Genomic DNA, 122,382 nt, shown 5'->3' on the forward strand with positions numbered 1-122,382 from the left:
GGGCACGACTCCAACACCACCATTAAGTTTGCTGATGACACAACAGTGATCACCAACAACGATGAGACGGAGGAGGAGGTCAGAGACCTGACTGTGTGGTGCAAGGACAACAACCTCTCCCTCAATGTGATCAAGACAAAGGAGATGATTGTGGACTATAGGAAAAGGAGGACCAGGCACGCACCCATTCTTATTGACGGGGCTGTAGTGGAGCAGGTTGAGAGCTTCAAATTCCTTGGCGTCCACATCACCAACAAACTAACATGGTCCAAGCACACCAAGACAGTCGTGAAGAGGGCACGACAAAATCTATACCCCCTCAGGAGACTGAAAAGATTTGGCATGGGTCCTCAGATCCTCAAAAGCTGCACCATTGAGAGCATCCTGACGGGTTGCATCACCACCTGGTATGGCAAATGCTCAGCCATCTGACCGCAAGGCACTACAGAGGATAGTGCGTACGGCCCAGTACATCACTGAGGCCAAGCTTCCTGCCATCCAGGACCTTTATACCATATTTCTAGCACGCAATGATTAAGCTTGTGACTCTACAAACTTGTTGAATGCATTTGCTGTTTGTTTTGGTTGTGTTTCAGATTATTTTGTGTCCAATAGAAATTAATGGTAAATAATGTATTGTGTAATTTTAGAATCCCTTTTATTGTAAATAAGAGTATAATTTGTTTCTAAACATTTCTACATTCATGTGGATGCTACCATGGTTATGGGTAGTCCAGAATGAATCATGAATAATGATGAATGAAAAAGCTACAGACATAAAAATATCATACCCCCAAGACATGCTAACCTCTCACCATCACAATAACATTAGCATTTTTAGCATTTTTGGGGGGTATGATATTTATGCCTCTGTAACTTTCTCACTCATCATTATTCAAGATTCATTCAGGATTATCTGTAATCATGGTAGCATTCACAATAATGTATGAGTGTTGAGCAATATATTATATTCTTATACCCTCAAATTAAAGCTGACAGTCTGTACTTTAAACTCATAGTCATTGTATAATTTCAAGTCCGAAGTGCTGGAGTACAGAGCCAAAACAAATGTGTCACTGTCCCAGTACTTTTGGAGCGCACTGTATGCTGTATACACATTAAAATACATGGCAAGCACAACAAAACATCACAAGAAAAATAGTTACATTCCTTCACAAATAAGTCCCAAATCAATATTTTAAATTGCCCGAATGGCACCAGAACATCAAGATGAAATGTATTTAATCAAAAGCAAAACCTAGGAGCCTCAAGAGTTAACAAATCCTGTAAATGGGTTAGGCAACTCAGGTGTCTATATTTCTATGTCAAAGTTAGATAAGACAGAAGTTTGTGAAGAATGGCCTTATTGTCACGTTCTGACCTTAGTTCCTTTATTATGTCTTTGTGTTAGTTTGGTCAGGGCGTGAGTTGGGGTGGGTAGTCTATGTTCTTTCTTCTATGTTGTATTTCTGTGTTTGGCCTGGTATGGTTCTCAATCAGAGGCAGCTGTCGATCATTGTCTCTGATTGAGAATCATACTTAGGTAGCCTGTTTTCCCCATGTTGGTGGTGGGTGATTATTTTCCCTGTCAGTGTTTGCTCCATACGGGACTGTGTCGGTTTCCAGTTATTCTCTTATTCTTTTGTTTTCTGTGTTCAGTTATATTTAATTAAAATTATATTATGGACACTTACCACGCTGCGCATTGGTCCGATCCTTCCTACTCCTCCTCAAAAGAGGAGGACGAAAACCGTTACAGAATCACCCACCAATGAAGGACCAAGCAGCGTGGTAACCAGGAGCAGAGGGTTCTGGACTCCTGGACTTAGAAGGGGATACTGGACGACAAGGGACCCTGGGCACAGGCTGGGGAATATCGCCGCCCCAAGGAAGAACTGGAAGCAGCGAAAGCTGAGCGGCGGCGATATGAGCACGGCAGCGCGACAGGCACGAGAGGCAGTCCCCAATTTTTTTTTGGGGGGGGGGCACACCGGGAGTGTGGCAGAGTCAGGTTGGAAACCTGAGCCCACTCCTCGTGCTTACCGAAAGCAGTGTTGTACTGGTCAGGTACCGTGTTATGCGGTGGTGCGCGCACGGTGTCGCCAGTACGAGCTCATAGCCCAGAGCGCTATAGGCCAGCCCCCCGCAAGGGCCTTGCAAGAGTGGGCATCCAGCCAGGGCGTGTTGTGCCGGCTCAGCGTGTCTGGTCTGCGGTACGCCGTTTCGGCCCAGTGTATCCTGCGTCGGCTCTGCGTGCTGTGTCTCCGGGGCGCTGGGAGGGTGCAGTGCGTCCTATGCCTGCACTCCGCCTGCGCCGGGGGAATGTGGGCATTGAGCCTAAGGGAGAGGTGCGAGTAGTATGCACCAGATCTCCAGTGCTCACCCACAGCTCGGTTCAACCTGTGCCTGCACTCTGGATGGTCCAGGCTAAAGTGGTCATCCAGCCTGGAGGAGTGGTGCCAAGGCTGCGCACCAGAGCTCCAGTGCTCCCCCACAGCCCAGTCCATTCGGTGCCTTCTCCACGCACCAGGCCTCCTGTAGGTCTCCCCAGCCTGGTGGGTCCTGTGGCAGCCCCACGCACTAGGCTGTCTCTCCGTCTCCTCCCTCCAGGTTCTCTCTTCAGGCCAGAGCTGCCCGTCTGTCCTGAGCTGCCGGAGCCGCCCGTCTGTCCTGAGCTGCCGGAGCCGCCCGTCTGTCCTGAGCTGCCGGAACCGCCCGCCAGTCAGTCAGGAGCTGCCGGAGCCGCCCGCCAGTCAGTCAGGAGCTGCCGGAGCCGCCCGCCAGTCAGTCAGGAGCTGCCGGAGCCGCCCGCCAGTCAGTCAGGAGCTGCCGGAGCCGCCCGCCAGTCAGTCAGGAGCTGCCGGAGCCGCCCGCCAGTCAGTCAGGAGCTGCCGGAGCCGCCCGTCAGTCAGTCAGGAGCTGCCGGAGCCGCCCGTCAGTCAGTCAGGAGCTGCCGGAGCCGCCCGTCAGTCAGTCAGGAGCTGCCGGAGCCGCCCGTCAGTCAGTCAGAAGCTGCCGGAGCCGCCCGTCAGTCAGTCAGGAGCTGCCGGAGTCTCCCGTCTATTCGGGGCCTGCTGTTAGGGTACCCAGTACGAGGTCGGCGGCGAGGGTCGCTGCTCCCAAGGCACCACTTAAGTGGGCCAAGACTATGGTGGAGTGGGGTCCACGTCCCGCGCCAGAGCCGCCACCGCGGACAGACGCCCACCCAGACCCTCCCCTATAGTTTCAGGTATTGCGGCCGGAATCCGCACCTTTGGAGGGGAGGGGTACTGTCACCTTCTGACCTTAGTTCCTTTATTATGACTTTGTGTTAGTTTGGTCAGGGCGTGAGTTGGGGTGGGTAGTCTATGGGTAGTCTATGTTCTTTCTTCTATGTTGTATTTCTTCTATGTTGTATTTCTGTGTTTGGCCTGGTATGGTTCTCAATCAGAGGCAGCCTGTTTTCCACATGTTGGTGGTGGGTGATTATTTTCCCTGTCAGTGTTTGCTCCATACGGGACTGTGTCGGTTTCCATTTATTCTCTTATTCTTTTGTTTTCTGTGTTCAGTTATATTTCATTAAAATTATATTATGGACACTTACCACGCTGCGCATTGGTCCGATCCTTCCTACTCCTCCTCAGAAGAGGAGAACGAAAACCGTTACACTTATAAACAACTGCCAGAAAACTAAACTACAAGAAGAAATGTTATAATATTATCTATAAAGGCCTTGGGAAACTCTGCCGTTAATCCATCATTGCCCGGGGATTTAAAAAACAATTCATTAAATGTATAGTTAGTTATACTTCTTGAATATTCAGTTTCCTCATTTACAGTTACTGGATTAATAATAGACTTAAATAAGATAATTTACATTTGCTGTGAAATATTGCAATAGTGTTATTACATTTCCAATAACTCACAATTGAATGTTTCTGTGAGTCATCACAAAGACTCAGTTTTAGTTTGACTTTAAAATAGCAGGTTAGATCCCAATCTGATCAACTTTAGGTTCGAATTCATTGGGATATCAGCAAAAATCTATTCTGGACTGTAGAGTGAAGTTTTTGTTGCTCCAAGATAAATATTTTACCATAGGTTTTCTATACCTCCATACATCAATAACATTCATACAATTACATAATACAGATGATCTATTACCTGCATCGTGTGCTCTAGGAGGATATATGTCTATGGTATTGTGTAGAACCATATTAAAGTCTCTGCAGAAGGAAAATTATCAATAGTTTTTCATTTGCATTTCTTGAGCTATAACCAGAAACGTGACAAAGTAAGAAGTTTTCTACAAAAATGTTAATTACTAAAAAGGACCCAGTGACTTCTTGTATCGGTCTTGGTTTGGGAACAGTGACCCCTGCACAATAATTTGTACCATTTGAAAACCATAGATCATTGCCCCATTGGTTTAAAAACAATTGCACATCCTCTGAGCATGAATGGCATTATTGTATGGAAAAGAGAAAAAAAGCATTTATTTTTATTACCACTTTAAAGACAATACGTATAAATGTAATGCATCCGGTTGGCATTTCCACTCACTGCCAAATATGGTGGTGAGAGGAAGCTCAGTTATCGGCAGTGGGAGAAGATGGAGCGAGATGGATTTTGGCCGACATTCTGCACATTTTCTCATCGATTAAACATTTCATCTCAAAACAGTTTTCTGTTTCCGAAATAAGAATCTCTTACGAACAGATTGCACTATTTTGCAGACTTTACCATTTGCCAAAGTTTCAATGTAAATAGTCCGGGGGGCCATTTCATGAATTGTTCTTATAGCTTGTTAAGGAGCTTTTTGGGCCTATACTTGTCGCTCCGGTACCGCTTGCTGTGCGGTAGCAGAGAGAATAGTCTATGACTTAGGTGACTGGAGTCTTTCACAATTTAATAATAACAATGTGATGACAAATGTGATGTGTATGTTATGTTGTAAAACATGTATTTTTTCAGTGAAACACTGAGTTGAAAGAGTTGTTTGTTCTTTATTATCTAAAGAAAGGATGTCTTGTATGTACATGTACTTACCTTGAGTGCCTGAGGGTGATGCTGTTACTAATTACTACATGTGTTCTTTATTGTTATTTGAATTTTTACCCCATTTCTCTCCCCAATTTCATGTCATCTGTACTTTAACCCATGACATCTGATGAACGTCATTTTACCCACATCCCTGCCTCCTTTTATATCAAGTTGTTTTTGACAAATTATAATGAAAACGTGTCAGTTTGTCACTTTCACAAGGTTTGAGAAATAACATGTTCAACTACATATATATATTGTCTCTAATCTAGGTTGTGCCTAAGGAAGAATTTTTAACTTCTCTCATTGGGTGCGTTTGAGTTGTAAAGAGAGAAGTCGGTGAAGATGCATCTGTGACAGCGAGGCTCAGATCAACATGGCAGTGTTGCCATTGTTTCTAAAAGCTTCTCTTAATAATGTATTATGTATCTAACCCCATAATCACACACTCACAAACTGAAATCATAACATAATATTGTGTGTACACATTGTTCAATCAATTAGTGAGAGCGCCTCAAATATCATATTTGTATATACGGTGCATTTGGAAAATATTCAGACCCCTAGACTTTTTCAACATTTTGTTACGTTACAGCTTTATTCCAAAATGGATTAAATTGTTTTTTTTTCGTCATCAATCTACACATAATACCCCACAATGACAAAGTAGAAACAGGTTTGACACAATCCATTCTCGGAGCTCTACGGACAATTCCTTCGACCTGATGGCATTGGTTTTTGTTCTGACCTGATGGCATTGGTTTTTATTCTGACATGCAATGTCAACTGTGGGACCTTATATGGACAGGTGTGTGCCTTTCCAAATCATGTGCAATCAATTGAATTTTCCACAGGTGGACTCCAATCAAGTTGTGGAAACATCTCAAGGTTGATCAATGGAAACAGGATGCTCCTGAGCTTAATTTGGAGTCTCATAGCAAAGGGTCTGAATAGTTATGTAAATAAGGTATTTCAGTTTTTTTTTTTAAAGACATTTGCAAACATGCCTCCAGCCACCCAAGCCATAGACTGTGCTCTCTGGTTCCATATGGCAAGCAGTAACAACTTCTATCCACAAGCCATAGACAACTAAATAGCTAACATAATGGCTACATGGACTGAGTTGACCCTTGTGTTTAAAAAAAAAAATCACACTCACAGGACTCTACACACTCACTCACAATGACACTCCAACACACACATAACATGCACACACACTTATACACACATACTCACAATTTGTATTATTTTTTATTTCCCCTTTATTTAACCAGGTAAGCTAGTTGAGAATAAGTTCTCATTTACAACTGCAACCTGGCCAAGATAAAGCAAAGCAGTGCGATACAAACAACAACACAGTTACACATGGAATAAACAAGCGTACAGTCAATAACACAATAGAAACAAAGAAAGTCTATATACAGTGTGCAAATGGCATGAGGAGGTAAGGCAATAAATAGGCCATAGTAGCAAAGTAATTACAATTTAGCAAATGAACACTGGAGTGATAGATGAGCAGATGGTGATGTGCAAGTAGAAATCCTGGTGGGCAAAAGAGCAGAAAAGTAAATAAAACAATAAAAACAACAAACAATCATAATTTGTGCTGCTGCTACTCTGTTTACCATACAGTAAGTATCCTGATGCCTAGTCACCTTACCCCTATACATATCTACCTCTATCACTCCAGTATCCCTCTGCACATTGTAAATATGGTTTACTAACTGACCCTGAATATAGCTTCTTACTTTCTCGTTTTCTTTTTTTATTTCTTGTGTGTTTTTGTTCTACCTTGTTGTTTTCAGTGCTACATTGATATTGATTACTGCATTGTGTTGCAAGAAAGGCATTTCACTGTACTTGGGCACATGACATTAAATCTTGAAACTAGTTTTAGTCATGTCTTTGATCACGTTTGCGTTGGTCAAACAAAAACACCCTAATGATTGGTTGACAATAGAATATCCCACAATGCAGGTGATCCTGCAGGATGAAGTTGGTGAAGAGCAACTGCAGAAACGTTGGCCTTTGATTACATGATATTTGTAAAGTTCATGCAGTCAACAAGTCGGACAATTTTTATCGCCAGAATACAACACTCTTTTAAAGGAGGTGATCAGCAATGGTATTGGACTTGACAAAAGTGATCCACTCTAACATGCCATCATTGTAAATAATTTGTTGTTAACTGAATTGCCTAATTAAATAAGTGTAATTATTATTATTTTTTTTTTATAAAAAATGTGCTCAAAGATGGAAGGCAGGCTGGAGGAGGCGAGATGTGTAACCATTCTAGACAATGAGAAGGCAGATACGCGCTTGTGAACAACAGACCATGGAGATAGAACTCGTTTTTGTATCTCCATTTTAAAGTAGTATATTTTCTTCTTGATGACCAAAGTCACCACTTTCATTAACCAGGTTTCCCATCCAACTTTTTTATGCTTGTAAAGTACATGTCGGATAAAAAAAAGTCATGACAGGCCAGGTTGTTGATGGAAACATCTCATTTGTCGGTAAACTTTCCCAATGTTGACAAAACAATATACGCTAGACAATGTGGGATCTTTTTGTGTCAGTAAAATAAATTACGCGAGAAATGTATGTGGAAACGCCATTATGCCCAAATATGTATATAATAACCAACATTTCGAACTAATTTTGGAGTGGCGCGATGATAGGTTGTGTTGTCCTCCCACTATGACCCTTGAAACCATGCAGTTTATTAGGCTATAGATTAAATAAATTATGAGGAATTGCGCAGGGTGGTGAAAGTGCACGGTGATGAGCTTGATGCTGCTTTCCAATAAATATCGAGGGTCTTATTCTGGTGACATGATGACCGATGCTTGGCTGCCGTTTGACAAATAAAAATGATCTCGCTCTTATTCACAATAACCTCATCATGTAAGTAGCCTATCCGCACTGCGAGCTGTTGGTTAGAGCACACATGCCAAGACCAGAGTGGGCACATTCGCTATAACTCATGTTGTTTTGGCAAAACCACCCGTAGAGTTGAAAATGCGATCGAAATCAATTTTTAAAAAATTGTAATGTGCACTACGTCATCACGCACAGCCTTTTATTCTGCAACAACTTTATTTGATGGAAACATCTCGAAATGCGCATATTATTTTAATGCAGATTTTAGAATATTTGAATGAAAAGCTGTTGCCAATTTGATAGAAACCTATCACTTCATGGTCTTATTTTCGTGGACAGATTTTGGGCGGAGTAAAACCGATCGCTTCGCCTCTTCCTCTCTAGGGTCCCTAGCGAAAACGCACTCCCAACCTACTACGAAAATCACTTCCGGTCGTAGCTGTATCGAAACCGTATTGAAGTGGCATGAAACGAGTGTAGCCCGTTTTGACATAACCCTAGCCTACTCTTTTGCCCTTGGTGTGTGGAACGTTTAGAGAAAAAAAAGGAAGGATGACAGTAAAAAACAATCAATTGAGATTTACCCTCTACAACAGTATGTGCCGAGTTAACTGGGTTGTGAATTTGTTGCAAAGATGAGTTTCAAAATGTTATTGCAAACCGGGATCCCTGCAACGTCAATACCCAAGCCTTACCCCATTGAAGTTGAAATGTAAAATGGTTAACGTCAGAGTTGGGACGTCCCAAAGATTAATGATAGAATGGGCCATCAAAAGATCCACCACCTGTATGATTTCACTCCACCAGACACTCTTTCCATGCCACTTCGATACAGCAACAACCAGAAGTGGCTTTCATAGCAGGTTAGGAGAGCATTTTCACTAACCCTAACCCTTTTCCTAACCTGCTACGAAAAGTCACTTCTGGTCATAGCTGTATCAAAGTGGTGTGAATAGAGTGTTTCTCATGTCAAGGCCAGGGAGAAATTGATTGAGGATAAACAAGCTGCTTCTTGGGCATACTTTTAGTCTGTACGTCATGCTTTCCTCACAACAATATCACTGGCAAAAATGTTTTACCCCACCATTCTTACAAACATAATGCCATCACAGTCTACTCTAGATTTCACCACGGTGGCAATCATCTCTAGAGTGTGCAGAATCCATTCCTAGATAAATAGGCAAAATTGCCTTTTTTTCACCACCAAAGGAAAACTTTATCACAAATACTATACACTTAGGCTATACAACAACAAAAATCTTCCCATGAAATGAGTTGGCTCAGTATTCAGCACTATGACATATCAAATGAAAAGGTGACAAGGGACACAATTTCAATAAAAAACTGTTACTTTGGTTAAATAACTGCCAACTACAATGATTCTGAGTAGACAAATAGTTAAATGATTTAAATAAAACAATGAACAGAGATTTACAAGCTCTGGGTGTAAATCCCTGAACAAGATACAGACCTAATACAATTATGTGATGGATAAGAATACAAGCCCACAAACACAACTGGTGTACAGTAGATCCTGCACAGTGCACACTCTCAGACCAATATCAACACACATTATCCAGTGGACTCACACTGACAGAAATCTGAAGAGATAGTCCAGGACTCCCAGTCTATAAACAGTAGGATTCCTTGCTGGTCTCCCCAGTGTAAAATACATTGCATTGAAATATTGGCACAGAAAATAGATAGGCCTATTCCTTGAAAGCATCACTTGGATAGAGTCAAGAGGGTTGTTGAGTTAAATGTTTGCAGCTGCACACAGTATTGTTTGCATAGAATCTGTGTACGTACATAAGGGGCCTTGTGCAGTATTCTATTTATTTTACAAAAAGTGAAACTCAATGCACAGTAACTTCACAGATATTGAAAAATAGAAAAGCATATCTGCTTTGAAATTTCTAAGAGGATTTCTCTTAATGAGTGGTTATTCAAACTATTAACTGACCAGCGCTTTGTATAAAGTATTCTCACAGTAAAATGCAACCGTTTCTTGGAAGCAGAATAAATTCAATTGTTTATAGCGGCATACTCTTTTATACTGCATCAGCACTTTCTGAACATAAAGGAAAGTCCAAACCAGTCCAACTAAGGGTTAAGCTCTAAAGAACTGAGTGGGCAGTGGAGAAGGTGACAAAGTAACTACATTATCCATCTCCCCATTTGGCGTTATATGTGACTCCGATTTCCCAAACAGAGGGAGTCAAATATTATATGTTGTAAATTAATCTTTTTCACATACATTTTATAGAAACATTCCAATATACATTAAATCTAAATTGTAACATGTCAGCATTCGTATGTTTGTCAAACACCAAATGCTTGTGTGGAGGTGTTCATGATTGTGTGTCACAAGGCCGTGTGTGTGAAAATTAGTCCACAAGGGTCTGATGACACGACCATGTGCTTCACAAGTACTAAAATAATGACTGACCCACAGCCTATTTCCAGTCAAAGCTACAATGACATCATTATATGCATCTGTTCTCTGTTACTCAGACAGCAAATTAAAGAAATCTCACCGAGGCCTTTGCTTTAGCAGTTGAAAAAAGGCCTCAGCTGATAAAAAAAAAAACTAAATGACAGGTCAACATCTCCCTGATCTAGTAACATGACACATTTCAAATGGTTTTCAAGAGACACTCAACCAGTGAGCAGCAACCTCAAAACACTTCCATATACGTATCCCATTTGTTCTTACAGTGTTCAGTAAGCATTTACTCGGACTACAAAAGCAAAGCAAAACTATTTGGGTTTAAAATCACACTATTCTGAGCATCACAGAGAGCGCACAGGCAGAGACCTGATCTGATTGTCCATTACACTTCAAGGGCCAAAAAGAGAATGCTGGAATCTCACACACATACTACCTGAAACACACACACACACTTTCACCATACACACCGTCAGTGTACAGACATCCCTCTAAAACAATTCAAACACACACAATCTGATTTGCACACACTACCAGAGCTACACAGACACTTTCTGATACAAGCTTGTGAGCCACACACACTCCCTAACTGAATAGCTTCACAAAGCAGCCCTGGCAGTAGGGCTTGTCGTTCTGATCCTTGAAGGTGCCCTTGTTGAGCTGCTTGAGGCAGAAGGCACAAACAAAGTGCTCCGGGTGGAACTTCCTGCCCATGGCTGTGATGCAGCGGCCGGTGATGGGCTTCTGACAACCCGAGCAGAGGGAGCCTCGCTGCTCGTGGTAGTGCACCTCACAGTAGGGCTGCCCATCATGCTCAAAGAAACTCCCATTCACAAATGGGGTGAAGCACTCCTGCATAACCAGAGAGAGAGAGGAGAGTAATGAGTAAGTACAAGTCAGGACACTTCAACATGAATGCCTTTATATAAAGGGAAATAGGCTGATTACAGACCCTGCAGACAAAGCACTCTGGATGCCAAAGGGAGTTTAGCGCAGAGATGTAGTTCTCCAGAATGGCTCGGGCACAGCCGCCACATTTCGGTGCAAACATGTCAAAGTAGTCCTTCCTACAGTACGCCTTCCCATCCTTCTCATGGAAGCCTTCAGGAGACACATACAGATCATGAGTTCTGCACCTGACTCTAGAAATGGTCATTTCAAGTGAGCTCCAAGAACGAGTAAAACTCACCTTCTGGGCCAAAGAATGATCCACACTGAGCACAGAAGAAGTGTTCAGGATGCCATGTCTTGTCCAACGCGGTCACAACTTTCTGTAAACATAGGAACAGTTACTCTATGCTAGCTGCTATTGCTACACTGGATCTTTGGACTGAACAAATCAAATCAAGCATGGAATGGAATGTGCTTTACAGGAAAATTAAATAAACAACAAAAATCAAATATGAAATATTTACTACACAACAAAACGAGATAAAAAAAGGATGACTAAAATATGTTTCAAGATCTTTAATTAAATATGTCCACAGCTTCGGCCTATTAAGCCGGGGGCATAATAACTAAAGGCTGCCTCTCCATGTCTCTTGGTTCTAGGCTTTGGGATAGTTAAAAGGCCAGTGAAAGAGGACCTGAGAGACCTACTGGGTACATTACTTAAAAGCATGTCTGACATGTATTGGGCTGCACAATCGTGGATTGATTTAAAAACCAATAGAATCATCTTAAAATTACTTCTAAAACTCACAGGCAGCCAGTGCAGAGACCTTAAAACCAGTGTAATGTGTGCTCTACATCTGGCCTTGGTCAGTACCCATGATGCAGCATTCTGTATGTTTTGCAGTTGACCAATGACTTTCTTGGGTAGACCAGACAGGAGAGCATTACAGTAGTCAAGCCTGCACGTAATGAAAGCATGGATGAGTCTCTCTGTATCAGTCAGAGAGAAAGAGCCACACCTTGGCAACGTTCCTCAGGTGGTAAAAACTATTTTGGTCACATTCATATTGTGCGATTCAAAATTTAGTTCAGAATCTAAAATAACACCTTGGTATTTTCCCTTTATTGCCCGTGATTTAAAATGTGGGGCCAGATTCTCTCTGTGCTTTGGCTCTAACAATAAGCACCTCGGTCTTGTCTTGATTTAGCTGGAGGAAGTGAGCCATCCAAGTATTTAAATCACTAATACAGTCTAATCATTTATCCGTGGAGCTGAAACCCTCTGGTGACACAGAAAGGAAAAGTTGTGTATCGTCTGCGTAGCAGTGAAAATCAATGCTGTGCTTTCTGATAACTCTGCCAGGGGGTAACATATATAAACTGAGCAGTACCGGATCCAAAAATCAAACCTTGTGGAACACCACAGGTGATATGTATAATCAGAGTTATGTTCACCAAGGGTGACAAACTAAAATAAATGTAAAAACTCTTGACCCGTTAAATAGGTCCTAAACCAATTTAGAACTGGACCGGAGAGGCCAACCCACCTCTCCAGTCTGTCCAGAAGGACATTATGGTCAACAGTGTCGAATGCAGCACTTCAATCTAAGAGTACAAGGACAGAGAGCTGTTTGGCATCTGTGTTGGCTCGAAGATAATTTACCACTTTAACTAAGGCTGTCTCTGTGCTGTGGTGGGCTCAAAAAACAGATTGGAATTTTTCAAAAATAGAGTTGGTACTTAAAAAAAAAAAATAGCGGTTTGAAAACCGATTTCTCCAGAATTTTGCTTAAGAATGGAAGGTCGGAGATTGGCTGATAGCTTTTTGGGCGTATGGAAAATGTCTGGGATCTTTGATTTCAGCTCATGAAACATGGGACCAACACTTTACATGTTGCGTTCATATTTTTGTATAGTGTCGTTATTGTTGTAGTATAGGTGTTTACTTACATCCAGTATAGGGCCGTTACAGTAGTGGCAGCGTGGGGAGAACAGGTTGTGGTAGTCCATCTCACAGTAGGGCGCTCCGTCACGCTCAAAGAAGTTTCTGGAACCTATCTCCTCCTGACAGTGGGTACACACAAAGTGCTCTGGGTGCCATGTGCGCCCCATGGCAGTAACCACCTGGACAAACCGAGACAGTATATTTACATTTACCATGTCAACAAAGCTCTGCAATTCAATTGAAATTAACTTGAAGTTAGAGCGAGACCATGATCTTAGAAAGGCCACCAGAGCCTGATCTATGGCCCACCCAAGCCCCTCACCTGTCCCACGATGGGTTTACAACATGCCCCACACACTCCCTTGGCCACAGTCTGCACACCCAGTTTATGGAGGTCAGACTGCAGACTGCCAAGCATGTTGTCCAGCTTGTTGACCTGTGTTGGGGGGCCTCCAGGGCCACCTTTCCCCTGGGCCATGATCTGTCAAAAGATGGAGAGTGAGAGGACGGACACCAGAGCACAGTGCATTCTCTCATAAAAATACATCTGAACAAATAACTAAACTGTGGGTGAACTAAAGGAAACTGAAGCCAGTGAGAAATAGAAGGATTTCCACCATATCAGAAATACAGTGCCGTGCGAAAGTATTCGGCCCCCTTGAATTTTATTTTTTTGTGAAGAATCAACAACAAGTGGGACACAATCATGAAGTGGAACGACATTTATTGGATATTTCAAACTTTTTTAACAAATCAAAAACTGAAAAATTGGGCGTGCAAAATTATTCAGCCCCCTTAAGTTAATACTTTGTAGCGCCACCTTTTGCTGCGATTACAGCTGTAAGTCGCTTGGGGTATGTCTCTATCAGTTTTGCACATCGAGAGACTGACATTTTTTCCCATTCCTCCTTGCAAAACAGCTCGAGCTCAGTGAGGTTGGATGGAGAGCATTTGTGAACAGCAGTTTTCAGTTCTTTCCACAGATTCTCGATTAGATTCAGGTCTGGACTTTGACTTGGCCATTCTAACACCTGGATATGTTTATTATTGAACCATTCCATTGTAGATTTTGCTTTATGTTTTGGATCATTGTCTTGTTGGAAGACAAATCTCCATCCCAGTCTCAGGTCTTTTGCAGACTCCATCAGGTTCTTCCAGAATGGTCCTGTATTTGGCTCCATCCATCTTCCCATCAATTTTAACCATCTTCCCTGTCCCTGCTGAAGAAAAGCAGGCCCAAACCATGATGCTGCCACCACCATGTTTGACAGTGGGGATGGTGTGTTGCTTTTACGCCAAACATAACATTTTGCATTGTTGCCAAAAAGTTCAATTTTGGTTTCATCTGACCAGAGCATCTTCTTCCACATGTTTGGTGTGTCTCCCAGGTGGCTTGTGGCAAACTTTAAACGACACTTTTTATGGATATCTTTAAGAAATGGCTTTCTTCTTGCCACTCTTTCATAAAGGCCAGATTTGTGCAATATACGACTGATTGTTGTCCTATGGACAGAGTCTCCCACCTCAGCTGTAGATTTCTGCAGTTCATCCAGAGTGATCATGGGCCTCTTGGCTGCATCTCTGATCAGTCTTCTCCTTGTATGAGCTGAAAGTTTAGAGGGACGGTCAGGTCTTGGCTTTAAACTTCTTCACAACAGTATCTCGGACCTGCCTGGTGTGTTCCTTGTTCTTCATGATGCTCTCTGCGCTTTTAACGGACCTCTGAGACTATCACAGTGCAGGTGCATTTATACGGAGACTTGATTACACACAGGTGGATTGTATTTATCATCATTAGTCATTTAGGTCAACATTGGATCATTCAGAGATCCTCACTGAACTTCTGGAGAGAGTTTGCTGCACTGAAAGTAAAGGGGCTGAATAATTTTGCACGCCCAATTTTTCAGTTTTTGATTTGTTAAAAAAGTTTGAAATATCCAATAAATGTCGTTCCACTTCATGATTGTGTCCCACTTGTTGTTGATTCTTCACAAAAAAATACAGTTTTATATCTTTATGTTTGAAGCCTGAAATGTGGCAAAAGGTCGCAAAGTTCAAGGGGGCCGAATACTTTCGCAAGGCACTGTAGAAAGGTAGAGAGATCCATGCCTGCATTGGAGGAAAAATTGGGTCGTATTCTGTTTGACAGCCAATGGACACCAGGACCTTGGGGGGAGGTGGTGGTGGTGCAGGCTGCACTGGTGGAGGGGGCACTTGGGCTGGAGCAGCAGGTGGAGGGGGCTCTGGCTTGGGGGCAGGGGGCTGCTGTACTGGGACCGGTGGGGGTTGTGCCAGAGGAGGTGGGGGAGGGATGGGTTCATGGGGTGGAGGAAGTTGAGGAGGGGGGCAGGGGGGAGGGGGAGGAGGTAGGGGAGCAGGGGTCTGCTTAACAGCTGGGGGTCTCCTGGGTTCTTCTATAATAGGAGGGTGACGAGGGGCTGGGGGAGACTGGGGTGGGGAAATGACCCTCCTCTGAGGTATAGGTGACTCCGAGGGAATAATGATCTGAGAAGAGACAGACGATGACAGAGGGAGAGAGAAAATTAAAGGTAAAGAACGGAAAGTGAAACTTGAGAAGGTAAAAAAAATAATATCTGGGATGGTGTGATCTTGTTGTGATCGTATCCAGGCCAACCTTGTCCACCTCATTCGCAGCCCCATCGCCACGGAAACGCTGTGGCTTGGACATGACGATAACGCCCTCAGTGAGCCAATCGTCCGGCTGCTTGCGCCGGCGGTCAGCCAATCGGCCAATCCCCAGCTTCCCCTGCAGCTCCTCTATGAGGCGGTCCTGTGAGCTGCTCTTGTTGACGATGATGGGGCCCATCCGCCCCCTCCGGGGGTGACCCTCTCGGTACATGGGGTGCACATTGGGGGTCTCCTTGGTGCGCCTTATCACAGACTTAAGCTAGAAGGAGAATGAGCATCAGGACTCCACTGTGATCCAGTTACAATACCACAGACCAGGTGAGTGGTTCAGTTCAGAGGAAGCACCATTCCAGTTCACTCAAAGCCAAAGGCAGCCATCTCCTCAAGGGTATCTATCAGCGGTGGGTAAAGGCATGTCCAAAGGAATGTGTCAGTGAGCTCAGAGTCACACTCCATGCTGTATTACATGCTCAGTCCCCATCTCACCGTCCCATTTGTTCTCTGACCGTTAAGCAGAACATAGTTGGGCAAGATGAGGGCATCATGCTGACGCAACAAGTGAGGTAGTCATAGGATGCAGTCACAACTCAAATTGTTTGGTTTTAACAAGACATGCCAACAAAGGTCACAGCCAGGCAGTACTGCTGAGCATTCAGTGCTTTTCAAGTCGGTTCGATCATTGAAAAATAATCACGGTTTTGATTATTAACGGACAAGTAGGCGGGGGTGCAATAGATTGTCATTGTAGTTAATTACCAGGTATTCTGTGCTTGAACTATGTAGAATATTGGCCTGTTGGAAACTACAACTCCCTACTACATCGCAAAGTTCGGGCTTAATCTGATTTCTCTATAGAAACTGGGCCTCAAGCTCACAAAAAAATGAAAATAAAAACAGTATTCAAACTTAACAGACATTGTTCAATTAGTTGTTAAAAACAAACAAAAAAATAACTGAAATTTCGGTTAATTGCTCATCACTACCAGGCAGTCAACAATAAGAGACTGCAGTAGCAGCAAACATCCAGATGTGCACATTGTAAAGACAGTATCTACACACACACAATTTGTCAAACAGATGTTTTGGTATCACACCAAGCCATTTCTGCCATCGCAGAAAGATAGTTTTGTATGAATGACATTTAACTCCGTTGTTTCTATGTGTGTTTGTGCAGAACAGCACAATGTGGTGTTGAGAGCTGTCCCATACATGTCCAGATGCAGAGACTCTGTCCATGGTGGCAGGCTGCAGCAGAGGTAGGTCCATGGCAGCATCAGGAGTTCCAGGGCAGGAGGAGCCATCCAGGGACTCATCCATCCAGCTGGCCTCAGTCATCGGGGTCATGCTCCCATCTGTATAAGGTCTCTCTGTATAAGGAGTCATACTACCATCCAGTCCATCTTGGAGACACATGTTCAGCTCCACATCAGCCCAGTCCATGAGCTCCCTGTGCCCATCTATGTGTCCACTCATTACTGACCCATCCCGGGTAATTGTCCCCTCACGGGTACTTGCCCCATCCGGGGTACACCCGGTAGTGTCTGGCTGAACCTCCCTTCTGTCTAAGGGCATGATGACCTCCTCATGTACCTCCTGCACCACTTCCCTCTTCAGCTGAGGTGCCTCCCCCTTCAGCTGCAGTGTGTCAGTAGGGACTCTATCGTTCTCCATCTTGGTGAAACTCATGGCCAGCAGCTTATCCAGGGCTTCATCCAGAGAGGGCTCAGCTGCAGGGACTGGCTCCAGAACTCTCCTGGAGATCTTGGGGCTGGTGAGAGCTGGGGGAGAGGGAGACTTGGGAGAAGCGACCAGAGATGGTGAGGGGGCTTTAGAAGCAGTGAGAGGAGGACTTTTGGTGACAGAAGCATGGAGAGGTGAATGAGTCTTGGTGACAGAAGCATGGAGAGGTGAAGGAGTCTTGGAGGTAGAGACAGGAACAGGACTCTTGGTAGTGGTTGGAGTAGAGAAACATAGATCCATGTCAGTCAGGGGACTGGTGCTCTTGGTAACAGTAGGGGGAGTTGTACCAAGTTCTAGAAATGAACTATGGGATTTTAAGGGGTTATTGTCCAGGGTGACACTGGCTGAGTTCAGTGATGGTTTAGCAGCATTAGGAGGACTTGGGTATGTGCTAAGTGAAGGGTTGGAGTGGTTGAGGGCTACCAGAGACTTCTGACAAGACGACAGGATGGTCGCAGAGACGTCGATGACAACTTTTGGTTCTGGGTCACTCTCTGCAAATGACAGAGGGCTCTGGGAGGTTACAGTAGCTGGGGGAGGGCTTGACAATAAGGGATGTGGAGAGGACACTGCCCCCCCTGAGTCCCCACTTTCCTCCTCTATGTGCAGCTCCCATGCAGGTAGAGAGAAAAGAGGAGAGTCACAGGCAGGTTGAGAGGGTGAGAGGGAGGAGGGGTCAGCTGCAGCAAGGGAGGAGCAGGTACGTGGAGGAGGATGGACCTCCAGAATGATGCTGGGGGAGGTTCCTGCCAGATCAAGCTGAAGGTCAGAGTTCATAGACCCCAAGGAGCCGAGGACAGGCTAGAGGACAGGACAGGCAGGAGAGAGGAAAGGGACACCACAAGAAGAGGAAAATATTAAAGAGAAATAATCAGATTAGAAAATAGATATAGAATTAAAAAGGTATCTACTAAAGGATTTTTCATGAGGTAATAAGAGGACAAGCGTAAGACACACACACACACACCTTGAAGTCGGAAAGGGAGGCCATGAGCTCATCAAGTTCACGTGTGGCACAGGAAGCTGACATTCTGGCCTGCTGCTGAGAGGAAGAGTCCAACTCATTGTGAAGGACAGAGGGGCTGCAGAATACACAAACAAAACATGATCACACACAATCCAACATTGACCTCCTCATTTTTCATTTCATCCTAATATGTGATAAGATGGAGCACCCAAACACAGGCTACAGTTGATTATTAACATGATCTCATTGCTAGCTAGCTTGTATCCTATAATTCAAGATGATGACAAACTCCTTGTCCATCTGTGATTCTTGAATAGGAGTAACTGCAAATCTGATTACCTGGGAGTGGGTACAGAGCCCTCCAGCTCATCCAGCAGACTCTCCACAGTGGGCCGGCCCTCCTCCACCGCCTGCCTCCCGTTCCGTTTGGTCTTCTCCTGAGACGGAGGGCTCACCATGACGTCAGGGGGACCCCCGTTCTCCTGCACATAGTGGGTTATGCTGCATGACGGCAGGGGTGGGGCTGTTTCCTCTGTGGGTAGAAAGGACAGTGGGACATGATATCATCACAGTATTATGCAGTAAACACATACTGCAAAGACAAGAGAGAAGTTCCGCTTAGGTAGCATAAACACCAAAACCTAGTGAAAAATGATGTAGGATGTGTTTAGCTGTCTGTGTACCTGTGGTGGGGAAGGAGGGAGAGTTCTGCTGGACAGCATTGAGCTCCAGGAGCAGCCTGTCCAGCTCTGACAGGTTACTGCCCAGAGCTGAGCTCATAGCATCTGCAGACTGTTCAACAGACTTCTGTTTGTTGGGGAAACTGACAGAGGCAGAGAGACAATGCTTTGTCAATTGTGTTTGAGTATAAAAACAGTGACAGACGGTATAGTAGCCTCCCAGTGGGGGTGCCTTCCTGAAGATCTGTTCCTATGGCCCTCCTGCCTACCTGTACACGTGGTCCTCTTCAATGTGGGACAGGGGCGGGCTGCTACTGTCCCTGGACCATAAGCTCTTCGGAGCTGAACCCAAGGACTGCAGAGGAGGACATTCACTAAGTTTAGTCATGAAAAGCCATTTAATGAATGAGATGTGAGTCTGAGTCGTGGTTCTGAGGTACAGTATGACTGACCTGTTGGGAGGAGTGGTGGGAGTCCAGGGAGTCTGTCACAGAGCCATTCAGAGCCTCAGCCGAGGGAGGGGGTGGCACCGGGGGAGGGACTGACACATCCTGGTAGGAGCTCCCTCCAGTGGGGAAGGAGTAGGGGGTCTCCTCAGACAGGAACACAGGATGCTTGGAGATGTGGGACGTCGTGGATTCCAGGTCCGCCAACAAAGCGTCTGAGAAGGAGAGAGATACCTCCATTGTTACACAGCATACACTCAGTCAAACATTACAGAAAGAAATACACAAACCAAGGCTGCCTCTGTATCATTACATCAATACAAAATGTGTTTGTTTTTTTTAAGATTGAGGGTGGATATTTGTTTCCCCTCTTTCTGGAGCAAATCATTCATAGAAGACCAAGATGCAACACAACTTCTATGCTTAGCATCAATGAGAATGTGACAGATTTAGTTATTTTGCCTCCATTAGACTGAAAATAATTCAAAGCGCCCAGCATCTGGGCCTCTCCAGCTGGAGTCTACTGAGCGGCGGGTGTCTGTAAACTAACAATGCCTACGCGTACCGGTCAGCCTCTCACTCCAAAAAAAAGCCTGCTCCCAAGGCCCCCCTCCACCAGGAGCCAAGTTTAGGCCCTGTCATCATCACAGCTCGACACAGACACAAAGCCCCAGTGTCATTTCTAAACCCACCAGTCTGGTTAACATCTCCCCTGAAACCCCCACCTTCCTCGCTCCATCAATCTTTCCATCAGGCTCTAATATATTGCTGCTTTCAGTAAGTACCTAGCTATCCGTCTTTGCTTGTCCATCGTTCCTTCCGTCCGATTGTCTTCCTAACAGAAAAACACCTTTCTTAACCTGTTGCCCTTTTCAAAAGGCTTTGTGTGAGTGTGGTCATCAGACAGACAGACATCATATACATCTCCTCCAGGGCTATCCTGTGTACAGCATTAGTGTCCCCTGGAACACCAGAACAAAACAGACCCTTACATCACATACTCCATCCATCCTCAGTCAGTCAAGCATAGCCTGTTCAAATGTTCCTGTTCATACTGGATGGTGTCAAAGGGAATCCTTGTCGTCAACTCCATATAACAGAACCAAGTCAATTCAAAAGCCAATTTACATAAATCAGCTTCAAACCAAGAGAACATTAAAATAGGCTAAACTAAATTATATGATAAATGGACAGTCCATAAGATGCCAACATTACTACAACTTTATGAGGTGAACAACAAATAGACAAATCATTTTTTACAGACCACAGTCCAAAAGTCCCTCTTCAGTCACACACAAAATCCTCTTTGCAAGAAGAAAAACAAAAGCAAAAAAAACAGACAAGAAATTAAGATGAAATAAAGTTCACAGAATATTCAAGTTTTTCTGGGTAAAATGCCCCCTTACTATCCTCCTGATATGCCACCTGACAGATCCAGTACCCAGAAGTGTGTGCAACGGCTTATGCAGCCAGAGAGGGACAGAGATAGACAGAGAGGACTAGCTAGTGTCCTGTCTGTTGAGGGTGTGGTTTGGAGGCAGGGGGACAGAGACACACTGGATATTAACCCCAACAATATTTTATTTATTTAACTTGGCAAGTCGGTTTAAGAACAAATTCTTATTTACAATGACGGCCTACCCGGGCAAACCTGGACGACGCTGGGCCAATTGTGCGACGCCCTCCCTCCCGCCCTCCAACTCACCCCAGGGATACATTTCTCACTCATAATAATCAAGTCTGTGTCTACTCCTGTAAACAGTTTTGATCTATTTTGATCTATTTTCAAAAATAATTCCCAGAAAGATTTTTTTAAATTGCCATCAACTAGACGTCAACGACATCTCTATCGTTCATCCTTAACAACTTTATTTGAATAGGACTATGTTACAATTGTTCTGTGGGAACAGAGCTTTCAGTTTAACCAATTCACTACCACAGAGCTTTCAGTTGAACCTATTCACTACCACAGAGCTTTCAGTTGAACCTATTCACTACCACAGTACTTCCCCCACTGTTCATTCAAACCACAGAGACCCCAACCAGTAGCTAGGTGTTTACGTCATATAGTTAAACCACATGGGTGCTAAATCTATTTAAAGCTGTAAGTTCAGCAAATAAGTCTGCTCAAAATAAGCTGCACCTGGTGCTGACATGCTGAACAAGGACTTACTAAAGTTGACGTCATCACCCTTACAATAAAGCCCATGAAAAAAAAAAATTATAATAGAAATGTCATTTTTTATTTTTAAATTTTTTTTTTTTTAAATCACTGCCCATCTCCCTATCCGGTCATTCACTTGGGAATTGATATCTTACACATTATGGTGTGGTTTCCCAATAACAGTTCATACTAAAACAATACAAATCACACATGGCTAACCAGGTATGATATAGAGTACATAGAAGAACTTCATGACCTTACTCCTGGCAGCGAGGAAAAGTTCCTCAGTATCTGTTGCCAGACTGGGATCTCTATTCTCTGCCTAGTACCACTAGACTACCCCCCCCCCCCCCCCCCCCGTTGCTACTACATCTGTGACACTGGCCAACCCCTGTGGTACTGATCAGTCAGAGATCTTAGTCCACATCTGATTAAGTGTTTCAAGCAACGTATTGTCAAGGGTATAGCTAGCTCGATGACATACAGCGAAAGCTGGTGCCCACTACCCACCTTCATTGTAAAGGAATTGTTTGTTAACAAACTAAAGAACAATGAGTAGAGGATATTTAAAATCATAGCTAGAGGTCAGCCGCAATACACTTGCCTGTAGTGCTTTAGGCCAGGGCTACACTGACATTCGGCTTTACTGGAGTGTGAAAGTGGAAATGCCACTGGAATAAATTTGTGTTGATTGTCCCTCCTGTGGGAGGCAGCAATGAGTCTGACACCGATGAACTGTAAAATGGTCTGTGGCCTGAGTTGGTCTGGGGGGAGTTAGTGGCATTAAGAATGCAAAGAAGTACTGTAAGGGGTGGGGGTAAAGGTTATGAGATGGGTAAAATCCAATCATTTTTCAGAGGAAATCCTGACTACTTTTGAAAAAAAAAATTATTTATACAACTGTTCATTTCTATGGGAAACATGTATTCTGCCATTTGGGGATTCTAAGCAGGGCTAAATGCCAGAGAGATCAGTTCATCGGACTTTGTTTATTGCAGCTTCTATGACCTAAATAGATTTGCAATACATTCCTGTCCTGCCTTTTCATTGAAAGCATCTTAACATACAGTCAATATTCAAACATAGGCCAACAGCCTTATGTTGTGTGCATTCTTTGGGTGGTGGGTACGTGTAGATTCTTGCCTCTGTCCATAGCCCCCCTCCTCCTAACTGTACCAAAGCCCTGCAGTCTATCTGATAGGCGGGAAGGTACATGGTGAATTCCACACATTCCACTGTCCGGCTCCGAGAGAGAAAGCAGCCAGGGAAACAGAGAGGAGGGTGACAGAGGAGAGGCATGAGGTGGAGGCCAAGAATGGAAGAGAGGGATGATTTGGTTTACCCAGGGACTCTAAATATCAGTAATATGTCATCTACATGAAATGAACAAATATTAAGATAAAAACACAGAATACAATGTTTTGTAATACAGGCTATAATTGGCAAGACAGAAACCACCAGTCAATCAGTTGCACTAAGACTAGGTTCCAGATGAGGGAAAAAAAAGAAAAACCTGGCTGCTTAGTTTAAAAACAATCGATGTACTACTCTATAATTTAGATAACAGGGCCAGATCAGAAAAGTACCACATACTTTAAAATTGCAGGAGAAGAGAGATGTCAATTTTTATTACCCATGGCAGGCCCAGATTGCCATGCTTCCCAGGTTAACAGGCAAGCTAATCTTTCCCACATCTTTAACACATTGGACACAGTGATGGGCCACCAGGGTCCACGACTCACCTGTTTATAGCTGGGGGCAGAACTGGCCACAGCCCCACGTAGAAAGTAACACTATCCGGCCTTCCCAACATTATATTTATATCAATCAGGAGAGACAGGGGCCAGAGAGGGGTGGAGAGAAATACCACAGAGGAGAATAGCAGATAGGGAAGGGGGAGAAATACCACAGAGGAGAATAGCAGATAGAGAAGGGGGAAAGGGAGTATACAGCACAGAGAGAGAAGGGTGAACAGGGAGTGTAAAGACATCCTGAAGGGAGTACAGACACAGTGAGAGAGAGGGAGTGGTGTGGTGTCTCAGAGAAAGACAGAAAGATATTGAAGCAAGATGGGGTCAACGGCTTCAAAATAATCCCCACCAAAAATACCCGCCCAAGCAACCCCATATCTGAAAGATGACACTCCCCTGAAGAGAGCGCTGGACCAAAATAAAAGCACTTCCCCACAGGCCAGTAAATCAGATGACAGGGGAAAGTCTAAAAGACCATTTTGACACACAGTCGTGCTTAGACATCGAGAACAAACTCACACCAATAGATTAGTGAGAGAGCCAGCGGCTACCATGAGCTTGTGTGTGTTGGAGGGGGTGTGAAAACCTCAAGGATAGACAGCCTTGTTTCTCTTCCCCAAGTTCAGCTTGTGCAACACTGAATCAAACCAACCAACCTCCAAAAACAGCCAGCCATATTCCATGCTCTGTGGCCCTGTGGAATCCTCCACACTGAGCTCTTTGAACAACATGCCCTGGGGAGTCCCAGCCTGAGTAATGTGGGAAGAATCCAGCAGGAACTCAGAGTCCTGCTCCATTACACTTACACTGGGGGGGGGGGGGGGGGGGGGGGGGGGGGAAAGAGGGCTTGACTAACTTTTATTGGTCAAAATTGTCCATAACAGCAGTGGCAGAGCATTCATTTCCTGGCCCTGAACGCAGATTCTGCTCATTGTTTTCGCTTATGTTTCCTCAGGATGTGAGGCAGGGTTCATTGCCTAAGCAATGAGGTCAGTCATGCAGATCCCCCTCCCCCAGACTCAGAACAGGATGGGTGTGGAAGGAGCACAGAAAGACCTGGACTGGACTGATTTACAGACAGGACCCTCACATTAGTTCAGAAGGCAGGCCCACACAAACATACAGTAGTGGTAGGCATACAGGGAGAAACCCTACAGGTCCCTGGGGGTGATGACTAGTCTGGTAACACTGGCCCACTGCTGACTTACTGAAATACAGAAACTCACCAACTGCCAAAGTTGTAAGGACAGCTATGTTGTCTAAGTTACAGAGTGTGGTTGGAAAATATCGTAAACATTTAGGACCACTAGTGTTGGGCGGTATCCAGATTTCCATTCCATTTCTGTACCATACCGGGGTATATGGTATTACCAAATGTGCACACAAGGGGCGCTATAAATATGTTTTTTGGGGGATGCACAAAACAATTTAGGCACCAGGGATGTTGATCCAGGAGAGGATTGAATGTCTCGGTTGTAACCAAGAAGCTTGATAACTAGCCACTTAGCTAGGAAACCAAATGCATAGCTGGAGCCCTGAGCTAGATATAATTTGACACATCTTAGATTTCTTATGGTTATACTTAAAAGCAGTGGCATAGCCCTGTAGCCCCCTCCCAAAAAATATCTATATATATTTTAAACAGTATTTCGAAATAGACATTTTAAACCGTATACCGAGGTATCGCCCAAGCCTAATAGACATTTTAAACCGTATATCGAGGTATCGCCCAAGCCTAATAGACATTTTAAACCGTATACCGAGGTATCGCCCAAGCCTAATAGACATTTTAAACCGTATACCGAGGTATCGCCCAAGCCTAATAGACATTTTAAACCGTATACCGAGGTATCGCCCAAGCCTAATAGACATTTTAAACCGTATACCGAGGTATCGCCCAAGCCTAATAGACATTTTAAACCGTATACCGAGGTATCGCCCAAACCTAAGGACCACACCATTTAATGTGCACCCAGTCCTCTCTTGAACAAGGGAATATGGCAATGTTTCTACAAGGTAATCAACGAATACAGTCCACATCTCCTCAAAAGAGGATACAGGACCCTGAACAGCTTCTACCCAAAAGCTAAATCGTTAGTCCATGTAGCCATTTGGTTATCTGCCGGGACCCTTTTTGGACTAACTATGACTCATCACATATGCTGATGCTACTTTTTAATCCTCTGTCACTTTAATCCTAGTTATATGTACATATTTACCTCAATCACCTCATTCCCCCGCACAGCGACTCAGTACTGGTATCCCTTGTATATAGCCAGGTTATTGTTACTCATTGTGCATCTATTATTAAGCATTTTACTTTTCTATTATTTATCTTTCTGTAACGGCCGTTGCTGGTGGAAAAAGGTGAGGACCAAGGTGCAGCGTGGTATGTGTCCATATTTATTAAAATGAATACGGAAATAACAAAAATACAAATGAGACACGACCGAAAACCGTTCTGGCTGGTGCAGACAACAGAAAACAATCACCCATGAAACACAATAGAAAACAGGCTCCCTAAATATGGTTCTCAATCAGGGACAACGATTGACAGCCGCCTCTGATTGAGAACCATACCAGGCCAAACACAGAAATAGCAAATCATAGAAAAACTAACATAGACAACCCACCCAACTCACGCCCTGACCATACTAAAACAAAGACATAACAAAAGAAACAAGGTCAGAACATGACACTTTCTTTCTTTCATTCTGCATTGTTAAGGGCCCGTAAGTAAGCATTTCACTGTTAGTCCACACCGGTTGTTCACGAAGCATGTAAAAAATAAAAAGTGATTACTGTTCAGACTGCAACGTTGCCTCTCCTATAATGCTGTCCTCTCAACCAGCTGCCCACCTACACACCACTCTTATCTTAATGACTGGTCATGACATAAACGAAGGCTGCTTTCAGCCCACAGGGACAGCCCGTCTGTGTGTTTCCCAAGCAAGGAGAGTCAATCATACAGGCTCCTGAGGAATTCACACAGAGAGGAGAGTGGGGACACGCCACACTAACACGCCAGTAAGACAGGCCATCTGACACTGACTGTCACATGTGGGTAAAGACGCACATCTGGGAGAAAGCTCAGCTGCACTGCGGCCACATCAGTAATGGTTCTGGGCCTTGTTCTGGACCTGGCTACCACCTGATCGGAGCTGCGTGAGACACGTCTGAGTCTCTGGAACGTTCACATGCCTTGTCTAACCTAGGGTTGCTCACACGGTACAACAGAATCCCCCCTGCTTTTTGGGAGGGTAGGAAATGGGGACATCTCTGGTACACTGGGCCAAGTAGAAAGAGGAGAGGATGATTGGGTTACGCAGCTCTACGTCATCAGAGGAATCCCTGCAGAGACCAGGGAATAGGGTTTTACTAGGACACAGTAGGACTGACTGAGGGTACCGGTTTGTGAAGAGCCCTTTCTTTACAGGGCCAGTGTGGAACAGTGGTGGGAGTTGGTGAGCTGTAACCCAGTAAGTATTTGGCCTTGATGTTAAGACATTCCACAGCAGCCTCTCCCCCTCCCTCAGGCCTGGCTTCCCCCGACTTAAGTGAGACAGCAGGCTCCCTCTCATTTAACAATCAGTCCTTTCACTGGCTCAGAGCAGCTTTACCATCTAATGAGCCATGGAGGTATTCTCAGATCAGGCTAAGCACAAAAGATGTCTCCTTGTCCCTCCACTTAAACAAGTAAAAAAACATCTCACTGACATGCTATTTTGGGTCATTCATACAGAACAACAATGCCCATCAGCCAGCATGATCAGCCAGATGCTTGGTCCCTAAAATGCACTGAAACATGTAACCATGGAATATGATCTATGTGTACAAGTATGAACGGTGCAGGTTCGCGTACAGTAGGCTCTGCTATTAGAGGTATGCCGGGTTCCAGGCGTTTGTGTAAATATCTCTAGTGCAAATCTGTATCTGAGAAAGTCCTCTAGTCGTTTGAAGACCCATATTGCTGCAGGTCTGTAGGATACTCTAATGTCTGAGTATGTACTCTAAACATGACTACCCAGCTAACAAACATTCCCAGAACTTTAGAGAACGTTCCCTTAGGTCTCAATAGGTCATTAACTAACGTTATCATAGGAATGTTCCTGTGATGTCCTAGGAATGTTTCCAAGAGACCATCACCTTAAATGTTAAATAGAACGTCATTACCTTGTTCTCAGAACTTAAGATGTTAACTGTTCTAGACATGTTTCATGGGAGCGTTGAAAGAATAGTCATGTCTCCAGTTCTGATGGTTAGGAGAATATTCCATCAACGACCCACCCAACATAGTTGCCATGTTATCAGAAAATAACTTGTCTAGAATCTTAATAGTTTAAGTGGAAACGTGGCAAGAACATTTGCGCCAAATGTGTCATTACTCATCTTGTTACTGTTGCCCAGCCAATCAAGGCCCTGATTGGTGAACCACTGATCCACTCACAGAGCTCTGTCTGTTGGCAAGATTAGGGACACACACACACACACACCTTTTAACATAGTGTTCTCAGCTTCCATATTTGCCGCACATGATTTAATTGTGCATGTTCATTTATACATGAAGTATTATTCAGCATATCCTCACTCGGGAGTTGAACTCACAACCTCTTGGTTTACGATACGGTAATCTTCCTGCTACACCACCATGTCTGTGTCAGGTATCAGCTGATATGACTCTTCTCTCATCATTGATTTGATTTAAATGATTTCATCAATTTAAGAGCTTTCGGTTTAGGGGTCTAATGTTGTTGGGGCATTTGACCCCGTTTTAATCTTACTCCTGAATCAGTAAGATAAACTATTTTGACATTTTTCCACATTAAAATGTCAAGAAGATGGAAAGTTGCGCAGCGAAATAGAATGAATAAATACTGATAATTTATGAGGTAGTGGAAAGGTGGTCAATTTGTGCTCAAGGTGTAATCCTACAGATTCCCAGCTTTCAATGAGAAACTGATTTTAATTAGATACTTTTGGTCATGTAGTGTACGTAGACACCTGCTTGTCAAACATCTCATTACAAAATCATGGGCATTAATATGGAGTGGTCCCCCTTTGCTGCTTTAACAGCCTCCACTCTTCTGGGAAGGCTTTCCACTAGACGTTGGAACATTGTTCTGGGGACTTGCTTCGATTCAGCCACAAGAGCGTTAGTGAGGTCGGGCACCAATGTTGGGCGATTAGGCCTGGCTTGCAGTCGGCGTTCTAATTCATCCCAAAGGAGTTTGATGGGGTTGAGGTCAGGGCTCTGTGCAGGCCAGTCAAGTTCTTCTACGCCAATCTAGTCAAATAATTTCTGTATGGACCTCACTTTGTGCACCGGGGCATTGTCATGCTGAAACAGGAAAGGGCCTTCCCCAAACTGTTGCCACAATGTTGGAAGCACAGAATCGTCTAGAAGGTCAATGTGTTAAGGATTTCCCTTCACTGGCGCTAAAGGGCCTAGCCCAAACCATGAAAACAGCCCCAGACCATTATTCCTCTTCCACCAAGCTTGTGTGCCCTACCACTTCGCAGCTGAGCCATTGTTACTCCTAGACACTTCCACTTCACAATACAGCACTTACAATTGACCAGGGCAACTCTAGCAGGGCAGAAATTTGACAAACTGACTTGTTGGAAAGGTGGCCGGCCACCTATGACCGTGCCACGTTGAAGAAGTCACTGAGTCATTAAGGCCATTCTACTGCCAATGTTGGTCTATGGAGATTGCATGGCAGTGTGCTCGATTGTATACACCTGTCAGCAACGGGTGTCGCTGAAATAGCCAAATCCACTAATTTTAAGGGGTGTCAACACACATTTGTATATAAAGTGTAAGATAGGGGTGTTGTCAAATAATGACATGAACATATTTGATAAGAATGTGAAGGTAGTGTGACTCCCCTTGCGGATCTCAAACCCAGGCCACCAGCACTTATGATGAACGCCATAACCACTGGGATATCCTTGGGACATGTGCTTGCTTAAAAGGCCAGTATAGTTAGGACCTGTCCAGAAGCAAACCCTAACTCTTTCTCTGTAGGCACTTGTGAAACAACTAGATAGGTGTAAACAGGAGTAATATTAAAAACAGGGTTATATGGCCCACAAACATTAGACAACTATACAAAAAGCCCTAAAATTAATGAAATAAGGAAATCAAATCAATGAGAGAATAGTCAGATTAACAGATTAACTGCAGTGGCAAACCGTGATTATCTGACCTAGGCTTTAGTTGTGGAAAAAAAAATGACAATACATCAGATCAAATGTAGAAAAAGAACAGAAACAGAGCATCACTTAATGCACCCGACATTATATTGTGTAGTCGAACCATTGCAGACTCTAGTGCAGGAGACGCAATGCTTTTTGATGAAAAGCAGCCGTGCTTCGGGCTGCAGCACACAAGGCCAGCACACGGACACAACAATTATTTTCTGTCCTCAGATACAGAGAGCTGTGATACCCGGTGTGCAGATGAAGAGGTCCCAATAGAATAAGGGTACATCCTCGTATACCATGGACTGTATGTGTAACAAGGTTAGCAAAAAACAGTTGAAGTCGGAAGTTTACATACACTTAGGTTGGAGTCATTTAAAACTTGTTTTTCAACCACTCCACAAATTTCTTGTTAACAAATTATAGTTTTGGCAAGTTGTTTAGGACATCTACTTTGTGCATGACAAGTAATTTTTCCAACAATTGTTTACAGACAGATTGTTTCACTGTATCACAATTCCAGTGGGTCAGAAGTTTACATACACTAAGTTGACCGTGCCTTCAAACAGCTTGGAAAATGCCAGAAAATGACGTCATGGCTTTAGAAGCTTCTGATAGGATAATTGACATAATTTGAGTCAACTGGAGGTGTACCTGTGGATGTATTTCAAGGCCTACCTTCAAACTCAGTGCCTCTTTGCTTGACATCATGGGAAAATCAAAAGAATCAGCCAAGACCTCAGAAAAAAATGTGTAGACCTCCACAAGTCTGGTTCATCCTTGGGAGCAATTTCAAAACGCCTGAAGGTACCATGTTCATCTGTATAAACAATAGTATGCAAGTATAAACACCATGGAACCATGCAGCCATCATACCGCTCAGGAAGGAGACGCTTTCTGTCTCCTAGAGATGAACGTACTTTGGTGCGAAAAGTGCAAATCAATCCCAGAACAGCAGCAAAGGACCTGGAGGAAACAGGTACAAAAGTATCTATATCCACAGTAAAACGAGTCCTATGTCGACATCAGCAAGGAAGAAGCCACTGCTCCAAAACCTCCATAAAAAAGCCAGACTACAGTTTGCAACTACACATGGGGACAAAGATTGTACTTTTTGGAGAAATGTCCTCTGGTCTGATAAAACAACTTCAGGAACTTCAGGAAACAGCAGAGGGAACACCCCCCTATCCACATCGATGGAACAGTAGTGGAGAGGGTAGTAAGTTTTAAGTTCCTCGGCGTACACATCACAGACAAACTGAATTGGTCCACCCACACAGACAGCATCGTGAAGAAGGCGCAGCAGCGCCTCTTCAACCTCAGGAGGCTGAAGAAATTCAGCTTGTCACCAAAAGCACTCACAAACATCTACAGATGCACAATCGAGAGCATCCTGTCGGGCTGTATCACCGCCTGGTACGGCAACTGCTCCGCCCACAACCGTAAGGCTCTCCAGAGGGTAGTGAGGTATTACTAGCCACTTTATCTATGCCACTTTGTTTACATACTCATCTCATATGTATATACTGCACTCAATACCATCTACTGTATCTTGCCTATGCCGTTCTGTACCATCACTCATTCATATCTTTATGTTCATATTCTTTATCCCCTTACACTTGTGTCTATAAGGTAGTAGTTTTGGTATTGTTAGCTAGATTACTTGTTGGTTATTACTGCATTGTCGGAACTAGAAGCACAAGCATTTCGCTACACTCGCATTAACATCTGCTAACCATGTGACAAATAAAATTTGATTTGATTTGGATCTGTTTGGCGATAATGACCATTGTTATGTTTGGGGGAAAAACACCATCCCTACCGTGAAGCACGGCATTCTGCAGCGATACACCAACCCAATCTGATCATACAACTGTGTGATCACGCACTATGGAGTAACTTCTTTGAAGTGAAGTGTTGAAACTTGTTAAATTGTTAACTATTATTCAAGACCTACATGTACAAGTCAGTTCTCCCACACATTTTATTTGACATTTATTTACATAGCACTTTTTGGTGTCCCAGTTAAGTCTTATTTTCAATGACAGCCTAGGAACAGTGGGTTAACTGCCTTGTTCAGGGTCAGAATGACAGATTTGTACCTTGTCAGCTTGGGGATTTGAACTTGCAACCTTTCAGTTACTAGTCCAATGCTCTAACCACTAGGCTACCCTGCCGCTAGACTGCTTCCTGTATATAGCCTCGTTATTGTTATTTTAATGTGTTACTTATTTTTTGCTGTTGTGTATTTGGTAACTATTTCTTGAACTGCATTGTTGGTTAAGGGCTTGTAAGTAGGCATTTCACGGTCTACACCTGTTGTATTCGGGGCATGTGACAAATAAAGTTAGATTGGATTTGTCAATGTTGATACAAATCACATATCCCAAATCCTGCAATAAAGAGGGGAAGGGAATCTGTCTCTAATTTGTCTGTTTCGGTGTTGTATTCTCAAATGAACAGTGCATTTTTGTTCAGTCATAAGCTCTTTTGACACGACGATAAGGTGAAGGTGCTCTTTACTCAAATGGCACAACAGAATCATACAGATGGTCCACAGCATACAGTGCATTCACTAAGTATTCAGACCTTCTCCACATTGTTACGTTACAGCCTTATTCTAAAATCGATTACATTTTTTTTTTATCCTCAATCTGCACACAATACCCCATAATGACAAAACAAAAACAGGTTTTTAAAACTTAAATACATGTACATAAGTATTCAAAACCTTTGCTATGAGACTCGAAATTGAGCTCAGGTACATCCTGTTAACCACTGATACTTGGAGTCCATTTGTGGTAAATTCAATTGATTGGACATGCTTTGGAAAGGCACACACCGGTTTATATTAGGTCCCACAGTTGACAGTGCATGTCAGAGCAAAAACCAAGCCATGAGTTCGAAGGAATTGTCTGTAGCGCTCTGAGACAGGATTGTGTCGAGGCACAGATCTGGGTAAGGGTACCAAAAAAAAACATCTGCCACATTGAAGGTCCCCAAGAACACAGTGGCCTTATTCAATCTTACATGGAAGAAGTTTGGAACCACCAAGACTCTTCCTAGAGCTGGCCACACAACCAAACTGAGCAATCAGGGGAGAAGGGCCTTGGTCAGGGAGGTGATCAAGAAACCGATGGTCACTGACAGAGTTCCTCTGTGGCGATGGGAGAACCTCCCAGAACAAGAACTTTCACAAAGGACAATCTGTGCAGGACTCCATCAAATCAGGCCTTTATGGTAGTGGCCAGATGGAAGCCACTCCTCAGTAAAAGGCACATGACAGCCAGCTACAAGTTTGAGACTCCTTTAGGGGCCTTTTGGCAGACCATGAGAAACAAGACTCTCTGGTCTGATGAAACCAAGATTGAACTCTTTGGCCTGAATGCCAAGCGTCACATCTGGAGGAAACCTGGCACTATCCCTATGGTGAAGCATGGTGGTGGCAGCATTATACTGTGGGGAAGTTTTTCAGCGGCAGGGACTGGAAGACAAGTTAGCATCCAGGGAAAGATGAACGGAGCAAAGTACAGAGAGATCCTTGATGAAAACCTGCTCCAGAGTGCTCAGGACGTCAGACTAGGGTGAAGGTTCACCTTCCAACAGGACAATGACCCTAAGTAAACAGCCAAGACAACGCAGGAGTGGCTTTGGGACAAGTCTCCGAATGTCCTTGAGTGGCCCAGCCAGAGCCCGGACTTGAACCCGATCGAATATCTCTGGAGAGACCTGAAAATAGCTGTGCAGCGGCACTCCCCATCCAACATGACAGAGCTTGAGAGGATCTTCAGAGAAGAATGGGGAAAAACTCCACAAATACAGGTGTGTCAAGCTTGAAGTGTCATACCCAAGAAGATTGGGGCAGCAGGTAGCCTAGTGGTTAGAGCGTTGGACTAATAACCTAAAGGTTGTAAGATCAAATCCCGAGCTGACAAGGTACAAATCTGTCATTCTGCCCCTGAACAGGCAGTTAACCCACTGTTCCTAGGCAGTCATAGAAAATAAGAATTTGTTCTTAACTGACTTGCCTAGTTAAATAAAGTTTAAATCAAAGAACTGAGGCTGTAATTGCTGCTTCAACTGAGTAAAATGTCATTTTTTGCTTTGTCATTATGGGGTATGTGTGTAGATTGATGGGGGGGGGGGGGACAATTTAATACATTTTCGAATAAAGTTTAACATAACAAAATGTGTAAAAAGTAAAGTGGTCGGAATACTCTCCGAATGCACTGCATCTTGTATTACTGAAGGATGCCTCCTTTCATATCTGGAAAAGGACAAGATGGAAAAGGACTGCTGCTGCAGTTTCTCCTTTGTCCTTTTCCAGATCATCTTCACAGTGGGAATCCAGTCGACATGGGTGTCTTGACAGAGATCAGCTGGTGAACCTACTGTAGTACATAAACAAATTAAAAGCATACCTGATGTTAGAATAACACTTATTTCGGTTACCTATACCAACCTTAATTGTTTTGTTGTGTTTAACTCATTTAGGTGTTTAAGTCACATTTAAGTCACATAAAGTCACACAGCGTCCTCTCCCATTGAGACCTTTGTCCTATGCTGTAATGTCCATACATTTGATCTCCTCTTATGAATAAAGTTCAACAAATCATCAAATCAAATTGTTACATGCCCGAAAACAACAGGTGTAGACAATGCAGTTCAATAAATACATTTCAGAAAATATTTACTGAAGACACAAAATTGATCAATTGTTCAGCAGTCTTGGGGGTAGAAGCTGTTAAGGAGCCTTTTTGGTCCTAGACTTGGCGCTCCAGTACTGCTTGCCGTGCAGTAGCAGAGAGAAATTTTTGGGCCTTCCTCTGACACCTCCTATTATATAAGTCTTGGATGTCAGGAAGCTTGGCCCCAGTGATGTACTGGTCCGTATGCACTGGTCCGTATGCACTACCCTCTGTAGTGCCTTACGGTCTGATGTCGAGCAATTGGCAAACCCGGCCGCGATGCAACCAGCTCTCGATGGTGCAGCTGTAGAAATTTGAGGATCTGAGGACCCATGCCAAATCTTTTTAGTCTCCTGAGGGGGAAAAGGTGTTGTCATGCCCTCTTCACATCTGTCTTGGTGTGTTTGGACCATCATAGTTCGTTGGTGATTTGGACACCAAGGAACTAGAAATAAGCATTTTTTGGTTTGTATATGGCTTTATACAGCTCGTTGAGTGCAGTCTTAGTGCCATCGTCGATTTGTGGTGGTGTTTAGACAGCTACGAATAATATAAATGAGAACCATCTTAGTAGATGGTGTAGTCTACAGCATATCATGAGGTATTCTACCTCAGGCGAGCAATACCTCAAGACTTTAATATTAGACATTGCGCACTAGCAGTTATTGACAAATAGACACACACACCCGCCCCTCGTATTATCAGACGTAGCTGCTCTGTCCTGCCGATTCATGGAGAAGCCAGCTCTATATTATCGGTGTCGTCATTCAGCCATGTCTAGGTGAAACATAAGATATTACCATTTTTAATGTCCAGTTGGTAGGATAGTCTTAAATTGTAGATCGTCCAGTTTGTTTTCCAATGATTGCACGTTGGCCAATAATACGGAGGGTAGTGGTCGTTTAACCTACTCGTCGGCAAATTCTTACAAGGCACTCCGCCCTTCCCCCCCCTTGTCAACACCTTGTTAGCATAACAGCTAAACTAAACACGAAATCGGACTTGATTTACCAGTGATGAAATTATCATAGCAGACAGCTGTCTGGGTTCAGGTCTTGATGGGCAAAAAGTTTTTTTTATTTTCTGACAGTTCTTGAGTCATCTCATTGATGCCATCAATGGTGTTTCATGATTGCAGGGAATCTGTAAACATGTTTTTTCCTCCGTTACCTTTCCTGCCTTGTTAGAGCAGCTAAACAATCAACATAAAATCACCAGGGTGATGAATCTATTAGTTTTAGGCACTGTTATCATGCAGTTTGGGGATGCAACTCGGCTGTTGTCGGAATAATTAATGCAATAGTCTTCCAACATGACCAGCAGGAGGTGTCGTATGTCAACTGCAAACCCGATATTGTCTCAAATCTAGGTTGTGCCTTTAGATCTAGAGAAAACTAAGGAAGAATTTCACTTCTCAAACCCCTGGCGTAGTCTGCTTGGTCTGTTTCGCAAACGTTCCCGGAAGTCTGGCTATGTTGTACCTCTGGGTTTAGAAACTCTGGCCTAGACACCTCACTTTTTTTCATGTAATTTTTTTTATGGCCGCCCATTGCAAGTCAAAATGTGATTGGTTCTTTCCACTGTCACTCCAAAATTCTGCACTAATAGCTGAACGGCACAGGCCTTCTGTCCATCTTCTGAAGGCCTAGCCAATGGCTGGCTGAGCTAGCTAGACTTTTCTACCCAGACACCACCAAAAGAAAATCCAGATTGAAGAGAAAAACCTATCCAGTTTGAACCCTTTCCTTTCCAACACAACCCAAAGCGATGAAATCAGGAGATTATTAAAAATTATTGAAAATATGAAAAAGAAATTAAAACAATTAAAAATATATATACAGTACCAGTCAAAAGTTGACACACCTACTCATTCAAGGGTTTTTCTTTATTTGGACTATTTTCTACATTGTAGAATAGAGAAAACATCAAAACTATGAAATAACATATATAGAATAATGTAGTAACCAAAAAAAGTCTTAAACAAATCAAAATATATTTCAGATTTGAGTTTCTTCAAAAAAGCCACCCTTTGCCTTGATGAGAGCTTGGCCAAGCCCATCAAGGATCTGATTGGTGAACCACTGATCCATTCACAGCTCTATTTTTGTTGGTAAAGTTTGGGGGACACATGCACAATGCTTTTAAGTGTTTTCGACTTACATATTTGACATACATGATTACAGTGTACATGTTAATTTATATTGTTCTTCTTGCTACTGCACTTGAAGAAACATTCAAAGTTCTTGACTGACCTTCATGTCTTAAAGTAATGATGGACTGTCATTTCTCTTTCCTTATTTGAGCTGTTATTGCCATAATATTGATCTGGTATTTTACCAAATAGGGCTATCTTCTGTATACCACCCCTACCTTGTAACAACACAACTGATTGGCTCAAACACATTAAGAGCGAAAGAAATTCCACAAATTAACATTTAACAAGGCACACCTGTTAATTTAAATGCATTCCAGGTGAACGGGAACATCTGCCGACTGATACACAGGAATGTTCTTGCAACATTCCTATCAAACGTGTCTAGTACATTATTATCTTGTATTCTGAGAACATGGCCATGTATGTTTGGTGTAATATTCCCCTAACACTCAGGAAACTACATCAATGAGAACATTGTAACCACATTCTAGAGAAGTTCTGTTTGACATTAAGGGAATTTTCACCTAACACCAAAATATGTTGAAAAGGGTGCTCAGAAGGTTTTTGCTAACATAAATACAATTAATTTAATTAACGGAAAACTGGACACAGAGGAACATTACAAAAATGATCTCCCTGGAATGGTTAGCTGGGTAGCCTTGGACATGAGACCCAGCCTAGGACAGTTTCAGCCTTGGACATGAGACCCATATATAAAACAGAAGACACTCGGCCTGCTATCAGCACAGAACTACCACTAGAAATAAAGTCAGTCAGAGACAACCAAATACAGGTAGGGATCCAACCACTATATAATAAGTAAATATTTAGTTTCACTCATATGCCATGAATGTTGACATTAAAAGTTAGTAAATCTAATTTGAGCAGGGTGCCTGTGGAGAAGGCACAACCATATTTGCCATACAATAAGTGACAATGGGCTTGATTAAAATTCAAGCGGCAGACATACACTATTTATGACATTTCACATGTTTTTCTTATATTGAGATTGTGTCGCCATTTGGAACGTTTGGATAACACTGAACATAAAAGGCTATAACGTTACAAACTTGCTCCGTGTTACTTTGGCCAACTTCAAGCATCTGTACCAACTGCATTGAGACCGAGTTGTAGTAAAAAAAAAAAATAATAATAATAATACAAAAATACGCCCATAACTCTTACGCCTACGATGGTAAAGTCAATCAATATGGGTGGAATCTCGTTTTTATACAAACAATGTTGACACCATCAGACGAACTTTTGCTAAAATGTTAGCATAAATTCTTAGTTTTTTAAAATTTATTTTTTAAAGCTGACGAGATTACTTGTTATTATTCAGTTCGAATGCGGGAAATCCGACATGAAAAGATAAACAATGTTTAATTCGAAGCTTTTGTACGTAGTTTACTTTAAACCAACTCTCCCTGTTGGCTTCAGATATTTACAAAAAATCCCAGGCCGTCGATTATCCCAAGACCTTGAAATCTCCGGCGCCTCGAAATACATTGTTTTCTCTCCACCCATACTTGCCGCTATACTAAATAGAAAAAGGCTGAGATTAGAAAAGGACATGGTTTGAACTTACCTAAATCGTCCATACTTCCAGAATTGGCTTCACCAGTTAAAATATTTTTCGATGTCCGTGATCCCTCTCAAAATCTCAATTAGTTTAAACACTGTGCTGAAGTTGGTTGGGAAGTACAATACATGACCGCACAGCGACGAGCACGCGCATCTATATACGCCGACATGAAGAGACCCCGGGTTGTTTAAATAACTTTGATAAAGGGCGGCCTCTAGCGAGTGAACTAAATTTATACAAAGTACAATACTACTGTATATCAGACAGGCTCGTACTTAAACCTCAGTGGACAGGCTGCCTAAAATAAACATTGTTATATGAAAACAGTGTAACCGCGATTGATGAAGAAACATTTTTACACAATTTACAGCAGCTACATCTACCTATATGTTTTATTAGTTACAAGCCAGCGTAGGTCAATTCCACCTCAATAACGAAAATGATTTTCATACCTAAAAAAAAATGTTCAGCTTGGGCATTTTTCCAATTTGTGAAAAATGTAATTGATAAGAGAATTATGTTCTCCAGGTACATCACCCAATTTAATTATATTACTCTCAGTCTGCAAACCAGAATTTGTAAGATCCTGGTCGAATGAAACAGATGGAGGCCCAGCTAAATAGTCAAACATGTTTATTCACAGGAACGTTCTAAAGTCAAGAATACAAAACAATTCATTTTATACTGACTTCTCAAGCCCACACATTCACACAGCCATACTCACACACATGTCCTGCTACGCACACACTGTCTGTCTCACTACCCAGCCGACAGATAGGCAAAGAGACAGAGACCTTGTCCTTGTCCTACCAGTTCTCTCCCAAGTCTCTAGTCAGGTCGGCACCAAGCTCAGACAGTCTGTGTTTATAATACCATAAAGACATATTGTTTTACCCTAATTCTGACTAGGACCACACATTTCTTGATTATGATTTTATACATGCTAATCAATTCCTTACAATTATATGTTTCAGGGCGGAATATTCTAATCATTATATTAATGGACAATTCTCACCTATCAGTAATCCCAACCTGTAAGAATTCTCTTGAGGAATTGTTCATACTAAAATCAGAAGAGACCATGCAAATGTAGAATAGCTTTATTATACAGATACCACACAAAATACTTGTATTTCAATCATCAGCTGTCAGAGGTTACATAATTAACTGACCATACAGCCACATGTGAATTGAATTTAGATTCCAGCAACTGCAAGGAGGACCATTTTTGTAATCATTATCACTTCCCCATTATTCAGTGGCTGAAAAGGGGAAATGCTGGCTACTCTTTTGTTAGAGGTCTCATCTTCAATTCCAAGCTAAAACTTAAAAACAACTCCACATCTGGTTTTGAGGCATCTTCGGTTACTCATTTCAAGGTGTAACTTCACAGAAACAGTGGAGGTGATCCTGAGACGTTCTGCCTATACGCCTCTCAGAAGTCCACAGCCTTGAGTTTCCTCTCCTGTGCCTGGGTCAGTGGCTGCTGAGCGTGAGAGGATCTTCCTGTGGAGGCGGTGGTGCTTGCCGATTCCTAGTCTAGGCAGATCACGGTTCAGGCCCTCCAGCAGAACACAGGACTTACACAGCGCCTGGCTGTAGATGTAGCCACAGGACTGTTTAAGGACCGTTTAAACTAGGCTACACATCTGAAATAAGATAGATAAAATAAGCCTGATCAATAACAAATACATTTGCCTTATATTTTACCTGCACATATCTTATCAACCTTCAGCATCCTGGCTCCCCTGTCCAGCGCCTGTCTTCGGGAACACTCTACAGAAAGAGCAATTGTTCTGCAGTCCGATCTGCTTCACTATGGCATCCATGGTCCAGCCATACAGCTCCTCATATGACACAATCTTCAGAGGTAGTTCATACTACTGCTGGTTTTCTTCAGTCCCCAAGGAGTCATCACGGTTACCTGTCATACCCTCGTCCACTGAGAGCAGCATTAGTTTCAGGCCATAGTTATAGCGCTCATTTAAGACCTTCATGAGGTGTGCCTCTTCCACCAATCCATTTGTTTTTTATGGACAGAAAAGAGCAGAAGAGCATTGTTTACTGAGGTGGCCAGCACAGTGGAATCCTTCCCGCCAGAGGCACCAATGCCCAGTCTCTCCATCTTTGAAGAGCTGCGCTGATATTATTGTCTGATACACCTCCTCCTCAAAGGCCCAGAAGAGGCACTCTTTGCACAAGGAATGGGCCGTCTTTGGACGTTTCAGCACTGCACTCTTCTCAGCACAGCTGCTACAAATGACTGGCATCTTGACTGTGGAGGACAGGACAGTTTGCTATATGAAGGCAATAGCATAAATGATTATCCTCTTACAAGGTTGAAATATTCACCTGTGTTATAAGAGTTAAGTATAGGATGTCAAACAGACTACTACTAGCCAGCTAAGGGTTCTGCATATAGACTGAAGGTTCTGAAGAATACTGGACAACCTATGCAAATAACATCTAGCTAACAACAATGTCAGTTTAGGTTATCTAGCTAGCTAGAAAATATATACTTTGATGAGCGGCTTGACAGCTAGTTAGCTAAAGATGCTAGCTTGCACTTACTTAACCGCTGCTGAAAACTCAAATTGAAAGTCTCGCCTCTAGCCGTGCTCGATCCTTGAGCTCGTGTTTTTATGCCATGTCTAAACTTGTTTTTTTAAATGTCGCGTTAAAAACTAATGGAAACTGGGAACTCGTAAATCTTCGACTTCTGACTTCTGTGGGTTCAAAACAACTGGGAACTAAAAAAAAAAACTGGGAAAAAACTATTTGAACGGTCACTTAAGTCATGAGTTGACCTCGTTCCCATTTTTTTTTGAAAGCGGCTTAATATCTTACCAATGCAATGTGATCTTCGTAATCGTAATCGTCACCTTATTCTTCTTCTTCTTCTTCTTCTTCGGAGTTTAACGGCGGCTGGCATCCAATATGTTGCGTTACCGCCCCCAACTGGACTATAATATTTTTATATATTTTTATTTCACCTTTATTTAACCAGGTAGGCAAGTTGAGAACAAGTTCTCATTTACAATTGCGACCTGGCCAAGATAAAGCAAAGCAGTTCGACACATACAACGACACAGAGTTACACATGGAGTAAAACAAACATACAGTCAATAATACAGTATAAACAAGTCTATATACAATGTGAGCAAATGAGGTGAGATAAGGGAGGTAAAGGCAAAAAAAAAAAAAGCCATGGTGGCAAAGTAAATACAATATAGCAAGTAAAACACTGGAATGGTAGATTTGCAGTGGAAGAATGTGCAAAGTAGAAATAAAAATAATGGGGTGCAAAGGAGCAAAAAAATAAATAAAATGTAAAAAAATACAGTAGGGAAAGAGGTAGTTGTTTGAGCTAAATTATAGGTGGGCTATGCACAGGTGCAGTAATCTATATGGTCATATAATATAAATCCTGTATACTTTGTGATACAAAATGAAAACGAACCCTACACTTCTGGAGGCTGTTGAGGGGAGGACGGCTAATAATAATGGCTGTTTGATGTATTTGATACCATTCCACTGATTCCGCTCCAGCCATTACCACGAGCCCATCCTCACCAATTAAGGTGCCACCAACCTCCTGTGCACTACACCCAACACTCATTAAAAACCCACTATTCCTGCACCATGCCAACGGCCAGGGAGGACGGGACAACACCACTCAATACACTCTGTAACGCTTCTGAAGTAAAATTTCGTATCCCCAAATACTTCTCTGCAGCTACCAACATGTCTTTTCTGGGATTTACGTTCCATTTCTGCTGTACTGTTGATAACCGTTGCTATGAATGCCAAGAAGACAACCTTACTGGAGCATATATCACTTGCTGGCATATCCCTCCATGTTGACACAGATTTACTACTGGATCCCGCACCCTTAACCCATCCTCCTCTACTTTCTTCACTGCCTCTGCACCACTCTGACTCTAACCACCTCAGCCTGCCTTTCTCGCACTGGACACTTCCGATCCCCAGCAACATGGGCACCCCTACAGTTGACACACAACTTTATCCACCGAATCTACACAATCTATCCCATGCCGCCCTGCAGACTTCCCACATCTTGAAATCTCCGTTCTACAAACTGCTGCGACATGACCATAAACATTGCACCTGAAACAGCCCAGTGGATTCGGCACAAAAGCTCTAACAAGCTATATCGTAACATGACTTTGTCGGGTAAAAACTCAAAAGAACTGACAGTGACTCCTCTGTTTCACCACACTCACCACCAGGATTGCGTCGCACCAAACGGTGGTCATCACAAACACCAATAATTTTCAACTTCAATTGCTCCATCTCCATACTACCCCAGAAATCACTCCTTTCAATGATGCCCTTTTCCTAATAGCAAAGCAAGAAACAGTGTGCAAAGCTATCATCAAGGCAAAGGGTGGTTACTTAAAGAGTCTCAAAAATAAAATATATTTTGATTTATTTAACACTTTTTTGGTTACTACATGATTTCATATGTTATTTCATAGTTTATGTATTCACTATTACTCTACATTGTAGAAAATAGTAAAAAAATAAAGAAAAACCCTTGAATGAATAGGTGTTCCAAAATGTTTGACCGGTAGTGTATTTAATACAATTAAAATTACTCATCATCCAATCACTCTTCCATCTACATATTTAGGTCTGAAACACGTTAGATGCTGTTGTCGCTCAGTAATTGAAAGGGTAACTGTCTGTTCAGATAAACAATACAGGAGGAAATGTGTATTGGTGAAAACACAGTTGAGTCACATGACCACTTGAAAGATAAGCAACAAGGATTTATTATTTTACTTTAAAGGATTGTGCTACTGAAACAATGGCAATAGGCATCAAAATGCAATTTTGAGGAGGTGATGGAGAGAGGGGTATGGGAAGGAGCAGGATTGTAGGGGTCAGGGCTTGGTGCAGGAAAGAGTCATATAAGCTTAGTTGGCGCCAGCGACAGGGTGAAAAGCTCCCCTCTGGTGCCACTGCATGTCTCGGATGCGCCTGACGGACTGGATCTGAGGGAACTGGGCACCAAACTCAGCACAGTCCTTGTATTCCCCCTTCTCAAACAGGTACTGATAGCCTCTGTAGCCAGGATACTGGTACCCCACCCAACTTGGTACACAACCAGTAAAGGTGTGAGAGTCAGGGAATGGGAGAGAAACAAATGAGAAAAGTATTTAGAGAAGAAAGCCATGGAGATAAGGCAATATGATATGGTAATGTTGGGGCAGATATTGCTGTAACAGAATTTATTCTGTTGGCGGACAGACTCACGTGCCACTCTGAACTCTGACAGAGGTGACCTTCTCTTGGTATCCATGTGAGTGGAAGCTGGGGACATCATCATCTATGATCTCGATCTTCTTCCCCGCGAAACTGGGGTTTTCATAAAGGACAATCTTGTGCTCCTGGCTGTCCTGTGAGGAGAATAGAAAACACACCATAAGAAACAGTCACAGAGAATCTTCAAAAAGGCTGAACAAAATGGCTGATTTGTGTTGTAGTAGAGAAGGTGTGCTGCGTTACCACTTTAATGGGGCGGAATGCAAAGATGTTGTCGCTACGTCTGCTGTTGGTCCAGGAATCCCAGCGAGGATACTCCCCCTTCTCAAACACATACTGTTCCCCTTTACAGTTAGCCTGCTCGTAACCCACCCATCTGAGGAAGCACAGACGAGTCAAGGTAAGGAGGGCACAAGGTGGTTGAGGGGGGAAGTGAAGGATGACAAAAACCAGATGGAAAGTGTATGAACATACTGTGCCTTGTGCACAATGCAGTGACTATATTTGTGTTACACACACCACTATCTAACTGCTATTGTTTTGGTCTCTATCTTTCTCTTTTGTTTAACTCTCACCCTCTGTCTCACGCGTACTCCCTCTCTTTCCCTCTCTCTATCCCACTATCTCTGAGCCACACTCACGGTCCACACAGCACCAGTATGGAGCCCACTTTCTCCACGCCTGCTTCCTGGAGGTCGTTACAGGGACCAGTCAGCTCATGGCAACGCCCCTGGAAGTTCTCCTGTTCATAGATGATCAACTGTGGAAGACAAGGAGAGACAACATGGATGTTTAGGTCTCCTTGCTATGCTCGGCCTGATGGCATCTTAAGTTGTACAGGGAAATTATGTAGAATACTGTGTAACTTTTGCCTCGAACAATCCCACAGTGTCTCATTGTCTTTGATCCACCGTTCTCCACCATTATCTATTCCTCTTGCTTTCCCTCCTCTACCTTGCCCTGCCCTCCTCTGCCCTGCCCTTCCTCTGCTCTGCCCTGCCATCCCTCCTCTGTCCTGCCCTGCCCTTCCTCAGTCCTGCCCTCCTCTGCCCTGCCCTTCCTCTGTCCTGCCCTCCTCTACCCTGCCCTTCCGCTGTCCTGCCCTCCTCTGTCTTGCCCTCCTCTGCCCTGCCCTTCCTCTGTCCTGCCCTCCTCTGCCCTGCCCTCCTCTGCCCTGCCCTTCCTCTGCCATGCCTTCCTCTGCTCTGCCCTGCCATTCCTCTGCTCTGCCCTGCCATTCCTCTACCCTGCCCTGCCCTCCTCTGTCCTGCCCTGCCCTTCCTCTGTCCTGCCCTGCCCTTCCTCTGTCCTGCCCTGCCCTTCCTCTGTCCTGCCCTCCTCTGCCCTGCCCTCCTCTGCCCTGCCCTTCCTCTGCCCTGCCTTCCTCTGCTCTGCCCTGCCATTCCTCTGCCCTGCCCTGCCCTCATCTGCCCTGCCCTCCTCTACCCTGCCCTCATCTGCCCTGCCCTCATCTGCCCTGCCCTCCTCTACCCTGCCCTCCTCTGCCCTGCCCTTCCTCTGCCCTGCCCTTCCTCTGCCCCTCCCCCCCCTCCCCCTCTCCCCCTCCCCCCCTCTCCCCCTCACCTTGAAAGCACTGGTGCCTGGCTGCTGCTGCTTGGATGCAGGGTTCTGGTGGTCTGTGGCCATAGTGAACAGGATGATGAAGCTGTACAGAGATAAAGGAGAAATTATGGAGCGCATAACATATATTTTTAGGGTCCAGTAGACTCATTGAAAAATGTTTATATTCCAATGGGTAGTTTACAGTTTGATAGGATATTGGAAAAAGTAATGAAACAATAGTGCCAGAAAATCTGCTGTTAAATTCTGCACAAAACTGATTCTCTCATGTATGTAAACAAAAGTCCCCACCCCTTTCCCTCCTTAAAAAATATTTGAGCAAAATGTGAAATTGACAGCAGTTCTCATATTAATCTATTTGTTGTAAGTTAAATAGTTTAATGTATGGTGAATGACAAAGAAGTATATTACCCAAACATGTTAAATGAATTAACTTCAAAGTGATTTTTGATTTTAAAGAAGTAGACAAAGTTGGATAAAAATAGTAATAAAATAAAATAATGTGGAGAGCGACGGTTGTGAATCTCTTACCAGTACCTGTCTGTGCCAGTGTGTTTGGGATGGCATGCTGGGCTCAATATATACGGCGCGCTCAGGGGTGGAAACTCTGCCAACACTCCTCTGTGTCCAAGCCACCATCCAGATCAGCATGCAATAGGCTGAGCAGACCGGACTGTGGGGTCACTGCTCTGCCTGGCCCCCCTTCTCACTCCCCCTCAAAGTTATTTCATTACTTGTCAATTTCATCCAGCCGGTCATTGTTCGATATCCACATGATTCAGCACAACCTGTGCCAAGAGTCCCACACTTACAATGAGAGCTGCCTGTATGCCTGGACCACCAGAGTGGGAGAGAGATAGGATGATAGAGAGGAGGGAGAGTGCCAAATTGATAGAAAGGGACTGATTTAACTCACAAAATCTAGTATATTTCGGTTTACTCTTACATAGGAATAATGGTAAACATAGTATTCAATTGGGTCGTTATTGGCAATGCTTTCTATTGGAGAGCATTTATTGTAAGTGCATGCAAGGTATAATATAACAGTTTTCCTATCATTGCCACATATGGAAGCTTACACATCCAGAGGTCATCTCTACTAAGCTGACAAAGATGTTGACATGCCAAGCTAACTTCCTGCTGCTGGCAGAAGAAGAGCAGAGTTGCACACCAATGTGAGCTGTCAACAAGAGAGCTTAGCGTTTCACTCATTGGATGCATTAACTGGAGTAGATCATTCTGTAAATTGGTAGAAGTAAATATAGTTGGATGGAGTAATTATAGTTGGTTGGAGTTAGAGGTGATGAACGTGGCACAGTAGTTAGATGGAGCAGGGGTAGGCCCGTGGTTGGAGGAATTAGAGATAGGCCTAGTGCACAGATAGAAGAACATGTGCTGTGAATAGAATCAAATGCATTGCATTGCACTGGATAAAGGTGGCTTAGGGTTAAGATTTTCGTGGTTGTATTGGAATGGGGAAATTAATAAAGCACAATGAGATATGTGGTTGAAATGTAGTTTATTAAATTGGAAAAGTACATTGGCACTCAAAGGTATATACACAACCCTTAGCCTGTATGGGCTGAATCCAAGATGGAGATCCTATGACATTGACCACCTACTTAAATCATTGCCCCCATTTCAATCTTCAACCTAGAATAACATTTGCATGGCAAGAAGGCAAAAGTAGACTAACCTTATGCAGGAAAATATGATGACACTCTTATTCATTACAAAACAAAAGGTAGCTAAATATAATAACAAGATGTAATAATTTGTCATTAGTGAGAAGAGCGAAAAAATGTATTTGTTTTATCTTTACACTCTAAAATAAATAAAAAATTGGCATCTATTTCCAAAAAGGAACACTGTTTATAACATACAGTAGAATTGAACAGGTTAACAGATGGATGAAGTGCAATGAAGTGTGTAGGCTATCACTGTAAATTGGCCTACTGTAGCCTAGTTTTCTTATTTTTTTCCTGAGTAGACATTGTTTCATAATTCTCAGGCAGTGTAGTAGCCTATATTTAGGTAAATGCAAAACATTATTGAATTCAAACGATCTGCTTACAGGTCCACAACAATTTGCAATTGTTTTTGTCTTTCAGAAACTTCAGATATGCTACAACAAATGTCAGTGCAAAAGAAAACATTCTGCCAAAACGGTTGATACTTTTTAAAATGTATTATTATGAACAAAAACAAACAAATACAAAACCAAAAAGATACAAAGAAAAGTACCTAAACAGACAAGGGGTATTACATATTGATTTCTGTTTTTATATCTTAAATAATATGATGAGGGGTTTGTTCTCTGCCCACTTCATTTTATGGACAAAGAATCTTCCATGAAAAATTCTGCCAACATCTCTGAAAACACTTGGTCAAGTACGCCATTGCTTTGTCCTTTAGATAGGCCTACTGAATTGGCCTAATTCCAATACTTTAAAAGAAAACAGAAAATAAGGGTGTCATTGTCACCATAAAAGGTGAATGATGGGCGTTTTTCAGGTGGAGTTATAATCTCATACAAAATTTCTGCATGCACCATTTCTGAAAAGTTTGCACATGTACAAAAATATTGAGATTTATAAACTTGGCACAGGCCATACATGTCATACAACTCTGCGTGCGTGGAAAAGCAAATTGTTGTTCAGTATTTTGTTTATCTTTAGATTGTTGGGTTTGCATGTCCTGCTTTGGTATATAGCTTTTCATAATACCCCAATTGGCACAAAATATCTATACTGGACAAAAATATATACACAACATGCAACAAATTCAAAGATTTTACTGAGTTACAGTTCATATAAGGAAATCAGTCAATTGAAAAAAATTCATTAGGCCCTAATCTATGGATTTCACCTAACTGGGCAGGGGTGCAGCCATGGATGGGCCTGGGAGGGCATAGGCCCACCCACTTGGCAGCAAGGCCCATCCACTGGGGAGCCAGGCCCAGCCAATCGGAATGAGTTCTTCCCCACAAAAAGGCTTTATTACAGAACGAGTTCCCCCCCATATAACGATCATGCTGTTTAATCAGCTTCGTGATATGCCACACCTGTCAGGTGGATGCATTATCTTGGTAAAGAAGAAATTATCACTAACAGGGATATAAACACATTTCTGCAAAAAAAGTTTGAGAAATAAGCTTATAATAAGATATATCTGTGATTTTTTATTTCAGCTCACGAAACATGGGACCAACACTTTACATGTTGCGTTTATATTTTTGTTCAGTGTACTTTCCAGCTTACAATACACTAGCAGATGTGTGTACTCATGGTCTAAAGTTAGCTGGGAGGTGAGCACATTCTCATATCAAGTTGCATTTTTTTAAATGCCAACTTTTGCATGACAACTGTCACCCACACTCATTGGGGTGTAGTTTGTATGTACAGTTGAAGTCGGAAGTTTACATACACTTAGGTTGGAGTCATTAAAACTTGTTTTTCAACCACTCCACACATTTCTTGTTAACAAACTATAGTTTTGGCAAGTCGGTTAGGACATCTACTTTGTGCATGACACAAGTCATTTTTCCAACAAGTTTACAGACATATTATTTCACGTATAATTCACAGTATTACAATTTCAGTGGGTCAGAACTTTACATACACTAAGTTCACTGTGCCTTTAAACAGCTTGGAAAATTTCAGAAAATGATGTCATGGCTTTAGAAGATTCTGATAGGATAATTGACATCATTTGAGTCAATTGGAGGTGTACCTGTGGATGTATTTCAAAGCCTACCTTAAAACTCAGTGCCTCTTTGCTTGACATCATGGGAAAATCAGAAGAAATCAGCCAAGACCTGATCATTTTTTGTGTAGACCTCCACATGTCTGGTCCATCCTTGGGAGCAATTTCAAAACGCCTGAAGGTACCACGTTCATCTGTAGACACAATAGTATGCAAGTATAAACACCATGGGACAACGCAGCCGTCATGCCGCTCAGGAAGGAGACACGTTCTGTCTCCTAGAGATTAACGTACTTTGGTGAGAAAGGTGCAAATCAATCCCAGAACAACAGTAAATGACCTTGTGAAGATGCTGGAGGAAACAGGTACAAAATTATCTATATCCACAGTAAAACGAGTCCTATATCGACATAACCTGAAAGGCCGCTCAGCAAGGAAGAAGCCACTGCTCCAAAACCAACATAAAAAAGCCAGACTACGATTTCCAACTGCACATGGGGACAAAGATCATACTTTTTGTAGAAACGTCCTCTGGTCTGATAAATCAAAAATATAACTTTGGCCAAAATGACCATTGTTATGTTTGGAGGAAAAAGGGGGAGGCTTGCAAGCCGAAGAACACTATCCCAAACGTGAAGCACGGGGATGGCAGCATCATTATGTGGGGGTGCTTTGCTGCAGGAGGGACTGGTGCACTTCACAAAATAGATGGCATCATGAGGCTGGAAAGGTATGTGGATATATTGAAGCAACATCTCAAGACATCAGTCAGTTAGTTAAAGTTAAAGTTTGGTCACAAATGGGTCTTCCAAATGGACAATGACCTCAAGCATACTTCCAAAGTTGTGGCAAAATGGCTTAAGGACAACAAAGTCGAGGTATTGGAGTGGCCATCACAAAGCCCTGACCTCAATCTTATAGAAAATTTGTGGGCAGAACTGAAAAAGAGTGTGCGAGCAAGGAGGCCTACAAACCTGACTCAATTACACCAGCTCTGTCAGGAGGAATGGGCCAAAATGCACCCAACTTATCGTGGAAAGCTTGTGGAAGGCTACCTGAAACGTTTGACCCAAGTTAAACAATTTAAAGGCAATGCTACCAAATACTAATTGAGTGTCTGTAAACTTCTGACCCACTGGGAATGTGATGAAAGAAAGAAAAGCTGAAATAAATCATTCTCTCTGCTATTATTCTGACATTTCACATTCTTACAGTGAAGTGGTGATCCTAACTGCCATAAGACAGGGAATTGTTTACTAGGATTAAATGTCAGAAATTGTGAAAAACTGAGTTTAAATGTATTTGGATAAGGTGTATGTAAACTTACGACTTCAACTGTATGCACTGTTTATAAATGAGGACACTGGTGTGCTTGATCTGCTTTGCAAGCATTCCCGGAAGTCTTGCGATGTTGGCCTATGGGTTTCGAAACTCTGCATGTTTTTTTTATAGATATTTTTATTATTTCACCAGGTAGGCCAGTTGAGAACAAGTTCTCATTTACAACTGCGACCTGGCCAAGATAAAGCAAAGCAGTGCAACAAAAACAAGAACACAGAGTTACACATAAAAAAACGTACAGTCAATAACACAACATTTAAATCTATGTACAGTGTGTGTAAATGTAGAAGAATAGGGGGAGGTAAGGCAATAAATAGGCTATGGAGGTGAAATAATAACAATTTATCATTAACACTGGAGTGATAGATGTGCAGATGATGATGTGCAGATGATTTTGTAAATGACATCGCCGAAGTCAAGGATCGGTAGGATAGTCAGTTTTATGAGGGTATGTTTGGCAGCATGAGTGAAGGATGATTTGTTACGAAATAGGAAGCCGATTCTAGATTTAATTTTGGATTGGAGATGCTTAATGTGAGTCTGGAAGGAGAGTTTATGGTCTAACCAGACACCTAGGTATTTGTAGTTGTCCACATATTCTAAGTCAGAACCATCCAGAGTAGTGATGCTAGTCGGGCAGGAGGGTGCGGGCAGCAATCGGTTGAAGAGTATGCACTTGGTTTTACTTGCATTTAAAGCAGTTGGGGGCCTCGGAAGGAGTGTTGTACGGCATTGAAGCTCGTTTAGAGGTTTGTTAGCACAGTGTCCAAAGAAGGGCCAGATGTATACAGAATGGTGTCGTCTGCGTAGAGGTGGATCAGAGAATCATCAGCAGCAAGAGCCACATCATTGATATATACAGAGAAAAGAGTCGGCCCGAGAATTGAACCCTGTGGCACCCCCATAGAGACTGTAATAGGTCCGGACAACATGCCCTCCGATTTGACACACTGAACTCTATCTGAGAAGTAATTGGTGAACCAGGCGAGGCAGGCATTTGAGAAGCCAAGGCTATTGAGTCTCCCGAAGAGAATGCGGTGATTGACAGAGTCAAAAGCCTTGGCCAGGTCGATGAAGACGGCTCCACAGTACTGTCTTTTATCGATGGTGGTTATGATATCGTTTAGGACCTTGGAAACCGGATTGCATAGCGGGAGAAGGTATGGTGGGATTCAAAATGGTCGGTGATCTGTTTGTTAACTTGTCTTTCAAAGATTTTAGAAAGGCAGGGCAGGATGCATATAGGTCTATAACAGTTTGGGTCTAGAGTTTCTCCCTGTTTGAAGGGGGATGACCGCGGCATCTTTCCAATCTTTAGGAATCTCAGACGATACGAAAAAGAGGTTGAATAGGGGTTGCAACAATTTCGTCAGAAAATTTTAGAAAGAGAGGGTCCCGATTGTTCAGCCCAGCTGATTTGTAGGGATCCAGATTTTGCAGCTCTTTCAGAACATCAGCTATCTGGATTTGGGTGAAGGAGAAACGGGGTGGGGGGGCTTGGGAAAGTTGCTGCAGGGGGTGCTGAGATGTTGGCCAGGGTAGGGGTAGCCAGGTGGAAAGCATGGCCAGCCGTAGAAAAATGCTTATTGAAATGATCGATTATTGTAGATTTATCAGTAGTTACAGTGTTTCCTAGCCCCAGTGCAGTGGGCAGCTGGGAGGAGGTGCTCTTGTTCTCTATGGACTTTACAGTGTCGATTAGAAAGGCCTGCTCGCTGAAGTGTTTTAGGGAGCGTTTGACAGATATGAAGGATGTTCGTTTGACCGCGGACCCATTACACACGCAGGCAATGAGGCAGTGATCGCTGAGATCCTGGTTGAAGACAGCAGAGGTGTATTTAGAGGGCAAGTTGGTCAGGATGATATCTAAGAGGGTGTCCATGGTTACGTATTTAGGGTTGTACCTGATAGGATCCTTGATAATTGGCAGCTTAGATTGTAGGACGGCCGGTGTGTTAAGCATATCCCAGTTTAGGTCACCTAACAGTACGAACTCTGAAGATAGATGGGGGGCGATCAATTCACATATGGTGTCCAGGGCGCAGCTGGGGGCTGAAGGGGGTCTATTAAAATTGGCAACGGTGTGAGACTTGTTTCTAGAAAGGTGGATTTTTAAAAGTAGAAGCTCGACTTGTTTGGACACAGACCTGGATAGTATGACAGAACTCTAAAGGCTATCTCTGCAGTAGATTACAACTCTGCCCCCTTTGGCAGTTCTATCTTGTCGGAAAATGTTATAGCCAGGATTCAGACACGGCTAGGAAATCCGGGTTGGTGGAGTGTGCTAAAGCAGTGAATAAAACAAACTTAGTGAGGAGGCTTCTAATGTTAACATTCATGAAACCAAGGCTTTTACGGTTACAGAAGTCAACAAATGAGAGCGCCTGGGGAATGGGAGTGGAGCTAGGGACTTCAGGGCCTGGGTTAACCTCCACATCACCAGAGGAACAGAGGAGGAGTAGGATAAGGGTACGGCTAAAGGGTAAAAGAACTGGTCGTCTAGTGTGTTTGGAACAGAGAGTAAAAGGAGCAGATTTCTGGGCGTGGAAGAATAGACTCAAGGCATAATGTACAGACAAGGGTATGGTAGGATGTGAATTACAGTGTATTGGTTACATGTATCGGTTACCAAAGTACAATGCATTCGGAAAGTATTGAGATCCCTTGATTTTTAAAAATGTTGTTACTTTACAGCTTTATTCTAAAACAAATTAAATCGTTTTTTTCCCTCATCAATCTACAAACAATACCTCATAATGACAAAGCAAAAACAGGTTCACAGCGATTACAGCCTTGAGTCTTCTTGGGCATGACTTTTCAAGCTTGGCACACCTGTATTTGGGGAGTTTCTCCCATTCTTCTCTGCAGATTCTCTCAAGCTCTGTCAGGTTGGATGGGGAGCGTCGCTGCACAATTATTTTCAGGTCTCTGCAGAGATGTTTGATTGGGTTCAAGTCCTGGCTGGGCCACTCAAGGACATTCAAGGCTGTGTGCTTAAGGTCTTTCTCCTGTTGGAAGGTGAACCTTTGCCCCAGTCTGAGGTCCTGAGCTCTCTGGAGCAGGTTTTCATCAATGATCTCTGTGTACTTTGCTCCGTTCATATTTCCCTCGATCCTGACTAATCTCCCAGTCCCTGCCGATGAAAACATCCCCACAGCATGATTCTGCCACCACCATGCTTCACCATAGGGATGGTGCCAGGTTTTCTCCAGACGTAACGCTTGGCATTCAGGCCAAAGAGTTCAATCTTGGTTTCATCAGACCAGAGAATCTTGTTTCTCATGTACTGAGAGTCCTTTAGGTGCCTTTTGGAAAACTGTCATGTGCCTTTTACTGAGGAGTGGCTTCCATCTGGCCACTCTACCATAAAGGCCTGATTGGTGGAGTGCTGCAGAGATGATTGTCCTTCTGAAAGGTTCTCCCATTTCCACAGAGAAACTCTGGAGCTCTGTCAGAGTGACTATCGGATGCACTGTATACTGTATACAGTTAGCACAGTCCCACAATATTATTGTTGTTGTGTGTAGGCCTAATCTAGGCCCAGGATTCAATCAGATCAGTGTTCACCAGTGATCTAAAAATAGCATAGTTTATCATTGCTTTGGTTTAGGTGGTGACAGAGGTATAACTGCGTTGGAGCTGTCCAATCCACAAGCGGCTCCTGGCGTTATACCTATGCAGACATTGCCATTGAAAGCACAGACATCGCATTAGTAAAAAATGCTGAGGAGCATACAGGATAATATTTCTATAAAGCCAACACTTTCTCGTTCTGGGAAGGGTGTAGTTTAGTGAATGACAACAAGAGCACCCACCCACCAATTTGGCAGCTCCAATGCAGTTACACATCCAACACACAAAAGCAATGAAAATATTTGCGATTGTCGTATACCGCTGAATAATCTGAACTAATCCTGGCCCTACTCTATCATAACACATTTCATACAGACATAACTATTATGAGATTTAATTGAACCTAAACATTTCACCATGAAGGCCATCAATACTCTCATAATACATGTTTATTTTTTCTCCACTGCATCAGGCGAATCTCAGAGAGCAGAAGAACACATCGATGCAGGCTTCACCTGACCAAGCTTCACCTGACCAAGCTTCAGAGAATGAGAAGACTGACCCAACTAAGGCACTGAGGTCTCCCCTCTATCAACATATAAGTGTAACACTCCCTGGTAAGTGTTTGACCATGATAGGACCCTTGTTAGGACCCTTGGGGCGGCAGGTAGCCTGGTGGTTAGAGCGGTGAGCCAGTAACCAAAAGGTTGCTGGATTGAATCCCTGAGTTGACAAGGTAAAACTCTGTTCTGCCTCTGAGCAAGACAGTTAACCCACTTTTTCCCGGTAGGCTGTCATTGTAAATAAGATTTTGTTCTTAACTGACTTGCCTAGTTAAATAAAGTTTAATTTAAAAAAAAAATGTCTGATTGATAGTGGATTTGTGGTTCTTAACCATTAAAATATGATATTAGGATGATAATAATAGTATATGAAGTAGAATAACTTTTGTCGATTACTTTCGTACAATCCCAGCCTCCAAGTATTTACCCCTCCTGTTTCCATCTTTGAGGTGCGTTGAAAAAAGATTGGAACTTGAGACATTATTCTTGGTGTGATTCAATTAAATGTATTCTCGTTTTTTTGACATAGGCTATTTACAGTTCCTTTGCGAAAGTATTCGGCCCCCTTGAACTTTGTGACCTTTTGCCACATTTCAGGCTTCAAACATAAAGATATAAAACTGTATTTTTTTTGTGAAGAATCAACAACAAGTGGGACACAATCATGAAGTGGAACGACATTTATTGGATATTTCAAACTTTTTTAACAAATCAAAAACTGAAAAATTGGGCGTGCAAAATTATTCAGCCCCTTTACTTTCAGTGCAGCAAACTCTCTCCAGAAGTTCAGTGAGGATCTCTGAATGATCCAATGTTGACCTAAATGACTAATGATGATAAATACAATCCACCTGTGTGTAATCAAGTCTCCGTATAAATGCACCTGCACTGTGATAGTCTCAGAGGTCCGTTAAAAGCGCAGAGAGCATCATGAAGAACAAGGAACACACCAGGCAGGTCCGAGATACTGTTGTGAAGAAGTTTAAAGCCGGATTTGGATACAAAAAGATTTCCCAAGCTTTAAACATCCCAAGGAGCACTGTGCAAGCGATAATATTGAAATGTAAGGAGTATCAGACCACTGCAAATCTACCAAGACCTGGCCGTCCCTCTAAACCTTCAGCTCATACAAGGAGAAGACTGATCAGAGATGCAGCCAAGAGGCCCATGATCACTCTGGATGAACTGCAGAGATCTACAGCTGAGGTGGGAGACTCTGTCCATAGGACAACAATCAGTCGTATATTGCACAAATCTGGCCTTTATGGAAGAGTGGCAAGAAGAAAGCCATTTCTTAAAGATATCCATAAAAAGTGTCGTTTAAAGTTTGCCACAAGCCACCTGGGAGACACACCAAACATGTGGAAGAAGGTGCTCTGGTCAGATGAAACCAAAATTGAACTTTTTGGCAACAATGCAAAACGTTATGTTTGGCGTAAAAGCAACACACCATCCCCACTGTCAAACATGGTGGTGGCAGCATCATGGTTTGGGCCTGCTTTTCTTCAGCAGGGACAGGGAAGATGGTTAAAATTGATGGGAAGATGGATGGAGCCAAATACAGGACCATTCTGGAAGAAAACCTGATGGAGTCTGCAAAAGACCTGAGACTGGGACGGAGATTTGTCTTCCAACAAGACAATGATCCAAAACATAAAGCAAAATCTACAATGGAATGGTTCAAAAATAAACATATCCAGGTGTTAGAATGGCCAAGTCAAAGTCCAGACCTGAATCCAATCGAGAATCTGTGGAAAGAACTGAAAACTGCTGTTCACAAATGCTCTCCATCCAACCTCACTGAGCTCGAGCTGTTTTGCAAGGAGGAATGGGAAAAAATGTCAGTCTCTCGATGTGCAAAACTGATAGAGACATACCCCAAGCGACTTACAGCTGTAATCGCAGCAAAAGGTGGCGCTACAAAGTATTAACTTAAGGGGGCTGAATAATTTTGCACTCCCAATTTTTCAGTTTTTGATTTGTTAAAAAAGTTTGAAATATCCAATAAATGTCGTTCCACTTCATGATTGTGTCCCACTTGTTGTTGATTCTTCACAAAAAAATACAGTTTTATATCTTTATGTTTGAAGCCTGAAATGTGGCAAAAGGTTGCAAAGTTCAAGGGGGCCGAATACTTTCGCAAGGCACTGTATCTTTTTTTATCAAGAGCATTTCACAACACAATTTCAAGACAGTGATGGCCAGCTGAGGAAATGTGGAGATAAGATGTAAATGAGATGATATGACATCAGCATGTCCAGAGAGACGTTGACCAAAGCTTTCTTCTAACATACCCTGTGTTGTTCATGCCAGAATTCCCCTGTCAACTGTCAGTAAGACTTAAACAGTATATCCCTCTATGACTTCAACCAAAGCTGTGGAAAACTAATGCAGAAATAAGACTTGAAGAGGCATTGATGTCAAAACTAATCTACGAGTCAGATTTGTAACTAAAGCCTACTGTTGAATTTGTATTTATATATGTTCTGTGTAATTTGGCAACAATAATCTACAGTAACATTGTTATTGTTGACTCAACCAACTCCACAGCTGACTAGGTTAGCGAAATTCCAGTAATTTCCCCCAAATTCCCAGGATTCTCAGAATGAGGAGGAAACATACAGGAAATCCAGAATCCTCCAACCAGCATTTCTTGAAAAACTGGGCATTTTTATAAAGTTACCAGAATGTTACAACCCTACACCTGACAAACCCAAGGATTTTAACAATAGTAACAGCACCAACAAACAAACACAATATATTTATGGTCAAACAAACTTTATTTGCCACTGAAACATATATAGCGCTTCTCCTCACTGAGCAGGAGCAGCATTTGCCATGGTTAGGGTGAGGCAGAGGGCAAGCACTGATGGTAGAAAGAGGCTCATGGAAGATGGGGGAAGTTGTTTAGAATCCTCTTCAGCTGGCCCCGGAGGCGGCAGGGGGTGCAGGGGGTGCGGGTGCTGGGGCAGGAGCGGGGTCAGGAGCTGGATCAGGGGAAGGAGCAGGGACGGTGAAACACCCCCTCTTGTGCCACTGCATGTCTCGCACACGTCGGACAGACTGGATCTGAGGTGCAGGGGCATCCCAGTCGTTCCAGTGCTTGAAGTCTCCACACTCAAACACGTACTGGCACCCCCTGTAGCCGGGGTACATGTAGCCGACCCATCTGCAACAAAGGAACAGAGAAGGAGTCCATGAGACAGGACCAAAATAGACGTCAGAATATGACAGCATAATTGACCATCTTTTAAAGGATTTCAGGAGAAAGACGAGAGATTAAGTGAGACATGAGAGAAACAGAACAAGGATGGAGAGAGAGAAAGCAAGTGAAAAAGGAAGAAAATGAGAGAGGGTGAAAGGGAGCTCTTACGTTCCGTTGAGGGCCTTGACACTCGCTACGCGATCTTGGAAACCATGTCCCCACAAACTGGGAACATCATCATCAACAATCTCCATCTTTCTACCAGTGAAGCCTGGGCTCTCAAACAGATGGAGCTTGTGTTCGGCACTATCCTAAAGAGGAGAAATTGAAATATGCACACACACAAACAGACTCACTTAGTGTTAAGATGTTTACTAAGAGCTGATTGTTGAGATAGACTGTGAGTGCTGAGATAGAGAGAGGCTTCAGGTAATCAGTGAGCATTCAGATAGCCAATGAGAGCCGTCTGCTGAGGTGACAAATTACTTTTGAGATGAACATGGAGTTCTGCAATGGATAAAGAGTGTTGAGATAATCTGTGAGTGTTGAGATAAATGAGAGTACTGAGATGCTCAGAGAATATTTGTTTTTTAGTATAATTTAAAAAATATATAATTTATTTTTATAAAGTGTAGATCAGCTTTAACATTGTAGATAGATTGTGGCTCAGAGAATGTTGATAGAGATAGGTAGGGAATGCAGGATGGTGAGATGGTAAACGTGCTAACATGGTCAGTGAGTATGTTGACATTTCTGTCATTTAGCAGACGCTCTTATCCAGAGTGCATATATTTTCATATCGGTACCCCTGTGGGAATCAAACCCACAACCTTGGCATTGCAAGCACCATGCTCTACCAACTGTGCTACACGGGGTATGTTTAGACGTTGTTTGAGTGCTACCCACCACTTTGAGAGGCCGCATGGACCAGAAGGAGTAGCTGTACTGGCTGTTGGTCCAGGTGTCCCAGCGTGGATACTCGCCTTTCTCCAGAACAAACTGCTCACCTGCAAACCCCTGGCGGTCATACCCCACCCATCTGACAGGAGAGAGGACAAGAACGAGGCTGAGTTAGAATATCTCTCCTCAGCATGTATGACGTTGTATTTGGCCATATGTGGTAACAGATATACAGTATAAAAAATTTAAAAAGTTGACACTAAACCTGAACCTGAAAATATATATTCTGTATGTGTAAGAATATGACAGTCTGTGAATGACACCAATGCACCAGAACTCACGGGCCAGACTCAACCAGCATAGAGCCCACCTTCTCCAGGCCCTTCTCTGAAACATCTTTACACTCAGTAGAAAACTCAGCCTTGCGGCCCTGGAAATTCTCAAACTCAAACAGCACCACCTGGATCAGAGAGAGGAGGAGAGACAGAGAGGGGAAAGAGGAGGAAAGATACTAATATTGAGAAAGTCAAGCTTACAGTATAAAGAGAGGAAATATATGGGGGACTAAGGAAGAGGGTTTATAGAGAAGTGGGAAATTAGAGAAGTGGGCGAAGGAGAGAAAAATAAATGAAGAGAAACATCACAAGAGAGAAATAGACAGATAACAGATGGGGAGAGGGAGGATACAGTACCTTGTAAGTGGCTCCTGCTCCACCCTGGCTCTTCCCTGCAGCCATTTGCTCAGGGGCGCTCTGCTGCTCCGACATCCTCCTGGTCCACTGGTTACTCCTCTCTAAGGAGCACAATCAGGAGAGAGACAGAGAAAAGAGAAACACAGACACCATGATGACATTCATTTCACAATGATGACCATCAGTCCTCTCAGTAGCAATGGATCCTTTTACTCCTTTGAATCAGCCAAGATTTGCATCCACTTCAGAGAGCAGAAGAGCCCATTGGTGCAGACGTAACCTGAGCTGAGAATGAGGACCTGAGGGGCTGTATTCTACACTTTTCTATCTCCAGGAAAAACCCCTGGGGCCAGGAGTTTTTCCTGGCCGTAGGCTATAACTAGGGCCGAGAGTCATCCCCCTATGAACATGTTATTCTCATACTCTAATGTGCAACCTTTCAAATCAGTGATTCCACATTTCGCTGTCTATCATGTCCAACTCTGCAAGCCTCAGTCTGTATCATAACCAGTTCTGCACCCCCTTGACTCAAACTTATCACTACAAACACATTCCATAATACTCTATTCTGCAAACTCCTCACTTGCTCAATCATATATTTTACTGCAAACATTGAAGCATACCAAATTATATCTTTACCAACTCTAAAAATACTACACTATCATTCCTATCCCCCCACCCCATCCAACCTCTCCTTCTGTCAACAATCATGACTGTGGGGTCTCCTTTACTTTTCATGTAAAATCAGTTTCAAAGTTCAATTAAAACCTTGTTAATCCTGCTGTGCAGAACCAAGCTGGTTTTACCTGGATATGCCTGCTGTGTATTGATAGCCTCTCTCTCTCTGTGCCACTTGGTGTTTGGGGTTGAGCCGTTGGAGGGCAGTGGCAGGGGGGGTATTTATGGTTTATTTCTGGCCACAACAGCAGAAAAGGGGGAGCTGTTGATACAGCAAGTCTGTCGCTGACATTGTGTCCATAACGCTACCTCTCAATATGCAGCTGTGTTGGCACACGCTACCCTGCCCGTCCGCCTGGCTGCCAGTGAGTGGTATGTGTGGGGTATATGGAGAGGGAGCCAAGAGGATTCAGCAAACATCCCCACTCAGCACAAACTGGTAGACACGCTCACACACACACACTAATCACACCTAGCAGTCTAAACATCACCTAACCACCTCACACCACTCTGACCAATAAAGGGTTAATCACTTAACTGAAATGAGTGTAATGCAGAAGTAATATTTAGCCCAATAATGACAAAATCAGAAGCTTAACGCAGTACATTTTATTAAGAATTTACACTTTTGAACAACGGCCTTACAACAGTGCAATATACATTTTACTTTCAAATAAAACGAGAAAGAGAAAAAATAATGACAAAGTCAAACGCCATGGACAGACACCAAAGGGACAACTCTAAAAATTCCCTCAAAACATTCACTTGCATTAGCGTTCCAACGTCTGTCTACGAAAATGTGGAATGCGGTCAGTGCTGTAGTGGAAGTAGTGGGACAGTGGAGCATGGCTAACATGGTCAGGGGAATGGCCTAAGTCAGCTCAAACAAGCCCTAAAACAACTGGTGCAAATAGTCCAAGTCACGTGCAGAAGAAAAGGGTAAATTACCACCCTCATCTCAAAACAATATACTTCACTTGCATTCCCCACTGGGGTAGTGGAAGCCGTACTCCTACCATTCCACTATACATCCACACCGCTGCACCGACCATGTGCACAATGGGACCATTACAGTTGTGGATGAAGCCATGATATCCAGACTGTGATCGTACCACTGCTACTTGGTGTGGCCATTCAGTTAAGTGTCTGAGTAAAGCATGATGAAAAGGACCAGAGACTGTGCATGCACATCCTTTTCCAAACAATGATGGGACAATGCACGTGAGGTCACTAAATGTGAGATGTGTTGCAGACATGCTGGTAAAACAGAAACCAGGAAGTGCACATTGAATGTATGGCTCATTGGTAACATGTACATTTTCCTTGCAATCCTTACTCACTCATCCATCAGTATTACACACACAATCATTTGATCTTTCACTGAAGAGGTAAGTGGAGGTGAAGGGAGGAAGAACAGGCTGATTAGTGTTCATGCGTGCATGTGTGTGTGTGTGCGCGCATGTAATTGAGATGGAGGTAGATTTCCATTGTGATTAACCCTTCCCCTCCCCTTTTCCACCAGTAGAAACAGATTCAGACATGATTGAAAAAACAGCGAACACAAAGCATTCCTCTTTAGCCATAAGTTTAAAGGGACTGCATGATGTCAACACAACAGATTCTCAGTTAGTTCATGACATCAGTCACTGAGTGGCTCAGAGGAATGGGGTTGGGGGCCTCTGCTGTAGTGATGCTTTAAATGCTCTCCATACAAACCCAGCACTCTTGACATGTTATGATTCAGCTTTCAAATGAGCAACAATACAAATATAACATTTCATGATTACAGATACCATATTTATTAGTAACACATAATACACCCTGGCTGCCCATTAGTTCAGCAGTGTTTTGTTCTCTATGTTCCATGACAAAAAATAAAATCTGAAATATTTTCCAACGCTCCTCCACTGACAGATACAGTTAACACATAGACTAACCTGAAAATGATATTTAAAAAGAGAAAACAAAATAAAAAGATGTCTTGTGGAGGTGCTATACTGTCCTCCAGCTTATTGAAGCACTTCCAGGTTAAGAGGCATGTGGTCCCACAAGTTAACCAATAATGAAATACAACACAACCTGACAGGAGAGAATGGGATCCCCCCCCCCTTCCGTAGTCTCCCCTGTCATGTGAGAGGGTAAAGTGGCTTTATGCAAAGACCCCCCTGACATAGGAGGTGGAGGAGCAAGCAGTGAACTGGACGCTCTGAGCAGAGCAGCCCCTTGCTCGTTTCATCCATAAGACCGAGGTTGTCTGTAAGAAGGCACCATGCACATGGATTTGAGCCAGGCAGGAAGAGAACAGAGAAAAGAAACAAACAGATGACGAATTACAATGTCAGCAGCAGAATTCCCATTTTCTCAGGGTCCAAGGTTAAGGCTACTGTCCGATTCTCCACCAGATTCTTCAGTTAAGGCAACCTACAGAGAGACGATACAAACCATCAGCATTTTAGGGTTACGTATTAGCAAAACAGACACTAGAATATTGTCTAATTATGAAACGGTGGTAAAATGGCAGGTTTATTGCATACAACACCCTATGATAAAGAATGATTCATAATGAGGAACTTTTGTGAGAAGAGAGCTCACTTGATCATTCACACTTAGCTGTCATTTTCATACTGACTCAAGCGCTTCTTGGACTTCAGCTCTCTCAGCCACTGTGGTGAGGCCGCTTCACTAAGAGAGACAGACATTTCAACGGGTAAATATTTCTGTTCCAACTATCAACAATCCCTGTTTTGGGTTATTAGATCCAGGCTGAACAGAGGGAAGAGACAGGGTCTCTATCTTACCCATTTTCTTTCCCTCCGGAGGGGGGCAGCACACGGGACGCCCGGGGAAGGAAGGGGGATTTAGGAGAACGGGATAACTGGGAGGGAGAAGTGGAGGGTCCCTCTGTCTGATTGTCAGAGTCGCTTCTCTTCTTGAGCTGGGCCTGCCAAACAGAGGGAGAAACCAGCAGGAAAACAAAAGCATTTCTCAGAACAGTATGAGTGACAACATTACACTCCTGGTCAACTCTGTCTGTTTCTCTTGGGGAGCCTCACCATGAGGGCAGACGGGTCCATCCCAGGGAAGAGGGCGACTCTCTGGGGCTGGGAGGAGGCAGCAGCAGAGTGGGGGTCTGCTCCTCTCGCCTGCTCCTCAGAGTCTGAGTCCTTCTTGGAAGACTCCACTTTGTCCTCTGTAGAGGACAACACACCTCTGAGTACATCATTTCACAATCAAAACAAATAGGTTATTCAGAAGTCTAACAGATCTTTGACCATCTAAGTCACATCTCCAGTCTCACTGGTGGAATCAAGTCCGCTCAATCCATAGTAGAAGGTATGCAGCAGAACAAGGTAGTGGATGGAGATATGGCTGAGGGGGTCTACATGAGAGCAGAGTCCAAGGCTGACCTGTAGAGTCTCGAGAGCGCCAGTCCTCAGTAGGCGTGGCCTGTCCCTCTGGGTGTACAGACAGAGCAGCAGTCTGACGAGAGACCCTGGAGGGGCGTGAACGTGGCCCCCGCATCTTACTCAACTGCACCCTGGAGCGCAGAGCACTGGAGTCCAGTAGGCTGGTGGAGGCCTGGAGAGAAACACAAAGCAAATCTGTGGAAACAAAAAAACTATGACTTCTACGTCTTTTTAAAAAGGTGAAGTCCGCCTTACCTCAGGGAAGGGGAGTGGTTGTATCTCGGGCTGGGCAGAGAAGCCGTCTGGAGTGTCGAGGTCACTGGGCGGGGTGTGGACATGTTCCCCTGGCGTGTAAAGTGGAGTGGGTTTCCTAGGGGACTGACTGGGGTGGCTGTCTGAGGTGGGCGTGGCAGGAGTCAGGCTACAGGAAGGACAGACAGGAACAAACAGAAGAGTACTTTAGGCTACCTTCCTAAAACTACACTACAGTCTGTTAAATGCATGCATTGGCAATGAGAGAACAATGTGACAGGTACTGTGTCTACTAGCTCTGTGATCGAGTAATATTCTCCTGTCTGGGTTTACTGTAGGAGCATCACATTTCATAGAGGATGCATGTGCATGACGACAAAGAGGCAGACTCACGCTCCACTTTATTTCACAATGGGGGACGTAAACAGTGGCGAGTCCCCTACTGTACACTATCATACTAGCTCCAAATCATCCCTGAGGTGATTCATTTGAATTACATTAAAATGACCCACTATCTGTTGACAGTCCCTTATATCGTATCTTTATCTGAAACTACTACAGCATCCAGTCATTTCTACTAAACATTATCCAGATGTGTTGCTGTGATACCATCTCCTAGCCACAGGAGGTCAGTGATAGACCAGCCTACTGAGAGAGGCCATTTTGAGTGCTGGCGTAAACCAGGTTTCAGTGAGCTGCTGCTCCTTGACCACAATGTGTCAGGAGTGCTGAGATTCTACTGTATCTGTACAGGAAGTACCTATAGATACCATAGTATGTTGATTTATTTCAACATCAGTAACAGTCTCTGCCTTGGAGGAGATGCTTGTGGGTGTTGTATGTTGTAAAAAAGGTTGAGATGATTATTAGCCATAATGGTGGGACAGCAGAGAATGCACTGCCTGCGGCTAATCCTCCACTCTGCCACATCTAGCTGACCCAATGCGGCTCTGTGACTTTGTCTTAAGGTCAATGCTGCTCCAGGAGAAGAGACGATAGAGCACACCTCTCCCTTTAGCTGCATCCATTCAAAACTACTTATTAATCCGGGGGGGGGGGGGGGGGGGGGGGGGTGTTAAATTGCAGATCAAATGGTTGAGGATTGTATATTTAGAGGGAGAAGTGACTGGGAGGCATTCGGTACTAGGGATGTTGAGATGTCTTGATATCAGGGTAAAGCCTCATGGGAAATTAGTAATCATAGAGGAATGAGGATCAACATATTTAGTAACCAAAAACACATCCTGTTTCATAGGAGCCACACCTGTGATGGGTTGTGTGTGTGTGTATATATATATATATATATTCACCTATCATCAGTGTGCAGTCCTGTCTCCCAGGTCCCGTACTGACTGTCCGTCTCATGGACCAGTGTGTCCATGCCCCTCCCCTCCTCACCGTCCACATTCTGCTTCAACTGCTCCTGAGAGAGAGCGAGATGGACAGGGAGAAAATGACAAGTCAGACCCCTTCCCCTTTTTGTTATGTTACAGCCTTATTCTAAAGGGGAGAAGAAGAAAAATCCCTCATTAATCTACACAAAATACCTCATTATTAAAAAAATATATATATATTTTTTATTTTACCTTTATTTAACTAGGCAAGTCAGTTAAGAACAAATTCTTATTTTCAATGACGGCCTAGGAACAGTGGGTTAACTGCCTGTTCAGGGGCAGAACGACAGATTTGTACCTTGTCAGCTCGGGGGTTTGAACTTGCAACCTTCCGGTTACTAGTCCAATAATGAAAATAAGTTCAGAAATGTTTGCAAATTATATTTTAAAAAGTAATTTCTATTTGCATAACTATTCAGACCCTTTGCTACGGGACTCAAAATAGAGCTCAAGTGCATCCTGTTTCCATTGATCATCCTTGAGATGTATCTGCAACTTGATTGGAGTCCACCTGTGGTAAATTCAATTTAAAAATTTGAAAGGTTTGGAAAGGCACACACCTGTCTATAAAAGGTCCCACAGTTCAGTGCATGTCAGAACAAAAACCAAGCCAATTCAAAGGAATTGTCCGTAGAGATTCGAGACAGGATTGTGTTGAGGCACAGATCTGGGGAAGGGTACCAAAAACAATCTGCAGCATTGAAGGTACACAAGAACACAGTGCCCTCCATCATTCTTAAATGGAAGAAGTTTGGAACCCCCAAGACTCTTCCTGGAGCTGGCCCCCCGGCCAAACTGAGCAATCGGGAGAGAAGGGTCTTGGTCAGGGAGGTGACCAAGAACCTGAAAGTCACTCTGAAAGAGCACCAGAGTTCCTCTGTGGAGTTGGGAGAACCTTCCAGAAGGACAACCAACTCTACAGCGCTCCACTAATCAGGCCTTTATGGTAGAGTGGCACATGACAGCCCGCTTGGAGTTTGCCAAAAGGCACCTAAAGGACTCACAGATCATGAGAAACAAGATTCTCTGGTCTGATGAAATCAAGATTGAACTCTTTGGCCTGAATGCCAAGCATAATTTCTGGAGGGAAGGTGAAGCATGGTGGCGGCAGCATTATGCTGTGGGGATGTTTTTCAGCGGCAGGGACTGAGAGACTAGTCAGAATTGAGGGAAAGATGAACGGAGCAAAGTACAGAGAGATCCTTGATGAAAACCTGTTCCAGAGTGCTCAGGACCTCAGACTGGGGTGAAGGTTCACCTTCCAACAGGACAACGACCCTAAGCAAACAGCCAAGACAACGCAGGAGTGGCTCCTAGACAAGTCTCTAAATGTCCTTGAGTGGCCCAGCCAGAGCCCGGACTTGAAACCGATCGAACATCTCTCGAGAGACCTGAAAATAGCTGTGCAGTGACGCTCCCCGTCCAACCTGACAGAGCTTGAGAGGATCTGCAGAGAAGAACGGGACAAACTCCCCAAATACAGGTGTACCAAGCTTGTAACGTCATACACAAGAAGACTTGAGGCTGTAGTCGCTGCCAAAAGGTGCTTCAACAAAGTACTGAATACTTACGCAAACAGTTTTTGCTTGTCATTATGGGGTAGTGCGTGTAGATTGATGAGGGAAAAAAACTATTTCCTCAACTTTAGAATAAGATTGTAACATAAAAAAATGTGGAATAGGTGAAGGGGTCTGGATTCTTTCCGAATGCACTGTATGTGCCATTGGAGTACCCCTCGGAGGTCGAAGGGAACACATTCTAATATGACAGAACTGGATTCATCTCCACCAGCCTGAATCAAACTATCAAAGCATCTTATTGGCTGTAGGTTCAATCCATCACCACGCCTGTGGAGCGAAACCCCGCCCAGCCTACAGTAACGAAGTTGGCCAGTTGAGAGAGAAAGAGAGAGTGACGCTGGTCCTGATAGCCCTGTATTTTGTGGCTATGGCCAGGCCAGCAGTGGGTGAGAAGGATAATGAGAAGTAATGGGATGAACTCACAGGGCCAGAGACTGGTGAGACACTGTTTGCCGTCTACTGAACCATGGCTCTTTTAATGAGGCTTCTACAGGGGGCACACTGTCCTAAAACCACACACTCACTGCTCCTGTGCATGAATTCAAGCCTGTGTAAGTGCGCACACATACTGTATAGAAATAGAGAAATACTGCTGAACTTCCATGATCTCTACTGACTTCCTTGACAGTGCTATACAGATGCACCACAACACCATGTCTAAAGAGAATGATTGAGGGAAATGTAATGGGTGTTTGGTTTGTGTGTGTGTGTGTGTGTGTGTGTGTGTGTGTGTGTGTGTGTGTGAGTGAGAGCAGGGCCAGAGGGAGAAGGAGGGAAAGGGAGAACAACAGTACAGGATGTCATTCATCATCAATGCCTTTCCTGACAGGAAGAAAGAAGGCCAGGGAGAACAGTAAGAAACTCCCTCCATCTGAGAAAGCACTTGCACCAAAAGTACATTAGCTCCTCTCCAGGCTTTACAGCCCTAAAAAAGTATATTTACAGCACAGTAACCTAGGCTTGTTTTCAAATGATCTTTCTGCCAAATCTGGCTTCAGCAGTTAAACAAGCATTAGTTTGAACATGCTGTTGGTCACATGACTAATGCCTCAGGCTAACAGGTGGGCTGGGCTCAGGGTCAATTAAACAGGAATGCTAATCGATCTACATGCATAGGCCTTTCAAACAGATTAGGTTGGGTCAGTGTTATGGTACAGCTACGTTTCTCGACGTGAGGGGTTTACTGAGAAGCATAGGAGTAACAATAATAACACAGTGAGGAGAAAGTGAGGGGTTTACTGAGAAGCATAAGAGTAACAATAATAACACAGTGAGGAGAAAGTGAGGGGTTTACTGAGAAGCATAGGAGTAACAATAATAACACAGTGAGGAGAAAGTGAGGGGTTTACTGAGAAGCATAGGAGTAACAATAACAACACAGTGAAGAGAAAGTGAGGGGTTTACTGAGAAGCATAGGAGTAACAATAACAACACAGTGAAGAGAAAGTGAGGGGTTTACTGAGAAGCATAGGAGTAACAATAACAACACAGTGAGGAGAAAGTGAGGGGTTTACTGAGAAGCATAGGAGTAACAATAATAACACAGTGAAGAGAAAGTGAGGGGTTTACTGAGAAGCATAGGAGTAACAATAACAACACAGTGAAGAGAAAGTGAGGGGTTTACTGAGAAGCATAGGAGTAACAATAACAACACAGTGAAGAGAAAGTGAGGGGTTTACTGAGAAGCATAGGAGTAACAATAACAACACAGTGAGGAGAAAGTGAGGGGTTTACTGAGAAGCATAGGAGTAACAATAACACAGTGAAGAGAAAGTGAGGGGTTTACTGAGAAGCATAGGAGTAACAATAACACAGTGAAGAAAAAGTGAGGGGTTTACTGAGAAGCATAGGAGTAACAATAACAACACAGTGAAGAGACCAACAAGGTGCAGTAAGAGATGAACAATAAAGTGTTGGCTTCTAAACCCCTCATTTCTGGCAGGAATGATTCCTGATAGGTCAAAAGACAGTCAGAGAAATAGACCTGTCACACCCACTTAATCCCTCTATATCATGAATTTCAGCCTAAGATTTAGTACAACTAATTCACAGGACTACGCATGTAGGATTCAATAAGCAAACCTCCTGTAATCTAAATTCCTTGAACTTGTACCATATCCACCGTGTACGTGGTTGAACTTTAGCACACCCAAACACACCCTCGCTTGGTGTTTGCCGCTCCTGAGGCTACCCGGTTACCTGCCAACCAAACAACAGCAGCAAGACAGAGAGGGTTAAGAAATAACATAGTCCGACTTGTAGTGCTGCTTAAAGCCCTGTAGTATTGACCATGTGAGGGTGTCGGCTCTGCTATCAACAACGCACTCTGGACACGAGGAAAGAGCAGGCCTGCATGGCACCTTATTGTGAAGTAGATGTTTCCTTAATAACATTAGCCGTGGCCAGCCTCCTCTGCTAAGATACCCCCTCTGTGGACAGGAAGGGGGTGTCAATGGAAATGACAGAACAATGAGCGGATGAATAGAAGGAGGGAGGAGAGAAAGGGTGATTGATAATCTAACACATGTTTGAGGAAGTAGAGGAGCCAAAGCCTTGGAAAGTTAGACCTGCCAGACATCACGGCTCTGAAACACATCCTGGTGTTATGACATCATCACATTTATGAAAATGTTCACCTTAAATCCCCTTCTTATTTTAATACAATATGCCTACTTTGGGTTGAGATGAAACACATGCTGGGCCTATTACGTTACTGTGAAGGCATAGTCACTTTAAATTGGATTAATCCACTTCCTTACTGCAAAACAACCATTCATATCCGCCCTGAATAACAGCCAGTCAGACACACAGCTCCACGAATGAGGAAGTGCTGTGAAGCTCTAAGACATTTAACATATGGTCCTGCTGCCTGGAAACAGACAACTCTAGCAGGCCGGTTACTTAGTGCAGGTACAATGACCACAACACGATCACTGCAGAACAAACCTCACACCGCCCCCAGTACGTCCCAACACCTCTCTCCTGCTCTAACCCCTCTAGGTGGAGTCTTCCTCAGTAGGAAAGAAAGAAACGTCCCCTTTTCAGGACCCTGTCTTTCAAAGATAATTCATAAAAATCCAAATAACTTCACAGATCTTCATTGTAAAGGGTTTAAACACCGTTTCCCATGCTCGTTCAATGAACCATAAACAATTAATGAACATGCACCTAAGACATTAACAGCTTACGATAGGCAATTGAGGTCACAGTTATAAAAACTGAGAAGCCTTTCTACTGACTCTGAAAAACACCAAAAGAAAGATGCCCAGGGTCCCTGCTCATCTGCGTGAAAGTGCCTTAGGCATGCTGCAAGGAGGTATGAGGACTGCAGATGTGGCCAGGGCAATAAATTGCAATATCCGTACTGTGAGACACCGAAGACAGCACTACAGGGAGACAGGACGGACAGCTGATGGTCCTCGCAGTGGCAGACCACGTGTAACAACACCTGCACAGACCATGTGTAACAACACCTGCACAGGATCGGTACATCTGAACATCACACCTGCGGGACAGGTACAGGATGGCAACAACAACTGCCTGAGTTACACCTATAAAGCACAATCCCTCCATCAGTGCTCAGACTGAATAGACTGAATAATAGGCTGAGAGAGGCTGGACTGGGGGCTTGTAGGCCTGTTGTAAGGCAGGTCCTCACCAGACATCACCGGCAACGTCGCCTATGGGCACAAACCCACCGTCGCTGGATCAGACAGGACTGGGAAAAAGTGTTCTTCACTGACGAGTCACGGTCTTGTCTCACCAGGGGTGATGGTCGGATTCGCGTTTATCGTCAAAGGAATGAGTGTTACACCGAGGCCTGTACTCTGGAGCGGGATCGATTTGGAGGTGGAGGGTCCGTCATGGTCTGGGGCGGTGTGTCACAGCATCATCGGACTGAGCTTGTTGTCATTGCAGGTAATCTCAATGCTGTGCATTACAGGGAAGACATCCTCCTCCCTCATGTGGTACCATTCCTGCAGGCTCATCCTGACATGACCCTGCAGCATGACAATGCCACCACGCACAGAACGAGCAGTATGGCTGATTTCCTACAAGACAGGAATGTCAGTGTTCTGACATGGCCAGCGAAGAGCCCGGATCTCAATCCCATTGAGCATGTCTAGGACCTGTTGGATCGGATGGTGAGGTCAGGGCCATTCCTCACAGAAATGTTCGGGAACTTGCAGGTGCCTTGGTGGAAGAGTGGGGTAACATCTCACAGCAAGAACTGGTAAATCTGGTGCAGTCCATGAAGAGGAGATGCACTGCAGTACTTAATGCAGCTGGTGGCCACACCAGATACTGACTGTTACTTTTGATTTTGACCCCCTTTGTTCAGGGACACATTATTCAATTTCTGTTAGTCACATGTCTGTGGAACTTGTTCAGTTTATGTCTCAGTTGTTGAATCTTGTTATGTTCATATAAATATTTACACATGTTAAGTTTGCTGAAAATAAACGCAGTTGACAGTGAGAGGGCGTTTTGTTTTTTGCTGAGTTTAGATAGCAAAACACTGACCTGAACTGAACAGGATACTGACAGGGTATTTTGTTCTGTCATTATTACATCAGTGTAATGTACAGACAAGGTGCCAAGTGTTTGCTAAGAATGCAGAACCGAATGTCATTAAAACCTGACTGACTCGGCTTAAGAACTTAAGACCAACTACTGCAACTACATGGGATCCATAGCTAGAGTCTATATCCATACATGGATTCCAGCTATCTGCATTGTGTCCCACCACCCGCCAACCCCTCTTTACGCTACTGCTACTCTCTGTTCATCATATATGCATAGTCTCTTTAACCATACCTGCATGTACATACTACCTCAATCAGCCTGACTAACCGGTGTCTGTATGTAGCCTCGCTACTTTTATAGCCTCACTACTTTTATAGCCTCGCTACTTTTATAGCCTGTCTTTTTACTGGTTTTTATTTCTTTACTTACCTATTGTTCACCTAATACCTTTTTTGCACTATTGGATAGAGCCTGTAAGTAGGCATTTCACTGTAAGGTCTACTACACATGTTGTATTCGGCGCACGTGACAAATAAACTTTGATTTTACTAGATTAAACCCTCCTAGTTTAGGAGGGAGGGACAGGGGGCGAGAAACAACTCCAGCCCACAGTAAGCTATGACCTGAGGAGCCAGTGACACTGCGGTTGCAGTGGGAGCTATGACCTGAGGAGCCAGTGACACTGCGGTTGCAGTGGGAGCTATGACCTGAGGAGCCAGTGACACTGCGGTTGCAGTGGGAGCTATGACCTGAGGAGCCAGTGACACTGCGGTTGCAGTGGGAGCTATGACCTGAGGAGCCAGTGACACTGCGGTTGCAGTGGGAGCTATGACCTGAGGAGCCAGTGACACTGCGGTTGCAGTGGGAACTATGGTGAACACACAGACAAAGGTCAGTGTTATGTCAAAGATGGTATGAGACGCATAGGGCGAGAGAGAGGACACAGAAGCAGATGAGGCACAGAGGGGGGTGAGCACTGAACAGCGAAGACAAGCAGAACAGTCAGGAACTACCAGGATCAGAGAGAGAATTCACATTGCAACACAAATAGACAGACATAAAACACAAGTAGAGAAGGCCTTGACAAGTTTGAGGTGCTTGGAATGGGCAGTGACTGACGAAAGGACAGTTGGTGGTGAGAAGGATTGATGGGGGGGAGCAAGTGTCAAATTGTGTGTGTCTTACAGCAGTGGGGGTGTTGGGGGTGCTGGTCCCAGGACGCCTGCGTAGGGACAGGCGCTGCTGGCTGCGCAGAGAGAACCTACGGAAAGAGTCCCGGCTGCGAGAGGCCAGAGAACGTAATGAGTTGGCCCTCTTGAAGTCCCCGGGGCTGTCCTCGGCCCCCCTGCCCCTACGTTCCACTGCACTGGACACCAAGCTGAGCGCCCCCTGCAGGGACCGGCGGGCGCTCCCCATCCAACCAGACACCTGGGACTGGGCCACAGACAGCTTGTCCCCCAGGTACTCCATCTCAGATCACTAAAAGACCAACGTCACAGAATGAAGTCCGGACAGAGCGCTCGGTCAGGCTGTGGTCCGGTACTGTAGGTCCTGAGTCCAGTGTGATACCGTGGTCGATGGGGAGTCCTTGAGCCAGGTAGTCATCCAGGACGAGAGCTGGTGTCCTGGATACTGTTGAGGTGCGTAGCTAGGTGAATGCTGCAGTAGCTGGGCTGTTTGTAAGGGATAGCACAGCCAGGCAGATGCATCATGACTCCATTTCAGTCCATCATCGGCAGCGAGGTGAACTCTGAGCTTTCTGTTGTTCTGCAAAATGCCTATTTCCATACAGCTATACAGAAGGGCAAGACCGTAGCGGGGGAACCCAAGAGGGTTAGGGCTGTTTAACAGACAAGCCCAGCTGGTAGAGGCTCAGGTGTAACGATGCGTTCACAGCAGATATACTGCTGCACCGTCTGCAAACAGGTTCTTGAGCCACATAGTGATGATCAGACCAAGAAGCAGCAATAACCCCACAGACGCAGAAGTGCAATGTAATGTCACAACATAGCTCATCTGTTCTGATTCTCATGCCCCTCACAGTGGGACTCTGAAGCTGCCGCTCAGACACGTCCGCAATCGGAGGAACAAAATGTTAAAAAATCTACCTCTCCATAGACCCCACACGGCAGTCGTCTTCCTGGTGGAAAACGGTGCAGGAAGAACGGTGCTGAACAGAACAGCTGGTGTCAGGCAGGAGGCTGTACTGATTCCTATTCCCTCGGAGTACCCAGCACACCAACAGCAGCACCGTGGATATAGAAGCACAAACAGGAGAGGAGATTGTGATGCTGAGGTCAAATCCATGAGAGACAAAGACCAGTGCACTCTCCTTCCTTTCCTCTCCCCCTGCAGGTACAGGCCAATAGAGAAATGCGTCAGTCTCCTGCTCCCATTCCCCAGCACTACAGGACTCACGCTCAAGGAGAAATTGAGCGAACAAAGTGAGGGAGGGGAGAAAGGAGGCAGGGAGAAGCGGAGGGAGGGAGGGCCCTGATTTGCAGGAGGGGAGGGCGATATGTTCTGCGGTGCTCCATCTCGCCTGCATGTTTCTGCTTGCAGCGAGGAAGAGAGAATTCTCACAGGCATAGTCAGCACAGGGCAGAGGGGGTAGAAAGTACAGGCATAGTCAGCACAGGGCAGAGGGGGTAGAAAGCACAGGCATAGTCAGCACAGGGCAGAGGGGGTAGAAAGCACAGGCATAGTCAGCACAGGGCAGAGGGGGTAGAAGGCACAGGCATAGTCAGCACAGGACAGAGGGGGTAGAAAGTACAGGCATAGTCAGCACAGGGCAGAGGGGGTAGAAAGCACAGGCATAGTCAGCACAGGACAGAGGGGGTAGAAGGCACAGGCATAGTCAGCACAGGGCAGAGGGGGTAGAAAGCAAACATAGGAAGGGTTGACAGTGATAGGAACTTTATGTTGAGCCTATACCTTCAAATAGATGGAGAGAATGCGTGCCTGAAAGAAAGAGAGAGGGAGCAAAAGAGCAAGGAGGAGACCGGTGTAGCGGTTTTCAAGAGCCGGGGTTGTGGCTGTCAGCAGCTGTGAGCTCATGGCTAAAGGGAGGAATCACGACAGTGTGTCAGAGTTTGCCTAACAAATGTCTCCCTGATTCATGCAAACTGCATGTCAGGTCACAGAACTCTGTCCTTTCCCACTTTCAGTACTCCACCGTTCCTAGCATTCATCTCACTGAATTAAGCCTTAGTGAGTAAGTAAGACACTCTAGTCTATAAAACAACCGAGTACCACAGATTTATTCTCAAACAGAAACCCCCTGAGAATAAACTGGGGCAGAGGCTGATGACTGCTACTCTGAGCTGCCCACAAGTGCCCCCTGGTGGACTTCTGGGGAACAGTTCTGAGGAGCATTGTTGCTTTTAGAACAGACTCCCTCCAGGAACCATCCTATAGCTGGAAATCACAGTTCTCTCCACAAACACACAGACTCAAGTTTCCTCAACACCAACTATGAAGATAACAATTTTACTACCGAAAAAAAGTCTGCTAATAACAATTGTCCAGCAACAAATGACGGCCCTCAAGTCACCTCTAAACAGAGTCCACAAAGGGACATTGGCCTAATGACTTCAGTTGTATCCATCTCGTCTGTCCTCTCCCTGGTGTCCCTGCTCTGATGAATCATCACCCATCACAGCCAGTGTAGATGCCTTAGACAGCTCATGTAGTCTAAGCCTGGTGACCATAGTGTGCACTCACACTAGGCCCAACCTCCACACCGATACAGAGAAACACTATCACCACAACATCAAGTCATTGACACGTGTTTATACTCCAAATCCACACTCACTCAACAAGGAGGTCCCCTCACCCACGCCAATAAATGGACCCCTAGTGTAAAAGACCCAACTTCATTGTAATTTTTTTGCAGAAAAGCTGCTGTGTTGTTCAATGTACATGTTACCAGGTAAATGATTCTGACCCACAGTACACCATGCTCCCACATAGAGCCTGCGAGAAGAGCCCTGTGGCTTCTGGCTATTCGGCGTGGGAGAGTGGGAAATTGTGGAGACCTGGTGTCCAAGTAGGCTACACATAGCTGTGTGTGAAAACATTTCACAGGTAAGACATTTACCTGGTTTAGTATTGTCTGTGTGTGTATAGTCTGTTGTTGGTCTTGGCTAGCTTAATGTTCTGGTAGTGGTTACAACAATAACTCATTCTAGACCAGGTATTTCACACTTGTGTCTCCAGTTGGTCTACAAACAATTAAAAACTAGATTCCCTGCGGTAATTGCAGCACCACTCAGACCAGCAGGAGGTGACAGACACACAGAAAACACCATGAAGTAACACAGGGAGGGCTCATTGGGGGAGGACAGGACCGGGAGGGCTCATTGGGGGAGGACAGGTCAGGGAGGGCTCATTGGGGGAGGACAGGGAGGGCTCATTGGGGGAGGACAGGGAGGGCTCATTGGGGGAGGACAGGGAGGGCTCATTGGGGGAGGACGGGCCAGGGAGGGCTCATTGGGGGAGGACGGGCCAGGGAGGGCTCATTGGGGGAGGGGAGGACAGGGAAGGCTCATTAGGGGAGGACAGGACAGGGAGGGCTCATTGTGGGAGGACAGGACAGGGAGGGCTCATTGTGGGAGGACAGGACAGGGAGGGCTCATTGTGGGAGGACAGGACAGGGAGGGCTCATTGTGGGAGGACAGGACAGGGAGGGCTCATTGTGGGAGGACAGGACAGGGAGGGCTCATTGTGGGAGGACAGGACAGGGAGGGCTCATTGTGGGAGGACAGGACAGGGAGGGCTCATTGTGGGAGGACAGGACAGGGAGGGCTCATTGTGGGAGGACAGGACAGGGAGGGCTCATTGTGGGAGGACAGGACAGGGAGGGCTCATTGTGGGAGGACAGGACAGGGAGGGCTCATTGGGGGAGGACAGGACAGGGAGGGCTCATTGGGGGAGGACAGGGAGGGCTCATTGTGGGAGGACAGGACAGGGAGGGCTCATTGGGGGAGGACAGGACAGGGCAGCCTTGTCTCTGAATGGAATCTGCTTTGTAGCACAGGCTATTTACATGGTGCATGGGTCTCTGTAGTATACCAGGGGTAAAGAGGAGCACAAACACTAAAGTATTAAGACAGGTGCTTGAATAAAAGGAATGTCTATCACACAATGGGAAATGTCACTGCAGAGCCTTTCTTCAGCTATGCAAACAGAAGGCTGTCAAAATGAGCAGCACATAATCCTGAATTACAGGCCTAAAAACATGATTTCATTTCTCTGCTTTGTGTTGTAAAAAGGGGTGGAGAGATGGGCGAGACCATGACTGTCACTTTACTCTTCACCCCCAGTGACTAACTGCATTCCTACTCCACCCTACTGTAACACACAACCTGTACACCCTACTGTAACACACAACCTGTACACCCTACTGTAACACACAACCTGTACACCCTACTGTAACACACAACCTGTACACCCTACTGTAACACACAACCTGCACACCCTACTGTAACACACAACCTGCACACCCTACTGTAACACACAACCTGTACACCCTACTGTAACACACAACCTGTACACCCTACTGTAACACACAACCTGTACACCCTACTGTAACACACAACCTGTACACACAGGTGTACACACAACCTGTACACCCTACTGTAACACACAACCTGTACACCCTACTGTAACACACAACCTGTACACACAGGTGTACACACAACCTGTACACCCTACTGTAACACACAACCTGTACACCCTACTGTAACACACAGCCTGTACACCGTACTGTAACACACAACCTGTACACCCTACTGTAACACAACCTGTACACACAGGTGTACACACAACCCACAACCCAATTTTTTTCCCAAATCACCAGGGTTTTCTGTGAGATTCAGCTCAAAAGTATAAACAGTGATAAAACATAGAACTGAGGGGCTCCAATTGTTACCATGATGAAGCAGTGTCATTTCACTGTAGCAGAAGCTCATTTCTGAAACTTGCCCAACTTTGAGTCAAGAAATGAGGTGATTGTGTGTGTGTGTACACCTGTGTGTATAGAAATAGAGCATCAGGACTCACCCAGCTCTGTCCACCTCTCTCTCTATGTGTACTCCTGCTCCTCATCCTGGACAGGCTCCCCTCCACAGCACTGTCAGACGGGGCTGATCTACGGGACACGCTGCGAGACCTCATCCGGTTCAGCTCCTAAGACATGGGGAGCGTAGAATGAAATCGAATGGTTGCTGTTACAGAACAGTTTAATAGCCTGCTAATATTGATATGCTGGAAAGTCTAGGGGTCTTACGCCTGGTTAACTGGTCTGTAACCTGATTTAAAGAAATCAGCGTATGAGGACCGTGTTGTATGCACGTGTATCCAGGAGACAGCAACCTTGCCTTAGGTTCAGTCTTAACGCCTCCTCAGCTAGCCCGAGCAGATTATTGTTCATTCAAAATGGTGACAGAAATACATATACAAAAATAAACAACAACAAAGGGACAAAACCAAAGCACACTGAGAAAAATAACCCTGCATCCTCCTGGTTCTGCAAGCTTGCACCCTAATCATCTTTCCATTTCCTCCACCTGTGGGCTTAATAAGGCTTGGCACAGCACCTGCCCCGGTCAGTGCTGCCACCCGGGGAAGGAGTGTGGAAGTGTATCCTGGTAGTGTTCTGCCCAACTGTGTGTCAACACTAAACCACCCCCCATAATCCGAACATTACACAAAAGCACTTGTACTGGTTGAATTCATTGAATCCTATAGATGCCACTGATTCACATAGCCTATGTCTCTCCTTATGATACTGTTTCTTACCTGGGAGCCCTGAGATCTCCTCTGTCCTCTGGCCTCTACCCTGTGCCTCTGGGGCTCTGAGTCCTGGGGGAACCAGGTCTGCTCCATGGGGGACCCAGGGCTGTGGGTCTCTCTCCTGGGGAAGGATGGTTCACTGGGCATACCAGACCAGCGTCTCTCTGGGACCAGGATGGGGGCCGTGGCCATGTCCTCCAGCCCGTGGAGGAGCTGCTCCAGGCTGGGTTTATTGGCAGGCTTCCTGGGTGGCTCTGGTCCAGCCATGGGCCTATCCACTGATTCCTCGTCGATGCTTAGCCTCTGCTCCCACAGCTCCTGCTGAGAGGGGGCCCACACAGTACTGGGTCGCCCCACCCTTTCTGGAGAGTGGGGGTGGGATCTCACCCCATTACCTGGGTCTGAGCCCTGGATGCCAGTAACAGGGAACACCTCTCTAGTGGGCAAGGGTTGTGTCTCGGTCTGGGACCTGAATGAGTCTATGTCCAGGATACCAGGTCTGTAGTGGTCATCTGCCCAGGGAGAGGGCTGCTTCCATCGGACACTAGGGGAGTGGGGACTGCCTCTGGAGTGCAGGTCACCCAAAGACCAGCACCCAGAGTCTAGATCCAACATTTTAGGTCTGAGAGGTAAAGAGTCCAGCACCCCCCTCTCCTGGTTCTCTCTCCTCTGCCCCTCCATGATTCTCTGTCTCTCTGCCTCCTCTTGTATGGTTACCTGTCTCATCTTCTCCTGCTCATCTCTCTCCATCTTTTCCCTTAGTCTCTGCTTTTCAAGCTCATGAAGCAGTTGTCTCTCTCTCTCATTCTGCTTCTGTCTTTCAAACTCAAACAGTTGTCTTCTCTCCATCTCCTTTATTCTCTCCAGTTCTTCTACCCTCTGTCTCTCTGTCTCTAACTCCCTTTTTCTATCCCTCTGGTTTTCCAATTCCTGTCTCTCAAAGTCCAACTGTTTCTGTCTCTGCCTCTCCAACTCACTCTGTTTTTGTCTTTCCAGATCGCGTTGCCTCTCTCTCTCCAACTCTCTCTGTTTTTGTCTTTCCAGATCGCGTTGCCTCTCTCTCTCCAACTCTCTCTGTTTTTGTCTTTCCAGATCGCGTTGCCTCTCTCTCTCCAACTCTCTCTGTTTTTGTCTTTCCAGATCACGTTGCCTCTCTCTCTCCAACTCTCTCTGTTTTTGTCTTTCCAGATCGCGTTGCCCCTCTCTCTCCAACTCTCTCTGTTTTTGTCTTTCCAGATCGCGTTGCCTCTCTCTCTCCAACTCTTGCACTCTTTCCCTTTCCAACTCTCTCTGTCTGTCTTCCTCCTGTTGTATGGCTTGCTGTCTCATCTTCTCCTGCTCCTCTCTCTCCATTTTCTCTCTAAGTCTCTGCGTTTCAAGCTCCAGAAGCTGTTGCCTCTCTCTCTCATTCTGCTTCTGTTTTTCAAACTCAAACATTTGCTTTCTCTCCATCTCCTTAATTCTCTCCAACTTCTTCTGTCTCTCTAAGTCTAACTGTCTCTGCCTCTCCTTTTCAAACTCTTTCTGTCTCTCTAAGTCTAACTGTCTCTGCCTCTCCTTTTCAAACTCTTTCTGTCTCTCTAAGTCTAACTGTCTCTGCCTCTCCTTTTCAAACTCTTTCTGTCTCTCTAAGTCTAACTGTCTCTGCCTCTCCTTTTCAAACTCTTTCTGTCTCTCTAAGTCTAACTGTCTCTGCCTCTCCTTTTCAAACTCTTTCTGTCTCTCTAAGTCTAACTGTCTCTGCCTCTCCTTTTCAAACTCTTTCTGTCTCTCCAACTCGATCTGGCTCTCCCTCTGCAGCTCGTGCCATCGCTGTCTTTCCAGCTCTCTTTGTCTCTCACTCAGTCTCTCGTTCTCCAACTCATTGTGTCTCTCTCTTTCTAATTCTTTTAGCTTTTCCTTCTCTCTCTTTCTTGCATATTCTAACGGTTTCTGTCTCTCCATGTCCAGCTGTGTCCGTTTCTCCCTCTCAAACTCCTTGCTCTCCCTCTGCCATTCTTTCTCCCTCTCCAACTCTTTTACTTTCTCAAGGTCTACTTGTTTTTGTTTTTCTATTCCCAGCTCCTCCCTCCATGTCTGTCTGTCCCATGCCGTTCCTCTCTCCCTTTCCTGTGTTTGATTCCGCTCCATCAGTTCTTCTTGTTGTTGACCTTGGGAGCTTTTTCCAAAAGCTTCATCTAGAGAGGGGTTCCTTCGTACTTGTAAGACCTTCCCTTGAGAGCCCCATTGTCCAGACTTCATAGAGAAATTGTCAAAGGGAACTTCCACGTTCCCTCTCTCGGTTTCCTCGTCCCCAATGGATACAGCTTCCTGGATCTGACCAGTCAGAGCAAAGTAGGTGGCCCTGGGCTTGGGTGGCTGCTCATCTGCCTCCAGCATTTTCAACCGCTTCGGTGCTGCCACTTCCTCTCTCTCCCTCTCCTGTTCTCTCGGCTTCTCCCTGTCTACATCCGTTTGCATCCTCCTCTCCGCTTCCCTCTGCCTCTCTTTCTCATCCTCCTTTCTCTCCCTCTCCTTTTCCCTTTGTCTTCCTTTCTCTACCTCTGCCTCCCTACCCATCTCAGTGGTATTCCACTTCTGCAGAACTCCAACCCTCAGGTAGTGTGGTCCCTGTTCCTGTTGGGAGGCTGGTGCTCTCCTTTGAGCCAAACTGAGGACTCCTTGGACCTGAGCATGCCTCTCCTCCACTGGCTCAGCCCTGGCTGACCGATTCCCCTCAGAACGCCTGGAACGGAGGGTCATGGCTTTGTCCTCGAGCTGAGCCAAAGGGACACTCTCACTAACGGCTCTCCTCTCTCCCACCGCCTGCACAGTGTCAAACAAGTGCTCTACAAGAAGTGGACTGGAGGGAGACACAGGCTTGCGGTAGGTGGCGGTGACCAGGCTGCCGTCGTTCTCCCCATCCCCAAGTTTGAGGGACACACTTCTCTTGGGACAGCCCTTTGTGGCACTCTGTGCCCTATCCTCCTCCATCACCAGCACGCTGTGTCTCTCCACCACATTCTCAAACAGGGCTGCTCGCACCGTCTGTGCCCCACTGCTGGGGCAGCTCTCCATCCATCGCCCTGCTTCAGTCAGTACTGCTGAAGGGTCAGAGGTGGTCTGGGTGGGCTGCTCTTGTATGCCTCTGATGTCGTCATCCACCTTTTTTTGGTCACTGAAGGTGTAAACGGAGTCCTCCACCTAAAAATAAGTAATTTAATGAGTTTGGTTACATTAAGTCAGACAGTCTGTGGGCACTTCTGCAATAATCCTTATGAGCACTGCCTTGACAAGTTGCATGTCATCTCAAATCAAGCTTTCTTCAATATTTATTCACTGGTTATTAATTTACTTATGAGTGCTCATGTCAATAAACCTAACTATGGATAAGAAATTGATAAGGGGACAATTTTCTTATAGCTGAAAGTCAATATCATCTGCCATTGTCTTTCAATAAGTTAATTCCAACAGATACACTTAGCTAGTGGATAATACAAGATCTGGGAGTGAACGTGTCTGTTGGACAAATAGTCAGATTTGTTTGAAATATTACATAAGGACAGAGAAAGAGAGCGTGATACGAAGTGAAGTGACTGAGCGAGGCATTGTGTCTGGGAAGAAAGGGGATCCCACTCCTATTTGTTGGGTCCATAATGCTGATGTGGCAATCAAAGCCTATCCATGTTGACCTTTACCCCACTGCTTCACTCCCCGCATGTTTCATAACCAACACACAGAACCAGCAGAGATGACGAATGCCCCAGGTTAGGTTTCACAGTTCTTTGTACCTCTGTGGCAGTGGTGTTCCTTTTCGCTTCCATGCCCCATTTTCCTACGGGACATGCTTTCCCATAACTAGAGCAAAGACTGATTATGAGAAAATGTTGTGTCCAGGTTGTTTGAGAGACGAATTGCAAATCAGAATTTTCCTTGAACATAGTCCTTATAGTGGAAACGTTGCACGAAGATCAAGTTATTTTTGGGGGCTTACAGTGGCAAACACAGAAACTATATAAATACATTACATTTTCAAAAATCGAAACTAGTAAAAAAAAAAACAATGAAATAAAGGAATATAGAGTGGGGCAAAAAAGTATTTAGTCAGCCACCAATTGTGCACTCCCACTTAAAAAGATGAGGCCTGTAATTTTCATCATAGGTACACTTCAACTATGACAGACAAAATGAGGGAAAAAAAAATCAGAAAATCACATTGTAGGATTCTTAAAGAATTTATTTGCAAATTATGGTGGAAAATAAGTATTTGGTCAATAACAAAAGTTTATCTCAATACTTTGTTATATATCCTTTGTTGGCAATGACAGAGGTCAAACGTTTTCTGTAAGTCTTCACAAGGTTTTCACACACGGTTGCTGGTATTTTGGCCCATTCCTCCATGCAGATCTCCTCTAGAGCAGTGATGTTTTGGGGCTGTTGCTGGGCAACACGGACTTTCAACTCCCTCCAAAGATTTTCTATGGGGTTGAGATTTGGAGACTGGCTAGGCCACTCCAGGACCTTGAAATGCTTCTTACGAAGCCACTCCTTCGTTGCCCGGGCGGTGTGCTTGGGATCATTGTCATGCTGAAAGACCCAGCCACGTTTCATCTTCAATGCCCTTGCTGATGGAAGGAGGTTTTCACTGAAAATCTCACGATACATGGCCCCATTCATTCTTTCCTTTACACGGATCAGTCGTCCTGGTCCCTTTGCAGAACAACAGCCCCAAAGCATGATGTTTCCACCCCCATGCTTCACAGTAGGTATGGTGTTCTTTGGATGCAACTCAGCATTTTTTGTCCTCCAAACACGACAAGTTGAGTTTTTACCAAAAAGTTATATTTTGGTTTCATCTGACCATATGACATTCTCCCAATCTTCTTCTGGATCATCCAAACGCTCTCTAGCAAACTTCAGACGGGCCTGGACATGTACTGGCTTAAGCAGGGGGACACATCTGGCACTGCAGGATTTGAGTCCCTGGTGTTTTACTGATAGTAGGCTTTGTTACTTTGGTCCCAGCTCTCTGCAGGTCATTCACTAGGTCCCCCCGTGTGGTTCTGGGATTTTTGCTCACCGTTCTTGTGATCATTTTGACCCCACGGGGTGAGATCTTGCGTGGAGCCCCAGATCGAGGGAGATTATTAGTGGTCTTGTATATCTTCCATTTCCTAATAATTGCTCCCACAGTTGATTTCTTCAAACCAAGCTGCTTACCTATTGCAGATTCAGTCTTCCCAGCCTGGTGCAGGTATACAATTTTGTTTCTGGTGTCCTTTGACAGCTCTTTGGTCTTGGCCATAGTGGAGTTTGGAGTGTGACTGTTTGAGGTTGTGGACAGGTGTCTTTTATACTGATAACAAGTTCAAACAGGTGCCATTAATACAGGTAACGAGTGGAGGACAGAGGAGCATCTTAAAGAAGAAGTTACAGGTCTGTGAGAGCCAGAAATCTTGCTTGTTTGTAGGTGACCAAATACTTATTTTCCACCATAATATGCAAATAAATTCATTAACCATCCTACAATGTGATTTTCTGGATTTCTTTTCCTCATTTTGTCTGTCATAGTTGAAGTGTACCTATGATGACAATTACAGGCCTCTCTCATCTTTGTAAGTGAGAGAACTTGCACAATTGGTGGCTGACTAAATACTTTTTTGCCCCACTGTACTGTATTCACAAAGCTTTAACTAAGTTAACACCATCTTCAAATGTTGCTCAAACAAACAGTGACCGTAAAACAAGACAGGAAACAAAAAGTACAAGCACTTACCAATCCCCCAGTGTTGTGACTGAGATCATTTAACAGGCTGATTCAATTTATCTATCGACATCTTTGGTAATTTGCCAGTAAACTCAAATTGGATGGGAATTAGTAAATTGCTGGAATGGTTCTCATTCTGTTTTATAGCAAACGATACCACTTTATTTTGTGTCACTAGCTCAGTTTCCTTCCAATTGGCGACAGATTTTCATGCATATATTCAAGAATCTGCATAAAAACAATGAGCATTTCCCACAAGATTTTTTTCCATCAATTTGACTTGTTGTGGATAAAAGGCTGTGCGTGATGACATAGTACACATAAAAATAACTTCTGCGGTTAAATTTCCATTAAAAAAAATACAAGTGAAAAGGGTTTCCATCACATTTAACTCCACTGGTGGTTTTCCCACGACAAAAAACGATTGTGTTAAATATGCCCACTCTGGTATTGTGACGTGCGTCCTGACCAACAGCTCGCATATATAGTGCGGGTATAACCTACATGATGAGATTATAATATTTCTCAAACGGCAGCCAAGTATTAAAAGGTCAAATGTCAAATAGGGTGCATTGTGAAAGTATTCACCCCCCTTGACATTTTTCCTATTTTGTTGCCTTACAACCTGGATTTAAAATAGATTTTTGGGGGGTTTGTATCATTTGATTCACACATCATACCTACCACTTTGAAGATGCAAAATGTATTTATTTATTGTGAAACAAGAAAAAAAATGACAAAAAACTGAACCCCCCCCCCCCCCCCCAGTCAATACTTTGTAGAGCCACCTTTTGCAGCAATTACAGCTGCAGGTCGCTCAGGATCTCTCTCTATAAGCTTGGCACTTCTAGCCAATGAGATTTTTGCCCATTCTTCAAGGTAAAACTGCTCCAGCTCCTTCAAGTTGGATGGGTTCCTGCTGGTGTACAAAAATCTTTAAGTCATACCACAGATTCTCAATTGGATTGAGGTCTGGGCTTTGACTAGGCCATTCCAAGACATTTAAATGTTTCCCCTTAAACCACTTGATTGTTGCTTTAGCAGTATGCTTAGTGTCATTGTCCTGCTGAAAGGTGAACCTCCGTCCCAGTCTCAAATCTATGGAAGACTGAAACAGGTTTCCCTCAAGACTATCTCTGTATTTAGCGCCATCCATCATTCCTTCAAGTCTGACGAGTTTCCCAGTCCCTGCTGATGAAAAACATTCCCACAGAATGATGCTGCCACCACCATGCTTCACTGTGGGGATTTGATGACCACCAAATGTGTTAGCTTAAAGAAAAAAATAAGCAATGGCTTTTTTCTGGCCCCTCTTCCGTAAAGCCCAGCTCTGTGGAGTGTACGGCTTAAAGTAGTCCTATGGACAGATACTCCAATCTCCACTGTGGAGCTTTGCAGCTCTTTCAGGGTTATCTTTGGTCTCTTTGTTGCCTCTCTGATTAATGCCCTCCTTGCCTGGTCCGTGAGTATTGGTGGGTAGCACTATCTTGGCAGGTTTGTTGTGGTGCCATATTCTTTCCATTTTTTTAATAATGGATTTAATAGTGCTCTGTGGGATGTTCAAAGTTTCTGATATTTTTTTATAACCCAACCCTGATCTGTACTTTTCCACAACTTCGTCCCTGACTTGTTTGGAGACCTCCTTGATCTTCATGGTTCCTGCTTGCTTGGTGGTACCCCTTGCTTAGTGGTGTTGCAGACTCTATCTTGTGACAGATCATGTGACACTTAAATAAAGTCCACCTGTGTGCAATCTAACTAATTATGTGACTTCTGAAGGTAATTGGTTGCACCAGATCTTATTTAGGGGCTTCATAGCAAAGGGGATGAATACATATGCACACACCACTTTTCAGTTAACTTTTTTGAAACAAGTAATTTTTTAAATTTCACTTCACCAATTTTGAATATTAAGTGTATGTCCATGACATGAAATCCAAATAAAAATATATTTAAATTGCAGGTTGTTATGCAACAAAATAGGGAAAATGCCATGGGGGTGAATACTTTTGCAAGGCACTGTATTTGTCCTGTTTCACATTTGTACAAGTATGCAAACTGTACAAGTATGTGTGTGAAATGGAAACATGTTTTTTTGCATATCCCACTCCTCCTGAGACACCCTCAGAGAGTGGGGTCGCGGCCAGGGATCAGTCATTATTAACGGCGATGCTGGAGCAATTAGGGTTAAGTGCCTTGCTCAAGGGCAGATCAGATTTTTCATCTTGTCGGAAATTCGTACTAGCAACCATTACTGGTCCAACTCTTTAAACGCTATGCTACCTGCCACACATCATGATATCCTTCCTGTTTGGCCCCGACCAGCATGGTCGAATAATAATAAGGCAGAACAGTTGAAACTGGAGCAGCAGCACGGTCAGGTGGACTGGGGACAGCAAGGAGTCATCATGTCAGGTAGTCCTGGGGCCTGGGGTGTCCTCGGATGGGGCCACAGTGTCTCCTGACCCCTCCTGTCTCAGCCTCCAGTATTTATGCTGCAGTAGTTTATGTGTCGGGGGGCTAGGGTCAGTTTGTTATATCTGGAGTACTTCTCCTGTCCTATTCGGTGTCCTGTGTGAATCTAAGTGTGCGTTCTCTAATTCTCTCCTTCTCTCTTTCTTTCTCTCTCTCGGAGGACCTGAGCCCTAGGACCATGCCCCAGGACTACCTGACATGATGACTCCTTGCTGTCCCCAGTCCACCTGACCGTGCTGCTGCTCCAGTTTCAACTGTTCTGCCTTATTATTATTCGACCATGCTGGTCATTTATGAACATTTGAACATCTTGGCCATGTTCTGTTATAATCTCCACCCGGCACAGCCAGAAGAGGACTGGCCACCCCACATAGCCTGGTTCCTCTCTAGGTTTCTTCCTAGGTTTTGGCCTTTCTAGGGAGTTTTTCCTAGCCACCGTGCTTCTACACCTGCATTGCTTGCTGTTTGGGGTTTTAGGCTGGGTTTCTGTACAGCACTTTGAGATATCAGCTGATGTACGAAGGGCTATATAAATACATTTGATTTGATATTTATTTGAAAGCAGCATCAAGCTAAATCACTTTGCACTTTCACCACACTGTGAAGTTCCTTATAACGTATTTCATCTGTAGCTTAATAAACTGCATGCTTTCCCAACTCGTAGTTGGAAGACCACACAACATGCCATCACGTGACTTCAAGTTTACTTCGATATAATGGTTATTATATCAATATTTGCAGATAAAAACATTTACACCGCCATTTCTTGCATAATTAATTATACCGACACAAAAAGATCCCACCTTGTCTAGCGTATTTTGTTTTGTCGACATTGGTCAAGTTTACAGACAACTTAGCTGTTTCCATCAGGCGTGTTGTGACATTTATCAGACATTTTATCTGTACTTCACTCACATAAAAAGGTTGGATGGAAACCTGGTTAATGAAGACCAGGGATTAAAAATCTAATTCGCATTTGGAGAAACAGCACCACTGTTCGTCGCAGCGCCTTTGTTTTGAGGTGAGGAGTGTCTGGCAGCGTGGTGTTTTGAGGTGAGGAGTGTCTGGCAGGTGAGGAGTGTCTGGCAGCGTGTTGTTTTGAGGTGAGGAGTGTCTGGCAGCGTGTTGTTTTGAGGTGAGGAGTGTCTGGCAGCGTGTTGTTTTGAGGTGAGGAATGTCTGGCAGCGTGGTGTTTTGAGGTGAGGAGTGTCTGGCAGGTGAGGAGTGTCTGGCAGCGTGGTGTTTTGAGGTCAGGAGTGTCAGGCAGCGTGGTGTTTTGAGGTGAGGAGTGTCAGGCAGGTGAGGAGTGTCTGGCAGCATGGTGTTTTGAGGTGAGGAGTGTCAGGCAGCGTGGTGTTTTGAGGTGAGGAGTGTCAGGCAGCGTGGTGTTTTGAGGTGAGGAGTGTCTGGCAGGTGAGGAGTGTCTGGCAGCGTGGTGTTTTGAGGTGAGGAGTGTCAGGCAGCGTGGTGTTTTGAGGTGAGGAGTGTCTGGCAGCGTGGTGTTTTGAGGTGAGGAGTGTCTGGCAGGTGAGGAGTGTCTGTCAGTGTGGTGTTTTGAGGTGAGGAGTGTCTGGCAGGTGAGGAGTGTCTGGCAGCGTGGTGTTTTGAGGTGAGGAGTGTCAGGCAGCGTGGTGTTTTGAGGTGAGGGGTGTCTGGCAGTGTGGTGTTTTGAGGTGAGGAGTGTCTGGCAGTGTGATGTTTTGAGGTGAGGAGTGTCTGGCAGTGTGGTGTTTTGAGGTGAGGAGTGTCTGGCAGTGTGGTGTTTTGAGGTGAGGAGTGTCTGGCAGTGTGGTGTTTTGAGGTGAGGAGTGTCTGGCAGTGTGGTGTTTTGAGGTGAGGAGTGTCTGGCAGTGTGGTGTTTTGAGGTGAGGAGTGTCTGGCAGTGTGGTGTTTTGAGGTGAGGAGTGTCTGGCAGTGTGGTGTTTTGAGGTGAGGAGTGTCTGGCAGTGTGGTGTTTTGAGGTGAGGAGTGTCTGGCAGTGTGGTGTTTTGAGGTGAGGAGCATCTGGCAGCGTGGTAAAAATAAATTGCAGTACATATTCTGCTGTTCTATCTTATAAAACAGTGTTGGTTGTTTGCAGTAACTTCATTGTTGTTGTAATATCGCAAACAAACATGGCAGTTTCACCAAGTAAGGATTCTAGCTTGAACTGTTACCTCGTTGCTTGCCTATCATAGACAGTAGTGTTTCAACTGGGTTTTCCTGGTAGGCAGAGGAGTTTGAACAATTCTCACTGCAATCCTACACCAAACCACCTACACCAGATTAACCCAAGCAAATCCCAGAGCCTCTCTTACCCTCCTTTGAGGATCAGTGTCACTCTCATGGCGGTCTGTCGCCTCATTGGGGGAGGGACTGCCGAGGTCTGTGGACCTCTCAGAGCCAAGCCTGGTGAAGAGAAACACACATATCACATAAGACATGCCAATGGGAGAGACATAAAAGGACTGACAGACAGTGTGGTGAGGAGCTCCTACCTTTTGGTCAGGTCAGGGGGCAGAGGGTGGGACTTGAACTGTGGTTTAACAGCAGGGGTCTGGGCTGGTGGTGAAACAGTATCTTCAGTAAGCTTCCTGGTTCGCTGTTTAACACCATCCAATGTTACATCTGCCTCTTGGATGGGCTGTACTGGAGCGTTAGACCCTGGTCTTTGGGCAGCAACACGGAGAGGAACCACAGGAGAGGAAGAAGAGGAGGAATCAAGCAAGAGACTGATCCGTCTCTTAATGCTGCCTCCACCCTTTCCCTCATCATCCTCCTCCTCTTCTTCCTCTGTTTTCTTCTCTCTCCCTCCTACAAGGGCTGAGGGCTTGCTGTCTGGGGCCGGTTGTGTAACATTGGTCCCCTCTGCTCCCTTCTTCTTCTCTGTCCTCCGTAGCGGTTCCCCTGGAGTGTTTTCCTTGCTGTCGGTCTTGGCAGGTCGGCCGTGGTGCAGCGACAGGCCAATGGACTCAAACTTGGAGGTGAGGTCGGCTGAGAGGGGGCGTCTCACTGCCCAGCGAGTAGCTGGGGTGGGCGACTCAGCCTGAGTGGGAGAGGGCAGGAAGATGGCCGACACAGGTCTGGGCCTGGAGGCTCTAGACTGGGATCGGAGTTGAACTGTGACCTTGGGCCCTTCATCCCCCTTCCTTTCCTCCTCATCTTGCCCTATCTGACTGAGGAAGCCCATAGACTTGGCTCTGGTCATAGAGGCTGCCCCAGCTCTGATACTGGATGCTGTTCTGTTCCTTTCCTTCTCCGGTTTGGTGGATCCGGACCATTCTGCTGAAGGCGGTTTCTTAGGGCCCCGTGAGTGGAACAAGCCTGCCGCAGCTGGCTTCTGACGTTGCACCGGTTGGGAGGGAGTTGGTTTGCTGGGGTCCCCAGGGGTTAGAAGAGGGGCAGGTTTGAAGGGCTGGGCTACAGGCTTCGTGGTTTGTCCCATGCGCAACTTATGAGAGGGTTTGTAGGAGTTAGGAGCAGGACAGCTGGGGTTGGTCGGCCCTGGCCTGTGTTTGCTGGTGACATTCGGCTGCTGAAGTTTTGGGGTGCTGGGTAAGTCAGGTTTGTAAGAAGTAGGGCGAGTGGGCACTGGTCGGGGGTTGGTATTCGGCTTAGGCGCAAGTATGGGCCGGATGGTGGGGTTTTTCTCCACAGCGAAAGGTTTGGGAGTGAGCCGTGGTTTGGGTGTAGGGACAGGCTTACTAGGCTCTGGAGTGATGATGAGGGAGGCCTGGGTGTTGGAGGGACCCTCCGTGAGGCTCTTGTTGCTGGAGTCAGACAGAGGGCTGAGATGCAGTCGTCCCCCTACACCAATCCTTTCCACCTCCCCAGTCTGCACCTCCACTTGTGCAGCCATCCCTGTGGAAAAACACCTAGGGAGAGGAATGTACAAATCTCTATCAGCACCTTTGGCCATTAACTGTTGGTCTAGCAGTAAAACCATAAACAAAGTCCAATAAATGATCTATTCAGCGAGTCATACTGCTACTCCTTTCTCTGATGCAATGCACTGACTGTATTACGACTGGTGCATTCACATCAGGAACATGGGACAGAGGAAGTAAAGGCTTTCTTGGTTATCTGGGCACTACTCTGGACTTTGCCTTGTTAGGCGTCATGCACCCAGAGATGTGGCTGGCTGCTCTAGAAGCAGGTGGGCTGTTAAACACAGGCCATTCATTAGTATGGCAGGCCTCAGCCAGGGGGAGAGGGAGAGATCCATCACCTCTGGAGGGTTCAGTTCCCCGTGTACGGGGAAGCGTTCAGTTCCCCGTGTACGGGGAAGCGTTCAGTTCCCCGTGTACGGGGAAGCGTTCAGTTCCCCGGGTACGGGGAAGCGTTCAGTTCCCCGGGTACGGGGAAGCGTTCAGTTCCCCGGGTACGGGGAAGCGTTCAGTTCCCCGGGTACGGGGAAGCGTTCAGTTCCCCGGGTACGGGGAAGCGTTCAGTTCCCCGGGTACGGGGAAGCGTTCAGTTCCCCGGGTACGGGGAAGCGTTCAGTTCCCCGGGTACGGTGAAAGGTTCAGTTCCCCGGGTACGGGGAAGCGTTCAGTTCCCCGGGTACGGGGAAGCGTTCAGTTCCCCGGGTACGGGGAAGCGTTCAGTTCCCCGGGTACGGGGAAGCGTTCAGTTCCCCGGGTACGGGGAAGCGTTCAGTTCCCCGGGTACGGGGAAGCGTTCAGTTCCCCGGGTACGGGGAAGCGTTCAGTTCCCCGGGTACGGTGAAAGGTTCAGTTCCCCGGGTACGGGGAAGCGTTCAGTTCCCCGGGTACGGGGAAGCGTTCAGTTCCCCGGGTACGGGGAAGCGTTCAGTTCCCCGGGTACGGTGAAAGGTTCAGTTCCCCGGGTACGGGGAAGCGTTCAGTTCCCCGGGTACGGTGAAAGGTTCAGTTCCCTGCCAGCATCGTTTCCATCTACTGTTTCTCCATCTGCCGCGACTGGGTCTGACTCAGAGATAACCAGTACACAAAGTCTGAGACAACATCATAGTCCCAAGCTCACAAGGTTCTATCTGTATTTTTGTCAAAATGTAATTATTGACATAGAAACAGTGAACTATATAGTACTCTAAATTCAAAATAAAAATAGCTGTCACCATTCAAACCAATTAGGGTTTGGAACTTTAAAGCCAATGATCTCAGAATCATATTTTTGCAGATAGAACCTTGTAATCCCAAGAACTCAAAATATAGATGTAGCTACAGGTGAGACAGCAGAAATCCTGCCAGCACAATGACCGTCTGACACTCCTTTTGAGGATCTACAGTAATCTGAAGATTACAGAGCTGCACCCGACAGCAGTAACAGTGAGGCAGGAAGGCTCACTCTCCTATGAGTGTCATTGTTGTCTTTTCCATTCAGTCAGTGTAGTAATGCAAGGCAGGTCTGGCCTATGGCAGTAAAAGGGGAATTCCATTGAAAAGTAATTAGATATTCGGCTCCTCCCCTACTAAAGTGCTCTACTAGTACTGAGGCGGTCACTGCATTATCAGCCGGTGATTGTCAAGCAAATAATTGTTGATCTAACAGTAATTGACTGTTAATTAACGTACAGTAAACACAGTCATATCACATGTTCCCATCATCAAGAGGGAGAGCATTTCTTGCAACACCCGCAATAACATCTGCTAAATATGTGTATGTGACCAATAACATTTGATTTGAGGGCAAAAACATCAAAGCAACAATGTTTGGTGGACTGCTGCCCTTTAAGAGGCTCCTGCAGATCTGATCATGTATTCCACATGTTCTTCTCTTGAGTTAGGCTTCTCTGTAAGGGATTGACTGCAGTTCAAATAAAATGTCCTCGGTCGCCAATGTTATTGGTCGCACACACGTCCTAGTTGTTGTTATGGGCAATCCCATCATCACTCACTTGACTGGCTGTCAACCTTCTGCAGTGGAGCCCTGGTTTCTGTGGTAACCACTCAGTGATGTCATATCACACTGGAGTAAGGAGTAGGTGCCTGGGGAGAGAGCACAATTTGGTGTCATTACAAAGGAAGGAACTCTGTTTCCTGTAACATTAGACCCTGCGGTTGCATACATCAAAGTGTAGCACAGACCTCAGCATCGTTACTATAGTCTCAGACCTCCCACCGGAAATCCACTTAGCATTTTTCATTTATGGAAACACACAGACAGAGAAATACCCTCACATACATTTTGAAGGATGTAAACAAAAACTGTAGATTTCACAACTTGCATAATAGATAAAACATGGAGAAGAGAAAGAAAAGAAAGGAGAGTAAAGGGAAAGAGTATCCTACTGCTAGCAGGGGGCTGATAAATTGAGGCAGTGGTTGTTGACAGGAAACGCTTTTGCAAAGCTGGAATGCTAAACATTCCCTGTAGATGGGTCCAGCAACACAGCAGGGACTGGAGGAAAAACCACTGGCTGGAAGAATTGCACTGCACAACCACAATTGCCCTTGCAAACAGCTCATTTGCTTTTTAAAGTACAAACACAAATTTCAAATCTGGACCAGATCTAACCAAGTTCAATTGAGTAGGGACTAGCCTACCTTTCACCTAGAGACAAATGAGGTAAAAACATAGAATGAGTCCTGTTATGAGACAGATTCAAAATAAGCTCATCGCAACTGGGGAAGAGAATATAGTAGATAGATATGTTTGAATGTATGCCAAACAAAAAACATTAATTTCATAGTTTAACAAACCAGTGGTTTGTGACAATTATGATTTCCCATTGTAGCCAATTCAATTGCATAAATTCCGTTATAGATTTTTGAGTTTCAAATCGCTTCATAAAAAAGAAATGACAGGTCTAACTCGACCTGTTACTTCTGTGAATGTTCATTATCCTCCCTCCTCATGAGGGAGAGAATTTAGAAAATATACTGAACAAAAATATAAAATCAACATGGAACAATTCCTACGGTTTTACTGAGTTACAGTTCATGTAAAGATATGAGTCAATTGAAATGAATTCATTAGGCCCTAAACTATGGATTTCACATGACTGGGAATACAGATACGCATCTGCTGGGTACAGACACCTTTAATAAAAAGGTAGGGGCTTGGATCAGTCAGTATCTGGTGTGACCACCAATATCCTCACGCAGCACAACACATCTCCTTCGCATAGAGTTGATCATGCTGTTGATTGTGATCTGTGGAACATTGTCCAACTCTTCAATGGCTGTGCAAAGTTGCTGGATATTGGCAGGAAATGGAAAACGCTGTCGTACACGTCGATCCAAAGCATCCCAAACATGCTCAATAGGTGACGTCTGGTGAGTATGCAGGCCATGGAAGAACTGCGGGGGACATGTTCAGCTTCCAGGAATTGTGTACAGGTCCTTGCGACATGGGGCCGTGCATTGTCATGCTGAAACATGAGTTGATGGCAGCGGATGAATGGCACGACAATGGGCATCAGGATCTCGTCACGGTATCTCTGTGACGATGCCGAACTGCATTCAGGTCAAGACCCTGGTGAGGATAACGAGCATGCAGATAAGCTTCCCTGAGGTGGTTTCTGACAATTTGTGCAGAAATTCTTTGGTTGTGCAAACAAACCCACAGTTTCAACAGCTGTCCTGGTGGCTGGTCTCATATCCGCAGACCATGTGTAACCACGCCAGCCCAGGACCTCCATATCCGGCGGGATCATCGTTTGAGTTGCCAAACGTCAGCCTCGAAACCAGAATGACTTGGAGAAGATCTGCAAAGAGGAGTGGGACAAAATCCCTCCTGAGATGTGTGCAAATCTGGTGGCCAATTACAAGAAACGTCTGACCTCTGTGATTGCCAACAAGGGTTTTGCCACCAAGTACTAAGTCATGTTTTGCAGAGGGGTCAAATACTTATTTCCCTCATTAAAATGCAAATCAATTAATAACATTTTTGACATGCGTTTTTCTGGATTTTTGTTGTTATTCGGTCTCTCACTGTTCAAATAAACTCACCATTAAAATTATAGACTGATCATTTCTTTGTCAGTAGGCAAACATCAGCAGGGGATCAAATACTTTTTTCCCTCACTGTACGTAGCCAATAGGCATGGGGTAGCATAGCTTGTTTGTCTGATTCTCTGTAATAATGGAATGGGAATAATGATGCATTTTATTTTGTAAAGTGGTTTCTTGCATCAAACATCACAACATTTTCAGTCATTTCCTTGTCTTTAGGACAAGTGGATAAACAGGTTAATATCAAGCCCTGCATGTTTTTTTTCTCCAAAAGTCTGAAGGAATGTCGACCTACACTGAACACCACACATTGGCTGCTACTGTACGATAAATAAACGATAAAACAGCTATTAACATGTTAAAATGTTATGGGATGCATTTTCTCCATTGTTTTTTAAAGGTAGGCCACTCTGGAAGGCATACATTATGATCAAATAACAACAGTAGCCTACGTGACCACTGTTAAAACTAACATAAAGCAGGTACAGCCTCAGTGTTCACAGTAAACGCGCGGTGGAAGTTGCACAGAATTCTCACAACGTTCAAGTTTGCGCTCAACAGACCTGACAAAAACGTTAGAGGGAACATTGTCTGTGGCATTGTGTTGTGACAAAACTGCACATTTGAGTGGCCATGTATTGCCCCCAACACAAGGTGCACCTGTGTAATGACCATGATGTTTATTCAGCATCTTGATATGCCACACCTGTCAGGCAGGTGGATGGATTATCTTGGCAAAGGAGAAAAACTTATATCAAATTTTAGCTCATGAAACATGGGACCAACACTTTACATGTTGCATTTATATTTTTGATCAAGGTGTGTGTTCAAGGCACGTGTTCAAGGCACAAGGAAATGTTTCTTAGACTTGCAGATGGCAGAAAAAGTATAAAATCGAGCACACAGCTATGCAATCTCCATAGACAAACATTGGCCCGTACTGAAGAGCGCAGTGACTTTCAACGTGGCATTGTGATAGGATGGCACCTTTCCAACAAGTCAGTTCGTCAAATATCTGCCCTGCTAGAGCTGCCTCGAGAACACTACCTGCTTGAATGCATAATGCCAACTGTAAGGTTTGGTGGAGGAGGAATAATGGTTCAGGCTAGGCCCCTTAGTTCCAGTGAAGGGAAATCTTAATGCTACAGCATACAATGACATTATAGACATTCAGGTGTCCACATACTTTTGGTCATGTAGTTTAAAAAAGTGTTGATATTAGTTGGCTGGGGTCTTCAACATTTTTTTTTATGTATATCTGCCTTTTCCACCTGCCCAGAAACCAAAGCCTTTGCTTAGTTAACATTTTTAGGATGGAAAAATAGTTGAAAAATGTATAAAAAAAAATAAAATAAAAAAAATAGACACCCAGTTTGACATGATCCTATGAACTTTACGTTGGTGCTCATGGGTCATTTTACATGGACATGACCACATATCATTTAGAACGACAGCACACCAGAGCCTCTGTGATCTGAGAATCTGTCTATGAGTGCAGTACACCTGCAGAGCAAAGGTTGAGATAAGGCCTAGAATGCAATGTCCATAGAGCAATCCTGCAGGCTTTAACACGGCATTGAGCCTACATTTGATTTGAAAAACATATATAGAACATAAGCAACGATTAGGGACACACACACACATTGACACTCACGAGGAATGACTTGGTGGTGACTTGACTACTAGAGAACAAAAGTAATTTGGGAGATGAAAGGAAAATATAAGATCCTAAGAGGAAGAGAGAGGAAAGTAAAGAACAATAGAGAACTTAATATTAGGCCTAGCACTTTTCTGAGCCAAAATCAGAATTAGGCTACATTTATTTTTTGCAACCTGCTAGTGTCAGTGTGTGGTGCATGCACACCACGATGTCCTCTATCATATTGGTAAGTGTAGACACTTTTAGACTTTAGTCAATGTTCTTAAGAGGAACTAAGGATCTATTTGACAGTGTGGTCTGGATACACATATTGTACTCACTACTAGTCATTACTCATTAGGTGACACCATTGGCATACCTTCATACAGACCCAAAATACCACTAATTTACCATGCCTGCTTTAAAAAATATATATATATATATATCTAAATAGGGTAGGGGGTTAAAAAACATGGTATATTAAAAGCCACCTGAAGACCTAGTCACAGACCCTGTAACCAAAATACAGGTACCAGGTCTGTGAATGGTTCCCTGCTTTTTAGTAGGAAAATTAACACTTCTATGTTTAATACCTCCCTAATTTGAAATGCAAACAGACCACGTGGTTAAATTCCCAATCTGGCCCTCATATCATCATGGCCACCTAAACACACCCAGCTTCCAATTGGCTCATTAATCCCCCTGTAACTATTCCCCAGGTTGTTGCTGTAAATGAGAATGTGTTCAGTCAATTTATCTGGTAAAATAAATGAAAACACGGCACCTCTCCTGATTTGCCAGTTACCCACTGATATGTATACCAATGGTATGGCTGCAAGAAAGTGGTACATAAGGGTCTGTTTGAAAGTTTTAAAAATATATATTACAGGAAATATAGCACATCTTCTGTCTGAAATGGTTATGAGTAACACTAGCGTACCCATGTAATACAAAGGCATCTGGAATGGTTATGAGTAACACTAGCGTACCCATGTAATACAAAGGAATCTGGAATGGTTATGAGTAACACTAGCGTACCCATGTAATACAAAGGCATCTGGAATGGTTCAAATGAAACCTAATTTCCTGTACTGTGCCTTGGCATTGTGTGGGTAACATTGTCATGTCAATGACAGTCTGGTTTAGCAGAGGAAAAATACTTACCAAACTGTTGTGTGAACAAAAACTAAGCAACTCCTAGTTAAATACAGGTGAGAAAGAAAAAGAACACACTTTAACCTATGAGAAGTTGCTTGTGTGAGACTAGTAGTGTGGGGGTGTAGAAAATAGGGATGCATACATAATGCATTGTGATATTTAATTCGGCGGTCAGTCTCGTCTTGGCCCTACACGTTCTCTAACGTTGTTCGTTAGTTGTTTAGCTAAACGTTAGCGTAACAGCTACGCACCACCGCAAGAGCACAAAGAAAATGTAGGCTAACAAACTTTTAGCCTAGTGTTTTGAAACTGCCTTTTATGTAACACTTGCTACATGCGATCCTGAATAGATTCTTTAAAATGCATTTCATGTAATTTTGCGAAAAGTTAGCTAACCAGTAGTGAGTGAGTCTTATCTATGTCGGAGCTTAGCTAGTATAAGGTTACAGTTGCTGATTTTGCAAAACAGACAAACTACATAAACATTACAATATTATCCAGCACGTGTGAAACCATGAGGATCAGAGAAGAAAAAGTACAAACTAGCAAGTGATACGTAGCGTGGCATAATTTGCTAGTATATTGATGTCGTTAGCTAGCCATCTGACAATTAGCTCAATGTAGCTAACGTTAGCTGCTAGCTTACATACCAATTTAGCCATGCGTATCCCTGTGTCGTTTTTATGCGAATCGATTCGTTAAAACAATCGTCAGATGAGTATCTACAGCTACAAAACATGGCTGGTGTGAACCATTATCCCGTCGCAACTTTTAGTCCTTATCTAACCTTAATACAGAAAGCTAAATTAACTTACTTCACTGAGAAATCCATCCACCTGTCGTGTTTATCCGTACCTTTCACCAGGGACCTAATAATTTTCTTCAACCAAACCTCAGTCAATCGATCTGCGGTGTGGGAAAGGGTAACGTTATAGCAGTCCGGCAGAGGCGAACCTGTTGCGAACACACTAGTAGCCAGGTTGCTCGTAGACTAGCTGCGATTCAACCAAGAATTGTCTTTTGACATTGTGCTGTCAAGACAATTATTGGTTGAATCGCAGCTATTCTGAGACATGAGCTTTCAATAGACACATGAAACTGGCTAAACAAGTTGTTGATAGCCATCTCTAACTAGTTGACTTACTTTTCTCTCCGCACACCCTTGCCACCTGGCTCACTCCAACTTGGTAGTAGAGGTGAGGGATTTGTTTTGATACTGTAGTTGGCTGGCTGCCTGCTAGCTACAAGTTGGTAGGTACAGTATGGTGTCCCACCATGTGGACAGTTTTCATTACTACACTGACATGGTCTGCGACAGGTGAGATGTAAATGAATCTCCTTCGATATATGGGTAGGTTCTGATTAGGGACATTCTTTCAACTCCCGATACATTTTTCAAAAATTAACCCATTCTTCCTAGTTACCTAGTACAATGGCGCATCAATACCATCTCATTGTTGCTGCAATACCAAAGATATCCAGACAATTAGTTTGCTTGAGCATAACCCTTTATTCATTCCAATGTCAGGCCAGTTAATGTAAGCCTATTTCATGTTTACTCATGTTTGCCCCCAAATAATCAAAAGGTAAATAAAATAGCCTTCTAAGTGTACATAGTGTCTTTAAATCCCACCTTTTCACTCATATAGCAAGCAATCAAAAGTATGCAAATCTCTAGCTTCACACAAACTATATTTGCAATACTGAATTGAAACCAGGGGGTAAAAAGACAATGTTACAAATTGGACCGCACACTAGTTCTTCAAAGTAAAATGAGGAAAAGGACAGCAAAATGCCTGTGGTAAAAGGGGAAAAACTGAACAAAGAGAAGAAAATTAATATGCATGGTCTAATAAGTCAAACAAGGTCTACAGCGCATTTCTCAGCCAGCCACACACACACACAACAGGTTTTCAAGCCTCTTTAATACAAGCTACACTGTATTCCTTGCATTCCCTCCAGACTGTTAAGAGAATCAGACTCATGCACAGAGGTTCTGCTATGTTCAGGCCATCTCAGCATGAAGCTCAAATATAACAACTTTCATTGGAAGGGATTTTGTTAGTTTAGTATAAAAATAAAGTGGCACACTAATTATACTCCCAACCAATGTTTCAGCAATGCTGGTTACTATACCCATTAAAATGTTTGGAAACAGTGTGCGCCTATTTTTTTAGTTTACGCTCAGTCTGCACCTCTAAAAGTGTTTGAGGTGTGCGTCAGCTTCTGCCTTTTAATAGTTAGTTAAGTAGACATTTGTTTGAAGACCAAATTCATGGCTGACAGTGTTCGGACTCAGGATTGAAAATCTGAAGGGTTCATTGGCTGACTGCTACCCCAAATATAAAATGCATCCCTTAAACTTATTCCATTTTAATCAACCTTAAGTAGATCCTACTACGGTAAACTGAGCCGTCTAACCCCAAAGTATGTCTGACAAAATCTTTGCACGCTCGCACTATCGTAAATCTCCATTGCTTATAATTCTAAAATAAAGCTGCATGGAAAAATGACAAGAGTGACAGCAGGAGATGGATCAAATAAAAAGTGTGAGGGTAAAGGGAGAAGTCTCAACTTCAGTGTAGTCTACTTTGTGTGAACCATGGAGGTGCTGAATAGAAGCTTCTGTTTCTTCTTCCTTTTCCCTCTCTTTTCCTCTGAAAGAGAGTGAGGAATGAGATGAGTATGCAGTCTAATGCCATAAATAAGTAATCACTCACAAGCAAAGACACAGTGAAAGACTGACCAGGGATGACCAACGGCTGGGTTGGAGCAGTTGGACCTTGGTGCTGCAGGAGTGCCTCCTCGAAGGCCTGGCTGAAAGAGTTCTGGAAGCTGGGAACTGGGACCCGGCTACTCTCTCCATCACTCTCTCCATCACTATCTGCCACTGGAGGAGCCAGCAGCATGTATGAGGGACCAGCACAGAAAAAGAGTAGTCAAACATAGTCCAACACTGCCCATTATTGACACTTCGCTGTCCAATATAGGTTTCAGCTGACAATACTTGTCTGGCCAACTGATTTGAGCAAGCACTAACAGACACAGGAGAAATGGAAGGCTTTAGATGTGTAGTTGTCACCTTTCTTTGAGGTGGTCCATGGCCCAGCATCTACCCTGGCTTTCCCATCTCTCAGCATCTTTTCAGGGGAGAATAAGGGATGATGAGCGAGAAAGTCAGAAAGTTATACAAATTGTCTGTTACTGGTATTCATTGTCAATATCCAAAGGCCGTGATACATCCTGACATCCAAGGTAATCAGTCCGTAATGAAAATAATACATTTAGGAGTGAGTAAATGAATGAGTTAGGCCAACAGACCTGAGCGAACGACATGCAGTTAGAGTCATCCTCCACACTGCCCACGCTGGGCACAGGGCTGTGTCCACTCAGACTGGGGAACATCAGCCCATCTGCAACAACAGGGAAATGGTGTTTTCAGTTCACAAGGCTCAGACATCCAAGGCACTGTTTGTAATGCGCTATATTTTGTCCAAAATATGAATTCCATGTCACAAAATCTCGAGTCGCTAAGACGGGACAGTTGAAAGAGCTGGTCTCACCAGAGACAGGGCTGCTGCTGAGGAATGAGGGAGGGGCTAACAGAAATTCAGGGTACACAGGTGGACTGCCATTGTGAAGTGGTGACCCAAATGCCGGGAACTGCTGAAAATTCTCCAGCCCAATATGCACCTCTGGATCTGAGAGAGAAGACCGTAAATTTAAGATACCCCATCTGACCACAGTTTTTAGTTACACATTTTACATTGAGAAACAACCTAAAGTAAAATGTACTCACATTTCCCCTGCTTCTTGTTCTCCTCCATCTCAATACGCCTCTCCCTACGCTTCTCATCCCTTGCTTTCTTTTGTCTAAGACGCTTTCTTTTCTCCAAGTCATCTGAGTCACATAAGAGTAACAGAGAAAGAAGACTTGGATATGAGGAGTAGTACTGTAACAACCCATGAATAGACTGTGTGTGTTAGGATATCTAACCTGCAAAGCTGTCCAGGGTCTCTTTGGACAGGGTGGGGGGCTGCATGGCCAGCTCACAGATGCTGAACTCACAGGTGAGCGGCAGGTGAGCCAGGTAGCGGTGTCGACGGCGAATCTCCTTTAGCCAAGAGAATGAAAACAATGAAATGAGCCAGAAGAAAAAAAAGTATTGAATAAATGTCATGAATAAACATACTTCAGCAGTATGTTACAGATCTAATCACTTACCTCTGTGATAGTCTGCCCCTCAATCTCCACCACAGTGGCAGTGATGGTGTGAGGGCTGGCCTCCAGGCTGCCGTACTCACGCAGCAGACAGCGCACGTTCACTGGGTGCAAAAACATCTGCTGGCAGTCCTCCGCTGAAGGGAGAACGAAAGGAGTAAGTGCAGAGACTGGACTTTTGATGACAATATAGATGACAAGGTAGGCATTGAGTGGAGAGACTGATGAAGACATTTTGCTAAAGGGTATCCTACCTTGGTAGAAGTAATAGGATGGGCCATGCTCTGAGGTTTGGGGGCGCATTGTTTCAGCCTGGCTGGGAGGGTTCTCCTCAGCAGGCTGGGGCTCTGGAGCTGCATCCCCAGAGGCCTCAGTGGACTCCTCCAGCACTCTCTCCAGGAGTCCTTCCGGGAGCTCTGGTTCCTCACCAGGCGCATCCTCTGGGTCCTCCTCTGGAACCTCTGCTACCTCATCATCAAATGCAGAGGAGTATTGCAGCACCGGCTGTAAAGAGTAAAAAACAGAATCTCTCAGACCCAATAACACAGGTGAATTTGGAGAGTAATGTTACATAAAGGGGTTTTAAATGGCAACACTTACCTTGGTACTGCTGAAGATTGTCACTACTTCCTCCTCAGGGGAGAGGGGGTCTGCCAGAGTGAGACTTGACAGTTCTAAGTTGTCCTTAGTACATGCCTTCTGGTGCTTCAGCAGAGCCTCCTCTCGCTCCTGGACCACAGCAGAGGAAAGAGGGGGTTAGTTCATGCTACCTAGGCCTATATGACTTGAACCAAGTTTGGGTAGCAATGCAGCAGACACTACCTGTGTTTTAAATGACAAGCTATTTGTTTGTCAGTGTTACCTGGAGACTGCACAAGGCGCTCTGGATGAAACAGGCTGTGGCATCCTCCTCCAGGGTGAGCTGAGCCTGCAAAACAAACTTCTCCTCAGCCACCAGGCCCAGTAACTGCTCTTGAGAGGCAAGCAGCAGCTTGGAGTACGGGCTCAGGTGGACATCTACAACACAGGGGTACAACAACTCACATATAGCATACCACAGACACAGTTATATGGTAAACATTTGGTCATCATCCAACCTTGCCTTCTTTGCACTAACACCTGTCTTTTCTTACTAGCACGGACTTTGCTGATGGCTACCTTAATGAGGAAAAATGTACTCACTATGACTGATGTGGTTGTCTCACCTAACTACCTTAAGATGGATGCACTAACTATAAGTCACTGGATATTCAGACCATCTGCTAAAATTAAAATCTCTCACCTCCAAAGCAAATAGGCCCCTCCACCTTCACCCACTGGGAGGTGGGCATGGCCACCAGAGCCCCCTTCTCCCTTCGCATTAGGCGCATGGTGATGAGGTCACCAACTGCATACTGCCTGGTCTCCATCGCAACCACACTGCAGTGCGATACGAGGGGATAGAGCATTTTACTAACCATTTTCAACCACAATATTTTATTTCCCTAAGGTAGCAATACAGAATTTTCTAATAAGGCTGTTTAACATCGCTCTCTCTCTCTAACCTTTTGAGGTCGTCAGAGTGTACAGACTCATAACAGATGGGGCACTTGGACCAGCTTTTGTCACTGAGAGACAGGTAGTGCAGCATGCATGGCCAGCAGAAGATGTGGCCACAGCGGGTGATATGGGCCGCTACAGGGGGGTAGAGGCAGATGGGGCAGGAGGGAACCTCATGACTGTAGATGCGCTGGAGGGAAATAATATTTACATTAAAAGTCTAATTAGATGTGGCGATTTCAAGCCAAAGAGGTCTGGTGTACGGAACTTACCACTTGCTGCACACAGTCCCAGTTCACAAGAGTGTCTGGGTCAGTGAAGTGAGCCTTGTAGTCCTGGTCATCAGTCACCACAAACTGGCAGCTAAGGCACAAAAAAACACCAATTAGTTAATAAATAGCAACCTAACAATTCATACTGTACAAAGTAGACTGAATTGATCAGGAGCTCACTTGGCCTGGAGGAAAAGCTCCTTGTTGAAGGGCTTATGCTTGTGGCCCCACTTGTTGTGGCGGCCCCAGCAGGAGTGTTTCTCTCCTCCTAGGCCACCATGGCCCCCACGAGGCTCAAACGTGAAGTTGAGCAAGTGGTTCAAACTGATCTTTTTGGGTCCAGCAAACTGAGCCGGGCTGAACTCGGCCCGGCGGCACTCTGCTACCTGGGGGAAGGGAGAAGAAAATTAGAGCCCAACTTTTCTGATTGACAGGTAGGAATAATACAATTCCAGTTAGATGTCCTACTGTATGTGGGTTGATGCTGCCTTGTTTCTACCGTTCAGTGACTCATAATTCTACCATTAATTTGTCAATAAGTGCAATTATACTGATATTAATTCAATGTGGAAAGATACAAATATAGGACCTAACTAAGCACTCTTTTTAATAGACTTCTGATGTTATTCCATATCCAAAAAAGGATAAATAACTGTCAAGTCTTGTGAACGCTCACCTCTTCACGTCTTCCTCCACCTGTAATGCCATACTGCCGGGCTTCACCTCTCTGGGTGGGCCTCTTGTCAAAATTCTTGCTTTTCTGTGAATTGGTGCGACGAGGGCCAGGGAAACTGTCACTCTTGGGAAGGGAGGGCTCTCGCTTGCGGCTGTAGCGCTTAGAGCTTCCATTACTCTTACCATCTGGGGAGAATGAAAGGGGAAAATTGCTTTTTTTGGTCCTCCAATAAATCGGTATCGAAAAGAAAAAAAAAATAGGTTGATCTCTAATACTGATAACTCGTGCTTGGGTGCCAAATGTGTAGGTGTCCCCATAATATTTGTACCCATAATCATTATTTTAGTGATCCATGGCCTCCTAAATACAATGCCCCCGATCCTGCTGATTTGAGCTGCTGAACCGTATTCATGCCGGTGGACCCTAAAGTGAATTTCCCACCAGACTGCATTATTTGCATTGCTTTATCTGCCTTTCGCACAATTTCCCTGAGGCACTCTGATGTAAAGTACAAAACAAATCAATCTAAGGAAGGGGTGAAGATTATGAAGATCTTGCTGATATTATTACTGTTGTATGAAATACCTACAGTGCCTTCAGAAAGTATTCATACCCCTTGACTTAAAACACATTTTGTGATGTTACAGCCTGAATTCAAAATGTATTAAATAGATGTTCTCACCCATCTACACATAATACCCCATAACGACAAATTGAAAACATTCTAAGAAATGTATGTAAATGTATTAAATGAAATGCATAAATATTTAATTTGCATAAGTATTTCATACCCCTGAGTCAATACATGTTAGAATCACCTTAGGCAGCGATTACAGCTGTGAGTCTTTCTGGATAAGTCTAAGAGCTTTGCACACCTGGATTGTACATTATTTGCCCTTTATTCTTTTCAATATTCTTCAAGCTTTATCAAATTGATTGTTGTTCATTGCAAGACAAACATTTAAGTCTTGCCAAAGATTCATGCAGATTCAAGTCAAAACTGTAACTCTGCCACTCAGGAACTTTCACTGTCTTCTTGGTAAGCAACTCCAGTGTAGATGTGGCCTCGTTTTTAAGGTTATTGTCCTGCCAAAAGGTGAACGTCTCCCAGTGTCTGGTGTAAAACAGACTGAACAAGTTTTTCCTCTAAGATTTAGCCCGTGCTTAGCTCCATTCTGTTTCTTTTTAATCCTCCCCAGTCCTTAATGATTACAAGCATACCCATAACATGATCCAGCCACAACTATGGTTGAACATATGGAGACTGGTACTTAGTAAATGTGTTGCATTTGCCCCAAACATAACACATTGTATTCAGGACAAAAAGTTCATTATTTTGCATTATTGGTTAGTAGCTTTACATTTTTTTGTAAAGCTACTAACCATAATTCCACTGACATTATGGGGTATTGTGTGTAGGCCGGTGACCCCCAAAAAATCTAAATTTAACCCACTTCAAATTCATGTTATAACCCAAAATGTGGAAAAAGGCAAGGGTGAAAACTTTCTGAAGGCAATGTATCTAAAAGACAACAATACTGAAAGGCCTATTGGTGAAAAATAAACAAAATCCTGACAGCCATCTCATTTTCAAAAAATCCTAGACAAAGCGAACATTGAGCAAACTGTGCAAGTTGATATTGAGAACCCACATGACTAGCACTGGGTGGGCTGCATGGACTTAAGCACAAGCCAGAGCAAGTCAACTCATAATTGCATACATTTAAAGTGATAGATCACTCTAAAATCAAAGTTGTCAGGAGTTGTTGGACATGTTGTGTAGCTCCTGTTAAAAACATATGCCTCAATCCCAAATGAATGGCAAAGGTAGACATCTACAATGCTAAAACTAGATGGCGTCCTCCACTGTCTAGGGCCTTCATAACTCCCTTTTACCCAATGCATAGACACCAACTACATTAGCGCCTAATGACAATAGGAGAGCCCCGAAGCTTGTTCCGAAAGTTAAAACGCGTCACTTGTGGTACGGTTATGGAAACATAAGTAACTTATCTTTCATATCAGCAAAAAATAATATTCTAAAAAAGGTTAAAATTACTACACACCTTTATAGGGTTAGGATTCCCACTCGGCCATATTTCGATGCTACTTTACAGAAAACAGACAGAAGACAGAGACATACCTGTGCCAATTAGCCATCTGCATGTCCGAACACCTGTGTGTAAACTGAAGATTGACCCTACAAACGTGTTGTCACAAAAAAAAAAAAAACTGTTGGCTGCAACTGTTATAAAACAGTGTACATTAAGTGTATATTTCAAATTATTTTGATGTGATCTAAAGCCCTCTACTTTCATGTTTCTAGAACCTTAATGCAATTGAGAATCAATTCACATGTCGATGGAGTATTTAGCTGTTTTGGCTACAAGAACAATTCACCTCTAAACAGAACATGTAAGGTCCTTGGACTAGAAGTTGTAATGTAAGGCTACTTTAGTCCATTATTGGGCAAGCTCCCTTTTAACTCCACCAGCCTCTGGTGTTAAGTAAGCACTCAGTGTATGCATGAAACAGACCCTTTGAATAACTAGATTCTCAACTGAACAATAGTTAACCTGTGGTTAGATATCAGCATTATTTATTGAATATACAGTACCAGTCAAAAGTTTAGACACACCTACTCTTTCAAGGGTTTCTTTATTTTTACCATTTTCTACATTGTAGAATAATAGCGAAGACATCAAAACTATGAAATAACACATATGGAATCATGTAGTAAACAAATAAAGTGTTAACCAAATCAAAATATATTTTAGATTTGAGATTCTAAGTAGCCACCCTTTGCCTTGATGACAAATGTGCACACACTTGCCATTCTCTCAACCAGCTTCAAGAGTTGGTCACCTGGAATGCTTTTCCTACAGTCAAAGTAGTTCCCACATATGCTGAGCACTTGTTGACTACTTTTCCTTCACTCTGCGGTCCAACTCATCCCAAACCATCTCAAATTGGGTTGAGATCGGGTGATTGTGGAGGTCAGGTCATATGACGCAGCACTCCATCTCGCTCCTTCAAAATAATTCAAATTTGGACTCATCAGACCAAATTACAGATTTCCACTGGTCTAATGTCCAATGCTCGTGTTTCGTGGCCCAAGCAAGTCTCTTATTATTGTGTCCTTTAGTAGTTTCTTTTCAGAAATTCGACCATGAAGGTCTGATTCACGCATTCTCCTCTGAACAGTTCATTTTTTATTGAACCTTAATTTATGATGTTGAGATGTGTCTGTTACTTGAACTCTGAGAAGCATTTATTTGGGCTGCAATCTGAGGTGCAGTTAATTGCCGATTACTGAGGCTGGTAACACTAATGAACTTATCCTTTCCTTTCCTGTGGTGGTCCTCATGAGAGCCAGTTTCATCGTAGCGCTTGATGGTTTTTGCAACTGCACTTGAAGAAACTTTCAAAGTTCTTGAAATTTTCAGGATGACTTAAATAATGGACTGTGGTTTCTCTTTGCTTATTTGAGCTGCTCTTGCTATAATATGGACTTGGTCTTTTACCAAATAGGGCCATCTTCTGTATACCAACCCTACCTTGTCACAACACAACAGATTGGCTCAAACACATTAAGGAAAGAAATTCCACAAATTAACTTTGAACATGGCACACCTGTTAATTGAAATGCATTCCAGGTGACTACCTCAAAGCTGGTTGAGAGAATGCCAAGCACGTGCAAAGCTGTCAAAGGCAAAGAGTGGCTACAATTTTTGCAGACTTTTTTGCCGACTCGGGCTCCCAAGTGGCACAACGGTCTAAGGCACTGCATCACAGTGCTAGAGGCATCACTATAGAGCCCGGATAAATCCCGGGCTGGATCACAACCGGTCGTGATCGGGAATCCCATAGGGTAGGCCACAATTTGCCCAGCGTCGTCCTGGTTTGGGTTTCTTTTGTTGGCAGTCATTGTAAATAAGAATTTGTTCTTAACTGACTTGCCTAGTTAAATAAAAGTTAAATAAAAAATAGACACCTTCAACGGGTGTTGTGCGTTCATAAATACCTCAGTTATTCTGTACTTTTGCAGACTCAGACGAGACTGGTCTGAAATCGGATAGCCAGAGCGAACGCACCCGTTCTGTCAAGGCACGTCATCTCCCATATCAAGTAAACAAACCATGCCCTACAGCTAGGCCAGCTTTAAAGCTAGCTACCTATTTAGCAAGCTAAGAGAACGTTGGATGGGTAGTTAAACCAGTCAGGAAAGATTAACTAGGATTTGGTTCGAATTATTAATTAATGTTCACCTGTTTTCGGTTTAGATTCGCCGGCTGCTGGGCCTGTAGAACTCGAACGGGGCGGAACCTTGTTGCTGTTTGGATTCTTCTCCATAGTTGTCTCCTTTCGGTGAGAGGTATTTAGGCCGAGCTCCAGGGAGAGAGCGACCGTGCGCTCTAGCATTAAATGGGGCAAAGGGAGAGGAGACCGGGTTGTTGCGACTGCGGGTCAGGCCCTGATTCATTTCTGTCAAACACAGAAACTCCATCACGGCGACATATTCACAACAAAACAAACCATAGAAAAATAGAGACAATTTGGGCGTCTCAGTAATGGAGGCGGTGTAGAAAGAGAAAACGAAGGCTCACACAGGGGAGCCAAGACCCCGTAAAGTTCTGCTTTTTAGCGTTCTGGGAAACACTTGGCCCCAACAAGGCGTCGACCGTTCTCCAAGGTCTGTCCAAACGGACACTTGTGCAGTTTTCCACCAAAAATATGATCGCATGGACGATCTCCTAATAATGGCAACAGGAACCATAAAGACCCAGATGAGATCGGCGTGGTTGTTCTTTTGTACGGGGAGGGATTATGGGAAATGTAGTAACAACCCAACATTTTTTTAACTCATCGATAGCTAATGTTAATTATTAACATAGCAGGTAGGAAAACTAACATGAAAGACTGAAACTGTGTTCGAATACTCATACTAACCGTACTATTTGACGTGAATTTAGTATATAGTGTGCTTATTGGTCATAGTATGGATATAGTTTGTATGCCAAAAGTTCCCGGATATCGTACTAAATACGCCAAAATATGAAGTATACACGCAGAGGACACTATTTCCGTAAGGTAATACGTAGTGCAATTCTTCAGGAAATGTGCGTTTTCAGATCTGAAGAAAATGGTAGAAAACATGCAGCGGAGCGGACACAAATTCATTGCTTTAACTACAAATGTTTCAAAATAAGTTACCTAGCACGTTATGTTGGCTGATAATTTGTTAGTTACACTGCCCTTACGAACCATATAGTAAGTATATCATTACAGCAGTATGTACCGGAATGTTAGCTAGCTGCTTATACATCAAACTTGACAGTATGTTAACTATAGGCTAACTAATTAATTACCCAACGTTTATTGACCTGATTATCCCCTTAATTTTTACCTTAGCTAAATGGTATAGTCGCGTGCGTTCTCAATTGACATTCGGGTTTAAAACTGTTATTTCAGAGCGCACTCGTCTGAGTACCAGCACAGAATAATGAGTTTACTCGTGCTCAACACCCGTAGAATATGACCGGTAAACGTCGGCCAAAAAGCATAATTAAATTGTTGCCAGCTGCACAGTTAGTCACCAACATTCTTGATAACATAAACACTGTCTAACCAGCTCTGCTAGGTCAGAGTTGTCCCATGTTTGTATGAAAGTAGCTAGCCAACGTTAGCTTGGGTGCTTAAGATCTCAGAGTAAGTGACGTCCCCGATTGAAATGTTATTAGCCCGCAACCTGCTAACTAGCTATCTATTTCACATCGGTTACATAAGGACAGAATGCTCAAATCAACCATACTCCTCTGACTGTGCTTCATGTGCGCTGGACAACGTAAAATGTCTTAACTAGTAATAATGTTATGCTAACTAGCTAGCAAAAGGTTGCATAGCAACAGCATCAACTTCCGGTAGACAGGCGAAGAGCTAGTATGCTCAACTGAAAGGATACTTGTTTGTTTACAGTATACTAAATTTAACTTATAGTATGTAGTATATACACATTAAGTATGTAGTATATACAGTTGAAGTCGGAGGTTTACATACACTTAGGTTGGAGTCATTAAAACTTGTTTTTCAACCACTCCACACATTTCTTGTGAACAAACTATAGTTTTGGCAAGTCGGTTAGGACATCTACTTTGTGCATGACACAATTTTTCATACAATTATTTACAGACATATTATTTCACTTACAATTCACTGTATCACAATTCCAGTGGGTCAGAAGTTTACATACACTAAGTTGACTGTGTCTTTAAACAGCTTAGAAAATTCCAGAAAATGATGCCGTGGCTTTAGAAACTTCTGATAGGCTAATTTACATCATTTGAGTCAATTGGAGGTGTACCTGTGGATGTATTTCAAGGCCTACCTTCAAACTCAGTGCCTCTTTGCTTGACATGATGGGAAAATCAAAAGAAATCAGCCAAGACTTGAGAAAACAAAATGTAGACCTCCACAAGTCTGGTTCATCCTGAGGAGCAATGAGAAAAACGTACTTTGGTGCGAAAGGTGCAAATCAATCCCAGAACAACAGCAAAGGACCTTGTGAAGCTGCTGGAGGAAACGGGTACAAAAGTAAAATGAGTTCTGTATCAACATAACCTGAAAGGCCGCTCAGCAAGGAAGAAGCGACTGCTTCAAAACCACCATAAAAAAAGCCAGACTATGGTTTGCAACTGCACATGGGGACAAATATAGTACTTTTTGGAGAAATGTCCTCTGGTCTAATGAAACAAAAATAGAACTGTTTGGCAATAATGACCTTTATTATGTTTGGAGGAAAAGGGGGAGGCTTGCAAGCCGAAGAACACCATCCCAACCGTGAAGCACGGGGGTGGCAGCATCATGTTGTGGGGGTGCTTTGCTGCAGGGGTGACTGGTGCACTTCACAAAATAGATGGCATCATGAGGCTGGAAAAGTATGTGGATATATTGAAGCAACATCTCAAGACATCAGTCAGGAAGTTAAAGCTTGGTCACAAATGGGTCATCCAAATGGACAATTACCTCAAGCATACTTCCAAAGTTATGGCAAAATGGCTTAATGACAACAAAGTCAAGGTTTTGGAGTGGCCATCACAAAGCCCTGACCTCATCCTATAGAAAATTTGTGGGCAGAACTGAAAAAGCGTGTGTGAGCAAGGAGGCCTACAAACCTGACTCAATTACACCAGCTCTGTCAGGAGGAATAGGCCAAAATGCACCCAATTTATGTAAACTTCTGACCCACTGGGAATGTGATGAAAGAAATAAAACAACATTTTTACTTGGATTAAATGTCAGGAATTGTGAAAAACTTAATTTAAATATATTTTTCTAATGTGTATGTAAACTTCCGACTTCAACTGTACCTACCTAGATGATATTAGCAACATACTTACTTTACCAGATCATCTTCTCCTTCAGCCAGTGGAGGTCTTTAATTTAATCGCTTATCATTTCTGACAACTATATGAACAAGGTGAAATATATTTAAATTCAGTGTCCGAATGCACTGCTCTATAAAAGCAATTTAGAACTAACTTGACGTTTTCTGTTGAAGATTCAAAGCCAGATTAACTCATTGCAGAATGTATCCGTAATCATGAATGAATAAGCATGTTTTATTTGACAAGAAGGCACCTAGTCCCACATCAATCACGTCAAACACCTGAACCAACAATTACATTGTTTTAATTATAGCAAAATAGTAAACAATGCATACATGTGCCTTTCATACATAATATATACACTTCTGAATTTAAGTCAACCTTAAACGTATTGATCAATGTCACAAACATGGGACATCAAAGTGCACCACAGGAACTATTATTACTGTCCGAGAGCACACAGATTCTTCTGCTTTTCCATATGAGGAAATAGATCAGCAGAAATAACACAATGTAAAACAGCATATTGTGATTTTGGTGGGTGAGTTACAAATGGAAAAACTGAATGCGTAAGGTACGTTTTATGTAAAATACTAGGTCACTCCAGCAGAATGAGAAACACATTTAACAGACTCAAAACAAGGAAGCCATGCCTTAACACAACTATATCAACACCTTTCTTGTCAATTTAACAGGTCTATGTAGCTGCTGTCAATTGTGAGCAGCACATTTACAACTGCATTCAGTCTGAACCTTAGAATAAGCAGGAAAGCATATCACAGGTGAAAAAAACGTAGCAAAAACAGTACACCACAACACTTAAATGTGCTACTGAGTCTAGATTAGAGGTCGACTGATTTTGATTTTTCAATTATTGGAGGACCAAAAAAAGCTGATACCGATTAATTGGCAGATTTGTATATATAAACTCAGCAAAAAATTAATCATCCCTTTTTCAGGACCCTGTCTTTCAAAGATAATTCGTAAAAATCCAAATAACTTCACAGATCTTCATTGAAAAGGGTTTAAACACTTTCCTGTCACGCCCTGATCTGTTTCACCTGTTCCTGTGATTGTCTCCACCCCCTCCAGGTGTCGCTTATTTTCCCTGTGTTTCCTGTCTCTGTGCCAGTTCGTCTTGCATGTTAGTCAAGTCAACCAGTGTGGTTTTCCCGTACTCCTTTTGGTATTCTCTTCGATAGTCTTCCCAGTTTTGACCCCTGTCTGACTCTGGACTATTTTCCTGCCTACCTAATCATCCTGCCTGCCGTGACCTTGATTCTGCCTGCCCTTCGGTACATTTTGGACTCTGAACTGGTTTTGACCTTTTGCCTGTAGACGACCATTCTCTTGCCTACCCTTTTTTGGATTAATAAACATTGTAAGACTCCAACCATCTGCCTCCTGTGTCTGCATCTGGGTCTCGCCTTGTGTCATGATAGTTTTCCATGCTTGTTCAATGAACCATAAACAATTAATGAACATGCACCTGTGGAACGGTCGTTAAGACAATAACAGCTTACAGATGATAGGAAATTGAGGTCACAGTTATGAAAATTTAGGACACTAAAGAGACCTTTCTACTGACTCTGAAAAACACCAAAAGAAAGATGCCCAGGGTCCCTGCTCATCTGCGTGAAAGTGCCTTAGGCATGCTGCAAGGAGGCATGAGGATTGCGGATGTGGCCAATAAATTGCAATGTCCGTACTGTGAGACGCCTAAGACAGCGCTACAGGGAGACAGGACGGACAGCTGATCGTCCTCGCAGTGGCAGACCACGTGTAACAACACCTTCACAGGATCGGTACATCTGAACATCACACCTGCGGGACAGGTACAGGATGGCAACAACTGTCTGAGTTACACCAGGAACGCACAATCCCTCCATCAGTGCTCAGACTGTCCACAATAGGCTGAGAGGCTGGACTGAGGGCTTGTAGGCCTGTTGTAAGACAAGTCCTCACCAGACATCACCGGCAACAATGTCGCCTATGGGCACAAACCCACTGTAGCTGGACCAGACAGGACTGGCAAGAAGTGCTCTTCACTGACGAGTCACGGTTTTGTCCCACCAGGGGTGATGGTTGGATTTGCGTTTATCGTCGAAGGAATGAGCGTTACACCGAGGCCTGTACTCTGCAGAGGGATCGATTTGGAGGTGGAGGGTCCGTCATGGTCTGGGGCGGTGTGTCACCATCGGACTGAGCTTGTGGTCATTACAGGCAGTCTCAATGCTGTGCGTTACAGGGAAGACATCCTCCTCCCTCATGTAGTACCCTTCCTGCAGACTCATCCTGACATGACCCTCCAGCATGACAATGCTCCCAGCCATACTGATCATTCTGTGTGTGATTTCCTGCAAGACAGGAATGTCAGTGTTCTGCCATGGCCAGCGAAGAGCCCGGATCTCAAACCCATTGAGCAAGTTTGGGACCTGTTGGATCGGGGGGTGAGGGCTAGGGCCATTCCCCCCAGAAATGTCTGGGAACTTGCAGGTGCCTTGGTGGAAATGTGGAGTAACATCTCACAGCAAGAACTGGCAAATTTGGTGCAGTCCATGAAGAGGAGATGTACTGCAGTACTTAAAGCAGCTGGTGGCCACACCAGATACTGACTGTTACTTTTGATTACATTATTCCATTTCTGTTAGTCACATGTCTGTGGAACTTGTTCAGTTTATGTCTCAGTTGTTGAATCTTATGTTCATACAAATATTTACACATGCTGAAAATAAACGCAGTTGACAGTGAAAGGACGTTTATATTTGTAATAATGACAATTTTTCAACAATACTGAATGAACAATGAACACTTATTTTAACTTAATATAATACATAAATATTATTTAGTCTCAAATAAATAATGAAACATGTTAAATTTGGTTTAAATAATGCAAATAAGAAAAAGTGCAATATGTGCCATGTAAAAAAGCTAATGTATCAAATCAAATGTATTTATATAGCCCTTCGTACATCAGCTGATATCTCAAAGTGCTGTACAGAAACCCAGCCTAAAATCCCAAACAGCAAGCAATACAGGTGTTGAAGCATGTTGGCTAGGAAAAACTCCCTAGAAAGGCCAACACCTAGGAAGAAACCTAGAGAGGAACCAGGCTATGAGGGGTATCCCAGTCCTCTTCTGGCTGTGCCGGGTGGAGATTATAACAGAACATGGCCAAGATGTTCAAATGTTCATAAATGACCAGCATGGTCAAATAATAGGTCTGGGACAGGTAGCATGTCCGGTGAACAGGTCAGGATTCCATAGCCGCTGGCAGAACAGTTGAAACTGGAGCAACAGCACGGCCAGGTGGACTGGGGACAGCAAGGAGTCATCATGCCAGGTAGTCCTGAGGCATGGTCCTAGGGCTCAGGTCCTCCAAGAGAGAGAACGAAAGAGAGAATTAGAGAGAGCATACTTAAATTCACACAGGACACCGGATAAGACAGGAGAAGTACTCCAGATATAACAAACTGACAATAGCCCCCCGACACATAAACTACTGCAGCATAAATACTGGAGGCTGAGACAGGAGGGGTCAGGAGACACTGTGGCCCCATCCGATGATAGCCCCGGACAGGGCCAAACAGGAAGGATATAGCCCCATCCGATGATAGCCCCGGACAGGGCCAAACAGGAAGGATATAACCCCACCCACTTTGCCAAAGCACAGCCCCCACAGCACTAGAGGGATATCTTCAACCACCAACTTACCATCCTGAGACAAGGCCGAGTATAGCCCACAAAGATCTCTGCCACGGCACAACCCAAGAGGGGGCGCCAACTCAGACAGGAAGATCACATCAGTGACGCACCCCTCCTAGGGACAGCATGAAAGAGCACCAGTAAGCCAGTGACTCAGTCCCTGTAATAGGGTTAGAGGCAGAGAATCCCAGTGGAAAGAGGGGAACCGGCCAGGCAGAGACAGCAAGGGCTCACCTTCACAGTCCTGGGCCAGACTACACTCAATCATATGATCCACTGAAGAGATGAGTCTTCAGTAAAGACTTAAAGGTTGAGACCGTTTAAGTTCCTTGCTCAGAACATGAGAACATATGAAAGCTAGTGGTTCAATATTCCCAGTTCTTCAATATTCCCAGTTAAGTTTTAGGTTGTAGTTATTATAGGAATTATGACGGTCAACTATTTCTCTCTACAACATTACTATTTCATATACCTTTGACTATTGGATGTTCTTATAGGCACTTTAGCATTGCCATTCTAATCTCGGGAGTTGATAGGCTTGAAGTCATAAACAGCGCTGTGCTTCAAGCATTGCTAAGAGCTGCTGGAAAACGCAGTAAAGTGCTGTTTGAATGAATGCTTACGAGCCTGCTGCTGCCTACCACCACTCAGTCAGACTGCTCTATCAAATATCAAATCAGACTTAATTATAATATAATAAACATACAGAAATACTAGCCTTTGGTCATTAATATGGTAAAATCCGGAAACCTATAATTTCGAAAACAAAACGTTTATTAATTCAGTGAAATACGGAACCGTTCCGTATTTTATCGAACGGGAGGCAACCCTAAGTCTAAATATTGCTGTTACATTGCACAAAATTCAATGTTATGTCATTGCGAAAGAAGTGGGTGGATCAACAGACGTTGGAATGTGGAAAGCGAATCAGCTAATTGGGCGGATTTGTTGACACCGTTTTGCGTGGCTGATTGCGTGGACAACTAGATAAGCCTAACCCATAGAGATAGATAGAGGACTCATCTTCATCAATTCAAGTGGCTTTATTGGCATGGGAAACATGTGTTACATTTGCCAGTAGCAAGTGAGGTAGATAATATACAAAAGCGAAATAAACAATAATAACGTTATTATAACGTCACAACATTAGCCATTATAACGTCTGTGACTGCATGGGCAGCGCCATTGAGGCTACAACCTATAGGAATCCCCACCCAGTTGACTACTACTTTAAAATGTCTGAAGCATGCTGGAAGCCCTCAATGGCGCTGCCCATGCAAAAACAGCCTTTTGGCCACTAGAGGCCTCTCTCATTCCATGGCTTAACTAGAGTTTCCTAAATGTAACCTCATTCTCCTAACCTGACACATTAATTCTCCTAACCTGCCACATTAGTTCTCCTAACCTGCTGCGTTAGTTCTCCTAAAGTGCCACATTAATTGAGTCCCACAGTATGAGTCATAATACCCATAAAACCTAGCGGTCAAACACAGAAATGGTTCCAATTGTTTTTCCACCATTCATTTTATCCATTGTGGATGTTAGAAACATTTTAAATTAGGGCTGTGTTTTGTTTTATAACCATGTTAATCACTCTCGGACAAGGTGACTTTTATCAATATATAACCCCCCCCAACTGCCCTTAACTAGGTGTCTTTGCTAGACACAGGGAGGGGGGAGAGGAAGAAAGTGAGAAAGAAAGGATGAGCGAGAGAGAGGTGGGAAGTAAGTGGAAGACAGAGAGAGAGATGGAGACAGAGAGAAAGACAGCAGTGCAAATTTACTTGGACTTGAGTATTTCAACAACTCTTCTCTTCCAATTTGTTAGGCAATAACATGTACCTACAGTGAATGGCCAGCCACACAGGAGGGTGATTTTCATGAAGGAAAGGGAGGCCTTTCTGACCGAGATGCAAGCTGGCCATTTCGGAGTGAAACGCATGTTTGCCAAAATCAACCTATGCTTCTGCCAATGATGTGGACATCTGGGCAAGTGAGAAACTTTTATCAATTATATTATATCTGAAATTATTATGATTTCAATTTATGTCATATCAGAGAGCACCTAATGTTTCAATTTGTCACTTTCATGCTTAAAGATCCGTCTAGCCTGCCAGAAGTTTGAGGGTGGCTGTGGCGCCGGAGTTGAAATGTATGAAAGTTGTTTCACAATGGCTCATGATCGGTAAATATCACAATAAAAATTTTGCCCTGATAAGTTGTTTTGTAATGGTTGCTTTATTTGACCACAGCAGAGTTCAATATTATAGAATCTGTCTATGCCACCTACAAGGTGATGATGGCCATCATCATCCTCCAGGTTTGGATGAACGAACCAACCAGACCCACAAGACCGCCATGGGAAGAGGTCAATAAAGATTCAAGGTAAATTCGGCCCGTTTTGCTATTTTGTTAAGTATTTATCAGTCATATTGCTTGGGGATAGAAGCTGTTCAAGAGCTTGTTGGTGTCAGACTTTATGTACTGGTACCTCTTGCCGTACAACAGCAGAGAAAGGTTTATGGCTTTGGTGGTTGAAGTCTTTGGCGATTTTCTGGGCCTTCTTTTCACACCGCCTGATATAGAGGTCCTGGATGGCAGGGAGCTCGGCCCCAGTGATGTACTGGGCTGTCCTCACAACACTCTGTAGCGCCATGTGATCGAGTGCAGTGCTATTATCATACCAAGCAGTGATGCAGCCAGTCAATATGCTCTCAATGGTACAGCTATATAACCTTTTCATGATTTGAAGGTAGTTATGTTGAGTTTATAAAAATGTACCTCTTCAATTTACCTCTCCAAATGACTTTAGGACCATTGACTGTCCGAGCCACCCAGGAGGTATTCCATCCACCAGAACCAGCGGGTTCGGGTCAGTCTAATTCTCTGTGCTCTGAGTCAGAGGGGGACCAGCTTCAGGTAGGCTATACCTTCAAAAACTGTTGAAAAGTACATATCTCCCATTTATGACACTGCACTAATCCATCATATCTTCTCAAGTAAAGAGTAACCTGTGTGTTTTCTTGTTTACGTTGCGATGTGTTCCCTTTAACTCTGCTCCTGTTCTCCGGGACCTAGGGGTTCTGCCTAACACCCAATTGTGGATCCACCCGAGTTCATCCATTACCAACCACCCTCCAAATTTTCATTACATCATCTACCGCTACTGTTATTGTCTTGTTGTTATTATCTGCTAATAAAGTTATTGCTTTATCATACTGGGCACATAATGTGAGATACACAGAAGAATTAAAACACTAGCACTGCAAACACTCAGAACAAAGCGGGCAGCAGTGCCTAGACTTTGCAGTATCTCTCTTCAAGTCCCCCTTCTGAGACTGACTGCCTGTTGAGAACAAGTGACAGTCAGAACCTCCCATCCACACAGCACCCACCTCCTCTCTATTCAACTCACCAGAATTCAGTATATGTTTGCCATGTGAGTGTACCACAACAAAAAATCTGTGAAAATAAATGAATGACACAACTGTACCCTAAAAAAGGTCAAAGTTTATATTTAAATCTTAAATATTGCCAGGCTGGTTTTCACAGCTGTTTCACAAGGTGTTCATTACTGTAATTTGTAAGGTATCCCTTGATGGTATTTATTAGTTCAACATGATTCATTGTTCTATCTTGGAACCTACAATAGATATATTCCACCACAAGGGTGTATTAATGAGCTATGCGAGAAAGAAAGAATGGAGCATAATAGAGGTCTACTAAAATATTATTTCCGTGCAACTTAAAATAAAAATGTCAGCCAGACAAGCCAGTAAATTAATCAAACATATTTGCATATGAATGGAGGGGAAAGTAGCTGACTGATCTGTAAGATAAGTAACAATGTGTCAAGCAGATTACACGTTTTCTTTGCAATATCAAATTTTATTAGTCACATGACCCGAACACAACCTTACAGTGAAATGCTTACTTTTCGAGCCCCTAACCAACAGTGCAGTTTCAAAAAAAAATATGGATAAGAAATTAAAGTAACAAGTAATTAAAGAGCAACAGTAAAATAACAATAGCGAGACTATATACAGGGGGGTACCGGTACAGAGTCAATGTGCGGGGGCACCGGTTATTTGAGGTAATATGAACATGTAGGTTGAGTTATTGAAGTGACTAACAACAGAGAGTAGCAGCGGTGTAAAAGAGGGTGAGAGGGAGAGGGGGGCAATGCAAATAGTCTGGGTAGCCATTTGATTAGTTGTTCAGGAGTCTTATGGCTTGGGGGGTGGAAGCTCTTGAACCTAGACTTGGCGCTCCGGTACCGCTTGCCGTGCGGTAGCAGAGAGAACAGTCTATAACTAGGGTGGCTGGAGTCTTTGACAATTTTTAGGGCCTTCCTCTGACACGCCTGGTATAGAGGTCCTTGATGGCAGGAAGCTTGGCCCCAGTGATGTACTGGGCCGTATGCTCTACCCTCTGTAGTGCCTTGCGGTCCAGGGCCCGAGCAGTTGCCATACCAGGCAGTGATGCAATCAGTCAGGATGGTGCAGCTGTAGATGGTGCAGCTGTAGAACCTTTTGAGGATCTGAGGACCCATGCCAAATCTTTTCAGTCTCCTGAGGAGGAATAGGTTTTGTCGTGCCCTCTTCACAACTGTCTTGGTGTGCTTGGACCATGTTAGTTTGTTGGTGATATGTACATCAAGGAACTTTAAGCACTCAACCTGCTCCACTGCATCCCCGTCGATGAGAATGGGGGTGTGCTCGGTCTTCTTTCCTCATCTCCTTTGTCTTGATCACGTTGATGGAGAGGTTGTTGTCTTGGCACCACACGGCCAGGTCTCTGACCTCCTCCCTATAGGCTGTCTTTTCGTGGTCAGTGAGCATGGCCTACCACTGTTGTGTCATCGGCAAACATGAATGACGGTGTTGGAGTCGTGCCTGGCCATGCAGTCATGAGTGAACAGGGAGTACAGGAGGGGACTGAGCACGCACCCCTGAGGGGCCCCTATGTTGAGGATCAGCGTGGCAGATAAGTTGTTACCTATCCTTACCACATGGGGGCGGCCCGTCAGGAAGTCCAGGATCCAGTTGCAGAGGGAGGTGTTTAGTCCCAGGGTCCTTAGCTTATTGATGAGCTTTGAGGGCACTATGGTGTTGAACGCTGAGCTGTAGTCAATGAATAGCATTCTCACATAGGTTTTCCTTTTGTCTAGGTGGGAAAGAGCAGTGTGGAGTACAATAGAGATTGCATAATCTGTGGATCTGTTGGGGCGGTATGCAAATTGGAGTGGATCTAGGGTTTCTGGGATAATGTTGTTGATGTGAGCCATGACCCGCCTTTCAAAGCACTTCATGGCTACAGACGTGAGTGCTACGGGTCGGTAGTCATTTAGGCAGGTTACCTTAGCGTTCTAGGGCACATGGTGGTCTGCTTAAAACATGTTGGTATTACAGACTCAGACAGAGGTCGAAAATGTCAGTGAAGACACTTTCCAGTTGGTCAGCGCATGCTCGCAGTACACGTCCTGGTAATCCATCTGGCCCTGCGGCCTTGTGAATGTTGACCTGTTTAAATGTCTTACTCACATTGGCTGTGGAGAGCATGATCACACAGTCTTCCGGAACAGCTGGTGCTCTCATGCAGGTTTCAGTGTTATTTGCCTCGAAGTGAACATAGAAGTAATTTAGCTCTTTTTGTAGGCTTGTGTCACCGGGCAGCTCGCGGCTGTGCTCCCCTTTGTAATCTTTAGTGGTTTGCAAGCCCTGCCACATCCGACGAGTGTCAGATCCGGTATAGTACGATTTGATCTTAATCCTGTATTGACGCTTTGCCTGTTCGTCGGAGGGCATTGCGGGATTTCTTATAAGCTTCCGGGTTAGAGTCCCGCTGTTTGAAATCGTCAGCTCTAACCTTTAGCACAGTGCGGATGTTGTCTGTAATCCATGGCTTCTGGTTGGGGTATGTACGTACGGTCAATGTGGGGACAACGTCATCGATGCACTTATTGATGAAGCCAGTGACTGATGTGGTGTACTCCTCAATGCCATCGGAGGAATCCCGGAACATATTCCAGTCTGTGCTAGCAAAACAGTCCTGTAGCTTAGCATCAGCTGCTTCTGACCACTTTTTTATTGCTCTAGTCACTGGTGCTTCCTGCTTAAATGTTTTCTTGTCAGCAGGAATCGGGAGGATATAATTATGGTCAGATTTGCCAAATGGAGGGTGCGGGAGAGCTTTGTATGCGTCTCTGTGTGTGGAGTAAAGGTGGTCCAGAGTTGTTTTTTTCTCTGGTTGCACATTTAACATACTGGTGGAAATTTGGTAAAATGGATTTAAGTTTCCCTGCATTATAGTCCCCAGGCTACTAGGAGCGTCACCTCTGGGTGAGCGTTTTCTTGTTTGCTTATGGCGGAATACAGCTCATTTAATGCTGTCTAGTGCCAGCCTCTGACTGTGGTGGTATGTAAACAGCTACGAAAAACACAGATGATACCTCTCTAGGTAGATAGTGTGGTCTACAGCTTATCATGAGATACTCTACCTCGATATAGCTCGATATCGTGCACCAGCTGTTATTTAGCTGTTATTTACAAAAATACATAGTCCGCCACCCCTTGTCTTACAAGACACAGCTGTTCTATCCTGCCGGTACAGCGTATAACCAGCCAGCTGTATGTTGATAGTGTCATCGTTCAGACACGACTCCGTGAAGCATAAGATTACAGTTTTGAATGTCCTGATGGTAGTTTAATCTTGCTCATAGGTCATCGATTTTATTCTCCAAAGATTGCACGTTTGCTAGCAGAATGGAAGGAAGTGAGGGTTTATTTGATCGCCTACGAATTTTCAGAAGGTTGCCCGCCCTCTGGAACTTTTTTTCTCCACCTCCTCTTCATGCAAATCACAAGGATCTGTGCCTGTTCCAGAGAAAGCAGTATATCATTCGTGTCGGGCTCGTCAGACTCGTTAAAGGCAAAAAAGGATTCTGCCAGTCCGTGGTGAGTAATCACAGTCCTGATGTTCAGAAGTGATTTCCAGTCATAAGAGATGGTAGCGGCAACATTATGTACAAAATAAGTTTAAAAAATAAGTGACAAGCCTCCCGGGTGGCGCAGTGGTTAAGGGCGCTGTACTGCAGCGCCAGCTGTGCCATCAGAGTCCCTGGGTTCGCGCCCAGGCTCTGTCGTAACCGGCCGCGACCGGGAGGTCCGTGGGGCGACGCACAATTGGCCTAGCGTCGTCCGGGTTAGGGAGGGATTGGTCGGTAGGGATCTCCTTGTCTCATCGCGTACCAGCGACTCCTGTGGCGGGCCGGGCGCAGTGCGCGCTAGCCAAGGTTGCCAGGTGCACGGTGTAGCCTCCGACACATTGGTGCGGCTGGCTTCCGGGTTGGATGCGCGCTGTGTTAAGAAGCAGTACGGCTGGTTGGGTTGTGTATCGGAGGACGCATGACATTCAGCCTTCGTCTCTCCCGAGCCCGTACGGGAGTTGTAGCAATGAGACAAGATAGTAGCTACTACAACAATTGGATACCACGAAATTGGGGAGAAAAAGGGGTAAAATTCCAAAAAAAAAATAATAATAAGTGACAAAAAACGCAAATAAACTAACAAAAAAACACAATTGGTTGGGGACACGTAAAACATCTGCCTTCTTCTCCGGCGCCTTTCCTGAAACGTAGCAACGTTTAAGACATGGATTTCATGTTGAAATGTTAACAAGGTACCCAAAAGTTGTTTGAAGTACTGTTTGCATCTTTTTAGCTCAACAAAACTCTCTAAACAGCTAAATTGTTACAGAAATCAGCTTTGTTTGCATAGTGAGGATGAAAATAATGTAATTTAGGCTGTAATGATCTCCGAATTCGAAGCGTCAGGTTATCACACCTTAGATATAACAACGGATTCTAATAGTTTATCGAATCCCATTGTGAAGATGGTTGAAGATGCTTTAAAAATATATACAAAAGAGCAGAAGTGACATTGTC

At 44.1% G+C, this 122,382-nt stretch overlaps 5 protein-coding genes and 2 long non-coding RNA genes across 13 annotated transcripts; 1 reads left to right on the forward strand and 6 right to left on the reverse strand.

The window, feature by feature from the left end:
- Positions 1-6,260: 6,260 nt before the first annotated feature.
- On the reverse strand, positions 6,261-38,431 carry LOC110525537 (paxillin). Of its 3 annotated transcripts, XM_021605726.3 has the most exons (14): positions 38,226-38,379; positions 19,682-19,890; positions 19,499-19,584; positions 19,233-19,372; positions 18,889-19,081; positions 18,550-18,664; positions 17,052-18,383; positions 15,829-16,101; positions 15,303-15,698; positions 13,516-13,674; positions 13,199-13,372; positions 11,544-11,625; positions 11,307-11,455; positions 6,261-11,206 (listed from the first exon to the last, which is right to left on the reverse strand). In XM_021605726.3, the coding sequence occupies exons 1-14, from the start codon at positions 38,236-38,238 to the stop codon at positions 10,940-10,942; spliced, it is 3,588 nt and encodes a 1,195-aa protein (XP_021461401.3). In that variant the 5' UTR covers positions 38,239-38,379; the 3' UTR covers positions 6,261-10,939. The 3 variants fall into 3 exon arrangements, with proteins under 3 accessions (XP_021461401.3, XP_021461403.3, XP_021461405.2); XM_021605728.3 differs by lacking the exon at positions 15,303-15,698; XM_021605730.3 differs by lacking the exons at positions 15,303-15,698; positions 15,829-16,101; positions 17,052-18,383 and having other exon boundaries at positions 38,226-38,431.
- Positions 38,432-39,306: 875 nt separating this feature from the next.
- LOC110525539 (uncharacterized) lies at positions 39,307-41,133 on the reverse strand. 2 transcript variants are annotated; one of them, XR_016496566.1, is made up of 3 exons: positions 40,794-41,133; positions 39,952-40,497; positions 39,307-39,871 (listed from the first exon to the last, which is right to left on the reverse strand). It is a non-coding gene; the product is annotated as an uncharacterized LOC110525539 (long non-coding RNA). The 2 variants fall into 2 exon arrangements; XR_016496565.1 differs by lacking the exon at positions 39,952-40,497 and having other exon boundaries at positions 40,794-41,121.
- Positions 41,134-42,994: 1,861 nt separating this feature from the next.
- On the reverse strand, positions 42,995-45,706 carry LOC110525016 (beta-crystallin B2). The gene is made up of 6 exons (XM_021604977.3): positions 45,624-45,706; positions 45,096-45,177; positions 44,153-44,271; positions 43,755-43,887; positions 43,503-43,645; positions 42,995-43,340 (listed from the first exon to the last, which is right to left on the reverse strand). Exons 2-6 carry the CDS (start codon positions 45,156-45,158, stop codon positions 43,163-43,165), a joined length of 636 nt encoding a protein of 211 aa, XP_021460652.1. The 5' UTR covers positions 45,159-45,177; positions 45,624-45,706; the 3' UTR covers positions 42,995-43,162.
- An 11,329-nt stretch (positions 45,707-57,035) lies between these two features.
- On the reverse strand, positions 57,036-59,942 carry LOC110525017 (beta-crystallin B3). Its single transcript, XM_021604978.3, has 6 exons — positions 59,878-59,942; positions 59,072-59,172; positions 58,721-58,839; positions 58,386-58,518; positions 57,648-57,790; positions 57,036-57,443 (listed from the first exon to the last, which is right to left on the reverse strand). The coding sequence occupies exons 2-6, from the start codon at positions 59,144-59,146 to the stop codon at positions 57,194-57,196; spliced, it is 720 nt and encodes a 239-aa protein (XP_021460653.1). The 5' UTR covers positions 59,147-59,172; positions 59,878-59,942; the 3' UTR covers positions 57,036-57,193.
- A 401-nt stretch (positions 59,943-60,343) lies between these two features.
- si:ch73-138n13.1 (uncharacterized) lies at positions 60,344-97,939 on the reverse strand. Of its 4 annotated transcripts, none has more exons than XM_036979673.2 (14): positions 97,783-97,939; positions 97,454-97,544; positions 91,783-91,873; positions 88,403-89,779; positions 88,223-88,313; positions 77,711-80,887; positions 76,973-77,098; positions 64,719-64,831; positions 63,412-63,577; positions 63,157-63,328; positions 62,803-62,939; positions 62,548-62,690; positions 62,379-62,431; positions 60,344-62,170 (listed from the first exon to the last, which is right to left on the reverse strand). In XM_036979673.2, exons 4-14 carry the CDS (start codon positions 89,761-89,763, stop codon positions 62,157-62,159), a joined length of 5,553 nt encoding a protein of 1,850 aa, XP_036835568.2. In that variant the 5' UTR covers positions 89,764-89,779; positions 91,783-91,873; positions 97,454-97,544; positions 97,783-97,939; the 3' UTR covers positions 60,344-62,156. The 4 variants fall into 4 exon arrangements, with proteins under 4 accessions (XP_036835568.2, XP_036835564.2, XP_036835565.2 ...); XM_036979669.2 differs by having other exon boundaries at positions 62,342-62,431; XM_036979670.2 differs by lacking the exon at positions 97,454-97,544 and having other exon boundaries at positions 62,342-62,431; positions 97,783-97,875.
- A 189-nt stretch (positions 97,940-98,128) lies between these two features.
- On the reverse strand, positions 98,129-109,254 carry LOC110525541 (E3 ubiquitin-protein ligase RNF10). The gene is made up of 17 exons (XM_021605737.3): positions 107,616-109,254; positions 103,348-103,532; positions 102,852-103,057; positions 102,672-102,762; positions 102,405-102,589; positions 102,143-102,279; positions 101,723-101,877; positions 101,461-101,589; positions 101,115-101,364; positions 100,864-100,997; positions 100,636-100,753; positions 100,438-100,539; positions 100,202-100,339; positions 99,960-100,051; positions 99,721-99,778; positions 99,385-99,528; positions 98,129-99,295 (listed from the first exon to the last, which is right to left on the reverse strand). The coding sequence occupies exons 1-17, from the start codon at positions 107,767-107,769 to the stop codon at positions 99,225-99,227; spliced, it is 2,349 nt and encodes a 782-aa protein (XP_021461412.3). The 5' UTR covers positions 107,770-109,254; the 3' UTR covers positions 98,129-99,224.
- Positions 108,316-117,653, forward strand: LOC110525542 (uncharacterized). The gene is made up of 6 exons (XR_002473769.3): positions 108,316-108,438; positions 116,266-116,430; positions 116,537-116,622; positions 116,731-116,822; positions 117,250-117,356; positions 117,516-117,653. It is a non-coding gene; the product is annotated as an uncharacterized LOC110525542 (long non-coding RNA).
- The last annotated feature ends 4,729 nt before the right edge of the window (positions 117,654-122,382 follow it).

This window comes from Oncorhynchus mykiss, chromosome 6 (assembly GCF_057628025.1).
Source record: "Oncorhynchus mykiss isolate SJ-2025 chromosome 6, ASM5762802v1, whole genome shotgun sequence".
NCBI lineage: Eukaryota > Metazoa > Chordata > Actinopteri > Salmoniformes > Salmonidae > Oncorhynchus > Oncorhynchus mykiss.

What these genes read in the sequence shown, in the direction of transcription:
- LOC110525541 (XM_021605737.3), bottom strand. Translation starts at nt 107,769, where the DNA reads ATGCTAGAGCGCACGGTCGCTCTCTCCCTGGAGCTCGGCCTAAATACC. An exon ending in ATGGACCACCTCAAAGAAAG is followed by an intron (nt 99,529 to 99,720) that starts GTGACAACTACA and finishes TGGCTCCTCCAG; the next exon opens with TGGCAGATAGTGATGGAGAG. An exon ending in CCAGCCGTTGGTCATCCCTG is followed by an intron (nt 99,296 to 99,384) that starts GTCAGTCTTTCA and finishes ACTCTCTTTCAG; the next exon opens with AGGAAAAGAGAGGGAAAAGG.
- LOC110525017 (XM_021604978.3), bottom strand. Translation starts at nt 59,146, where the DNA reads ATGTCGGAGCAGCAGAGCGCCCCTGAGCAAATGGCTGCAGGGAAGAGC. An exon ending in ATGCTGGTTGAGTCTGGCCC is followed by an intron (nt 58,519 to 58,720) that starts GTGAGTTCTGGT and finishes CTCTCCTGTCAG; the next exon opens with ATGGGTGGGGTATGACCGCC. An exon ending in GTCAAGGCCCTCAACGGAAC is followed by an intron (nt 57,444 to 57,647) that starts GTAAGAGCTCCC and finishes CCTTTGTTGCAG; the next exon opens with ATGGGTCGGCTACATGTACC.
- LOC110525537 (XM_021605726.3), bottom strand. An exon ending in TCCCTCCTTCCCCACCACAG is followed by an intron (nt 19,082 to 19,232) that starts GTACACAGACAG and finishes TTCTACCCACAG; the next exon opens with AGGAAACAGCCCCACCCCTG. An exon ending in GAGTCTCTGCATCTGGACAT is followed by an intron (nt 16,102 to 17,051) that starts GTATGGGACAGC and finishes TTCTCCTTCTAG; the next exon opens with CTTAAGTCTGTGATAAGGCG.
- si:ch73-138n13.1 (XM_036979669.2), bottom strand. Translation starts at nt 89,763, where the DNA reads ATGGCTGCACAAGTGGAGGTGCAGACTGGGGAGGTGGAAAGGATTGGT. An exon ending in AGAGAGGTGGACAGAGCTGG is followed by an intron (nt 64,832 to 76,972) that starts GTGAGTCCTGAT and finishes GCTCTCTCTCAG; the next exon opens with GAGCAGTTGAAGCAGAATGT. An exon ending in TCCGGAGGGAAAGAAAATGG is followed by an intron (nt 62,432 to 62,547) that starts GTAAGATAGAGA and finishes TGTCTCTCTTAG; the next exon opens with TGAAGCGGCCTCACCACAGT.
- LOC110525016 (XM_021604977.3), bottom strand. Translation starts at nt 45,158, where the DNA reads ATGGCCACAGACCACCAGAACCCTGCATCCAAGCAGCAGCAGCCAGGC. An exon ending in ATACTGGTGCTGTGTGGACC is followed by an intron (nt 43,888 to 44,152) that starts GTGAGTGTGGCT and finishes GTGCTTCCTCAG; the next exon opens with ATGGGTGGGTTACGAGCAGG. An exon ending in CATTCCGCCCCATTAAAGTG is followed by an intron (nt 43,646 to 43,754) that starts GTAACGCAGCAC and finishes TTCTCCTCACAG; the next exon opens with GACAGCCAGGAGCACAAGAT.